Source organism: Chiloscyllium punctatum, chromosome 26 (assembly GCF_047496795.1).
Source record: "Chiloscyllium punctatum isolate Juve2018m chromosome 26, sChiPun1.3, whole genome shotgun sequence".
Lineage (NCBI taxonomy): Eukaryota > Metazoa > Chordata > Chondrichthyes > Orectolobiformes > Hemiscylliidae > Chiloscyllium > Chiloscyllium punctatum.
Window position 1 is genome coordinate 1,603,185 of NC_092764.1, and position 144,179 is coordinate 1,747,363.

General features: G+C 43.3%; 1 protein-coding gene across 1 annotated transcript; it reads left to right on the forward strand.

Annotated features, from left to right (window-relative positions):
* Nucleotides 1–18,144: 18,144 nt before the first annotated feature.
* On the forward strand, nt 18,145–107,548 carry tat (tyrosine aminotransferase). The gene is made up of 12 exons (XM_072595736.1): nt 18,145–18,295; nt 18,744–18,952; nt 20,122–20,226; nt 25,094–25,161; nt 25,906–26,064; nt 53,882–54,020; nt 57,854–57,906; nt 62,132–62,284; nt 82,117–82,245; nt 86,468–86,551; nt 86,629–86,727; nt 106,511–107,548. The coding sequence occupies exons 2-12, from the start codon at nt 18,748–18,750 to the stop codon at nt 106,658–106,660; spliced, it is 1,344 nt and encodes a 447-aa protein (XP_072451837.1). The 5' UTR covers nt 18,145–18,295; nt 18,744–18,747; the 3' UTR covers nt 106,661–107,548.
* The last annotated feature ends 36,631 nt before the right edge of the window (nt 107,549–144,179 follow it).

The following is a 144,179-nucleotide window of genomic DNA, read 5'->3' on the forward strand; positions in this document are numbered from 1 at the left end:
GCCACCTCATTGGGGGTTTTCTACAGACCTCCTAATAGCAGTAGAGAGATTGAAGAACTCATAGGTGGGCAGATTCTGGAAAAATGCTAATATTGCAAGGTTGTTGTTATGCGTGATTTCAACTTTCCCAATATTGACTGGAACCTCCAAAGTGCAGATAGTTTGGATGCAGCCGTTTTTGTCAGGTGTATTCAGGAGGGTTTCCGAGGTAGAAAGACCAACGAGGGCATAGGACATTTTGGATTTGGTGCTTGGCAATGAGCCAGGACAGGTGTCAGATCTCAGTGTGAGATCACTTTGGTGACAGTGATCACAACTGCCTCACATTTATCATAGCCTTGGACAGGGAAAGGAACAGTTACCGAGGGAAGATATTTAATTGGGGAAAAGGAAATTATGATGCTATCAGACAGGAGTTGGGAAGTACAGACTGGGAGCAATTGTTCCACAGAAAGGGCACAGCAGACATGTAGAGACTATTTCAGGAGCAGTTGTTGCGAGTGATGCACGAATTTGTTCCTCTGAGACAGGTAAGAAGGGGTAAGATTAAGGAATCTTGGATGACAAGAACAGAGGAGCTTCTTGTCAAAAGGAAGAAGGCAGCTTACATAAGGTGGAGGAAGCAAAAATCTAGCACAGCTTTAGAGGAATGCAGGCTTGCTAGAAAGGAGCTCAGAAATGGACTGAGGAGTACCAGGAGGGGGCATGACAAAGGCTTGGCAAGAAGGATTAGGGAGAACCCAAAGGCATTTTACTCATATGTGAGGAATAAGAGAATGATCAGGGAGAAGGTAGGGCTGATCAGAGATAGCGGAGGGAGCTTGTGCGTGGAGTCTGAGTAGATAGGGGAAGCACTAAGTGAGTTTTTTGCTTTGGTTTTCACCAAGCAAAAGAGACCATGTTGTGAATGAGAACTTTGAGGAACTGGGATACAGACTTGACCACATCAAGATTGATGAATGAAAAACAAAGAACAAAGAACAAAGAAAATTTACAGCCCAGATACAGGCCCTTCAGCCCTCCAAGCCTGAGCCAATCCAAATCTACTGTCTAAATCTGTCGCCCAATTCTTCAGCATCTGTATCCCTCTGCTCCTTACCTACACATGCATCTGTCCAGACACATCTTAAATGAATCTACGTGCCTGCCTCTACCACCTCTGCTGGCAACACGTTCCAGATACCCACCACCCTCTGTGTGAAGTACTTGCCATGTGTATCTCCCTTAAACCTTTCACCTCTCACCTTGAAAGCGTGATCTCTTGTTATTGGATCCTTCACCCGGGAAAAAGCTTATCTCTATCTACCCTGTCTATACCCTTCATGATTTTGTAATCCTCAATCAATCCCCCCTCAATCTCCTTTTTTCTAATGAAACCTAACTTACTCAATCTCTTTTCATAGCTAGCACCTTCTATACCAGGCAACATCCACGTAAACCTTCTCTGCACCCTCTCCAAAGCGTCCGCATCTTTTTGGTAATGTGGTGACCGGAACAATACACAATATTCTAAATGCAGCTGAACCAATGTCTTGTACAATGTTAACATGACTTGCCAGCTCTTATACTCAATACCCCGTCCAATGAAAGCAAGCATACTATATGCCTTCTTGACCACTCTATTCACCTATGCAGCAATCTTCAGGGTACAATGGACCTGCACTCCCAGATCTCTCTGCGCATCAACTTTTCCCAAGGTTCTTCTGTTCACTGTATAATTTGCTGTAGAATTAGACTTGCCCAAATGCATCACCTCATATTTATCTGGATTAAACTCCATCTGCCACTTCTCAGCCCAACTCTCCAGTCTATCTATATTCTCCTGGATCCTTTGACATTCCCTTATGCTTTCAGCTACTCCATCAATCTTTGTGTCATCTACAAACTTGCTGATCAGACCAGCAGTGCCCTCTTCCAGATCATTTATGTATATCACAAACAACAGTGACCCCAGCACTGATCCGTGTGGAACACCACTGGTCATCTTTCCCCATTTCGAAAAACTCCCTTCAGCTACTACTCTCTGTCTCCTGTTTCTCAACCAGTTCTTTATCCACCTAGCTAGAACTCCCTGTACACCGTGTGACTTCACTTTCTCTCCATTAGTTTACCATGGGGAACCTTATCAAACGCCTTACTAAAGTCCATGTATATGACATCAACAGCCCTTCCTTCATCTATCAACTTAGTCACTTCCTCGAAGAATTCTATTAAGTAGGTAAGGTACGATCTCCCCCACACAAGACCATGTTACCTATCACTAATAAGCCCATTCTTTTCTAAATATAAATAGATCCTATCCCTCAATACTTTCTCCAGCAACTTTCCCACCACCAACGTCAGGCTCACTGGTCTGTAGTTACCTGGAATTTCCCTATTACCCTTCTTGTTCAGGGGGACAACATGAGCAACCTTCCAGTCCTCCAGCACCTCACCTGTGTTTAAGGATGTCACAAAGATATCTGTCAGGGCCCCAGCTATTTCCTCTCTTGCCTCCCTCAGCAACCTGGGATAGATCCCATCCAGTCCTGGGGATTTGTCCACCTTAATAACCTCTAGTCTACCCAACACATCTTCCCTACTTATGTCAATGTGATCCAGACTAATCAAACTTCTATCTCTAATCTCAAGATTCATCATGTTCCTCTCCTCAGTGAACACTGAGGCAAAGTAATCATTCAAAATCTCATCAATTCTCTCAGGTTCAACACACAGCCTTCCTTCATTATCCTTTAGTGGACCAATCCTTTCTCTAGTTACCCGCTTGCTTCTTATATAAGAATAAAATGCTTTAGGGTTCTCCTTAATTCTACTCGCCAGAGATATTTCATGACCTCTTTTAGCCCGCTTGATTCCTCATTTAAGATTGGTCCGACTCTTCCGATAGCTTAAAATTGAGGGGTTATAGATACAGGTCAGGTGTCAGAGGAGTTTCTTTGGAGAATAGAAGGGGCGTGGAACGCACTGCCTTCAACAGTAGTAGACTTGCCAACTTTAAGGGCATTTAAATGGTCATTGGATAACATATGGACGAGAATGGAATAGTGTGGGTTAGATGGGCTTCAGATTGGTTTCACAGGTTGTGCAACATTGAGGGCCAAAAGGCCTATGCTGTGTTGTAATGTTCTATGTTGTATGAGGGCATAGAAGGATGGGTTAGAAATTTTGCGCATAACACTAAGGTTAGTGGTGGTGTGGATAGTGCAGAAGGATGTTGTGGGTTACAAAGGGACATAGATAAGCTGCAGAGCTGGGTTGAGAGGTGGCAAATGGAGTTTAATGCAGAAAAGTGTGAGGTAATTCACTTTGGAAGGAGCAACAGGAATGCAGAGTACTGGGCTAATGGTAAGATTCTCGGTAGTGTAGATGAGCAGAGAGGTCTCAGTGTCCAGGTACATAGATCCCTCAAAGTTGCCTCCCAGATTGATCGGGTTGTTAAAAAGGCATATGGTGTGTTTTCTTTTTTTGAGAGAGGGATTTAGTTTTGGAGCCACGAGGTCATGCTGTGGCTGTACAGAACTCTGGTGCAGGGACACTTGGAGTACTGCGTACAGTTCTGGTCGCTGTATTATAGGAAGGATGTGAAAGTTTTGGAAAGGGTTCAGAGGAGATTTACGAGAATGTTGCCTGGTATGGGGGGAAGGTCCCACTCCACCAAGGACATGCAGGTCCTCGGACTCCTCCATCGCCAGACCATAGCAACACGACGGCTGGAGGAAGAGCGCCTCATCTTCCGCCTAGGAACCCTCCAACCACAAGGGATGAACTCCGATTTCTCCAGTTTCCTCATTTCCCCTCCCCCCACCTTGTCTCAGTTCCAACCCTCGAACTCAGCACCACCTTCCTAACCTGCAATCTTCTTCCTGATCTCTCCGCCCCCACCCCCACTCCGGCCTATCACCCTCACCTTAACTTCCTTCCACCTATCGCATTTCCAACGCCCCTCCCCCAAGTCCCTCCTCCCTACCTTTTATCTTAGCCTGCTTGGCACATTTTCCTCATTCCTGAAGAAGGGCTCATGCCCGAAACATCGATTCTCCTGCTCCTTGGATGCTGCCTCGCCAATTTTAAGGGCATTTAAATGGTCATTGGATAAAACACATGGAAGAAAATGGAATAGTGTAGGTTAGGTGGGCTTCAGATTGGTTCCACAGGTCGGCGCAACATCAAGGGCTGAAGGGCTGTGCTGTAATGTTCTATGTTCAGCATGCAAGTAATCCTGTTTGGTAACGACACCAGGTTGACACATCATTTTAGTATGCCTGATACTGCTCCTGGCATGCCCTCCTGCACTGTCCATTGAACCAGATTTGATCCCTTGGCTTAATAGCAATGGTAGGGTGGGGGATATTCTGAGCCACGAGATTGTAGATTATGTTGGTGTATAATTCTGATGGCCGTCAGCACCTCATGGGTGCCCTTCATATTCTGGTAGATTTTTCTGAAGTCTGTTCCATTTAGCACAGTATTAGTGCCGCGCAACAGTGCATTTATTTATATTCAAAGATGCTTTGCTGCTTTCTGTTACTTTTGACATGATGTTTAGCTGATTCAAAATTTGTTTAGGATGTGAAATGCTTGCTCTTACATAGCATCATTATATTGGCCTCACATAATCCAGCAGCTTTTGATACCCATCATCCCACTAATCTCATGGAGCGGACTGGGGCTTGGAGTGGAAGGAGAAAGGTTGTTAGACCTGGGGTATGGCGGGGACAGTCAGACCACATGCAGAGGCCCTACGCTGAGCTGCTACAATGTAATTTCTATTTGAAATTTCTTACCTTACTTTAATGTTAAATGATGTCCAATTTTAACTTGTTTTTCAACTGTAAAATACTGGAATTATTTTTATTCCTCTGCTGTATCCAAGAATTGTACCTAGATACTTGTACCTAAGATATTGCTATAAGAAGTCAGACATTTAGATTAGATTCCCTACAGTGTGGAAACAGGCCCTTTGGCCCAACAAGTCCACACCAACCCTCCAAAGAGCAACCCACTCAGACCCATTCCCCTACATTTACCCCTTCACCTAACACTATGGGCAATTTAGCATTACCAATTCACCTAAGCTGCACATCTTTGGACTGTGGGAGGAAACCAGAGCACCCGGAGGAAACCCATGCAGACAAGGGGAGAATGTAAAAGCTTGTCACTGTACTCCTACAATGGAATACACGTGACAATAAAACGATATTCAATTCGATACTCTTCTATGTTCTATCTCATCAAATGTGTCAGAGCTCAGTAAAAATCACTGCCAAGGAATCAGAATGTACAATGAGGACATTAAAGGAGTTAATAAGAATCCTGTCCAATCACTAGAAATAGAATAAAGTATTCCACCATTGTATTTTTGGTTGCCTAATGGGGGCAATGTAAAATTATCACAAAACCTGAATTGGCAGTGATAATGAATACCTTATTCCTGCTGATATTCAGACCTTTACTTATTTCTCTAACTAGCTGTGCTAATCTTTCTCTGCCCAATTATTTTATACTGAAGTGCAGCTGAGAGAATTTAAAGCTGAGTTTCAAACACATAGATTCATTTAATATGTGTCTGGACAGATGTATGAGTAGGTGGGGGGCAGAGGGATACAGATGCTTAGGAATTGGGTGATAGGTTTAGACAGTACATTTGGATCGGCTCAGGCTTGGAGGGCTGAAGGCCCTGTTCCTGGGCTGTAAACCTTCTTTGTCCTTTGTACATGCAAGTGGATCTGTGTTAAGACACTACGAATCATATATTTGCAGAGGACACAGAAATCAGGAGAATCAAACCCATGCTTCATACCAACCTGGAACTGATCAGCACTTCTGTCAAAACCTCATTTGAGAGGGGATGGATTTTGCCCGACTAGATTAGATTACTTACAGTGTGGAAACAGGCCCTTCGGCCCAACAAGTCCACACCAACATACAACCCACCCATTCCCCTACATTTACCCCTTTACCTAACAGGCAATTTAGCATAGCCAATTCACCTGCACATCTTTGGATTGTGGGAGGAAACCAGAGCAAACCCACACAGACATGGGGCGAATGTGCAAACTCCACACAGTCAGTCGCCTGAGTTGGGAATTGAACCCAGGTCTCTGGCACTGTGAGGCAGCAGTGCTAACCACTGTGCCACCGTGTGGCTGAGGCAGTGGGAAGACAACTAGGTTACTTCCAGAGTGAGTCCCATGTAAATGACTATTGACTGATGAGGTAGCACCATTTGCAGGGGCTATAAAAATAAGAGAAACATTTCCACTGCCTCTTGCTCTGCAATTGACTTCCAAAACTTTCGGAGAATCTCATTTATTCATGGAAAATAATTGTTACAAAAATAACTTTTAAATTTTCTTGTGGTGAGCTGTTGTAAGTGCTTGTCACACTAATTGACTTGTTTGCTGTTCTCGATCTTGGGCTTATGGACAAAATGTAATTGGCAAACATCACCCTTGAAAGTAATTCTAAAGTACAGCAAGCTCAATTGACGATTTCATAACTGAATATCTTCTCTATTTTATCGAACAAAAGGCTCAGTTTAGACATCAATTTACTAACATGCCAACCTGGACACATCGGTCGAAGCCATGGGAGAGAGAAAGAGAGAGAGAGAGTGCAATCCCGTCTTCCCAGAGAGCGGAGGTACACCACTTGTCCAGAGCAAGAGGGCATGGCTTGAACTCATCAATGAGGTTAACACCAAAGGAGGGATCTGACAAACATCAACCAGTGCAAGAAACAGTTCAATGACCTATTACAATCTGGCAGGGTTAGTATAACTTTTCACTCTTAGGACTGGCCTTTGGAATGGTCCCCACGACACTCAGCTACATAGGACTCATGCTGCTCTTCAACTTTGGAGGAATGTGAGCTCAATCCGTGCCTCATTCACTCCATGGAGAAGCTCTGAGCTGTCATGCTTCTAAGATATGGAATGAACTGCCAGAGGAATTGATGAATGCAGATACAGTTACTACATTACAAAGATACTTGGATAGATATATGGATAGGAAAGGTTTGGAGGGAGATGGACCAATTGCAGGCAGGGAGAACTAGTTTAGTTTGGGAACATTGTCGGCGTAGACTAGGGTCTGTTTCCATACTATTGACAGATATTTTCAATGTGAAGTTGGGACTTTGTCTCCACAAGGACTGTGTGATGGTCAGTCTTACCAATAATGCAGCTGGCAGATTAGCAAGGATGAGTTTAAGTATGTATTTTCCCTGTTGCTGCTTCACTTGCCACCTGCGACTGACCCAGTCCAGCAGCTATGTCCTTGAAGACCCAAACAATTTGTGAAGCCACTCTTGATGATGGACAGTGAAATCCACCATCCAGAGTACATTTTGCACCCTTTCCTTGTTTTTTTTTTCCAGATTTAGTCTCCAGTCCAAATAAAAAGTGGTCTTTACACTCTTGAACCATGAATGCAATGATAGATCTTCTGCCCTTGATGTGGCCTCAATAGTCTTCTTACTGTCTTCTTCTGTTAGACTCTGTTTGTTTAGGATTTTAAATTACCCCTTTGTCACCTTAATTCTTGCTTTATGGTGATGCTGATGCTATAACTTTGTTTAAATTAGGTTGGATGCCCTTTATTTTCCTCATGCATCTGTGCCTCATGTTACTGTGACAGCACTCATTGTAAGCTGTTAGCTCTCATATTTAACTTGTGGGTTTTTTAGCCAGGTCTGTGCCATTAAAGTTTTCCCCTTGCTCAATAGGGATTGATCCCTTTACTCATGGAACTCTGATTCCAATTTAATCTCTACTCAGCAATGCTCCTACAGATCCTGATTTCCTGTTGGAAATTGTATTTGACAATTACAGCTCACAGTTGCTTTTGCACTTTTCTTATCAGGTCCAAAGTCAAAAGAAAGTCCATGCCTAAAATAATCCCAAATTAAACTAGTCCCATCTGCCTGCTCCTGGCCCTTATACTGTCAAACCTTTCCTATTTGTGCGGTTATCCAAAAGTCTTTTAAACCTCATAATTGTACCTACGTCCACCACTTCCTCAGGAAGTCAGTTCCACACACGAACCACCCTCAGAATAAAAAAAAATGTCCCTCGTGTCTTTTTTAAAATCTTTCTCCTCTCACCTTAAAAATGTGCCCCTTAGGCTCGAAACTCCCCATTTGAGGGAAAAGGCACCTGTCATTAACCCTATCTACTGTATATCCCTCCTGATTTTGTAAACTTCCATAAGGTTACCTCTCAACCTCCTACACTCCAGTGAAAAAAGTCCCAGCCTATTCAGCCTTTTCTTATACCTCAAACCTTTCACATCCAGCAACATCCTCGTAAATCTCATCTGAACCCTCTCCACATTAATGATATCTATAGTAGTGTGGTAGAGTCTGGTTCATTTGAGGCTTTCAAAGGGAGTTAGACCTATCTGAAAGGGAATTATGTGCAAGGTTATGACAGAAAAAGTCATAGAATGGGAATTGTTCATTCCGAGAACCAATGCAGACTGCTGGGTCAAATCGCCTCCTATTGCTCTGTAATAATTATGTGAAATGAATTTTAAAAACTATGGTAGAAAGGGGCTTGTGTGTGTCTAAGTCCAAAAGTCAATACACAGGCACAGCATGTCATTTGGTAGGCAAATGGGATGTTACTGTATATTAGGTAAAAACAATGAATACAGATGCTGGAAACCAGATTCTGGATTAGTGGTGCTGGAAAAGCACAGCAGTTCAGGTGGCATCCGAGGAGCAGTAAAATCAACGTTTCGGGCAAAAGCCCTTCATTCCTGGAGGCTTTTGCCCGAAACGTCGATTTTACTGCTCCTCGGATGCTGCCTGAACTGCTGTGCTTTTCCAGCACCACTAATCCAGAATTTTTACTGTATATTGCAAGGAGAATAGAATATAGAAATAAAGATGTCTTCCTGCAGCTGTACAGTGTTGGTGAGAATACATCTGGAACACTGTGTACAGATTCATGATGTGGTGGAGCCGGTGTTAGACTGGGGTGAACAAAGTTAAAAATCACACAACATCAGGTTATAATCCAACAGGTTTATTTGGAAGTACAAAGTTAAAAATCACAACACTAGGCTATAGTCCAACAGGGTTAAAAACAAGGACTGCAGATGCTGGGAACCCAAGTCTGGATTAGAGTGGTGCTGGAAAAGCACAGCACGTCAGGCAGCATCCAAGGAGCAGGAACATCAACGTTTCGGGCAAAAGCCCTTCATCAGGCATGGAGCTTGCAGGGTGGAGAGATAAATGAGACGGGGGGTGGGGGGTGGGGAGAAAGTAGTATAGAGTACAATAGATGTATGGGGGTGGGGATGGAGGTGATAGGTCAGAGAGGAGGGTGGGGGAAGGTAGCAAAGAGTACAATGGGTGAATGGGGGTGGGGATGATGATGATAGGTCAGAGAGGAAGGTGGAGTGGATAGGTGGAAAGGAAGATAGGCAGGTAGGACAAGGTATCGGAAGCTAGTGCTTCCAAATAAACCGGTTGATTCCTGATGAAGGGCTTTTGCCTGAAACGTCGATTTCGAAGCTACTTGGATGCAGCCTGAACTGCTGTGCTCTTCCAGCAACACTAATCCAGAATCTGGTTTCCAGCATCTGCAGTCATTGTTTTTATCTCGGTTGGACTATAGCCTAGTGTTGTGATTTTTAACTTTGTTTATAGTATTCATGTCTTCATTTAACAAGATATGATATGTGGATCATTGGGACACCTTCTGGGGAAGGTTGGGACCTGTACAAGGACAGATTGCACCTGAACTGGAGGAAAACCAATATCCTGCGCGGGATGTTTGCTAAAGCTCTTTGGGTGGGGTTAAGCTAGATTTGCATGGGGTGGCAGCGGGGAAGGAGGTGGAAACCTGAGCTATGGAGCAGATGATGGAGTAGAACATAGAACATTACAGCGCAGTACAGGCCCTTCGGCCCTCGATGTTGCACCGACCTGTGGAACTAATCTGAAGCCCATCTAACATACACTGTTCCATTCTCATCCATATGTTTATCCAATGACCATTTAAATACCCTTATAGTTGGTGAGTCTACTACTGTTGCAGGCAGGGCATTCCACGCCCCTACTACTCTTTGAGTAAAGAAACTACCTCTGACATCTGTCCTATATCTACCACCCCTCAGTTTAAAGCTTTGTCCTCTCGTGCTAGCCATCGCCATCTGAGGAGAAATGCTCTCACTGTCCAACCTATCTAACCATCTGACAATCTTACATGTCTCAATTAAGTTGCCTCTCAACCTTCACTCTAACGAAGACAGCATAAGACCTTCCCTCCACAACAGGTGGCATCCTCGTAAATCTCCTCTGAACCCTTTCTAAAGCTTCCACATCTTTCCTATAATGTGGTGACCAGAATTGTATGCTGTACTCCAAATGTAGTCGCACCAGAGTTTTGTACAGCTGCAGCATAACCTCATGGTTCTGAAACTCAATCCCTCTACCAATAAAAGTAAACACACCATATGCCTCCTTAACAACCCTATCAACCTGGGTGGCAACATTCAAGGATCTATGTACCTGGACACCAAGATCTCTCTGCTCATCTACACTACCAAGAATCTTACAATTAGCCCAGTACTCTGCATTCCTGTTGCTCCTTCCAAAGTGAATCACCTCACACTTTTCTGCATTAAACTCCATTTGCCACCTGTCAGTCCAGTTCTGCAGCTTATCTATGTCCCTCTGTAACCTACAACATTCTTCGTCACTATCCGCAACTCTAACGACCTTAGTGTCACCCGCAAATTTACTAACCCATCCTTCTATGCCCTCGTCCAAGTCATTTATATAAATGATAAACAACAGTGGACCCAAAACAGATAATTGCGGCATCCCAGTAGTAACTGAACTCTAGGATGAATATTTACCATTAACCACCACCCTCTGTCTCCTTTCAGCTAGCCAATTTCTGATCCAAACCACTAAATCACCCTCAATTTCATGCCTTCTGCAATAGCCTACTGTGGGGAACCTTATCAAATGCCTTACTGAAATCCATATACATCACATCAATCACCTTATCCTCATCCACCTGTTGGTCACCTTCTCAAGAACTCATAGGTTTGTGAGGCATGACCTACCCTTTACAAAACAGTGTTCACTATCCCTAATCAACTTATTCCTCTCTAGATGATTATAAATCCTATCTCTTATAACCCTTTCTAACACTTTGCCCACAACCAAAGTAAGGCTCACAGGTCTATAATTTCCAGGGTTGTCTCTGCTCCCCTTCTTGAACAAGAGAACAACATTTGCTATCCTCCAGTTTTCTGGTACTATTCCTGTAGACAATGACAACATAAAGATCAAAGCCAAACACTCAGCAACCTCCTCCCTGGCTTCCCAGAGAGTCCAAGGATAAATCCCATCTGTCCAAGGGGACTTATCTATTTTCACACTTTCTAGAATTGCTAACACCTCCTCATTGTGAACTTCAATCCCATCTAGTCTAGTAGCCTGTATATAATTATTCTCCTCCACAACATTGTCTTTTTCTAGTGTGAATACTGACGAAAATTGTTCATTTAGCACTTTCCCTATCTCCTCGGACTCCATGCAACTTCACACTACTAACCTTGATTGGCCCGAATCTTACTCTATGATTCTTTTATACCTGATATATCTATAGAAATCCTTAGTGTTTTCCTTGATCCTAGTCACCAGTAACTTGTCATGTCCCCTCCTGGCTCTTCTTAGCTCTCTCTTTAGGTCTTTCCTGGCTAACTTGTAACTCTCAAGTGCCCTGTAGCAAGTTGTTTGATAAGCTTCCCCATAGTAGGCTCGTTCAGAAAGTAAGGAGGCATGGGATACAGGGAAACCTGTCTATCTGGATACAGAATTGGCTGGCCCATAGAAGACAGAGGATGGTGATAGCCTGGAGCTTGGTGACCAGTGGTGTTCCGCAGGTGTTCTGCTCTTTGTGATTGTTATAAGTGACTTGGATGAGGAACTGGCAAGGTGAGTTAGTAAATCTGCCAATGACAAGAAGTTTGGTGGAGTTGTAGATAGTGTGAAGGGCTGTTATAGGTTGCAACGAGACATTGACAGGATGCAGAGTTGGGCTGATAAGTGGCAGATGGAATTCAACCTGGAAAAGTGCAAAGTCATTCACTTTCGAAGGTTGAATTTGAATGCAGATTACAGGGTTAAAGGCAGGATTCATGGCAGTGTGGAGGAACAGAAGGATATTGGGGTTCACATCCATAGATCCCTCAATGTTGTAACGCAATTGATAGGATTGTTAAGAAGGCTTATTGTGTGTTGGCTTTCATTAGCAGGGGGATTGAGTTTAAGAGCCACAAGGTTATGCTGCAGCTCTATAGATCCCTGGTTAGACCACACTTGGAATATTGTGTTCAGTTCTAGTTGCCTCATTATAGGAAAGATGTGAAAGCTTTAGACAGGGTGCAGAGGAGATTTACCAGGATACTGCCTGGACTGGAGGGCATGTTTATGAAGAAAGGTTGAGGGAGCTAGGGCTTTTCTTCTTGGAGGTAAAACAATGACTGCAGATGCTGGAAACCAGATTCTGGATTAGTGGTGCTGGAAGAGCACAGCAGTTCAGGCAGCATCCAAGGAGCTTCGAAATCGACGTTTCAGGCAAAAGCCCTTCATCTGATGAAGGGCTTTTGCCCGAAACGTCGATTTTGAAGCTCCTTGGATGCTGCCTGAACTGCTGTCCTTTTCTTATTGGAGCTAAGAAGGATGAGAGATGACTTGACAGAGGTGTACAACATGTTGATAGGCATAGATAGAGTGGAGAGCCAGAGAACTTTTCCCATGATGGAAATGTCTATCATGGCGGGCGGCATAATTTTAAGGTAATTGGAGGAAGATATGGGGAGGATGTCAGAGGTAAGTTCTTTACTCAGAATGTAATGGGTGCATGGAATACACTACCAGTAATGGTAGTTGAGTCAGAAACATTAAGAGACATTTGAGTGACTCTTGGATCAGCACATGGAAGTTAGTGCAATGATAGATATGTAGGTAAAGATTAGAGTGGTGCTGGAAAAGCACAGCAGGTCAGGCAGCATCCGAGGAGTAGGAAAATTGAAGTTTCGGGCAAAAGCCCTTCATCAGGAATGAGCCTATATGAAGGTACAGGTATGTAGGTGAGTCTGATCTTAGAGTAGGACAAAAGGCTAGCAAAATATCGAGAGCCAAAGGACCTGTATTGTACTGTGCTGTTCTATGTCCTATGTCCTAAAAGCTAAAATTGCTTTAGGCTTATGAAGACAATTTGGAAGAATGAAAGGTGATCTTACTTAAACATATAAGATCCTGAGGAGACTTTAGAGGCTGAATACTTTTATTCTTTCAAGTGATGTACAGACTGATCTTGGAGTTCAAGTCTGTAGCTCCCTGAAAGTGGCCACCCAAGAATATAATGTGGAAAAGACGGCATATGGCATGCTTCCATTTAATGGTCGGGGAATTGAGTACAAGAGTCAGGATGTCATGTTGCAGCTTTATAAGATTTTGGTTAGGCCACACTTAGAGTATTGCATTAAATTCTGGTCGCCACATTACAGAAAGGATCTGGAGGCTTTGCAGATGCTGGAGAAGAGGTTTACCAAGATGTTGGAACAAATGACTGCTGATGCTGGAAGCTGTACTGAAAACAACAAATGCTGGAGATCACAGTGAGTCAGACAGCATCCATGGAAAGTGAGAATAAGCTAACATTTTGAGTCTAGATGACACTTCATCAGGGTAAAGTGTAGAGGGGATGGCATTTATACTATAGTTTGGTGGGGGATGCTAGTCAAGAAAAGATGTTGATAGTTCAGATTAAGTGATCTGAAAATGATTTTGTGGGCGGCACGGTGGCACAGTGGTTAGCACTGCTGCCTCACAGCGCCAGAGATCTGGGTTCAATTCCCGCCTCAGGCGACTCTCTGTGTGGAGTTTGCACGTTCTCCCCGTGTCTGCGTGGGTTTCCTCCGGGTGCTCCGGTTTCCTCCCACACTCCAAAGATGTGCAGGTCAGGTGAATTGGCTATGCTAAATTGCCCGTGGTGTTAGGTAAGGGGTAGATGTAGGGGTATGGGTGGGTTGCGCTTCGGCGGGTGCGGTGTGGACTTGTTGGGCCGAAGGGCCTGTTTCCACACTGTAAGTAATCTAATCTAATCTAATCAGAATGTGAGAATGGCAGAACAATGGTGTGTCTCCTCTTAGACTTGTAAGGATAATAAATGGGATGGAAGGGAGAGAAGGATATGATATCAAGCTAAAAGAAAGGGAAGAAATGTTCATAACTTAAATGTGTTGAACTTAATTTGAAGTCCAGAAGACTGTAAAGTGCTTAGTCTGAAGATGAAATGTTTCTCCTTCAGTTTGTGCTGTGATTTGCTGGAACACTGCAACATGCTGAGGACAGATATGTGGGGATGTGAGCAGGATGCTGTGTTAAAATGACTGGCAATGGGAAGGTTGAGGTCCTGCTTGTGCACAGACCTGAGGTGAGGTGTTCCACAAAGCAATCACCTAGTCTTCAATGTAGAGTAGGCCACATTGAGTGCAGTGAATACAGTATACAAGATCGGAGGAGGTACGGGTGAAATGCTGCTTCATCTGGAAAGACTGTCTGGGACCTTGGGATTGTGAGCAGGGAGGAAGTGAAGTGGCAGGTTTTACACTTTCTACAGTTACATGGGAAGGTGTGTGGAGAGAGGGGTAGTGTTAGTGGTTGTGGAATGGGCTGGGGTGTCCTGGAGGGAATGATCCCTGCGACATGAAAATAGGGGAAGGTTAGGTGATAGCGTTCTGCTTGAGTTGTCTAAAATGGTGGAGAATGATCCTTTGGATATAGAGGTTGGTGGGAGGGATAGTGAGGACAAGGGGAGTCTGATTACGTGTTATGAGTGATGGGAAGGGGTAAGGGCAGTAGTACGGATGATAGGTTGGATACATTTATGGGCCCTGTCAATCACAGTGGGTGGGAAACCACAATCATGGAAGAAGCAAGTCATGTCAACAGCATTGTTTTGGAAGGCAGCATCATCTGAACAGATAAGTCGTAGGCGAAGGAACTGAGATATGGAGTAGAAGCCTGTTATGACACAGGGCAAACCTCCCCCCACTAATTTAAACTAGCAACACAGAAAAGATTTACCCCATGAGGTAATCTGTTAAAATCCAAGAGGCAAAGAACAATCCCAAAAGTCACTAAAGTAAAAATTAACAACTTTTTAAAAAGTCTAACACAGAATAATTAACTAACAACTATTTACAACTCCTTTCTGTAATCTATCTTTTACTTTCTCATCTACAATACTGGTCCGATAAATATCTCAATTAAGATTTACCGAAAAATTCAAATTTCAAAATCAGACAGCTGTCAAATTCTCTCTTTGTATCTTCCTCTGTAGATTTGCTCTCCAGGTCGATATCGATGTTTTTTTTCCTGCAAATTCCTTCTCCAGACAGGTTCCTCTCAGAGTTCTTACTAGCAGCCTACATCTGTTGGTCTTTTGGCAGTTCTCCCTCAACTGTTCAATTTTTCCGATTTTATTCCCCAGACCATCAGATCATTTCATTGGTTTTAATATTGTCAAGATACTAAATTCAAACTTGATTGCAGTTTGGTATCTTGTGGTATAATTTAAATTGATTGGCCAAATTTGAATTTTGTTTTTGTATCCAGCAACCCAGCTAATCTACTTGTTCGACCAAATGTTGCATTTTAAATTTTCCAGTACTCTGTGTGCTTGCTGAGTCTTTCAACTCTCTTAAAGATTCAGTACACCTCTACACCTTCATAACAATCCTTACAGGATGTGGGGTGTAATGAACTGTAGTGAAGGTAGCTATGGGAGTCAGTGGCTTTGTTGTGATGGCAGTGACAGTTTATTCCCTGAAATGAAGGCAGAGAGGTCAAGTAAAGGAAGGGAAGAGTTGGAAATGGGCAATGTGAAAGTTATAGAGGGATGGAATTTAGAAGCGAAATGAATTAAATTTTTGAGGTCCTGATGGGAGCATGAAGCAGCACCAAAGCAGTTGTTGATGTACTGAGAAAAGAATTGTGGGAGGGGATCAGTGTAAAACTGGAACAAGATTGTTCCACATACCCCATAAAGAGGCTGGCATAATTGGGACCAATGCAGATGCCCATAGCCATTTTTTTGACTTGGCAGAAGTGAAATGAATTCAAGGAGAAATTGTTCAGTGAGAGAACAAGTTCAGCCAGGTCCTCAACCCCATCCAATCTATTGGCATGCTTCCTCCCTTGCCCCTTCCCATCACTCACAACAGGATGATTGAGTTCCCCTTGTCCTCACTTTTCATCCCACCACCCTCCACATTCAAGGGATTATTCTCTGCTATTTCAGACAACTCCAGCAGAATGCCACCACCAAACACATTTTCCCCTCACTCCCCCTCTGCATTTTGCAGGGATCATTTCCTTGGAACACCCTGATCCATTCCACAACACCAGCACCACAGCCCTCTCCACAGCACCTTCCCATGTAATTGTAGAAGGTGCAAGAGCTGTCTCTTCACTTCCTCCCTGCTCACCATCCAAGGTCCCAGACAGTATTTCCAGATGAAGTAGCATTTCACCCGTACTTCCTCCGATCTTGTGTATTGTATTCACTGCACTCAATGTGGCCTACTCTACATTGGAGAAACCAAACGCAGACTGGGTGACTGCTTTATGAACACCTATGGTGTGTGTGCAAATGGGTCCTTGACCTTTCCATTGCCAGTCATTTCCACATGTCTGTCCTCAACATGTTGCAATGTTCTAGTGAATCACCGAGCAAACTGGAGGAACAACATCTCAACTTTAGACTAGGCAATTTACAGCCTTCTGGATTTAATATTGAGTTCAACTATTTTAAATTGTGAACATTTTTCTCTTTCTTTTAGTTTATTATCATGTCCTACCTTCCTCTCATTCCAGTTGCTGTCCTTTCAAGTCTGGCGGGAGGCACATCATTGTTCTGCCATTCTCACATTCAAATCAGTTAATTTGATCAATCAACATCTTTTCTTCACCTGCACCTACACCCACTATCTCCAGTCCCCATGCACTCCCCCAACCCCCCCAAACTATAGCATAAGTGCTATCCCATCCATACTTCACTTCAGCTCTGAAGTGTCATCTAGACTCGAAACATTAGCTTGCTCTCTCTCCATGGATGCTGTTTGACCTGCTGTGATCGCCAGCATTTGTTTTTTTTATCCAGGATGTTGCCTGAATTAGAGGGTATGAGCTACAATGAGAGGCTAGAAAAACTCAGTTGTTTTCTCTGGAGGGGTGAAGGCTGAGGGGAGACTTGATAGAAGTTTCTAAAATTATGAGATGTATAGATAGGATTGATAGTCAGAATCTTTTTCCCAGAGTTGAAGTGTCTAATACTAAGGGACATGCATTTAAGGTGAGATGGGGAAAGTTTGAAGGAGATATTAGGGGCAAGGTTTTTTACACATAGAGAGTGATAGGAGTTTGGAATGCGCTGCCAATTTTGGTGGTGAAGGCAGATCAGATAGGGGTGTTTGAGAGACTTTTAAATGCAAGTAATATATTAATATGCAAGAAATGGAGGAGTATGGTCCAAGGGCAGGCAGAAGTGATTAATTTATTTTGGCATCATGTTCAGCACAACATCATGGGCCAAAGGGCCTGCTCCTGTGCTGTACAGTTCTATGTTCTACAATGTGGTCATCACTGGCCAGACCAATATTTGTCACCCAACTCCAGTTGTACTTGAAGTGAGTGGCTTGCTAGGGCATTGTAGAGGACAGTCAAGAGTGAATCACATCACTGTGCTTTACTTATAAAGTCCAGCATGCCTTAGGGTTACCTCTCTGCTGTAACAATCTGTCCTGCCCCAGTCAATGATTTACAGATTCCAGTTCCTGTACCTTTTAGTTTACAAATATTGAAGCGCTCGGATCTTTTGCAGCCAGTCAACCTGATAATGAGTTTAAAAAAACAATTGACATCAATCCTCTAAAACAAACAACATTACAGTTCTGGCGTCACTTTCCTGTATCTGAGGCATTTGGCACAAGGACTTGGGAGTTTCTGGCCATCACTTGGCCAATGATTACATGGATTGAGTAACTCAGGTTTGTTTTCTGTCCTTGTTGTATAGTTTGTCACACGTCAATAGAGTTGGATGAGGGGTCGGTAGCCGGACACAGCCCATCACAGGATCCAATGGGCTCTCAGGGAGGAGCTCGCCACCCCCCCTGAGCTCAGCTTTTAGAGACACAGCGACCTTTCCCTTTCAAATCCCTTCGAGAACAACTCCCAGGACCATCTCATTGTTTCCCAGCTGCAGGTACTGTGTCCTTTTCTGTGTTTGGAACAGAAGCTTCATTGCAGCTTATTCCTAACATTTGCTTTCATTATTTACAAGGGTTTTTATATCTGGAATGGTCTGTGCCGTTCCAGTTTGGCAAGTATAGACTTTAGAAATGGCTTTTGTGACCTTAATTTGGGAATGTCAAAGATTACACAACACCAGATTATAGTCCAACAGGTTTATTTGAAAGTACAAGCTTTCAGAATGCTGTTCCTTCATTAGCTCCCTGATCATCTCGTGTCATGTGATTTTTAACTTTGTCCACCTCAGTCCAACACCAGAACCTCCACATCTGGAGATATCACCAGACCACATCTATCTTCATCTCCAGATCCATCCTTTTATTCTTTATTTCACTCCTTCTTTCTCTTTCAGTTCTTCAGTCAGGTTCTGCTCTTTGATGTGTCTCTTTGTTATTTTCCAGCAAAATGGCCAGCGAAAACTTTTTGATCCTTGACTCTGTCTTCAAAGGCAGTGGCTTCACTTATTCAGGAAGATTAAAATCCAGGCGGACTAAGTGGAATGTCCATGCCTCCGAAATGTCCAAGCGAACCTTCAATCCAATCCGGGCAATTGTGGACAATATGAGGATTGAGCCAAACCCCAACAAAGCCATGATCTCCTTGTCTATCGGTAAGATCTGCTCGTTTCCCATTAAATAATTTACAGGACAGACTTCGGGTTAGCATTCCCTCCTGTCTGCTAGTGTTTTTGTTTGTTGATTATTTTGTCAAATTAAATGGGCAAGATTTGAGGTAAATTAGGAATAAACTCGATTCCACCTCCCTTTACACAGAGAGTGGTGTGTGGAATGCACTGCCACTGGTGATATAGAGTCAGAGACATTAGGGACATTTAAGCGACTGCTAGACAAGCACATGGACAGCAATAAATTGAGGGGTGTGGAGGTTAGGTTGATCTTAAATTAAGATAAATGTTCAGCACAACATCGTGGGCTGAAGGGCCTGTACTGTGCTGTGCTGTTCTGTGTTTCATGTTTTAATATAAAGTGACGTTGAAGGCATTGTGGAATTATAGATATTTCTAGTCACAAAAATGTTTAACACACCTCTGGGCCAGATAGGTCTTCAACTCAGAACTCTTGGCTAAGATAGGGACGTGTTGACTATTCTGCAAAAGACCTCTAGACAGGGGCAGATTCAGGTTCCAAATACTCATTTACCAGTTCTGAGGAAGGGACACTAGATCCGAAACATTGATTTCGATTCTCCCCATGGATGCTGCACAGCCATGCGGAGCTTTTCCAGCAATTTCTGTTTTCGTTACTCATTCACCAGGTCGGCTTCAAATCATAGAGTTATATAGCAACTAGTCCAACTCATCCATGCTAACCAGATATCCTAAACTGACCTCGTCCTATTTGCCTGCATTTAGCCCATATCCCTCTAAACCCTTTCTATTCATGTACCCATCCAATTTTTTTTAAGCTGGTTATAGTTGGGGAGGCCAGAGGCAGGGTTAATCTCTCAAACCTGTTGTCAGTGGCTACACAGAGTGTTTTTCCAGATTTCACAGTGAGTTCTTCTGAGAAAGGGAACCAATTGGCTGAGGGGGGTGCTTAGTTGGAAGTGAACCCATTTGAGCAGAGGCTTGATCAACTTGTTGGAATATTTAAAAATCTGATAAAAAAACAGAAATTGCTGGAAAAAGCCAGCAGCTCTGGCCTTGTCTGTGGAGAGAAGGCAGGGTTAACTATTCAGGTCCAGTGACTCTGGTTTTGAATCAGTTTCGTTTTTTTCATCTTTGGTTGTTTTTTAAATCTGTCTGTCATTTTGCTAAAGGTGATCCCACCATTTTTGGAAACCTTCCAACTGATGACAAGGTTTTACAAGCCATGAAAGATGCAGTGGATTCGGGCAGATTCAATGGCTATGCATCGTCTATAGGTACTGATGTATTATCTTTACATAATGCTGGGAAACTAAATTCAAAAATGTTAATATAGAATATTTTTAAAATGTATGGGAACCAACTTAAATGATTTATTCAACCTCAAACACATCTCTAAAGTCATTGCTCTGTCTCACCCTGACCTATCTCCCTGCTATGACACTCATCTTTACTCTCAAAAATACGAGATGCAGATTTGAATGGCTGTAGCAGATAGCTGGTTTTGCCTTTTGTCACCACATATGGCTTGACTAAGCAAAATATCATCAGGTGGTATTCTTGTCTGTAAAACTGCTCACTGTTCCAGGGTCATCTTGGAATGCACAGATAACTTTCAGCTTATTTTCTCTAATTTATCTCTTAAACTCTACTTCCTTATACTCTCTATCCTCATCTTCAACAATAATTTCAAGGAGCTTTCAATGTCATTGAGGTTGTAACAGTTGGATCAGCTGATTCTATCACATTCATCCTCAGTTCTGAGGAAGAGGCACCGGACCCAAAATATAAGCTTTGTGTTTGGGAAAAGTTAACATTACTTGCCTGGAAGCCATTTTCCTGATTCGGCTGAAAGTTCCATTTTGTGTCTCTAGCCAGAACTTTTCTGGCTATGCATTCCTTACTATGAGGTCATGTGAAAGATTGTCCTTTTCTTTCTTCTCAAGATAGTGTGTCCTCCCTTTGCTGAATGATCAATGCAGGCTATAGAACCAGTCAAGCTGACATAGACTTTCCAATTAGTCCTCCTTCCTTCTCTAGTTATTGCCTCTTCATGGCCATTCAGCCAATTAGGGATATCTCTGCTTAGTATTAGCAATCTGTGTAACTAGAGCAGGTGGTGATACCACTTGATCTGTCCACTTGTGGAATGCATAATAGTGCTTTAGTTTTGAACTTAATGACTAACCTCTAATTTAGTACCAACTTATAAGCATGCCAAACTGTGTAATTAATGGTCAGCTCTTAGCTGTTTTCTCTTTATAATCCTGATGTACTTTGAAATAACACTGAGCCACAGTTAGGACGGTGAATTCCCCATGATATATCGTGTAATAAACTAATCAGTTTGCAAGGTCCGAGTCTGAGAGTTTTCTTCAATACTTTGATTTTTCTTCACAGATGTTGCCAGACTGGACGCTTAAAGTTTTAAGTTTTACGAAACATCCTTCTTTGTTTCCTTAGTGATGGGCTCGAGCATTTTTAGAATAATAGAAATTATGTTAATTAGCCTGTATTTCCTACTTTTCATCTCCCTCCATTCTTGAACAGGGATTGTTCATTATCAGTTTTCCAATCAGCTAGAACCCTCCTGGAATCCAATCAGTCTGGAATATTTTGACCAATGCCTCCATTGTTTCTGCACCCCTTCCTTTAAAATATTTGGTTCAATAGGTTCTGGTGACTTGTCTGCCTTCAGCCCCATTAGTTTGTCAAACATTTTGTCTCATGATAGTGACTGTTCCAAGAACTTACTTCCCTTAGTACCTTATTTATTTGTTATCGTTGGGATATTTACAGTGTCTTCCACTGTAAACACAATGCAAAATAGTGTTTGAGGTCATCTGCCATTTCCCTATTCCCTATTATCAATTCTTCTGTTGCATCCTACAGGAGTTCCACGCTCACTTTAGCTGCTCTTTTTCTTTTAAGATACTCTTACTATTTTTTTTATTATTTCTTGCCGATTTACTTTCATTATCAATTTTCACTCTCCTTTTAGGTATTTAGACACCTACTGATGCTTCTTAATTCTCTGGTCTGCTATGAGTTTTCTCCATTTTGTATGCCCTTGTTTTTGATTGAATTTTTTATTTATTCACTCATGGGATGTGGGCATCAATGGTTGGGCCAGGCTTTATTGCCCATGAGAAAGTGACAGTGAGCTATCTTCTTGAACTACTGTAATCCGTGTGATGTATGTAGATGTTGTTAGGGAGGGAATATTTCCCTTGACTACTTATGTTAATCACATCCTTCTCAGCAAGTCCTTCTTTTTGACTGGAATAAACTTTTGCTGAGCATTATGAAATAGTTGATTAAATGTCTGCTATTGCTCATCTACTCATCTTCCCTTTTGTCTATTTTCTCAGCCCATTTTTAACAACTCTTTCTTCATTCCTCTGTAATTGTCCTTATTAAAATTGAGGTTGTTAGTTTAAGAGCTGTATTGCACTCCTCCAGTCTTCTGAGTATATTTTCTATCCCTTTTTGCCACAGTTTGTTGTTTTCCTCTTTACTCCCCTGTCCTTCTGCTTTATTATTAATGTTTAATTTTCTAAAGTCCCCTTCAATTGAATCTAGCCCCTTCCCAATTAATTAATTTAAAGCACCCCGTCTACCAGCTCCCACATACTACACCTATGATACATAATCTTCCTAAATATTGCTCCTCAGCATGGACTCAAGTTTCATGGCATCAGGTCAAACATGGGCAAGGAAACCTCCTGGTGGCTACCACCCTCCCCAAACTCCTCAGCTGGTGAATCAGTGCGCCTTCATGTTGAGCAGCACTTAGAGGAAGCATTTGAGGTATTTTTGCATTGAATTTGAAAATGCATGATCCGATTTGCTTTCATTTCCTTTTCTCCACTTTACTATTTTTAGCAATTAAAATCAATAAAACATCTTAGTTACTGAATAAAAATATATTTTTCACTCAAAATATCAGAATATGAAATACTTAATGAATTTTACTGATAGTGCACTGAAAACTTCAAATTCAAGATTTCTGATTGTATCCCTGATATTTTCAGTCAATTTACTTTAAGCTTGTTTTAGGAAAAAACACTTAACTTGTTTGTTAAATTTATCATTGAGTAAGTGGTTCAGAAATTGATAGTCTTAATTGTATTTTCCAGCCTAGTTTGTTGTGGGGGAAATAAGATTCTGCCCACCATGTCCCATGCCCTCCAAATGCTCACATCAGTGATTGACACTGAATGCATATTATGTTCTGATTTTTGATCCATTTTTGTTTACTTTAGCCCAGATTGGTATCTGCATTACAATATGTTCATCTATATTGAAATCATTTTTCAGACTAATTGTATAATTCATTCAGATCTCTTTAAAAGCAGTTTAATCAATTAAATTTGTCATTGGATTTTATGGCTCAATGTATCCAGTGAATATTATACAAATGTCATAAAACATAGAACGTTACAGTTCCCTAACACGGTCTTGGAGGAGCAAGAGGTAAAAACAATGACTGCAGATGCTGGAAACCAGACTCTGGATTAGTGGTGCTGGAAGAGCACAGCAGTTCAGGCAGCATCCAAGTAGCTTCGAAATCGACGTTTTGGGCAAAAGCCCTTCGTCAAGAGTTGGGTGCACTTCCTGCAGATGTACTTGGATGGGACACGAATGGTATCCCTCACCTCAAACATCATGCAGCAGGAACATTCCTCTCCCTGCACTGCCATCCATGCTAGTTCCCTTATCACAAAGTAAGAAAGAAGAGATGCTTACCTGATGTGTCCCTGGTCTTTAAGATTAGAGGAGGTGTAATTGAGTACAGGAGTTAGGAGATCAAGTTGAGGCTGTATAGGACATTGGTTAGGCCACCATTGGAAGATTGCATGCAATTCTGATCTCCTTCCTATCGGAAAGATGTTGTGAAACTTGAAAGGATTCAGAAAAGATTTACAAGGATGTTGCCAGGGTTGGAGGATTTGAGCTATAAGGAGAGGCTGAATAGGGTGGGTCTGTTTTCCCTGGAGCGTCGGAGGCTGAGGGGTAACCTTATGGAGGTTTATAAAATCATGAGGAGCATGGATAGGATAAATAGACAAAGTCTTTTCCCTGGGGTAGGAGAGTCCAGAACTAGAGGGCATTGGTTTATGGTGAGAGGGGAAAGATATAAAAGAGACCTAAGGGGCAACGTTTTCACTCAGAGGGTGATACGTGTATGGAATGAGCTGCCAGAGGAAGTGGTGGAGGCTAGTACAATTACAACATTTAAAAGTCATTTGGATGGGTATATGAATAGGAACGGGTTGGAGGGATATGGGCTGGGTGCTGGCAGGTGGGACTAGATTGGGCTGGGATATCTGGTTGGCATGGACGAGTTGGACCGAAGGGTCTGTTTCCATGCTGTATATCTCTATGACTGTATGACTGTAAATCCCGTCCAGCCCAGGGGATTTATCGATTTTCACACTTTCCAGAATTGCCAACACTTCCTCCTTATGAACCTCAATCCCATCTAGTCAAATAGCCTGTACCTCAGTATTCTCTTTGACAACATTGTCTTTTTCCTGTGTGAATACTGATGAAAAATATTATGTATGAAATAGTTTGTGCAGGAAAATCTACAAGTTGTTCTGCTGTAGCACACATTTTGTTAGTATGAGTTCCCTCTAACACAATTGACAAACCTTCACAAACCTTGCAATTGATGAACTGGGGACACTGTTTCTAAAGTGTGAACTTCTAAAATGTGTGTTGGCTGTATTGCGAATACATCGCCAGCACTTTAAGTGTTATTTCTAAAGTGGGATTTTTCTCTAATATGGGGTTGCACAAGAACACAACCATCATGTTCTAGAAGAATGACCTGTATTGTTAAACTGCTGTTCCATCTCAGTTTATCTGTGGTATTAAAATTCAATACAGCACTTGATTCATCAGTAATAATCCTTCACTTTGTTTTGTTAGGTGCTTCCTAATCTCTTACAAATGTTCTAGTGCATATCAACTGGGTTTCTGAATGTTTGCCTTCTCAAGGTTAAGATCACAGGATTTCCAAAACTCTTTCTTAGAAGCCTTCAATTGTTTGTAAAGTAGAGGAAAGAAGTACTGCACTTTTTTTAAAATGAAGAGTTCATGTTGTATCTTTGTTCATTTCTGCTCCTTTGTCACCAGGCTATCAGAGCAGCAGGGATGCAGTGGCTAATTTTTACAGCTGTCCTGAATCACCTCTTGAGGCAAAGGTAAGGATACAGCAAGAATAGGTTCTATGGTGAAAGGGTTTAGGGATGTGTTAGAGGTTAGGGAAGCAAGAAGAGAGGGCAAGGAGTGAAAGAAAGAAGGAGCTATGGATGAAGTTGGAGGGATGTGGATGTCTGGTGCTAAAGAGATTTCAAAGAACTGAGGAAGGGGACAAAAGGGGACACAGTCCTGCAGGCAAATAACATAATCCTGCCCATTACCTTCCCTCCATCCTCATTTGACTTGACTACCCCCACCACCTGAATATCCCCTACCACCTGATTACCCACCTGAATTATGCTACCCAGCTTACTGAACTATCACCCTACATCCTCACCCATCATCAAGCCACCCTACTGCTACATTGCTATCATATTCACTTACCACCTGACCCTTTTATTCATTTACCTTACACATTTAACTTCTCTTCATGCCTTTGCAAAGTGGTTTGGACACTTAAGATGTTTACTTACCAGAAGATGGCAGTTACTGCCATTAAAAGGGGGTGTGTCTTCTACAAATTGAATTGCTCCCTCTAAAGATTCCTGAATTTGGTGAGGTCTACAGGATTCTCTGTGAGCAAAAATGTCTGAGAAATCAATGGTAAGTAATTGTGTAACATTATATCTGATTAGGATCAGAAATAGGAATTCTGACCCATGTCATATACCTTTGATTCGCTAGTTATAAGTCGATATGATACATTTAATCAGTTTGATTTGCATCAACTGCCTTTTCCTTCTTAGGATGTGATTTTGACAAGTGGCTGCAGTCAAGCCATTGAATTGGCCATCTCTGTACTGGCAAATCCAGGCCAAAATATCCTGATTCCCAGGCCTGGCTTCTCTCTCTATAAAACACTGGCAGTGTCCCTGGGCATTGAAATCAAACACTACAACTTACTGGTATGTAACAATAATGTGAGCAAGTTATGAGTTGTTGGATGGATAGTTCTGGATGGAACAGCACAAGCTGAACTCAGACCAGATAAATCACCAAAGATGTGGTTAGTCTGTCTCAGCCTCAGACAGTTATAGGAAGGCAGAAAGATACACACAAAGGCAAAAGTAAAAACATGAAAATGCTGATAATCCGAGAAACAAAAATTACTGAGAATTGGCTAACAGCCAGAAAACACAGGGAGAACGTGAGGACTGCTGATGCTGGAGATCAGAGTCGAGAATGTGGTGCTGGAAAAGCACAGCCAGTCAGGTAGTATCTGAGGAGCAGGAGAGTCGATGTTTCAAGCAGAAGATCTTCATCATTCCTGCTCGAAACGTCGACTCTCCTGCTCCTCGGATGCTGCTCGACTGGCTGTGCTTTTCCAGCACCACTTTTATTTAGCCAGAAAACACAATTGTAATAAATGCATCATTCTCACTTTGCCAGACTATGACAGGTAGGGATCCACAAGGACTTGGGGCCCCAGCTATTCATTAGATTTATTGATAATTTAGAAGTGAAGGCCAAATATGGATGATGGTGGGATAGTGTAGGGGGATGGGCTTAGATTACTTCACATGTCGGTGCAACATTGAGGGCTGAAGGGCCTATTCTGCGCTGTATTGTTCTATGTTCTATTTACTGTTTTCAAACTTGAGGATAATACAAAGCTAAGGAGAATGTATGCTGTGAGGAAGGTGTAAAGCAACTTCAACAGGATGTGAACAGAGTTAGTAAATGGCAGATGGAAGATAATATGGAAAAATTTGAGTGTATCCATTTTGGTAGGCGAAATAAATGTGAAGAGTTGGAGAGTGTAAATATAAAAAGGAATCAATAAGTCAATGAAGGCTAACATACAGGCACAGCAATTTATCAGGAAAGGTAATAGAATATTAGCACTTATTGCATGAGGATTTGAGTACAGGAGTGGTGATGACTTGCTTCAATTTTATAGAAACATAGAAACATGGCTGTTCATGCAATCTCAGTATCCCATTCCCACTTTCTTTCCATACCCCTTGATCCCTTTAGCTGCAAGAGCCACATTCAGCTCCCTCTTGAATATATCAAATGGACTGGGCCCAACAGCTTCCTGTGGGAGAGAATTCCACAGGTTCATAACTCTAAGATTGGTGGAGTAGCAGATAGTGAAGGGGACTGTCAGAGAATGCAGCAGAATATAGATAGATTGGAGATTTGGGCAGGGAAATGGCAGATGGAGTTCAATCCGGGCAAATGCAAGGTAATGCATTTTGGAAGATCCAATTCAAGAATGAACTAGACGGTTAATGGAAAAGTCCTGAAGAAAATTGATTTACTGAGAGATTTGAGAGTTCAGGTCTATTGTACCCTGAAGTTGGCAATGCAAGTCGATAGAGTGGTCAAGAAGGCATACGGCATATTTTCCCTCATTGGATAGGGTATTGAGTACAGGAGTAGGCAGGTCATGTTACAGCTGTGTTAGACTTTGGAATATTGCGTACAGTTCTGGTTGCCACATTGCCAAAAGGTGTGGATGCTTTGGGGAAGGTGCAGAGAAGGTTCACCACAATGTTGCCTGGTATGGAGGGCACTAGCTATGAAGAGAGGTTGAGTAGATTAGGATGATTTTCATTAGAAAGACAGAGGTTGAGGGGGGACCTGATTGAGGTCTACAAAATCATGATAGCAAGAAGCTTTTTCTCAGAGTAGGGGACTAATTTACTAGGGGTCACAAGTTGACGGTAAGAAGGGAAGGTTTAGGGGAGATATACGTGGAGAGTTCCTTATGCAGAGGATGATGGGTGCCTGGAACCTGTTGCCAGCGGAGGTGGTAAAGGCAGGCACTATAGTGCCATTTAAGATGTATCTAGACAGATAGAAGAATGGGCTGGGAGCAGAGGGATACAGATCCTTGGAAAATAGGTAACAGGTTTAGACAGAGGATCTGGATTGGTGCAGGCTTGGAGGGCTGAATGTGGTGTGATTTTCTTTGTTCTTTGTTCTTTGTTCTCTGAGTGAAGAAAATCTCAGTCCTAAATGGCTTACTGCTTACTCTTAGACTGTGACCCCTGATTCCGGACTTCCCCAACATTGGGAACAATCTTACCACATCTAGCCTGTTCAGTCCCATCAGAATTTTATATATTTCTATGAGATCTCACCTCACTCTTCTAAATTCCAACAAGTACAAGCCCAGTGAATCCAGTCTTTCCTCATTTGTCATTCCTGCCATCCCAGGAATAAGTCTGTTGAACCTTCATTGGATTCCCTCAATAGCAAGAATGGATTAGGATTAGGAGACCAAAACTGCACACAATACTCAAGGTGTGGCCTTATCAAGGCCCTGTATAAGTGCAGCAAGACATCTGTACCCCAATACTCAAATCCTCTTGCTATGAAAGCCAGCATGCCATTAGCTTTCCTCACTGCCTGCTGCACCTGCATACCAACCTTCAGTGACTGTTCCACATAACATCCATGTTTCATTGTACCTCACCTTTCTTTAAACTGCCACCATTCAGATATGATACGGAGGTGTCAGTGTTGGACTGCAGTGGCCAAAGTTAAAAATCATATTGCCTGGAAGTGTGGTAGAGACAGGTTCAATTGAAGCACTCAAGAGGACTTTGGTTGATTATGTCGATAGAAATTGGATGCAAGGGTATGGGGAAAGGCAAGAGCCTGACTCTAAGTAATGATGCTTTTTTGAAGAATTGGTGCAGGCACAATGGGTCAAATGGCCTCCTCCGCACCAATAACAACTCTGTGATTCTATGATATAAATGCACATTTTTCCTGTTATTAAATTTCAACTCTGACATATCTGCTCATTTAAATAGCTTCTATTTGTTGTCTTGAAGACTTTGGTTTTTGTTATTTATTGAATTTCCAAGTTTCATACCTTGTGAAAACTTTTAAATTATGCTCTGTATTCTCAGGTTCAAGTCCTTATTATTTAAAGCAAAATGAGTAATGACCCTAATATTGACTCCAGAGTAAAGACTAAATATTTCTCATCAATTTCAAAAGCAGCTAACTGCTCTCCATTTTTTTATAACCTGTTGCTAATTTCATGTCCACATTACCATTTCCCTTCTAATTCCATGGTTTTCAAGTTTGCAATCTCTTTCAAACCCTTTTACAAAATTCTTACATATAATCAGTATCAATGTTAACTTTATCTGATACATCATAAAATAACTTAATGAAGTTAGTCACACTCAATCTGCCTTTATCACAAAGCTGTTTTGCTTTCGTTTGTTGAACTTTCTCAAAGTGACGATTATTGTTTCTAAAGCTCTGCCCAAAACTGCCATTAGATTGATTGATGTGTAGTTGCTGAGGCTATCATAGAGTAATAGAAACTAACAGCACCAATGGAGGCCATTTGTCCCATCATGCCTGGGCTGACCCTCAGAAAAAAAAGTCATACCTAGTTCCACATCCTTACTTTTTAGTACACTGTAAGTTCCTCATCACTATCACCAACACAGTAGTGTAGTGGTATTTCACTGGAAATACCACTGGAACTCCAGGCTAATCCTCCAAGAACATGGGTTTGAATCCCAATCTCTGTAAGAGCTATAAAAGTTAAATAGACTGTAATGCAGAGAATTTTGTGTTCATAGTAAAACAAGGGAGCAAAATTCTCCACATGAACATTATACACTATAAAGGCAGAGATCAGCAAGAATCCTCCAGAAATGTCTTCAGAGGTATAATAGATTAACAAATTAGAAGACAAGAGAGGAAATAATGATAAACAGAGATTAAGCAGATTAGGAATAAAGTAATCACCAGCATCAGAGCCAGATTAGGGCAAGATTAAGTGGCCCCAATTTGGGTGAATGAAGATATGTACCTAGAACTTTGGACATCTGTTTCTTGTATGATCATGTACTGACATGGTTGGAATTCTATTAATGGAATATATTTACCTGACTGAAAGTGTGTAAAAGAGGGGGATGTCTTATATTCAGTAGGGTTCTATTCTAGCTAGTCTAGGATAGACTCTCGTTGCATACATTTGAATAAATGATGATAAACCTGTACTCTAGACTCCTGTGGTCAATCATTAGAAATAACCACAACACAATTGTGCCAGATTTTAGTTTGGGAAACCTTCTGTGAATTGCTTCCAATGCATTTACATTCCTCCTTAAATAAAGTGACTATTACTGTACATGGTACTCCAGATGTGGTCTCGCCAGTACCCTATACAACTGAAGAATAACCTCCCTATGTCTCAACAATAAATGACAATGTTCTATTGGCTTTCTTAATTACTTACTGTACCTGCATTTCACCCTTATGTGATTCTGGATCAGAGTTATGCAACCTTGCGTCATTTAGATAATATGCCAATTTGGACAATTTGACATTTCCCTGGGTTAAACTCCATTTATTGGATCTATGCCTGCTCACAAGTTAGCGGTATCACTCTTCAGCCTCCTTATGTATTCTTCAACTTATTTACCTAACTATCCTTGTATCAGCAGCAAATTTAGTAACCGTATCTTCAGTCCCTTCATCATCATTTATATCAAAGAATCACATTATTATTATGGTGCAGAAGGATGCTTTTTGATCCATCGTGCCTGTACTGGCTCTATTATCTAGACTGGCTTTATTATCTGATGCCTATCTCCTGCCATTTCCTCAAATGTCTACACACCATTGCTTTACAAGCAAAAAGTATCCAATACCTCATGAAAGCTTCAATTGAACCTGCCTTCACCATATTTACAGGCAGTACATTCATATCCTAACAACTCGCTGAGTGAAAGAGTTTTTTTTTCATATTACCCTTGTTTCATTGCCCTTCACTTTAAATCTATTCTTTCTCATTCTTGTTTCTTTAACAAGTTGGAACAGCTTCTCCCTATCTACTCCCTCCAGCCTGCTCATGATTTTGTAATCCTCTATCAGATCACCTTTTAACCCTCTTCTGTCCAGGGGGAACAGTCCCACTTTTATAATCTAATCTCATAACTCAAGTTTCTCATTCCTGGAATCATTCCAGTGATTTCTGCATTCTCTGCAATGCATTCACATCTTTCCACCTGCAACCTGCATCTGTACACAATACACCAGCTGGGATTGAACAAATGCCTTGTACAAGTTTAACATCACTTCCTTGGTCTTGTATTCAATTCCCCTATTAGTGAAGCAGAGGACACTATTTATTAACTACTTTATTAACTGCTCTCTCCACCTGGCCTGCCAACTTCAATAATCTGTGTACGTATATACCCAGATCCTACTCCTGCTCCCTGTTTAGAATTGCAGCCCCTATTTTATACTATCTTTCAATGTTTTCCTAACAAAGTGTATCACCTCCCACTTCAACCTCATCTGTTGCCTATCCATCCACTCCATCAATTTGTGAATGTCTTTTTGGAGTTCCACACAGCCTTCACAGTTTATAATTCTTTCAATGTTAGTATAGTATGCAAACTTGGAAATTGTCCCTTGCACACCAAGCCTTTGACCAATAATATATATATGCTTTAACATATAAAATTTGCCAATGTGCTGAGCAGAGGTATTATCAAATGGGATATGACACTAAGCTGCAAATGTACAATTTTCTCTCTTTATTAATCATTTAGTCAATCTCTGCTGTTTTTATATCTTGTCCAATCCTCTGACCTGCCACCTCTCTTAGTTTAACATTGGGGTGGCATGGTGGCTCAGTGGTTAGCACTGCTACCTCACAGCATCAGGGACCTGGGTTCAATTCCAGCCTTGGGCACCTGTGTAGAGTTTGCACGTTCCCCCCGTGTCTGTGTGAGTTTCCTCTGGTTTCCTCCCACAATCCAAAGATGTGCAGTTCAGGTGAATTAGCCATGCTAAATTGCCCATAGTGATAGGTGCATTAGTCAGGGGTAAATATAGGCATGGGGAATGGGTCTGGGTGGGTTACTCTTCAGAGGATTGGTATGGACTTGTTGGGCTGAAGGGCCTGTTTCCAAACTGTAGGTAATTAAATCTAATCTAAATTGCCCATAGCGTTCAGGGATGTGTAGGTGAGGTACATCAGTCAGGAAAAATGTAGGATAATAGGGGAATGGGTCTGGGGGGGTTACTCTTTGGAGGGTCAGTGTAGGCTTGTTGTGACGAAGGGCCTGTTTCCACACTGTAGGGAGCCAATGATTCTGTAATTCGTTGTTGCCTTACAGTGCCAGGGACCCAGGTTTGACTCCCGCCTCAGACGACTGTCTGTGTGGAGTTTGCACATTCTCCCAGTGTCTGCATGGGTTTCCTCCCACAATTCAAAGATGTGCAGATTGGGTGAATTAGCCATGATAAACTGCCCGTAGTGTTCAGGGATGTGTAGGTTAGGTGCATTAGTGTGGGGTAAACGTAGAGTAGTGGGGGAATGAGTCTGGGCGAGTTATTCTTTGGAGGGTCAGTGTGGACTTGTTGGGCCAAAGGGATTCCATGATAACATTATGCTCTTTCTTTAAATTTGAACCCAATTTTAACTTTCATTAGCCACATCTTCCACTTACTTGTTGGAATTTATCTATTCTGGGTATTCTGAAATAGCCACATAAATATCTCCACTGCTTCTCTATGGACCTATTCTTTAAACTAATTTCCCAGTTCACTTTAGCCAGCCCAGCTTCCACTGTCTCATTATTGCCCTTACTTAACTTTAAAATGTTAGTCTTGATATACTGCTCTATTCCTCAAACTGAATGTAAAATCGATCATATTATGATCTCTGCCACCTTCAGGCACCTTCACTATGAGATTATAACTACCTCATTGCACAAAATGACACTAGTATAGTCTGCTATCTGACCAGCTCCAGAACATGCTGTGCCAAGAACCTGCCCAAGAACATTTTATGAACTACTCAGCTTGGCTCCCTTTGCTCATTTACTTTCTTCCAGTCGATTTGATTTATTATTGTCACATGTACCTAAGTACAGTGAAAAGTTTTGTATTGCATGCAGTGCAAGCAGATCATAACATACAAGGACATACATATCACTGGTGATTGAACAGAGCAAGGCATACAAAGTTACAGTTGCACGGTAGACGTACAAAAAGTAAGATCAACATTTGATTTGAAATTTGAGAGGTCCATTCGTAAACTTAATAACAGCAAGGAAGAAGCTGTGCTTGAACCTGTTGGTATGTGTTTATGCTTTTATATCTTCTGCCTGTTGGAAGAGGTTGGAAGAGATTATACCTAGGGTGATGATGTTGGCCGTCTTTTCACTGTAATGAGAAGTGTAGATAGAGTAGATGGATGGAAGATTTGTTTGCATGATGGTCTGGGCTGAGTTTACAACTTTCTGTAGTTTCTTATAGTCCTGGGCAACGTAGTTGCCCTACCAAGACATGGTGTATCTGGATAGAATGCTTACTATGGTACATCTATAAAAGCTGGTGAGGGTCTTTGTGGACGTCAAGAGTGTGGTGCTGGAAAAGCACAGCATGTCAGGCAGCATCCGAGGAGCATACTCAACTCTGATCTCCAGCATCTGCAGTCCTCACTTTCTCCACTTTCTGACTTTCTCCTAGTCATTGTGGACATACCAAATTTCCTTAGTCTCCTGAGGAAGAAGAGATGTTGTTATACCTTTCTGACCAGTTTATGTTTAGATTAAAATTGTCTACGAATATCGCCTTGTCTTTCCACCAAGATCCCACTATCTCTTCATTTACATCCTCATTTTCTGCCTGTTAATGGGACTGTATACTACTTTCACTGGAGGTGTGAAACAGGAAGAGATCAGTGAGCTTGTTGGCTATTTATTATTGACCTCCAGTTAGTGGGGAGGAAGTAGAAGGGAACATTTGTACGCAGATTGTGGAAATAGTTGGTGATTTCAATTACCCCTAGGTAGAGTGGAAAAAAAGTAGAGTGGGAAGCATAAAAGGGGAGAAATTCTCGTAATGTGTGCAGGAGAACTTTGTGGAACAGGAAATTTCCAGATCTACCAGGGAAGGGGCTTTTCTGAATTTGGTCTTAGGAAATGAGGAAGGCTAAGTGATCAAAACATAATAAGTTGCAATGTCACATTGGAAAACTATAAAAATCAGTCAATGATTAAGATTCCAGACTGGAAAAGGGCAGATTTTAGGGGTCTAAAAGTTTAACTGGAGCATGGGGATTGAAAATGCTTTTGGGTAGATAAAACAGTAGACGGAAAATTTGAGAATTTCAGAAAGGAAATAAATAGGGTGCAAGCTAAGTACAATACATACTGGCCTAGTTGAAGGCTGGTAGCACTCATGGTAGTCTCCCAGACTGAATGCAATGTATCCTAGATTGCTGGGAGAGTTAAAGGAGGAAATTGTGGAGCCATTGTCAGAAAGTTTCCAAGCCTGTCTGAAGGTAGGATTAGTCCCAAGCAATTAGAGGATTGCAAATGTGACACCGTTGTTTAAGAAAGGAACAAAGGATACTCTGGGGAACTAGAGACTTGTCAGCTTGACATGAGTGGTGGGAATGTCGATGGAGACCATGATATGGGATAAGATAAATATAGACAAAAGAGAAAAATAACAATACTAGACAATCAACATGGCTTTATCAAAGGCAGGTCATCTCTAAAATTTAATTATAGCATCATAGAGTCATAGAGATGTGCAGCACAAAATCAGACCCTTCGGTCTAACCTGTCCATGCCGACCAGATATCCCAACCCAATCTAGTCCCACCTGTCAGCACCCAGCCCATATCCCTCCAAACCCTTCCTATTCATATACCCATCCAAATGCCTCATAAATGTTGCAATTGTACTAACTTCCACCACATCCTCTGGCAGCTCATTCTATACACGTACCACCCTCTGCGTGAAAACATAACCTCTTAACCTTTTATATCTTTCCCCTCTCACTCTAAACCTATTCCCTCTAGTTCTGGACTCCACCACCCCAGGGAAAAAACTTTGTCTATTTATCCTATCCATGCCCCTCATAATTTTGTAAACCTCTATAAGGTCATCTCTCAGCCTCCGATGCTCCAGTAAAAACAGCCCCAGCCTGTTCAGCATCTCCCTGTAGCTCAATCCTCCAACCTCTGAACCCTTTCAAGTTTCACAACATCTTTCCGATAGGAAGGAGAACAGAATTGCCTAACCAATGTCCTGTACAGCCACAACATGACCTCCCAACTCCTGTACTCAGTACTCTGGCCGATAAAGGAAAGCATACCAAATACCTTCTTCACTATCCTATCTACCTGCGACTCCACTTTCAAGGAGCTATGAACCTGCACTCCAAGGTCTCTTTGTTCAGCAACACTCCCTAGGACCTTACCATTAAGTGTATAAGTCCTGCTAAGATGTGCTTTCCCAAAATGCAACTCCTCGCATTTATCTGAATTAAACTCCATCTGCCACTTCTCAGCCCATTGGCCCATCTGGTCCAGATCCTGTTGTAATCTGAGGTAACCTTCTTCACCATCCACTACACCTCCAATCTGCAGACTTACTAACTATACCTCTTATGCTCACATCCAAATCATTTATATAAATGACGAAAAATAGAGGGCCCAGCACCAATCCTTGTGGTCACAGTGGAGTTCTTTGACAGGCGACACAGACAGTGGAGGAGGGTAGTGCAGTGGATGTTGTATATTTGAACTTTCAGAAAGCATTTGATAGAACATAGAACATAGAACAATACAGCACAGAACAGGCCCTTCGGCCCACGATGTTGTGCCGAACATTTGTCCTAGCTTAAGCACCTATCCATGTACCTATCCAATTGCCGCTTAAAGGTCACCAATGATTCTGACTCTGCCACTCCCACAGGCAGCGCATTCCATGCCCCCACCACTCTCTGGGTAAAGAACCTACTCCTGACATCCCCCTATATCTTCCACCCTTCACCTTAAATTTATGTCCCCTTGTAACACTCTGTTGTACCCGGGGAAAAGGTTTCTGACTGTCTACTCTATCTAGTCCCCTGATCATCTTATAAACCTCTATCAAGTCACCCCTCATCCTTCGCCGTTCAAATGAGAAAAGGCCGAGCACTCCCAACCTATCCTCGTACGACCTATTCTCCATTCCAGGCAACAGCCTGGTAAATCTCCTCTGCACCCTCTCCAAAGCTCCCACATCTTTCCTAAAATGAGGCGACCAGAACTGCACACAGTACTCCAAATGTGGCCTTACCAAGGTCCTGTACAGCTGCAACATCACCTCACGACTCTTGAATTCAATCCCTCTGCTAATGAACGCTAATACACCATAGGCCCTCTTACAAGCTCTATCCAACTGAGTGGCAACTTTCAAAGATCTATGAACATAGACCCCAAGATCCCTCCGCTCCTCCACCTGACTAAGAACCCTACCATTAACCCTGTATTCTGCATTCTTATTTGTCCTTCAAAGATGGACAACCTCACACTTGACAGGGTTGAACTCCATCTGCCACTCCTCAGCCCAGCTCTGCATCATATCTAAGTCCCTTTGCAGCCGACAACAGCTCTCCTCACTATCCACAACTCCACCAATCTTCGTATCGTCTGCAAATTTACTGACCCACTCTTCGATTCCCTCTTCCAAGTCATTAATAAAAATTACAAACAGCAGAGGACCCAGAAGTGATCCCTGCGGAACTCTACTTGTAACTGGGCTCCAGGCTGAATATTTACCATCTACCACTACTCTCTGACTTCGACCGGTTAGCCAGTTCTCTATCCAACTGGCCAAACTTCCCACTATCCCATGCCTCCTGACTTTCCGCATAAGCCTACCATGGGGAACCATACCAAATGCCTTACTAAAATCCATTGACACTACATCCACTGCTCTACCCTCATCCACATGCTTGGTCACCTCCTCAAAGAATTCAATAAGACTTGTAAGGCAAGACCTATCCCTCAAAAATCCATGCTGGCTGTCCATAATCAAGCAGTGTCTTTCCAGATACTCATAAATCCTATCCCTCAGTACCCTTTTCATTACTTTGCCTACCACTGAAGTAAGGCTAACTGGCCTGTAATTCCTGGGGTTATCCCTATTCCCTTTTTTGAACAGGAGCACAACATTCACCACTCTCCAGTCCCCTGGCACCACCCCCATTGACAGTGAAGACGAAAAGATCATTGCCAATGGTTCTGCAATTTCCACTCTTGCTTCCCATATAATCCTAGGATATATCCTGTCAGGCCCAGGGGACTTGTCTATCCTCAAGTTTTTCAACATGCCCACACATCTTCCTTCCTAACAAGTATCTCCTCTAGCTTACCAGTCCGTTTCATACTCTCCTCTTCAACAATACGGTCCCTCTCATTTGTAAATACTGAAGAAAAGTACTCATTCAAGACCTCTCCTATCTCTTCTGACTCAATACACAGTCTCCCACTACTGTCCTTGATTGGACCTACTCTCGTTCTCGTCATTCTCATGTTTCTCACATATGCGTAAAAGGCCTTGGGGTTATCCTTGATCCTATCCGCCAAAGATTTCTCATACCCTCTCTTAGCTCTCCTAATCCCTTTCTTCAGCTCCCTCCTGGCTATCCTGTATCCCTCCAATGCTCTGTCTGAACCTTATTTCCTCAACCTTATGTAAGGCTCCTTCTTCCTCCTTACAAGACATTCAACCTCCCTCGTCAACCAAGGTTCCCTCACACGACCATCTCATTCCTGCCTGACAGGTACATACATATCAAGGACACGTCGTATCTGTTCCTTGAAAAAGATCCACATTTCAGCGACATCCTTCCCTGACAGCCTATGCTCCCAATTATGCTCCTCAGATCCTGTCTTGCAGCATCATATTCACCCTTCCCCCAATTATAAAACCTAACCTGTTGCACACACCTATCTCTCTCCATTACCAAGGTGAAAGTCACAGAATTGTGGTCACCATCGCCAAAATGCTCACCCACTAACAAGCCCATCACTTGTCCCGTTTCGTTACCAAATACCAAATCCAATATGGCCTCCCCTCTGGTCGGACAATCTACGTACTGAGTTAGAAAAGCTTCCTGGACACACTGCACAAACACCGCCCCGTCCAAACTACTTGATCTAAAGAGCTTCCAATCAATATTTGGGAAGTTGAAATCGCCCATAACTACTACCCTGTGGCTTCTGCACCTTTCCAAAATCTGTTTCCCAATCTGTTTCTCCACATCTCTGCTGCTATTGGGGGGCCTATAGTAAACACCCAACAAGGTGAGTGCTCCTTTCTTATTTCTGACTTCAGCCCATACTACTTCCAAAGGGAAATCCCCCTCGAACTGCCTTTCTGCAGCTGTTATACCAATTCTAATTAGCAATGCCACCCCCCTCCTCCTTTTTTACCACCCCCCCAATCTTACTGAAACATCTGTAACCAGGAGCCTCCAACAACCATTCCTGTCCCTCTTCTATCCACGTTTCCGTGATGGCCACAACATCCTAGTCCCAAGTACCAATCCACGCCTTAAGTTCACCCACCCATGGCGTAACTATGTCTGATACTCCTTGCGTTGAAGTATACACACTTGAGCCCATCTCTGTGTCCGCAAGTATTCCCTGTCAGGGCTACCTTCTCCACAGCCTCCCTACATTCCTGGGCAACCTGAAAAACAGCTAACCTACTTGCTGGACTACAAGTCCGGATCCAATCCCCCTGCCAAATTAGTTTAAACCCCTCCAAAGAGTGCTAGCAAACCTACCTCCCAGGATATTGGTGCCCTTCTGGTTCAGGTGCAACCCGTCCTGTTTGTACAGGTCCCACCTTCCCCAGAATGCAGTCCAATTGTCCAAATACCTGAAGCCCTCCCTCCTACACCATCCTTGCAGCCACGTGTTCAACTGCACTCTCTCCCTATTCCTTGCCTCACTGTCACGTGGCACCGGCAACAACCCAGAGATGACGATTCTGTCCATCCTAGCTTTTAGCTTCCAGTCTAACTCCCTGAGCTCCTGAATGACCTCCCCAAACCTCTTCCTACCTATGTCGTTGGTGCCAATGTGCACCACGACTTCTGGCTGCACACACACCCCCCCTTAAGGATTCTGAAGACACGGTCCAAGACGTCTAGGACCCTGGCACCCGGGAGGCAACAAACCATCTGAGAGTCTCGCCCATGTCCACAGAACCGCCTGTCTGTCCCTCTAACTATAGAGTCTCTTATAACTCGCGCTATCCACCTCTCCCCCTTTCCCTTCTGGGCCTCAGAGCCGGACCTCGTGCCAGAGACCCGGTCACTGCAGCTTACCCCTGCTAGGCCTTCCCCCCCAACAGTATCCAAAGCGGTATACTTATTGTTGAGGGGAACGACCACAGGGGATCCCTGCACTGCCTGCTTCCTCCCCTTCCCACCTCTAACTGTTACCCAGCTACCTCTGTTCTCTGGCGTAACTATGTCCCTGTAGCTTCTATCTATCACCCTCTCAGCCTCTCGAATAATCCTCAGTTCATCCAACTCCAGCTCCAGTTCCCTAACGCGGTCTGTGAGGAGCAGGAGCTGGCTGCACTTCCTGCAGGTGAAGTTGGCAGGAGCATCGGTGGTCACCCCTACCTCAAACATCCTGCAGGAGGAACATTCCACTGCCTGCGCTGCCATTACTTTACACTTAGTCTCCAAAACAAGAACACTAAGTAGCTTACCTGTTCAGCCAACTGAGTCCTTTTTTTTAGGTTAGAGGAGGAGGGAGGGTGGGAGACAGTACACATGTAGTGTCTCGGGTTCCTTCTCCACTCAAACTTCTTACCTTCCCAGAAGCCTCTGTTGACAACTTCCGGGTTCCCGCTCCTAGTTGAACAAAAACACAGACTGCGAAAAGAAAAACATTAATTTAAACTGGTGTTGTGGTTCTGTTCGCTGAGCTGGGAATTTGTCTTGCAAATGTTTCGTCCCCTGTCTAGGTGACATCCTCAGTGCTTGGGAGCCTCCTGTGAAGCGCTTCTGTGCTGTTTCCTCCGGCATTTATAGTGGCCTGTCTCTGCCGCTTCCGGTTGTCAGTTCGAGTTGTCCACTGTAGTGGCCGGTATATTGGGTCCAGGTCGATGTGTTTGTTGATAGAGTCTGTGGATGAGTGCCATGCCTCTCGGAATTCCCTGGCTGTTCTCTGTTTGGCTTGCCCTATAATGGTAGTGTTGTCCCAGTCGAATTCATGTTGCTTGTCGTCTGTGTGTGTGGCTACTAAGGTTAGCTGGTCGTGTCGTTTCGTGGCTAGTTGGTGTTCATGTATACGGATCGTTAACTGTCTTCCTGTTTGTCTGATGTAGTGTTTTGTGCAGTCCTTGCATGGGATTTTGTACACTACATTAGTTTTGCTCATGTTGGGTATTGGGTCCTTCGTTCTGGTGAGTTGTTGTCTGAGCGTGGCTGTTGGTTTGTGTGCTGTTATGAGTCCTAGTGGTCGCAGTAGTTTGGCTGTCAGTTCAGAAATGCTCAATAGACAATAGACAATAGATGCAGGAGTAGGCCATTCTGCCCTTCGAGCCTGCACCGCCATTCAATATGATCATGGCTGATCATTCCTAATCAGTATCCTGTTCCAGCCTTATCTCCATACCCCTTGACTCCACTATCTTTAAGAGCTCTATCCAATTCTTTCTTAAAAGAATCCAGAGACTGGGCCTCCACTGCCCTCTGGGGCAGAGCATTCCACACAGCCACCACTCTCTGGGTGAAGTAGTTTCTCCTCATCTCTGTCCTAAATGGTCTACCCCGTATTTTTAAGTTGTGTCCTCTGGTTCGGCACTCCCCCATCAACGGAAATATGTTCCCTCCTGCCAGAGTGTCCAGTCCTTTCATAAGCCTATACGTTTCAATCAGATCCCCTCTCAGTATTCTAAACTCAAGGGTATACAAGCCCAGTCGCTTCAGTCTTTCCGTGTAAGGCAATCCTGCCATTCCAGGAATTGACCTCGTGAACCTACGCTGCACTCCCTCAATAGCCAGAATGTCTTTCCTCAAATTTGGAGACCAGAACTGTACACAGTACTCCAGGTGTGGTCTCACCAGGGCCCTGTACAGCTGCAGAAGCACCTCTTTGCTTCTATACTCAATCCCTCTTGTTATGAAGGCCAGCATGCTATTTGCCTTCTTCACGACCTGCTGTACCTGCATGCTTGCCTTCATTGACTGGTGGACAAGAACACCCTGATCTCTCTGAACAGCCCCTTTACCTAATTTGATACCATTGAGGTAGTAATCTGCCTTCCTGTTCTTGCCACCAAAGTGGATAACCAGACATTTATCCACATTAAACTGCATCTGCCATGCATCTGCCCACTCACCTAACTTGTCCAGGTCACCCTGTAATCCCCTAACATCCTCATCACATTTCACCCTACCACCTAGCTTTGTGTCATCAGCAAATTTGCTAATGTTATTGCTGATACCATCTTCTATATCATTTACATATATTGTAAAAAGCTGCGGTCCCAGCACGGATCCCTGCGGTACCCCACTGGTCACTGCCTGCCATTTCGAAATGGAGCCGTTAATCACTACCCTTTGTTTCCTATTAGCCAACCAATTCTCTATCCAATCTAGTACTTTGCCCCCAATCCCGTGCGCCCTAATTTTACTCACTAACCTCTTGTGTGGGACTTTATCAAAAGCTTTCTGAAAGTCCAGGTACACTACATCCACTGGATCTCCCTCGTCCATCTTCCGAGTTACATCCTCAAAAAATTCAAGAAGATTAGTCAAGCATGATTTCCCCTTCATAAATCCATGCTGACTCTGTCCTATCCTGTTACTATTATCCAGATGTGCCGTAATTTCATCCTTTATAATAGACTCCAGCATCTTTCCCACCACTGAGGTCAGACTAACTGGTCTATAATTTCCTGCTTTCTCCCGCCCACCCTTCTTAAAAAGTGGCACAACATTAGCCGCCCTCCAATCCTCAGGAACCGACCCCGATTCTATTGAACTCTGGAAAATAATCACCAGCGCATCCACGATTTCCCGAGCCACCTCCTTCAGTACCCTGGGATGCAGGCCATCAGGTCCCGGAGACTTATCAACCTTCAGACCTAACAGTCTCTCCAACACCAAATCCTGGCAAATAGAAATTCCCTTAAGTTCAGGTCCTTCAGCCACTGTTACCTCAGGGAGATTGCTTGTGTCTTCCCCAGTGAACACAGATCTGAAGTACCCATTTAATTCCTCTGCCATTTCTTCGTTCCCAGTAATATATTCCCCTGCTTCTGTCTTCAAGGGCCCAATTTTTGTCCTAACCATTTTTTTGCCTTGGACATACCTAAAAAAGCTTTTACTATCCTCCTTTATATTCTTGGCCAGTTTACCTTCGTACCTCATTTTTTCTCTGCGTATTTCCTTCTTACTAATCCTCTGTTGTTCTTTAAAAGCTTCCCAGTCCTCCGTTTTCCCGCTTATCTTTGCTAAGTTATACTTTTTCTCTTTTAACCTTATATGTTTCTTTACTTCCCTTGTCAGCCACGGCCGCCCATGTCTCCTCCTGGGATCTTTCTTCCTTTTAGGAATGAACTGATCCTGCATCTTCTGCATTATACACAGAAATATCCGCCATTGTTCCTCCACGGTCTTCCCTGTTAAGGTATTAAACCATTGAACTTTGGCCAGTTGCTCCCTCATAGCTCCTGATGTATGGTAGTGTGGCTAGTCCTTTGGGTTGCGGCATGTCCTCATTCCATTGTCTCTCCCTTAGGCATCTGTTGATGAAATTGCGCGGGTATCTGTTTTGCCGAATACATTGTATAGGTGTTCCTCTTCCTCTTTTTGCAGTTCTGGTGTGCTGCAGTGTGTTGTGGCCCTTTTGAATAGTGTCCTGATGCAACTTCGTTTGTGTGTGTTGGGGTGGTTGCTTTCATAGTTTAGGACTTGGTCTGTGTGTGTGGCTTTCCTGTAAACCTTTGTGGTGAATTCTCCGTTCGGTGTTCTCTGTACCATCACGTCTAGGAATGGGAGTTGGTTGTCCTTTTCTTCCTCTCTAGTGAATCGGATTCCTGTGAGTGTGGCGTTGATGATCTGGTGTGTGTTCTCTATTTCTGTGTTTTTAATTATTACAAAGGTGTCATCCACGTATCTGACCCAGAGTTTGGGTTGAATTTGTGGTACAACTGTATCTGACTCCAGAACGAAGGACCCAATGCCTAATATGAGCAAAACTAATGTAGTGTACAAAATCCCATGCAAGGACTGCACAAAACACTACATCGGACAAACAGGAAGACAGTTAACGATCCGTATACATGAACACCAACTAGCCACGAAACGACACGACCAGCTATCCTTAGTAGCCACACACACAGACGACAAGCAACATGAATTCGACTGGGACAACACTACCATTATAGGGCAAGCCAAACAGAGAACAGCCAGGGAATTCCGAGAGGCATGGCACTCATCCACAGACTCTATCAACAAACACATCGACCTAGACCCAATATACCGGCCACTACAGTGGACAGCTCGAACTGACAACCGGAAGCGGCAGAGACAGGCCACTATAAATGCCGGAGGAAACAGCACAGAAGCGCTTCACAGGAGGCTCCCAAGCACTGAGGATGTCTCCTAGACAGGGGACGAAACATTTGCAAGACAAATTCCCAGCTCAGCGAACAGAACCACAACAACGAGCACCCGAGCTACAAATCTTCTCCCAAACTTTGAATTTAAACTGGTCTCTGCTTACCTTCCGGCTCCCCTCTCTGAGCGCCCGCTGTAGCATTTTTTAGATAAGGTTTTTAAACTGCTGTAGCAGCTTTTATCTAAAAACCTGATAAGGGTTTTTAGATACAAGAAAAGATTAAAGAGATTGGTTTCATTCTCCTTGGAGCAGAGAAGATTAAGATGTGACCTTATTGAAGTGTTCAAGATTATGAATAATTCTGACAGAGTTAAGAAGGATATTCTGTTTCCATTTATTGGTATGTCAGTAATTAAGAGGTCACATTTTCAAGATTGTCAGGAAGAGAGCTAAGAGTGAGATGAGGAGAAACTTCTTTACTCAGGGACTTGTTAGGATTTGGAATGTGCTGCCTGGGAGAGTGGTGGAGGCAGATTCCATTGGAGGTTTCAAAGTGGAGCTGGACATATATTTAAAAGTGATAAAGGAGATTGGGCTGGGAAATGGGACTAGCTGGTTAGAAATGATAAGAAATGATGGATCGAATGGCCTTCTTCTGTACTGTAAAAGTCTATTACGGTATGACTTTATGACTTTTATCATTTGTCATCTCTACCCAAACTGCTTGTACATCCTGTTTTCCTGTTTTAGGTCATTCTTGTCCATTGTGCTAGTAACATCATTAATTTACAGGGCCACCTCCTCCTAGCTTCCTAAAGGTTATGGCCTCTATTCCACCATGCAGCTATGACTCAATGTTGCTGCCTATCAGATGTGTGTTATCTGTTCAGCTGTTTGGTTTCAAAATCCAGTTAATACGGACCGTGGGGTTACCAATGACAAAGATAGGACTAGGAAAGAAGTTCCACTCAGGAGCATTAGCAACTAAGGACCCTAGGAAGTTTAGAGAATCAGAGGCACTCTCGTGTGCATATCCATAGATCTTTGAAAGCAACAGGATGAGTAAATGAATACTTTGTGTCAGTATTCACTAAAGAGAAGGAATTGGTAGAGGATGATCTCAAGGAAGGGAAAGTTGAGTTTTGAAGCCAAGTTGCTATTAAAAAGGAAAAGGTGTTCTGCGTCTTAAAAAAATATTAATCTAGATAGGTCCCCGGGTCCTGATGAGATCTATCCCAGAATATTGAGGGAGTTAAGAGAACAAATTGTTGGAGCATTGACAGATATCTCTGTATCCTCTTTGGCCACAGGTGAGGTCCCAGAGGACTGGAGAATAGCCAATGTTGTCCCATTGTTTAAGAAGGACAGCAGGAATAATCCTGAAAATTATTGTGAGTCTCACCTCAGTGGTAGGGAAATTATTGGAAAAGATTCTCAGAGACAAGATCTATGGGCATTTAGAAGCATAAGGATTGATTAGCGATAAACAGCATGGTTTTGTGCAGGCGACATTGTGCTTCAGTAACTTGATCGGGTTTATTGAGGAGGTGACGATGATGATTGTTGAGGTAAAAGTGGTTGATATTGTCTACCTCGACTTCAGTAAAGCCTTTGACAAGGTCTCTCATGGCAGACTGGCACAAAAGGTGAAGTCCTATGGTATCAGGGGTGAGCTGGCAAGATGGAGACAGAACTGGCTTAGTCATAGGAGATAGAGGGTGGTGCTGGAAGGATGCTTTTTGGAATTGACTAGGGTTGTGATGAGTGGTGTTCCATGGATCAGTGCTGGGACCTCTGTTGTTCGTGATCTGCATAAATGCTTTAGAGGAAAACATAGTTGGTCTAATTAGTACATTTGTGGACGATACAAAAATGGTGGAGTTGCAGATAGTAAGGAGGATTGTCAGAGGAGACTGCAGGATATAGAACAGTTGAAGTCATGGGCAGAAAAGTGGCAGATGGAGCTTAATCCAGACAAATGTGAGGTTATGCATTTTGGAAGGTCAAGTACAGGTGGAAACTATACAGTGAATGGCAGAACCCTTTGGAGTATTGTTATGCTGAGGGATCTGGGTGTGCAGGTCCACAGATCACTGAAGGTGGCAGTGCAGATCAGGTAGTAAAAAATGCATATGGCATCCTTGCCTTCATTGGAAGGGGCAGCGGAGTATAAGGATAGATAAGTTATGCTGCAGCTTTATAGAATTTTAGTTAGGCCACACTTGGGATATTACATAAGGTTCTGGTCACCACACTGCCAGAAGGATGTGGATGCTTTGGAGAAGGTACAGAAAAGGTTTACCAGGATGTTGCCTGGTATGGGGGATTTTAGCTATGAAGAAAGGTTGGATAGACTTGGTTTATTTTCACTGGAATGGAGGATGTTGAGGTCTATATTAGGTTGAGAAGTTTATAAGATTGTGATTGACATGGATAGAGTTCAAAGTGTGAGGCTTTTTCCCAGGGCGGAAGGGTCAATTACTAGGTAACACAAGTTCAAGGTGCAAGGGGGGGATGTTTAAAAGATGTGAGAGGCAAGTTTTTCACACAAAGAGTGGTGAGTGCCTGGAATGTTCTGCCAGAGATGGTGATGAAAACACACACAATAGCAGCATTCCAGAAGCACCTGGACGAATATATGGATAGGAATGGAATAGAGGGAAATGGATCCTGTAAGTGAAGACAGTTTTAATATGGAAGAGAAAAATGTGGCAGCACAGGCTTGGAGGGGTGAAGGGCATATTCCTGTGCTGTATTGTTCTTTGAGTCAATAAAGTAGTTAAGAAGGCATTTGGGATACTTGTCTTTCTTAGTCAAGGCTTTGAATATGAGAGCAAGGATGTTATACTGTACATAATGTTAGCTGAGCCACAGAAAGAGTATCAGGATCTCACTGCCCAAAATGGTGGTAAAGGTCTGAATTCTCAAGACATTTATGAAGTATTTAGATGTTCACTTAAAATACATAGAATGCAAGGATATGGACCAAGTGCTGGAATTTGGGATTAGAATAGCTGGAAGTTTTCATGACTGGCAGACAGAATATGCCAAGAAGTCTCTTTCTGTGCTATAATATTTCTATGACTCTTATAGTCTTATGATTCTGTAAATTACAAAGCTAAATTAAAAAGCTGAACTTCAAAGGTAATAATTAACTGACTGTTATCTGAGCAAGGAGTACATTGAACTATAACAAATAGGACAAGAGGAATGAACACTTGGGTCAAGCATTGATGTGGGAGAAATGGGTTTCAATTCATTGAGCACCAGTACCAATATCGGTGAAAGTGGGACAGATTTCATCTGAACCTTGCTAGGATCCATGATCTTGCAAGTCATTGAACTAGAGTGGCAGAATGGGCATTAAATAAGCCACTGAAGAAAAGAGTCATGTGATTGAAAACAATTAGGTAATTGAACATGTGACTGAGGTAATGATAACCAGGGTGTGACAGAACAGATGGACAGAGAAGACAAACTTAATAATGCACCAGCAGGTAAGGTTAAAGATTGCAAAGATAGAAAAAGGCACAAGTAAAGGTTCTCTATCTGAATGCATACAGTATTCTCAGGAAAATGTTCATTGAATTGTTAGCACAGAACAGTACAGCACAGGAACTGGCTGTCTGGCCCACCATGTCTGTGCCGGCCGTGATGTAATATTAAACTAATCCTATCTGTCTATAAATGGCTCTAACCTTCTATTCTCTGCCTGCACATGAGTCTATCTAAATGCCTCTTAAAATTTGCTAACACATCTGTTTCTTCCATGTCCTCTGGCAGCGCGTTCCAGGCACCTACCACTGACTATATAAAAAACCTTCGAGCTCTGTATAAAAACCTGCCTTACACATCTCCATTAAAGTATCCTCCCACCACCACATCCTCTGTATCCATGCATAAATTACCAGCTTTGTCCTTAAGACTATAAGACCATAAGACATAGGAACAGAAATTAGACTATTCAGCCCATTGATTCTACTCTACCATTTAATCATGGCTGATAGGTTTTTCAACCCTATTTTCCCACTTTCTCCCTGTTACCTTTGATCCCCTTCGCAATTAAGAATTTATCTATCTCTGTTTTAAATATACTAGATAACCTGGCCTCCACAGCCATCTGTGGCAATGAATTCTACAAATTCAAAACTTTCTGGCTGAAGAAGTTTCTCCTGATCTCCCCTTTACTCTAAGACAGAATGGAGCAGAACCAATGGGCTGAATGGCCTAATTCGGTTCCAATGTCTTATGGTCTAATGGTCTTAAGGACAAAGGAGGTAATTTAAGATTAGATTAGATTACTTACAGTGTGGAAACAGGCCCTTCGGCCCAACAAGTCCACACCGCCCCGCCGAAGCGTAACCCACCCATACCCCTACATCTACCCCTTACCTAACACTACGGGCAATTTAGCATGGCCAATTCACCTGACCTGCACATCTTTGGACTGTGGGAGGAAACTGGAGCACCCAGAGGAAACCCACGCAGACACGGGGAGAACGTGCAAACTCCACACAGTCAGTCGCCTGAGGCGGGAATTGAACCCGGGTCTCCGGCGCTGCGAGGCAGCAGTGCTAACCACTGTGCCACCGTGCTGCCCATTTATGTATGGATACAGAGGATATGGATGAGATCCTCATCCTCGTCTCTCCTGCCATGCCAATGGTCCTCATCTCTCCTGACAATGGAAACATCTTCCCAATGTATACGCTGTCCAGACCATTCAGTATTCTGAAAGTTTCAATCAGACTCCCCCTCATTCTTCTAAACTCGATTGACTATAGTCCCAGAGTCCTCAAATGTTCCCCATATGTTAAACCTTTAATTCCTAAGATCACTCTCGTAAACCTCCTCTGGACGTGCTCCAGGGCCAATACATCTTCCTGAGGTATGGGGCCCAAAATTCCTCACAATACTTTAAATATGGTCTGATCAGAGCCTGATAAAGCCTTCAAAGTACATCCTTGCCTTTATATTCTAGCCTATCAAGACGAATGACGATATTGTGTTTGCCTTCCTAACTACCAACTCAACCTGCAAGTTTTCCTTAAGAGAAACCTACACTTCATATTTATGAATTTTCTTCCCATTTAGAAAATAGTCCATGCCTCTATTCTTCCTACCAAAGTGCATGACCTCACATTTTCCCATGTTCTATTTCAACTGCCACTTCTTTGCCTGATCCTTTGGACCTATCCTTTCCCTAGCCAGTGGAATGGCATTGTGGTATTATCGCTGGAATATTAGTCTAGAGACTCAGTAATGTTCTGGGGACCTGGATTTGAATCCCATCATAGCAGATGGTTGAGTTTGAATTCAATAAGAATCCAGAAATGAGTTTAATGATGACCACGACATCATTGTATATTGTCAGGAAAACCCATCTGGTTCAGTAATGATCTTATGGGATGTGTATGGAATGAGCTGCCAGAGGAAGTGGTGGAGGCTGGTACAATTGCAGCATTTTAAAGGCATCTGGATGGGTAAATGAATAGGAAGGGTTTGGAGGGATATGGGTGGGGTGCTGGCAGGTGGCACTAGATTGTGTGGGATATCTGGTTGGCATGGACAAGTTGGACCAAAGGGTCTGTTTACGTGCTGTACATCTCTATGACTCCATGAAGGAAATCTGCATCCTGACTCGATCTGGCCTATATGTTTTTACAGATGAGTAAAATGGTTGAGTCTTAACTGTTCGCTGGGAAATTAGGCATGTGCAAAAAATATTGACCCAGCCAGTGACACCCCATCATTTGAATGAATAATAAAAGAGATACCCTCGTATTACAAATATATGTATAAAATGTTTCAGGATTCTTTTTAATCCTACTTGCCAAGGACTTTGCATGGCCTCTTTTAGACATCCTAATTCCATATTGCTCAATATACTGCTTTCTCTATATTTTCTCAAGGGCCTTGTCTGGTTTCAGTTTCCCAAACCTTACATATTCTCACTTTTTGTTTTTGACTAAACTTGGGACTCCTAAATTTTGCAATCCTTATCTTTCATCCTCGCAGAAACTTCTTGAAATCTTTAAAAGTCTCCTATATGTCAAATGTGGATGCACCCTCAAATAGCATTCATTCCTCCTCCACCCACTACCGCCCCCCCCCCCCCCCCCCCCCCAAACACACACATACAATCGCCCCATCTAATTTCTCCAGTTTCTGCCTAATACTGTTGTAATTAGCCTTCTCACAATTTAGCACTTACACCCAAGGACCACTCTAATCCTTATCCTTATTCACAACTATCTTAGTGATTATGATCACTGTTCGTAAATGCTCCCCCACTGAAACTTTGATCACCTGGCCAGGTTTATTCCCAAATACAAAGTTTAGTGACCCCTTCCCTAGTTGGAATGTCTACATATTAATTCAAGAAGCTTTCTTGGGATACACTTCACAAATTCTGCCCCATTGAAGCCCCTAGCATTAAGGGAGTCCCAGTGGATATTGGGGAAGTTAAAATCATCCAGGGCAAAACCCTTTTATTTTTACATTTTTCTATGACCTGCTTTCGTATCTGTTCTTCTATCACCTGTTAACTATTGGGAAGCCTGAGTACAACCCCATCAGAGTGATTGATCCTTTCTTGTACCTAAGTTTTATTCATATGGCTTCATTAGATGAATCCTCCAAGATGTCCTCTTTTAGTATAACCATGACATTCCTTCCCTAAAGGACATTAGTGAACCAGATGGGTTTTCTGACAATTGGCAATGGTTTCATGGACATCATTAGACTTTTAATTTCAGACTTTTATTGAATTCAAACTCTACCATCTGCCATGGCAGGATTCAAACTCAGGTCCTCAGAACATTATCTGGGATTAACAGTCCAGCAATAATACCAGTAGGCCATCATCTCCCCATATTTATGTGCATTTAGAAAAAGTGTGGCCTAATTAGGGAGAGTCAGCATGGCTTTGTGAGGAGCAGGTCATGTTTTACGAACTTAATTGATTTTTTTGAGAAGGTAACTAACGTGATCGATGAAGGTTGAGACTTTGCTTAGGCTACACTTAGAATATTGTATTTCTTTCAATTCTGGTCACCACATTATAGGAAATATGTGGAGGATTTGGAGAGGGTGCAGAAGAGGTTTACCAGGTAGGTGACTGGCCTAGAGGGTATGAGCCATAAGAGGATGCTACAAAGATTCAGTTGTTTTCTCTGGAGTGATGGAGGCTGAGGGGAGACTTGAGAGAAGTCTATAAAATTGTGAGTTGACAGTCAGAATCTTTTTCCCAGAGTTGAAATATCTAATATCAGAGGGCAATCAAAGTACCTCAATGCCTACCGCCAAATGGTTCTGATTCCCACAATCATGAAGTACTTCAAGAGGTTGGTAATCAACTCTAGCCTCCCAGCCTGCTTTAATCCCCTACAATTTGCCTACAGTGAAACAGATCCATAGCAGATGCCATTTCCCTAGGCCTACACTCCTGGATAACAAGGTAACCAATGTCAGGCTCCTACTCATTGACTACTACTTTGCCTTCAAGACCATAATCCCTACATGAGTAGACTAATCTCAAAATTCCAAGACCTCAGTCTCTGCTGTCTCCTTTGCAATTGGATCCTCAGCTTCATGACCAACAGTCCGCAATCTTTGAAGATAGACAACAGCACCTCCTCCACAATAACACTCAATACTGGTGCCCCACAAGGATGTATTCTCAGCCCTACACCGAATGCCTGTACACCCAAGACTGTGTAGTCAAATTCTATATGAATGACATCTATAAGTTTGGTGACAGTACCACCATGGTAATCCAGATACCAAACAAAGATGAGTTGGAATACAGGAAGGAGATAGAGTGCTTAGTATTATGGTGCAATGATAACAATCTCCCAATGTTGGCATAATAAAAGAACTGATTATTGACGTCAGGAAGAAAAGAGGAAAACATGCCTATATCTACTTCCACAGAGCTGAGATGTAGATGGTCAAAAGCGTCAAGCTCCTAGGAGTGATGATAACCAATAATTTGTCCCAGACCTTCCATATAGATGAGACAGTCAAGGAGGCACAACAACGCCTCTTCTTCCTCAGGCAGCTTTAGAAATTCAGCCTGTTCATAAGGACCCTCACCAACTTTTACAGATGCACCACTGAAAGCATTCTAACCAGGTACGGCAACTGCTCTGCCCAGGGCTGTTAGAAACTACAGAAGTCTCTGTGCACAGACCATCACGGAAGTCAACCTTCCATCCATAGATTCTATTTATACTTCTCGGTATTGCAGAAAGGCTGCCAACATCATCAAAGACTCCTCACACCCTGGTAATGCTCTCTTACAATCTCTCCTATTAGGCAGGAGATACAGAAGCTTAAACACATGCACCAACAATTTAAAGAACAGCTTCTTCCATCCTGTTATTAGACTGCCGAATGGACCTCTCTCACTTCAAATAATGTTGATCTTGCTTAGTGCACCTCCTGTGTAGCCATAACCTTGTGTACTTCACTCTGTCTAAGCACCCTATGATCTGTGTCATAGTGTCCTCATTTGTTGTGATCTGACTGTACTGCATAAAACAAAACTTTTTCACTGTAGATACATGCGACCACAATAAATCAAATAAAATCATGCATTGAAGCTAGGAGGGGGAAAATTCAAAGGAGATATGAGGGGCAAGCTTTTTACACAGACAATCGTAGAAGTCAGAAACGCACTGCTGGGGTCGTGGTGGAGGCAGGTATAGTAGGGGCATTTAAGGAACTTTTAGATAGGCACATGAATATGTAAGGAATGGAGGGATATGGACCAAGGGCAAGCAGAAGAGATTAGTTTAATTTGGCCAAAGGGCCAGTTCCTGTGCTGTACAGTTCTACATTCTATGTCTATGTTCTATGTTCTACTGTACAATTCTGTGAAGCTTAGTGGTAAATCAGAGGATTGGACAGACTATGAGGATTAAAAGGATTAGAAAAGAAACACTATAAAGGAGAAACTAGTGTATGAGAGAAAGGTAGCTAATAATATAAAATAGGCAGTTAGACATTTTATAAATATCAAATAGGAACACATTGAAAGTTAATGTTGGTCCTGTAGATAGCATATAGAGAATTAATAAGGGAAAATCAGGAATAGAGGAGGCATTTAGAAAATTTGAAATACTTCCCAAAGACACTTGAAAATCAAGAGGCGAATGGGAGGGAGGAACTTAAAACAATCATTCACCAGGGAAAAAAGTGCTGCAAACATTATTGGAACTAAAGCCTGACAAATCACTGGACCACTTTGTATGTTTCCTATGGGAAAAGATTGCAGATATAGGAGAGACATTAGTTATAAGCTTCCAAAATTTCTTAGATTCTGGAGGTCTCAGTGAGAGACAAAGCAGGAGACTATACAACAGTTAACCTAACATCTGTCAAAGGAAAATTACTAGATTTTATTATTGTGGAGGTTGTAACAGAACACTTAGAAAATCTGACAGAGTCAACACGGTTTTGTGAAAGGAAAATCATGTTCAACTAATCTATTAGAGGTTTTTGAAGAAACAATAAATCAAGGTGGCATATCAAGGGTTACTACACAAAATAAGAGTTCATTGGATAATATTTTAGCATAAAAAAGGATTGATTAGATAACAGAAAGCAAAGGGTAATGATAAATGGCTCTATTTTGAGTTGACAAACTTCTATAATTAGTGGAATACCTCAAATCAGTGCTGTGCTCTCAACTGTTTCTAAATTATATCAACAATTTGGATATTCTGATTTAAAGTATCATAGCTACATTTGCTGATAACATCAAGACAAATGAGAAAATAATAGTTAGGAAGAGGCAAACGGATATAGATGGGTTGAGTGAGTGGGCAAACATTTGTCAAATGGAGTATAATTGGGGAAAATTTGACAGGGTGAATTCTGAGGGAATGTTTTATCTTGTGGGAGAGTCTAGAATAGGGAGATAGTTTAAGAATAAGACATCTCACATTGAGGATGGAAATAAAATTTTATTTGTCAAAGGGATCTTAGTCTGTGGAATTTCCTTCCCTCAAAAAAAGTGGAGGCGAAGTCATTGAATTTACTTAAGGTCAAGTTAGATAGATCTTGATAGATGAGAATTTGAAAAGGCAATAAGGTGCAGACAGGATTGTGGAGTTGAGATGACAACTAGATCTGTTATGGTCTTATTGAATTATGGAGCAGGCTCAAAGAGCTGAATGGCCTGTTCCTATTCCTAAATCCTATGATCTTCACCAGTGATGTCCATATTTCCTAAAAAGGTGCTTGCTTATCTGTGAGTTATGCATGTTCAGTTTTGGTATTTCCTATATTCTGCATATTCATATTATAATGCGAGAAACTGACTAATTTTCTTTTGACTATTTCAGCCAGAGAGATCATGGGAAATTGATCTGAAACAAATGGAAGCATTGATTGATGATAAAACTGCCTGTATTATTGTGAATAACCCTTCCAATCCATGTGGCTCTGTGTTCAGTAAATCCCATCTCCAAAAGATTCTCGCTGGTTAGTGTTACTACAATGACATCAATTTACTAAAGGACCAACGACTATGTATACGATTAGAATATGTAACTTTAGACAGCTGATGGTCAAGGGAATCTGATTGATGGAAATCCAATCTGAATGATGGGCAGTATCTATCTATCACAACTAATCTTGGAGGAACTGTTGGGTGAAATTCACAGCACAGAATCAAAGAAGTTAATTGTTGTTTTAAGTCTGTCCAAGAGAAAGACTGCAGTAGGGAGTATAGTGGATTCTTTCTTGATTATATGTTTTTGGAGATAAGTCTCTTAATTAAACTTAAAATATAAGCCATAGCTATTAGTTTAACCTGGAGCAGTGTTTGTAGAGGAATAAGACGGTGTTATTTTCGGGGTCTGTAGATTGTGAAGGAGCAAAAATGGCCTTTGCAGTGATATGTACTTCTTGTCAGATGTGGGAGTTTAAAGAGAGTTTAAGGGTTACTGTGGATTATATCTGCCATAAATGCTGTTGGATGTGAATCTTATCAGATCGAGTGGATCCTTTGGAGAGACAGATAGAAGTGATGAGAAATTTGCAACAGTAACAGTATGTGATGGATGGCAGTTACAGGAAGGGGGGAAAGTCTCAGATACAGTCCTATATATGGGTTAACTCCTGGAAGGGTAAGAGAGGTAGGCAGCTAGTGCAGGAGTCTTTTGTGGATATACCCATTTCAAACAGGTATGCTGTTTTTGGAAAAAGTAGGGGGTGGATGGATTCTCAGGGGAACGTAGCACGAATAGCCAAGTTTCTGGTATTGAGACTGGCTCTAATGCAACGAGGGGTACATTGGCTTCCAAGAGATCAGTTGTGTTAGGGGATTCTGTAGTCAGAGGTACAGGCAGACGTTTCTGTGGCCAGCAGAGAGAAAGCAGAATGGTGTGTTGTTTCCCTTGTGCCAGGATCAAGAATATCTCAGAGAGGGTGCAGAATGTTCTCATGGGGGAGAGAGGCCAGCAGGAGGTCATTGTCCACATTGGAACCAACGACAATGGAAGGGAAAAGGTTGAGATTCTGAAGGGAGATTACAGAGTTAGGCAGGAATTTAAAAAGGAGGTCCTCAAGGGTAGTAATATCTGGATTACTCCCGGTGCCACAAGCTAGTGAGGGCAGGAAGAGGAGGATAGAGCAGATGAATGCATGGCTGAGGAGCTGGTGTATGGGAGAAGGATTCACATTTTTGGATCATTGGAATCTCTTTTGGGGTAGAAGTGACTTGTACAAGAAGGACAGATTGCACCGAAATTGGAAGGGGACTAATATACTGGCAGGGAAATTTGCTAGAACTGCTTGGGAGGATTTAAACTAGTAAGGTGGGGGGGTGGGACCGAGGGAGATAGTGAAGAAAGAGATCAGTCTGAGATGGGTACAACTGAGAACAGGAGTGAGTCAAACATGCAGGGCAGGCAGGGACAAGGTAGGACTAATAAATTAAACTTCATTTATTTCAATGCAAGGGGCCTAACAGGGAAGGCAGATGAACTCAGGGCATGGTTAGAAACATGGGACTGGGATATCATAGCAATTACGGAAACATGGCTCAGGGATGAGCAAGACTGGCAGCTTAATGTTCTGGGATACAAATGCTACATGAAGGGTAGAAAGGGAGGCAATAGAGAGTGGCATTTTTGATTAGGGATAGCATTTACAGCTGTGCTGAGGGAGGATATTCATGGAAATACATCCAGGGAAGTTATTTGGGTGGAACTGAGAAATAAGAAAGGGATGATCACATTATTGGGATTGTATTATACACCCCCCAATAGTCAGAGGGAAATTGAGAAACAAACTTGTAAGGAGATCCCAGCTATCTATAAGAATAAAGGGTGGTTATGGTAGGGGATTTTAACTTTCCAAACATCTGGGACTGCCATAGTGTTAAAGGTTTAGATGGAGAGGAATTTCTTAAATGTGTACAAGACAATGTTCTGATTCAGTATGTGGATATACCTACTAGAGAAGGTGCAAAACCTGACCTACTCTTGGGAAATAAGGCAGGGCAGGTGACTGAGGTGTCAGTGGGGAAGCACTTAGGGACCAGCGACCATAATTCTATTTGTTTTAAAATGGTGATGGAAAAGGATAGGCCAGATCTAAAAGTTGAAGTTCTAAATTGGTGAAAGGTCAATTTTGACGGTATTAGGCAAGAACTTTCGAAAGCTGATTGGAGGCAGATGTTCGCAGGTAAAGGGACGGCTGGAAAATGGGAAGCCTTCAGAAATGAGATAATAAGAATCCAGAGAAAGTATATTCCTGTCAGGGTGAAAGGAAAGGTTGGTAGGTATAGGGAATGCTGGATGACTAAAGAAATTGAAGGTTTGGTTAAGAAAAAGGAAGCAGATGTCAGATATAGACAGGATAGATCGAGTGAATCCTTAGAAGAGTATAAAGGACGTAGGAGTATACTTAAGAGGAAAATCAGGAGGGCAAAATGGGGACACGAGATAGCTTTGGCAAATAGAATTAAAGAGAATTCAAAGGGTTTTTACAAATATATTAAGGACGAAAGGGGAACTAGGGAGAGAATAAGGCCCCTCAAAGATCAGCAAGGTGACCTTTGTGTGGAGCCACAAAAAATGGGGGAGATACTAAATGAATATTTTGCATCAGTATTTACTATGGAAAAGGATATGGAAGATATAGTCTGTAGGGAAATAGATGGTGACATCTTGCAAAATGTCCAGATTACAGAGGAGGAAGTGCTGGATGTCTTGAAATGGTTAAAGGTGGATAAATCCTCAGGACCTGATCAGGTGTACCTGAGAACTCTGTGGGAAACTAGAGAAGTGATTGCTGGGCCTCTTGCTGAGATATTTGTATCATTGATAGTCACAGGTGAGGTACCGGAAGACTGGAGTTTGGCAAACGTGGTGCTACTGTTTAAGAAGGGCAGTAAAGACAAGCCAGGGAACTATAGACCAGTGAGCCTGACCTCGGTGGTGGGAAAGTTGTTGGAGGGAATCCTGAGGGACAGGATGTACATGTATTTGGAAAGGCAAGGACTGATTTGGGATAGTCAACATGGCTTTGTGCATGGGAAATCAAACTTAATTGAGTTTTTTGAAGAAGTAACAAAGAGGATTGATGGGGGCAGAGCGGTAGATGGTGGTGGTGGAGGGTTGTTTTTCCGACTGGAGGCCTGTGACCAGTGGAGTGCCACAAGGATCAGTGCTGGGCCCTCTACTTTTTGTCATTTACATAAATAATTTGGATGCGAGCATAAGAGGTACAGTTAGTAGGTTTGCAGATGACACCAAAATTGGAGGTGTAGTGGACAGTGAAGAGGGTTACCTCAGATTACAACAGGATCTGGACCAAATGGGCCAATAGGCTGAGAAGTGGCAGATGGAGTTTAATTCAGATAAATGAGAGGTGCTGCATTTTGGGAAAGCAAATCTTAGCAGGTCTTTTACACTTAATGGTAAGGTCCTAGGGAGTGTTGTTGAACAAAGAGACCTTGGAGTCCAGGTTCATAGCTCCTTGAAAGTGGAGTTGCAATTCTGTACCACAGAAAACTGCTGAGGCTAAGACATTGAAAGTTTTCAAGAAAGAGAAGGATATATCTTTTACAGCTGAAGAGATAAAAGAGTAAGGAAAGAAAGTGGGATCTCAGTAGGTTGATTCGCCAAGGTCGTACTGAATGATGGAGCAGGCTCAGAGGCCAAATGGCCGGTTCTTGTTCCTATTTTCCATGTTTCTATGTAATGAAAAATTTCACAAATAATTCACTTCGAAAAATATTTACTGTTGAAGTGTAAATTTTCTCCATTAATTGCAACATTTGATGCTCATGTTTATTCCTTTTTCAGTTGCAGCAAGGAACTACCTTCCAATCCTGGCTGATGAAATCTATGAAGATATGGTGAGAAAAGATTGCACTGTGTACATATCCCCTTATTAAAATTCTGTGTGCACTGCTGTTGTCATGAACTCATATTAGATCCAAATTTCCATACACTGTTATCGATACAGTGAAACACTCCCCTTGAATTGTTCACAATGACACACAGCAGATAATTGGATTTACTCAGTTGCGTTGTTAAATACATAGCACTTTGAGTGGCAATAGGCCGTTTTGAGTTCAACATGTGGCAATAAGTCTGGCATATACACAATTTAAAATATGGTTTCTTTATTCCCCTTCCCTCATGGTCCACCCTTGTATATTTCCAGCAAATTATTTGCAGTCTAGTTTTGAGGTTTGTCTAGATCCGAATCTAGGTTCCAGCATCATACCAGTCTTAATTCACATTTAATCAAAAGTCTTTATGAACTGAATTTGAGTATTTATTTGACAATAGGTGCAGGAGTAGGCCATTCTGCCCTTCGAGCCTGCACCACCATTCAATATGATCATGGCTGATCATCCTCAATCAGTATCCTGTTCCTGCCTTATCTCCATAACCCTTGACTCCACTATCCTTGAGAGCTCTATCCAATTCTTTCTTAAACGAATCCAGAGACTGGGCCTCCACTGCCTTCTGGGGCAGAGCATTCCACACACCCACCACTCTCTGGGTGAAGAAGTTTCTCCTCATCTCTGTCCTAAATGGCCTACCCCTTATTTTTAAGCTATGTCCTCTGGTTCGGGATTCACCAATCAGCGGAAACATGTTTCCTGCCTCCAGAGTGTCCAATCCTTTAATAATCTTATACATCTCAGTCAGATCCCCTCTCAGTCTTCTAAACTCAAGGGTGTACAAGTCCAGCCACTCCAATCTTTCAACATAAGATAGTCCCGCCATTCCAGAAATTAACCTCGTGAACCTACGCTGCACTCCCTCAATAGCCAGAATGTCTTTCCTCAAATTTGGAGACCAGAACTGCACACAGTGCTCCAGGTGTGGTCTCACCAGGGCCCTATATAGCTGCAGAAGAACCTCTTTGCTTCTATACTCAATCCCTCTTGTTATAAAGGCCAGCATGCTATTAGCCTTCTTCACTACCTGCTGTACCTGCATGCTTGCCTTCATTGACTGGTGTACAAGAACACCCAGATCTCTTTGTACTGCCCCTTTACCTAACTTGACTCCATTTAGGTAGTAATCTGCCTTCTTGTTCTTGCCACCAAAGTGGATAACCATACATTTATGCACAGTAAACTGCATCTGCCATGCATCTGTCCACTCACCTAACCTGTCCAGGTCACCTTGTAATCTCCGAACATCCTCCTCACATTTCAACCTGCCACCCAGCTTTGTATCATCAGCAAATTTGCTAATGTTACTATTAATACCATCTTCTCTATCATTAATATATATTGTAAAAAGCTGCGGTCCCAGAACTGCTCCCTGCGGTAGCCCACTGATCACCGCCTGCCATTCCGAAAGGGAGCTATTTATCATTACTCTTTGTTTCCTGTCAGCCAACCAATTTTCAATCCAAGTCAGTACCTTGCCCCCAATACCATGCGCCCTAATTTTGCTCACTAACCTCCTATGTGGGACTTTATCAAAGGCTTTCTGAAAGTCCAGGTACACTACATCCACTGGATCTCCCTTTTCCATCTTCAGAGTTACATCCTCAAAAAATTCCAGAAGATTAGTCAAACATGATTTCCCCTTCATAAATCCATGCTGACTCTGACCTATCCTGTTACTGCTATCCAGATGTGTCGTAATTTCATCCTTTATAACAGACTCCAGCATCTTTCCCACCACTGAGGTCAGACTAACTGGTCTATAATTTCCTGCTTTCTCTCTTGCTCCTTTCTTAAAAAGTGGTGCAACATTAGCCACCCTCCAATCTGCAGGAACTGCTCCCGAATCTATCGAACTCTGGAAAATGATCACCAACGCATCCACGATTTCCCGAGCCACCTCCTTCAGTACCCTGGGATGTAGACTATCAGGCCCTGGGGACTTATCAGCCTTCAGACCTAACAGTCTCTCCAACACCAATTCCAGCCAAATATAAATTCCCTTAAGTTCAGGTCCTTCAGCCACTGTTACCTCAGGGAGATTGCTTGTGTCTTCCCCAGTGAACACAGATCTGGAGTACCAATTCAACTCTTCTGCGATTTCTTTGTTCCCCGTAATATATTCCCCTATTTCTGTCTTCAAGGGCCCAATTTTAGTCTTAACCATTGTTTGCCTTTCACACACCGAAAAAAGCTTTTACTATCCTCCTTTATATTTTTGGCAAGTTTACCTTCGTACCTCATTTTTTCTCTGTGTATTTCCTTCTTAGTAATCCTCTGTTGTTCTTTAAAAGCTTCCCAGTCCTCTGTTTTCCCACTCATCTTTGCTATGTTATACATTTTCTCTTTTGACTTTATATGTTTCTTAACTTCCCTCATCAGCCATGGCCACCCATGCCTCCTCCTAGAATCTTTCTTCCTTTTTGGAATGAACTGATCCTGCATCTTCTGCATTATATCCAAAAATATCTGCCATTGTTCCTCCACTGTCATCCCTGCTAAGGTATTGCACCATTGAACTTTGGCCAGCTCCTCCCTCATAGCTCCATAGTTCCCTTTATTCAACTGAAATATTGTCACTACCGATCGTACCCTCTCCCTTTCAAATTGCAGATTGAAGCTTATCGTATTATGGTCACTACCTCCTAATGGCTCCTTCACTTCAAGGTCCCTGATCAATTCTGGTTCGTTGCATAATACCAGATCCAGAATTGCCTTCTCCCTGGTAGGCTCCAGTACCAGCTGTTCTAAGAATCCATCTCGGAGGCACTCCACAAAGTCTCTTTCTTGAGGTCCAATACCATCCTGATTCTCCCAGTCTACCTGCATGTTGAAATCCCCCATAACAACTGTAGTAACATCTTTGCGACAGGCCAATTTCAGCTCTTTATTCAACTTACACCCTACATCCATACTACTGTTTGGGGGCCTGTAGATAACTCCCAAGAGGGTCTTTCTACCCTTAGAATTTCTCAGCTCTATCCATACTGACTCTACATCCCCTGATTCTAGGTCCCCCCGCGCAAGGGACTGAATATCATCCCTTTCCAAGAGAGCCATTGCACCGCCTCTGCTGTCAGTCTGTCCTTACGATAGCATGTATAGCCTTGAAAATTCATTTCCCAGGCCCTGTCCACTTGAAGCCATGTCTCAGTTATCCCCACAATATCATAGCTGCCAATTTCCAAAACAGCCTCAAGCTCAGCATCTTATTTCTAATACTTCGTGCATTCATATATAGTATTTTTAATTTGTTACTGCCCTCACCCTTCCTATCAACCCCTATTTCACTCAACCTTACAGCATGATCCCTTTCTGAGTTTTATGCCTCATTGATACCGTTGTCTTTCTTGACTTCCCTTGTTCTAACTTTCCCTTCAATTTTTTCTTAAACTTCCAGTTTGTCCCCTCCCCTCTCCCCCCCCCCCACCTCCCCCGCTATTTAGTTTAAACGCAGCTGTGTTGCAGTAGCAAACCAGCCTGCCAGAATGCTGGTCCCCAACCTATTAAGGTGCAAACCATCTCTTTTGTATAATTTATGCTTACCACAAAATATACCCCAGTGGTCCAAGAATTTAAATCCTTGCTTCCTGCACCAGTTCCCCAGCTACACATTCAAGTCCATTATCTCCCTGTTTCTGGCCTCTCCAGCCCGAGGAACTGGAAGCAAACTGGAGATAACCACCTTGAATGTCCTGCTTTTCAGCTTTCTTCTGAGTTCTTCAAAGTCCTGCTGTAGAATCTCCCTCCTCTTCTTCCCAACAGCATTTGTGCCGACATGCACCACCACGTCTGGCTCTTCACCTTCGCCCTTGAGGATTTCCTGTACTCTGTCTGCGATGTCCTTAATCCTGGCACCGGGAAGGCAACACACCATCCTCAAATCCCGCCTGTTGCCACAGAAACCCCGTTCAGTTCCTCTCACTAGGGAGTCCCTTATCACCACGGCTCTGTGCGACGTCTGACTCCTTGGCTCTGCCTCCACACCAACTTTTGATTGACAGACCTGACCGCCTTGCGGACTGACAGTGTCATCTGTCTCTACTGTTTCCAAAAGATTCAACTTGTTCCTGACGGTACTTCGCCCGCGGTCTCTTGCACCTGTCTCCTCTCTGCCTTCCTCATCATCTAACCTGTGTCTCTAACCTGTGATTTTTGTATTCTTTAGGTCTTCCCTGAGTGCAAGTTCATTGCCCTTAGCTCACTGAGCAGCAATGTCCCAATCCTGTCCTGTGGTGGTCTGGCCAAACGATGGCTTGTACCTGGCTGGCGAATGGGCTGGATTCTCATACATGACCGAAGCAATATCTTTAACAGAGAGGTGAGTTTAATTAGGAGACTGACCAATCAGTAGGTCTTTGCATGGCAGGGACTTCCAAATCCAAAAGTCAATGTATCAGTATGCTAGTTGGCATGTGCAGAATCTTGGAAGAACTTCAGTGCAGGGCCACACAATTTAGAGAGTGCACTGGTCAGAAAGTAAGTTATCACTGCAGGATCTCTGGCCTCTGACTTGCCATTGTCACCACTGTATTTATAAAGCTAGTGAAGTTGAGTTCCTGATCAATGGTAACTTCCAGGATGTTAATAGCGGGTGGGTTCAACAATGGTAACACCATTAAATGTTAAGGGTCAATGGTTGGATTATCTCTTCTTGGAGATGATCATTGCCTGGCATTTGTGTGGTGCAAATATTACTTGCCAGCCATCAGCCCAAGATTCGATACATGCAACTGGACATGGACTGCTTTTAAATTTGAGAGGGTGAACGTTGAAAGGAGACATGAGGAGTAAATATTTTACACAGAGTGGTAGGAGTCTGGAGTGCGCTGCCAGTGGTGGTGGTGGAGACAGGTTTTGATAGGGGCATTTAAGGGACTTTTAGATAGGCACATGAATATGCAAGGAATGGAGGGATATGGACCAAGGGAAGGCAGAAGGGATTGGTTTAATTTGGCATCATGTTCGGCACAGCATCATGTGCCAAAGGGTGCATTCCTGTGCTGTACAGTTCTATGTTGAAAGTGAGGACAGCAGATGCTGAAGATCAGAGTCTAGATTAGAGTGGGGCTGGAAAAGCACAGCAGGTCAGGCAACATCAGGAATGAGGCCTCATTCCTGATAAAGGCCTTTTGCCTAAAACGTCAATTTTCTTGCTCCTCGGATGCTACCTGACCTGCTGTGCTTTTCCAGCTCCACTTTAATCTAGACTCTGTACAGTTCCATGTTCTATGTTCAGTATCTGAGGAGTGCAAAATGTGCAATCATCAGTGAATATGTCAACCTCTGACCTTATGATGAAGGGAAGTGAAATAACCGTACAGAAGCCAGTATCTCATCACCACTCTGTTATTTATATATGAATAGTCCTTGACTACAGTACCGCTTCATGCTGAATCAGGCACCAGAGTGTCAAGATGTCTAACACTTGCCCTTTTTACATGTCAGCTGTTAATCTTATGCAATTAGGAGACTGATGTTGTATGAGGTCCAGCTGCTGACCTCATTACAATCACTACAGGAAGCTCATTGATGAATTGATCATTAAGCCTGTGACACTACTCCTGCAGAGATGTCTTGGAGCTGAGATAGAGTCATAGAGCACGGAAACAGACCCTTTCCTTCAACCAATCATGCTGAACATAATCCCAAACTAAACTAGTCCCACCTGCCTGCACATGGTTCATATCCCTCCAAACCTTTCTTATTCAAGTATCCATCCAAATGCCTTTTAAATGTTGTAATTGCACCTGCATCCACCACTTCCTTAGGAAATTCATTTCACACTTGAATCACCCTCCATGTAAAAGATTTGCCTCTTATATCTTTTTAAAATCTCTCTCATCTCACCTTAAAAGTGTGCCTCCTCATCTTCCCCACCTTAGGGAAAAGACAACTACCATTAAATCTATCTATACCTCTCATTATTTTATAAACGGATTGATCTCCAACAAGCACAAACCTCTTCCTTTGTGCCTGATATAAATCTAACCGGTGTAGAGTTTGCCCTGCTTCCCATTCACTGTAGTTTTGCTAGGGGTCCTTAATACACAGTTGGTCAAATGTTAACTTGATATCAAGGGCAGTCACTCTTACCATATCTCTGGAATCCAATTCATTTGTCCAGGTTTGAACCAAGACTTTAATGAGGTCAGGACCCCAGTGGCCCTGCAGAACCCAAAACTATCCATCTCTGAGCAGGCTTTTGCTGAGCAGTAAAGAGGAGGTGATGTTCCAGTGGTATTACCACTAGACAATTAATCCACTAACTCAGCTAATATTCGAAGAATGCAGATTTGAATTTTTCTATGGCAGATAGGCAGATTTGGAATTCAATAAGTCTCTGGAATTAAGAGTCCAATGATGATCATGAAACCACTGACAATTATCAGAAAAACCCCATCTGGTTTACTAATGTCCTTCAATGAAGGAAATCTGCCACCTTACCTGGTCTGGCCTACATGTGACTCCAGGCCACCTCAATGTGGTTGACTCTCTGCCCTCTGATATGGTCTAGCAAGTCACTCAGTTTTTGTTTTAAATTCACTGGGATGTGGACACCAGTGGCTGGTCTGTATTTACTGTCCTTTCCTAGTTGCCCTTGAAAAGGTGGTGGTGAGCAGCCTTCTTGAACTACTGCAGTTCATTTTTTTAATATTCATTCATGGGATGTGGATGCTGTCCACACCAGCATTCATTTCCTACTCCCAATTGCCTAGAGGTTAGTCTGGAATCACATGTAGGCCAGACTAGGTGAGAACAGCAGTTTCTTTCCTGAATGGACCTTAGTGAACCTGATGAGCTATTCATGGAATCATAAAATTATACAGAATAGAAGAGGCCCTCCAGCCATTGAGTTTGCACTGACAATGTGAGAAACACCTGACCTTCCACCTCATCACACTTATTAGCACTTGGCCCAGCATCTTGAATGTTATGAGGTGCTCAACCAGGTACTTTTTAAAGGATGTGAGGCAATTCACCACTACCACCTCCAAGGCAACGGATTCCAAACAGTCACCATGCTCTGGGTAAAAAAGTTTTGCCTCCCATGGTCTCTAATTTTCCAGCTCATCAGCTTGAATCCATTTCCCCTCAACAGATTTGAATTCTTGGATAATTGGGGTTCTTTCTGGGGTAGGTGGGACCTCTACAAGCAGGATGGTCTTCATCTGAACCAGAGGGGTACCAATATCCGGTTGGGGGGTGGCGGTGGGGGGGGGGGCTGGAATTTGCTAAGGCTATTGGGGTGGGTTTAAACTAATCCAGCAGGGGGATGGGAACCAAAATTGTAGTTCAAGTATAGAAAAGATTGAGAGTAGGAAGTCCAAAATCAAGTTTCAGGGATGCAGATGGCACCGGCAAGCAAGAAGTTGGTTTGAAGTGTGTCAACTTCAATGCCAGGAGCATCCGGAATAAGGTGGGTGAAATTGCAGCATGGGTTGGTACCTGGGACTTCGATGTTGTGGCCATTTCGGAGACATGGATAGAGCAGGGACAGGAATGGTTGTTGCAGGTTCTAGGATTTAGATGTTTCAGTAAGAACAGAGAAGATGGTAAAAGAGGGGGAGGTGTGGCATTATTGGTCAAGGACAGTATTGCAGTTGCAGAAAGGATGTTTGGGGACTTGTCAACTGAGGTCGTATGGGCTGAGGATAGAAACAGGAAGGGAGAGGCCACCCTGTTGGGAGTTTTCTATAGGCCTCTGAATAGTTCCAGAGATGTAGAGGAAAGGATAGCAAAGATGATTCTCGATAGGAGTGAGAGAGACAGGGTAGTTGTCATGGGGGACTTCAACTATCCAAATATTGACTGGGATCACTACAGTACGAGTACTATAGATGGGTCAGTTTTTGTCCAATGTGTGCAGGAGGGCTTCCTGACACAGTATGTAGACAGGCCAACAAGGGGCAAAGCCGCATTAGATTTGGTACTGGGTAATGAGCCCAGCCAGGCGTTAGACTTGGAAGTAGGTGAGCACTTTGGTGATAGCGATCACAATTCTGTTATGTTTACTTTAGTGATAGAAAAGGATAGGTGTATACCACTGGGCAAGAGTTACAGCTGGGGGAAAGGCAATTACGATGCGATTAGGCAAGATTTAGGAAGCATAGGATGGGGAAGGAAACTGCAGGGGATGGACACATTAAAAATGTGGAGCTTATTCAAGGAAAAGCTCCTGTGTGTCCTAGATAAGTATGTACCTGTTGGGCAGGGAGGAAGCTGTAGAGCACAGGAGCCATGGTTTACGAAGGAAGTGGAATCTCTGGTCAAGAGGAAGAAGATGGCTTATGTTAAGATGAGATGTGAAGGCTCAGTTAGGGTGCTTGAGGGTTACAAGGTAGCCAGGAAAGACCTAAAGAGAGAGCTCAGAAGAGTTAGGAGGAAACATGAGAAGTTGTTGGCAGATAGGATCAGGGTAAACCCTAAGGCTTTCTATAGGTATTTAAGGAATAAAATAATGATGAGAGTAAGATTAGGGCTGAAACTGTGTTGCTGGAAAAGCGCAGCAGGTCAGGCAGCATCCAAGGGGCAGGAGAATCGACGTTTCCGGCATGAGCCCTTCTTCAGGAATCTGATTCCTAAAGAAGGGCTCATGCCCGAAATGTCGATTCTCCTGCTCCTTGGATGCTGCCTGACCTGCTGCACTTTTCCATAACACATTTTCAGCTCTGATCTCCAGCATCTGCAGCCCTCACTTTCTCTGAGAGTAAGATTAGGGCCAATCAAGGATAGTAGTGGGAAGTTGTGTGTAGAGTCAGAGGAGTTAGGGGAAGCACTTAATGAATATTTTTTGACAGTATTCACTCTAGAAAACGACAATGTTGTCAAGGAGAATACTGAGATACAGGCTACTAGACTAGGTGGGATTGAGGTTCACAAGGAAGAGATATTAGAAATCCTGCAGAGTGTGAAATTAGATAAGTCACCTGGGCCGGATGGGATTTATCCTAGGATCCTCTGGGAAGCCAGGGAGGAGATTGCCAAGCCTTTGGCATTAATCTTTAAATCATCATTGTCTACAAGAATAGAAGGATAGAAAATGTGGTTCCCCTGTTCAAAAAGGGGAGGAGAGACAACCCTGGTAATTGTAGACCAGTGAGCCTTACTTCAGTTGTTGGTAAAGTGTTGGAAAAGGTTATAAGAGATAGGATTTATAATCATCTAGAAAAGAATAATTTGATTAGGGATAGACAGCATGGTTTTGTGAAGGGTAAATTGTGCCTCACAAATCTTATTGAGTTCTTTGAGAAGGTGACCAAACAGGTAGATGAGAGTAAACCGGTTGATGTGGTGTATATGAATTTCAGCAAGGCGTTCGATAAGGTTCCCACAGTAGGCTATTGTACAAAATGCAGAAGAATGGGATTGTGGGAGATATAGCAATTTGGATCAGTAATTGGCTTGCTGAAAGAAGACAGAGGGTGGTGGTTGATGGGAAATGTTCATCCTGGAGTCCAGTTACCAGTGGTGTACCACAAGGGTCGGTTTTGGGTCCACTGCTGTTCGTCATTTTTATAAATGACCTGGATGTGGAAGCTTTGGAAAGGGTGCAGAGGAGATTTACTAGGATTTTACCTGATATGGAGGGAAGGTCTTACGAGGAAAGGCTGAGGGACTTGAGGCTGTTTTCATTGGAGAGAAGAAGGTTGAGAGGTGACTTAATAGAGACATATAAGATAATTAGAGGGTTAGATAGGGTGGACAGGGAGAGCCTTTTTCCAAGTATGGTGACAGCGAGCACGAGGGGGCATAGCTTTAAATTGAGGGGTGATAGATATAGGACAGATGTCAGAGGTAGTTTCTTTACTCAGAGAGTAGTAAGGGTATGGAATGCTTTGCCTGCAATGGTAGTAGATTCGCCAACTTTAAGTACATTTAAGTCATCATTGGACAAGCATATGTACGTACATGGAATAGTGTAGGTTAGATGGGCTTCAGATTGGTATGACAGGTCGGCGCAACATCAAGGGCCAAAGGGCCTATACTGTGCTGTAATGTTCTATGTTCTAACTGAGGGGAACAGCTGCATCCTTATCCATTCTGTCTATGCCCCTCAATCTTGTACACCTCAATCAGATAGCCCTTCAGTCTTCTCAACAAAAACAACACCAGCCTAACCAACCTTTCTTCATAACTTAAATTTTCCATCCCAGGCAGCATTGAGGTGAATCTATTTTGCACCCCCTCCAATATAATCACATCCTTCTTGGAATGTGACGACGAGAACGTCACACAGTAGTCTAGCTGTGGTTTCACCAAAGTTCTAAATAACTCCAAAATGACTTCCCTGCTTTTGTAATCTATGCCTTGCTTGATAAAGGCAAGTATCCCATATACCTCTTACACCACCCTACTGGCATGCCATTCTTTCTGCCTTTATAGATCTATGGACAAGCACTTCAAGGTCCCTTTGTTCCACAGAACTTCTAGTGTCATACCATTCATTGTATACTTTCTTGTCAAAGTATTCCTTCCAAAGTGTACCATCTCACATTTTTCACAGTTAAATTCCATCGATTATTTAATCTTTTCCAACATTTCCATCTTAAAATCAGTTTTTTTCCAACAGTCAACAATGGTTTCATGGCCATAACTCAAGTTCTAATTCCAGGCATTTATTGAAATCAAATTTCACCATCTGCCATGGTGAGATTCAAACCTGGATCCCCAGAACATCACCAGGGTCTACATAGCACCAGGACCTCCCCCATATGCTGGAGGATGACCCACAATGCCCTTAGGTAGCAAATTCCAGGATTTTGACCCAGCAGCAGAGAAGGAACAGTGACATATTTCCAAGTCAGGATGATGAATGGCTTGAAGGGTGGCACGGTGGCACAGTGGTTAGCACTGCTGCCTCACAGCGCCAGAGACCTGGGTTCAATCCCCGCCTCAGGCGACTGACTGTGTAGAGTTTGCACATTCTCCCCATGTCTGTGTGGGTTTCCTCCGGGTGCTCCGGTTTCCTCCCACAGTCCAAAAATGTGCAGGTCAGGTGAATTGGCCATGCTAAATTGTCCGTAGTGTTAGATGTAGGGGAATGGGTATGGGTGGGTGCGCTTCGGCGGGTCGGTGTGGACTTGTTGGGCCGAAGGGCCTGTTTCCACACTGTAAGTAATCTAATCTAATCTAAAACAATTGAAGGGGAACTTGCAGTTTGTGGTGTTTCCATGTATCTCTGGTCCTTGTTTTTCCAGATGGAAGTGGGCTTGGGTTTGAATGATACTGTCTAAGGACCTTTGGTAAATTTTTGCAGTGCATCTTGTAGATTGTACACTGTGCTGATACCGTGTGGAGAAGTCAATCAATCAGGCTGCTTTTTCCTGGATGGTTAAGTTTCTTGAGTGTTGTTGGAGCTGACCCCATTCAGGCAACTGGAGAGTCTTCCATCATTCTTCCATCATTACATTCCCACTTCTGACCTTATGATGGACAGAAAGTCATTGATGAAACAGCTGAAGATGGTTGCGCCTAGGACATTATCCTGAGAAACTTCTGCAGTGATATGCAGGAGCTCAAATGCCTGACCCCTAAAACCACAGTCATCTTCCTGTGTGCCAGGAATGACTCCAACCAGTGGAGAGTTCACCACCACAACCTATCAATTCCAGTTTCGTGAGGGCTCCTTATGCCACACTTGGTCAAATGCAGCAGTGATGTCAATGAATGTGACTTTTACCTCACCACTGGGATTCAGCTCTTTTGACCATGTTTGAAGAAAATCTGTAATGAGGTCAGGAACAGAGTATCCCTGGCGGAACCCAAACTGGGCATTACTCAGCAGGTTATTGCTGAGCAGTTGCTGTTATATAGCACTATTGATGACCACCTTCCATTACTTTAATGATGATCAGAAGTAGATTGATGGGGCGTAATTCCAGGGTTTGATTTGTTCTGCTCTCTATGTGTAAGGCATACATGGGCAATATTCCACATTGTTGGGTGGAAGTCAGTGTTGTAGCTGTACTATTGTCGGAATGTTGTCAGAGCCCATAACTTTGCAGTATCCAGCGTCTCCAAGGTTTCTTGATGTCACATGAAGTGAATTGAATTGGCTGATGGCTATTTATCTGTAGTGCTGGGAACTTCTAGATGAGGTGAAGACAAATCATCCACTTGGCACTTCTGCCTGAAAATTGTTGAAAAGGCTTTAGCCTGATCTTTTGCACTGATGTGTTGTTCTCGTCCATCATTGAGGATGGTGATGTTTGTGGAGCCTCATTCTCCAGTGGGGTGTTTCAATATCCACCACATTTCACAACAGGATGTGGCAGGACTGCAGAGCTTAGATCCGATCCATTGGTTACAGGATCACTTAGCTGTATTTATCACTTGCTGCATATCCAGTTTGACATGCATCAGTCCTGTTTGGTGGCATCAATTTGACATCTAATTTTCAGGTATGCTTGGTGCTGTTCTTGGCGTGCACTCCATTGAACCAGGGTTGATCCCCTAGCTTGATGGTAATGGCTGAGTGGGGGATATGCCGGGCCATGAGGTTACAGATTGTGCTGGAGTATAATTCTGCTGCTGTTGATGGATGCTCAGTCTTGAACTGGTAGATCTGTTTGAAGTCTGTCCCATTTTTAGCACAGTGATAGTGCCACACAACACAATGGAGGCAAGTCTCAATGTGAAGGTGGGACTTCATCGCCACCAGTACGGTGGTCAGCCCTTATTGTCATTGACAGATGTATCTGCAGCTGACAGATTGGTAAGAATGAGGTCAGGTATGTTTTTCTCGCTTGTTGGTTCCCTTACCACCTGCTGCTGACCCAGCCTAGCAGCTATCTCCTTCAGGACTCAAACAACTTGATCAATAGTGTTACTGCCGAGTCACCCTTGGTGGGAGACATTGAAATCCCCCACCAGAGTATATTTTGTGCCCTTGCCAGAGCTTCCTCCAAGTGTTTTTCAACATGGATGGGAGGTACCCGTGGATTCATCAGCTGAGGGAGGATAGTACGTGGTAGTCAGCAGAAGGTTTACTTGTCCGTGTTTAACCTGGAACCATGAGACTACATGGGGACTGGAATCAATGTTGAGGACTCCCAGGGAAATTCCCTCCTGACGGTATGCCACTGTGCCGTCACCTCTACTAGGTCTGTCCTGCTGGTGGACTGCACATATCCAGGAATGGTGATGGTGGTGTCTGGGACATTATCTGTAAGATATGATTCCGTGAGTATAATTATGTCAGGCTGTTGCTTGACTAGTCTAAGACAGCTCTTCCAATGTTGGCACTAGTTCTCAGATTTCGTGTGGAGGACTTTGCAGGATTGGCAGGGCTGTTTCTGCCATCGGGAATGTGGGACCAACTTGAAACTAGGAATTGAGAGGGCTAAAAGGGGTCATGAGATATCTTTAACAAAAAGGATTAAGGAAAATCCCAAAGCTTATTATTTATATATAAGGAGCAAAAAGTAACTAGAAAAATGGTTGGCCTATTCAAGGACAAAGGAGGAAGGTTATGTGTGGGGCCAGAGAAAATAGATGAGATTCTTAATGAATACGTTGCATTGGTATTCACTGGTAAGTAGGCATACTTACCAGTAAGGAGGAAGTGATGGGTATTCTAAAACGCGTTAAGTTGACAAGTCCTCAGGTCCAGATGGGATCTATCCCAGGTTACTGAGGTAAGCGAGAAAGGAAATAGCTAGAGCTTTAAAGGACATCTTTAAAGCATCCTTGAACATGGATGAGATCCCAGAGGACTAGAGAATTGTCAATGTTGTCCCCTTGTTTAAGAAGAGTAGCAGGGATAATCCAGGTAATTACATACCTGTGAGCCTGATGTTAGTGGTAGAGAAGCTGCTGAGGGGTAGGATCTATTTCCATTTGGAAGAAAATGGGCTTATCAGTGATAGGCAGCATGGTTTTGTGCAGGAAAGGTCATGCCCTACCAACTTAATAGAATTCTTTGAGGAAGTTAGAAAGTTGATTGATGAGGGAAGGGCTGTAGATGTCATTTACATGGACTTCAGTCAGGTGTTTGATAAGGTTCCCCATGGTAGGCTGATGGAAGAGATGAAGTTACATGAGGTTCAAGGTGTACTAGCGAGATAGATAGAGAACTGGCTGGGCAACAGGAGACAGAGAGTAGTAAAGGAAGGGAGTTTCTCAAAATGGAGAACTGTGATCAGTGGTGTTCCACAGGGATCCGTGCTAAGACCAATGTTTTTTGTGATATACATAAATGATTTGGAGATAGGTACAGGTAGTCTGATTAGCAAGTTTGCAGATGACATTAAGATTGGTGGAGTAGCAGATAGTGAAGGGGACTGTCAGAGAATACAGCAGAATATAGGTAGACTGGAGAGTTGGGCAGAGAAATGACAGATGGGAGTTCAATCTGGGCAAATGCAAGATGATGTATTTTGGAAGATCCAGTTCAAGAGCGAATATATTAAATATAAAAGTCCTTGGGAAAAATGATGTACAGAGAGATCTGTATGTTCAGGCCCCTTGTTCCCTGAAGGTGGCAATGCAGGTGAGTGGTGTGGTCAAGAAGGCATATGGCATGCTTTCCTTCACTGGATGGAGTATTGAGTACAAGAGTTGGCAGGTCATGTTACAGTTGTGTAAGACTTTGGTTCGGCCACATTTGGAATACTGCATACAGTTCTGGTTGCCACATTACCAAAAGGATGTGGATGCTTTGGAGAAGGTGCAGAGAAGGTTCACCAGGATGTTGCCTGATATGGAGGGCACTAGCTATGAAGAGAGGTTGAGTAGATTAGGATTATTTTTATTAGAAAGATGGAGGGGGGACCTGATTGAGGTCTACAAAATCATGAGAGGTGTAGACAGGGTGGATTGCAAGATGCTTTTTCCCAGAGTGGGGGACTCAGTTATTAGGGATAACAAGTTGAAAGTGAGAGGGGAAAGGTTTAGGGGAGATATGCATGGAAAGCTCTTTACACAAAGGGTGGCAGGTGCCTGGAACGCATTGCCAGCGGAGGTGGTAGAGGCGGGAACGATAGTTCCATTTAAGATGTATCTAGACAGATGGAGAAGAAAGTGAGGACTGCAGATGCTGGAGGTCAGATTCGAGAGTGTGGTGCTGGAAAAGCACAGCAGGTCAGGCAGCATCTGAGGAGCAGGAGAGTTGATGTCTCAAACAGAAGCCCTTCATCAGGAATGAGGCTTTCCTCATTACTGATGAAGGGCTTTTGCCAGATACCTGAATAGGTAGGGAGCAAGGAGATACAAACCCTTAGAAAATAGGCGACAGGTTTAGACAGAGGATCTGGATTAGCACAGTCTTGGAGGGCCAAAAGACCTGTTCTTGTGCTGTAATTCTCTTTGTTCTTTGTTCTTTACCGGTGACTAGCTCAATGTCAGGTGATCTGTCCTTTTTAATTTCTTCATTGTATCAATCACTACAAAGTCTCAACAAATGAATGAAACGGAATCATAAGGCCATAAGACCATTAGATTTAGGAGCAGAATTGGGCCATTCAACCCATTGAGTTTGCTCTGATATTCGATTATGACTAATATATTTCTCAAGTACATTCTCCTGCCTTCTCCCTGTAAATCTTGATCATCTTACTAACCAGCCCTCTGTGGCAATGAGTTCCACAGATTAACCATTCTGGCTGAAGAAATTCCTCCTCATCTCAGTTCTAAAAGGCCAACTCTTCACCCTAAGACGTTACCCTGAAGTCTTCGTATTTCCGACTAGTGGAAACACCTTCTCCATGTCGAGTCTATGCAGGCCTCTCAGTATTCTCCAAGTTGCAGTCAGATTTTGTCCTCATCCTTCTAAGCATTGAATACAGATCAGAGTCCTCAGCCACTTCTCATATGACAAGAATTACCCCAGGATCATTCAAGTAAATTCAGCACATAGAACATAGACTATAGAATGCTACAGCATAGTACAGGCCCTTCAGCCCTCGATGTTGTGCCAACCTTTATCTATGCTAAGATCAAATATACATAGAGCACAGAATATAGAACAATACAGCACAGAATAAGCCCTTCAGCCCTCGATGTTGTGACTTGTGAGCTAATCTAAGCCCAACACTACCCCATCATCATCCATGTGATTATCCAAAGATTGGTTAAATGTCCCTAATGTGGCTGAGCTAACCACATTGGCAGGTAGGGAATTCCATGCCCTTACCACTCTCTGCGTAAAGAAACTGTCTCTGACATCTATCTTAAACCTATCACCCCTCAATTTGTAGCTGTGCCCCCTCGTACAAGCTGACGCCATCATCCTAGGAAAAAGACTTTTACTGTCTACCCTATCTAATCCTCTGATCATCTTGTATATCTCTATCAAATCCCCTCTTAGCCTTCTTCTTTCCAATGAGAACAGACCAAAGTCCCTCAGCCTTTCCTCATAAGACCTTCCCTCCAGACCAGGCAACATCCTGGTAAATCTCCTCTGCACCTTTTCTAATGCTTCCATATCCTTTCTGTAATGGGCCGACCAGAACTATACACAATATTCCAAGTGCGGCTGCACTAGCATTTTGTATAGTTGCAGCATGACATTACGGCTCCGGAACTCAATCCCTCTACCAATAAAACCTAACACACTATCAACGTGGGTGGCAACTTTCAGGGATCTATGTACTTGAACTCCAAGATCCCTCTGCACATCCACACTACCAAGAATCTTTCCATTGACTCAGTACTCTGCCTTCCTGTTATTCTTCCCAAAGTGAATCACCTCTCATTTATCTGCGTTAACTCCATTTGCCACCTCAATTCTGCAGTTTATCCAAGTCCCCCTGCAACCTGCAACATTCTTCCACACTGTACACTACTCCACTGACATTAGTGTCATCTGCAAATTTACTAACCCATCCACCTATGTCTGTGTCCAAGTCATTTATAAAAATGACAAACAGTAAAGGTCCCAAAACAGATCCTGGTGGCACACCACTAGCAATCAGGCTGAATATTTTCCATCAACCACCACTCACTGACTTCTTACAGAAAGCCAGTTTATAATCCAAACTGCTCGAACAAAGAACAAAGAAAATTTACAGCCCAGGAACAGGCCCTACAGCCCTCCAAGCCTGAGCCGATCCAAATCCACTGTCTAAACCTGTCGCCCATTTCCTAAGTATCTGTATCCCTCTGCTTCCCACCTACTCACGCATCTGTCCAGATGCATCTTTAATGAATCTACCATGCCTGCCTCTACTACCTCTGCTGGCACCACGTTCCAGACACCCACCACCCTCTGTGTGAAGTACTTACTGCGTGTATCCCCCATAAACTTTCCACCTCTTACCTTGAAAGCGTGACCTCTCGTTACTGAATCCTTCACACTGGGAAAAAGCTTATCTCCATCTACTCTGTCTATACCCTTCATGATTTTGTAAACCTCAAACAGGTCCCCCCTCCATCTCCTTTTTTCTAATGAAAACAAACCTAACCTACTCAGCCTCTCTTCATAGCTAGAACCTTCCATACCAGGCAACATCCTCATAAACCTTCTCTGCATCTTCTCCAAAGTATCCACATCCTTTTGGTAATGTGGTGACCAGAACTGTACACAGCATTCTAAATGCGGCCGAATCAATGTCATGTACAATTTTAACATGACCTGCCAGCTCTATACTCAATACCCCATCTGATGAAGGCAAGCCTTCTTGACCACTCTATCCACCTGTGCAGCAACCTTCAGGGTACAATGGACCTGCACTCCCAGATCTCTCTGCCCATCAACTTTTCCCAAGACTCTTCCGTTCATTGTAAACTTCGTTCTAGAATTAGACTTCCCAAAATGCATCACCTCACATTTGTCTGGATTGAACTCCATCTGCCACTTCTCCATCCAACTGTCCAGTCTATCTATTCTGTATTCTTTGACAGTCCCCTCTGCTTTCTGCTACTCCACCAATCTGCGTGTCATCTGCAAACTTGCTGATCATATCAACAGTGCCCTCTTCTAGATCATTTGTGTATATTACAAACAACAGTGGCCCCAACACTGACCCGTGTGGAATACCACTGGTCACCTTTCTCCATTTCGAGGAACTTCCTTCAACTACTACTGTCTGTCTCCTGTTGCTCAACCAGTTCTTTATCCACCTAGCCATGTGACTTCACTTTCTCTATTAGTTTATGATGGGGAACCTTATCAAACGCCTTACTAAAGTCCATGTATATGACGTGTACAGCCCTTCCTTCATCTATCAACTTGGTCACTTCCTCAAAGAACTCTATTAAGTTGGTAAGGCACAATCTCCCCCACACAAAACCATGTTGCCTATCACTGATAAGCCCATTCTTTTCTAAATATAAATAGATCCTATCCTTCAGTACCTTCTCCAGCAACTTTCCCATCACTGACGTCAGGCTCACTGGTCTGTAGTTACCCAGAATATTCCTAATAGTGTTCTTGTACAGGGGTACAACATGAGCACCCCTCCAGATTAGAGTGGTGCTGGAAAAGCACAGCAGGTCAGGCAGCATCCGAGGAGCAGGAAAATCGACATTTCGGGCAAAAGCCCTTCATCAGGAATGAGGCTGGGAGCCTCCGGGGTGGAGAGATAAATGGGAGGGGGAGGGGGTGGGGCTGGGGAGAAGGTAGCTAAGAGTGCAGTAGGTGGGGATGAAGGTGATAGATCGGAGAGGAGGGTGGAGCGGATAAGTGGAAAGGAAAATTGGCAGGTAGGACAGGTCATGAGAATGGTGCCCAGGGGAACAAAGAGCAAACAAAATTACAGCACAGGAACAGGCCCTTCGGTCCTCCAGGCCTGCACCAATCCAGATCCTCCATCTAAACCTGTCGCCTATTTTTTAAGGATCTGTATCCCTCTGCTCCCTGCTCATACATGTTTTGTCTAGATACATCTTAAATGATGCTATTATTCCCACCTCTACCACCTCCACTGGCAATACGTTCCAGACACCTATCACCCTCTACGTAAAGAACTTTCCACTCATAGCTCCATAAACTTTTCCCCTCTCACCTTCAACTTGTGACCCCTAGTAATTGAGTTCCCCAAATCTGGGAAAAAGCTTCTTGCTATCCACTTTGTCTATATTTCTCATGACTTTGTAGACCTCAATCAGGTCCCCCCTCAACCTCTGTCTTTCTAATGAAAATAATCCTAATCTACTCAACCTCCCTTTATAGCTGTGCCCTAGCGAACATCCTGGTGAACCTCCTCTGCACCCTCTCCAAAGCATTGGATTACCCTTACTCTGGCCATCCTCTTGTTCCTCATATAAGTATAAAATTCCTTGGGATTTTCCTTAATGCTGCTAACCTAGGCATTTTCATGCCCCATTCTAGCTCTCCTCAGTCCATTCTTCAATTCCTTCCTGGCTAACTTGTTATTTTCTTGAGCCCTGTCTGATGCTTGCACCCTCAAATTTAAGTAAACTTCTTTCTTCCTCTTGGCTAGATGTTCCACATCTATTGTCATCCAAGACTCCTTCACCCTGCCGTCCCTCCTTGCCTCAGTGGGACAAACTTATTCAGCACTATCGGCAAGTGCTCCCTAAAGAACCTCCACATTTCTATCATGCAGTTCCCTGCGAATATCTGCTCCCAATTTATACTGCACAGTTCCTGCCTAATAGCTATGAAATTCCCCCTCCCCCAATTAAATACTTTCCCATGGTGTCTGCTTCTATGTCTCACCATGACTAAGTAAAGGTCAGGGAGTTGTGATCACTATCATTGAACTGCTGTCCCACCAAGAGATGTGACACCTGACCTGGTTCATTGTCAAGTACCAAATCCAATATGGCCTCCCCTCTAGTCGGCCTTTCTACATATTGAATCAGGAATCCTTCCTGGACACATGACAAAATCTGCTCCATCCAAACTATTTGTATTGAGGAGATGCCAATCAATTTTAGGGAAGTTGAAGTCACCCATGACAACAACCCTGTTACTTCAGCACCTTTCCAAAATCTGTCTCCCAAATTGCTCCTCTGTGCAATTGGGGGGTCTATAGAAAACTCCCAATGAAGTGACTGTTCCTTTCCTGTTTCTGACTTCCACCCATACTGACTCAGTAGACAAACCCTCCTTGATGACCTCCCTTTCTACAGCTATGATACTATCCCTGATTAGCAATGCTACTCTCCGACCTCTTTTACCTCCTTCTTTATTCCTTTTGAAGCATCTAAACCCCAAACTTCCAACAACCATTCCTGCTCCTGTGATATCCATGTCTTCGTAATGGCCACAACATCGTACCTCCGAGTACTGATCCATGCTCTAAGTTCATCACCCTTATTCCTGACACTTCTTGCATTAAAATAGACATACTTCAACCCATCACATTGACTGCAAGTTTGCTCTATCAACTGTCTATCCTTCCTCACGGACTCTCTACACGCTGTATCTGTCGGTTCACCAGCTACCCCATTGTCTAATCTGTAGCTCCGGTTTCCATCCCCCTGCCAAACTAGTTTAAGCCCTCCCAAAGAGCTCTAGCAAACCACCTGCCCAGGATATTGTACCCTTCCAGTTCAGATGCAACCCGTCTTCCTTGTACAGATCCCACCTTCCCCAGAAGATATCCCAATGATTCACATATTTGAAGCCCTCCCTCCTGCACCAGATCTGCATCCACATGTTCAGCTGCACTCGCTCTATGTTCCTAGCCTAACTAGTCCATGGCATTGGTAGGAATCCTGAGATTACTACTCTGCTCATCCTACCTTTAAGCTTCCAACCTAACTCCCTACATGCATGTTTCAGGTCCTGAATCCCTTTCCTAGCTATGTCATCAGTACCAATGTGTATCATGACTTCTGGCTGCTCTCCCTCCCCCTTAAGAATTTGTAGGTACAATCTGAGACATCCCTGCCCAGGCATCCAGGAGGCAACACACCATCTGGGAGTCTCGCTCACGACCACAGAATCTCCTGTCTTTTCCTCTCACAACTGAATCTCCTATCACTGTTGCTCTCCTATTCTCACCCATTCCCTTCTGAGTTCAGAGCCAGGTTCAGTGTCAGAAACCTGACCACTGTGGCTTTCCCTGGTAGGTTGCTGACCCCCACAGTGTCCAAAGGGATACATGTATTGTTGATGGGAATGGGCAGAGAGGATCCCTGCACTGTCTGCCTATTCCCTTTCCCTCTCCTGACAGTTACCCAGCTATCCTTATCCTGTAACTTTGGTGTGACTACATCCCCATAACTTCTCTCTAACTTCAGCCTCCCAAATGATACGAAGTTCATTCAGTTCCAGCTCCTATTCCCTAATGCGATCTGTGAGGAGCTGGGTTTGAGTGCACTTCTTGCAGGTGACGTCAGCAAAGACACTAGTGGTGACCCTTATCTCCTGCAACCTGCAAGAGGAGCATGCAACTGCCCTAGCATCCATCCCCTCTGTTTTAAATTGCCAAAAGAGATTTTAAAAATCCCTACCTTACCAACCCTCCTCACAGATTCTTTTATTTTGGTTAGAGGAGAAAGGCAGGTATCTAGTGACATCCTTCATTAGACACAGGGCCCAAAACTGCTCGCAATATTCCAAAGGTGGTCTGACCAGAGCCTTACAAATCCTCAGCAGTACACCTCTGCTCTTGTTTTCTTTGCCCACTCACTTATTCTGTCCAAATCTGTCTTCAGCCTCTGCGCTTCCTCAGCACTCCCTGTCCCTCCAGCTATCTTTGTGTCATCTGCAAACTTAGCAACAATGCCATAAGTTCCTTCATCCAGATCATCCAGGATAGACAAACTACACACCTATCAATCCCTCATTACTTACATCTGGGGATTAGTGCCAAAATTGGGAGAGTTGACTCAGCCAAGCCACACACCATCCTGACTTGGAAACATATCACCATTCCTTCACTATAGCTGGGGTGTCAAAATTCTGGAATTCCTTCCTTAAGAGTATTGTGGGTTCATGTACAGCACATAGACAGTAGCAGTTCAAAAAGACAGCTCTCTACCATCTTCTCAATGACAACCAGAAGTGGGCAATAAATGCTGGCCGAGCCAGCGACACAAGTGAATTGATGAAAAGGTATTGCTTGATAGCACTGTTGACAATACCTGCCATCACTTCACTGATTATCAAGAGTACACTGAGGGAGCATTAATTGGCTGGGTAAGATTTGACCTATTTTTGATGTAAAGGACATAACTAGGCACAATGTTGAGACTGTATTGGAACTGTACGGCTGTGTGTTTGGCAAGGTTTGGCAAGGTTTGGAGCAATGTACTATCACTGGAATATTGTCAAGGCCCTAGTCTTTGCAGTATCCAGTGCCTTCAACTGCTTCTTGGAATCTCTACTCTGATCAGGTCCCTTATAATTTTGAAAACCTCTATTCAATCTTCTCACATCCTTCGCCCTTCCAAGGAATATAGTTTTAACCTCTCCACATATCCTCATCCCTGGAACCATTCCTGTAAGTCTCTTCTGCATATCAATAGCAAGTATTGGGGCAGCACTGTGTCTCAGTGGTTAGCACTGCTACCTCGCAACACCAGGGTCCTAGGCTCGATCCTAGCCTCAGGTGACTGTTTGTGTGGAGTTTGCACATTCTCCCAGTGTCTGTGTGGGTTTCCTCCAGGTGCTCTGGTTTCCTCCCACAGTCACAAAGATGTGCAGGTCAGGTGAATTGGCCATGCTAAATTGCCCATAGTGTTAGGTTCATTAATCAGAAGGAGAAACGTCTGGGTGGGTTACTCTTCAGAGGGTCAGTGTGGACTTGTTGGGCCAAAGGGCCTGTTTCCACACTTTAGGGAATCTAATCTATCTAAGTAACATTTGTGCAACACAAGTGCTTGGAAATGACCATCTCTACTGAGAGAATCTAATCATTTCCTTTTGATATTCAGTGATATTAACATTGCTGACTCCCCTACTATCAACACCCTGGGGATTATCATTGACCAGAAAATGAACTGGATCAGCCATTAATTACTTGGCTGCAAGGGCAAATCAGAGAAATTTGCCTCCTGACTCCTCAGAGATAATCCACCACGGGAAATGCAAGTCAGGAGTGTAATGGGAGACTCCCTACTTGCTTGGATGAGTGAAGATCCAACAACATTCAAGAAGCTTGACACTATCTTTAATAAAGCAGCCCTCTTGATTGGCACCACTTTCAGAAACATCCATTCCTTCCACTACTACAGCAGAATGTATCATCTACAAGATGCACTGTAGAAATTTGCCAAGGCACCTTGATTTTTCCAGAGAAATTCTGTCTTCTGGCTGTTCTTAATTCACCCAGATTTTTTCCATGTGACTGTCAATATTATCCCAAATAATTGTTTCAAGAAATTTCCACACTCATGAAGTTAAACTGACTTGTCTTTAATTGGTAGGCTTATTCTTAAATCTTTTTAAAATAAGGTTATGACATTTGTAATTTTCTCGTCATCTTGGCACTGTCCCTGAGTCTAGAGAAAATTGAAAGATTATTGCCAGTACTCCTGTAGTTTTCACTGTCATCTCCTTCATTATCCTTATTGCATCTCACCTGGCCTCAGCGCACCCCAACCTCTGGTTGATCCTTCTCCCTTAGAAGGATGTCATACAGCTGCTCGATGACATCCTTCATGTCTCAAAATTTCTCAACTTGAGAACAGAAACCTTACCATCCAAAGAGACACAGCAATTTGCCCACATAATGCAATGTGTAATTGACTATTTGCAAATAGTCATTTTGTTGGGCATGGCTTAATTATCGCCATATTTTGTCAAAGTTTTTCACTTTGCACTCATCAGAGCAATTCACATGGATACCAATTCAAGGGGAAAACCCGCATTTATATTGTATGAGAGGACAGTGCCGATTGGTTAGTAAGTGATCTCTGATTGGGAGACAAATTGCAATATAGAATGTACCCGTTAATGATGACTGACTGTTAATAATCAGGCAGTTTTAAATTTTTAAACATGGATAGTTGATTCTGATTGGTCAAAGCATTGCCCTGAGCTTTGATAAAATGTGTCTTTTTCTCATTAAACTTAAATTAATTATTTAGCCAGTATTGTGGCTAAATGTAAGATGAATTGTAAAAGATGCAAACTGAACCAATAATTTGTTCCAGAGTGATGCTGGAAAAGCACAGCAGGCCAGGCAGCTTCCGGGCTCCTCGGATGCTGCCTGGCCTGCCGTGCTTTCCCAGCACCACTCTGATTTTCAGCATCTGCAGTCCTCACTTTTGCCTAATAATTTGTTCCAACAGATTCGAGCTGGCTTAGTCTCTTTGAGTCAAAGAATTCTTGGCCCTTGCACAATTGTACAAGGAGCCCTGGAAAATATTCTGAACAAAACACCTGAAGAGTTTTATGATGGAACCATCAGCTTCCTGAAGGTAATGATGTGCTAATTGTCAATCCCAAAGTTTGAGTGGCCTCTGACCCACACAGAAGTTGGGCAGCAAGCCCATTGAGTCAGTGCTGGCTCTCTGTCAAGCAATCGAGTCAGTGTATGTCTTTCACTGTACCCCAACCAGAAAGGTTTCTTTCCTCAGGTGATGAGCCAATCTTCATTCATAACTCTTTTTTATCTATTCATTTATGGGATTTGGGCATCACAGGCTGGCCAGTATTTATTGCCCATCCCTAGTTGCCCCTGTGAAGGTGGTAATGAAGGTGAGTTACCTTCTTGAACTGCTGCAGTCCACCTGATGTGGGTTGATTCACAATGCCCTTAGGGAAAGAATTCCAAAATTTTGACCCAGTAACAGTGAAGGAATGGTGATACATTTCCAAGTCAGGATGATGAGTAGTTTCAAGGGGAACTTGGAGGTGGTGGTGTTCCCGTGTATCTGCTGACCTTGTCCTTCTAGATGGAAGTGGTCGTGGGTTTGGGAGGTGCTGTCTGAGGATCTTTGGTGAATATCTGCATTACATCTTGTAGATACACACACTGCTGCTACTGAGCATTGGTGGTGGAGGAAGTGGATGCTTGTGAATGTGGTGCCAATCAAGCAGGCTGCCTTGTCCTGGATGGTATCAAGCTTATTGAATGTTGTTAGGCTGCACTCATCCAGTCAAATGGGGAGTATTCTATCACACTCCTGACTTGTGCCTTGTAGATTGTGGACAGGCTTTCAGGAGTCAGGAGGTGAGTTACTCACTGCAGTATTCCAACCCTCTGACCTGTTGTTTTTATGTGGGGAGTCCAGTTGAGTTTCTGATGAATGATAACCCCCCCAAGATGTTGATAGTGGGGGATTCAGGATTGGTAACACCATTGAATGTCAAGAGGCAGTGGTTAGAGTGTTTCTTATTGGTGATGGTTATAGCCTGACATTTGTGTGGCACAAATGTTACTTGTTACTTGTCACTTGCCAGACCAAGCCTGGATATTGTCTCAATCTTGTTGTATTTAAATATGCACGGCTTCAGTGTCTGAGGAGTTGTGAATGGTGCCGAACATTGTGCAATCATTGGCAAATATCCCCACTTCTGACCTTATAATGGTGGCAAAGTCATTGATGAAGCAGCTGAAGTTGGTTGGGCCTAAGACACTACCCTGAGGGACTCCTGCAGAGATGTCCTGGAGCTGAGATGACTAACCTCCAGCAACCATAATAATTTTCCTATGTGTCACGTATGACTCCAACGACTAGAGAGTTTGCCCCCGATAACCATTGATTCCAGTTTTCCTTGGGCTCCTTGATGCCATACCCAGTTCAATGCAGCCTTGATGTCAAAGGCTGTCACTCTCACCTCCCCATGTTTGAACCAAGGCTGTAATGAGATCAGGAGCTGAGTGACCCTGGGGGAACCCAAACTGGGCATCACTGAGCAGGTTATTGCTGAGCTGCTGCTGCTTGATAGCACTGTTGACAACACCTTCCATCACCTTACTGATGATCGAGAGTGGACTGATGGGGCAGTAATTGGCTGGGTTGCATTTGCTCTGCTTTTTGTGTCCAAAATTTTCCACATTGTCAGGTAGATGCTAGTTTTGTAACTGCACTGGAACAGCTTGGCTCGGGGAGCGGCAAGTTCTGCAGCACGATTCTTCAGTACTATTGCCGGAATGTTGTCAGGGCCCATAACCTTTGCAGTATCCAGTGTCTCCAACAATCTAGTGAATTGGCTGAAGACCATCTGTAATGCTGGGGACCACTGGAGGAAGCAGACATGGATTATCTACTCAGCATTTCTGGCTAAAGATTGCTGCGCAAGCTTCAGCTTTATCTTTTGCACTGCTGTGCTGGGCTCTTCCATCATTGAGGATGGAGATGTTTGTGGAGCTTCCTCCTTCAGTGGGTTGTTTAATTGCTCACCTCCATTCATGTCTGGATGTGGCAGGGCTCCACAGTTTACATCTAATCTGTTGTTTGTGGGATTGGTTAGTTCTGTCCATCACTTGCTGCTTATGCTGTTTGGCATGAAAGTAGTCCTGTTTGGTGGCTTCACCAGGTTGAAACCTCATCTTCAGGTATGCCAGGTGCTGCTCCTGGATTGCCCTCCTGTCCTCTCAATTGAACCAGGGTTGATCTCCTGACTTGTTGGTAATGGTTGAGTGGGGTATAAGCCAGACCATGAGGTTACAGATTATGGTGGAGTACAATTCTGCTGCTGTTAATGGCTCACAGCGCCTCATGGATACCCAGTCTTGAGTTGCCGGATCTGTTTGAAGTCTGTCTCATTTAGCATGGTGATAATGCCATGCAACACAATGGAGGTTATTCTCAGTGTGAAGGCAGGACTTTTTCTCCACAAGGACTGTGTGGTGGTCACTCTTAACAATACTGGCATGGACAGATGGATCTGCACTCGGCAGATTGGCAAGGATTTGGTCATGCATGTTTTTCCCTCTTATTGGTTCCCTCACCACCCGCTGCAGACCCAGTCTAGCAGCTATGTCTTTTAGGACCCAATCAGTTCATTCAGTAGTACTGCTGCTAAGCCACATTTGGTGGTGGATGTTGAAATCCCCGACCCAGAGTACATTTGGTGCTCTTGCCATCCTCACTGCTTCCTCCAAGTGTTGATCTTTCTAAATAACCCAAAACACACACAATATTGTTCAATGTTTTAAGGCCAGAATAGATAGAGTTTCAGTCTCTCAAGGAGTTGAGGGATATGGGGAATGGGCAAGAAGGTGGATCTGAAGCTAAAGATTAGCCACAATCATGTTGAATGGTGGAGCTGACTGCTATAATGGCCTCCTCCTGTTCCTGTTTAATAGGGTCAAAGTGCTGCAAGGTTTCTTCCTATTCCAAAGCTTCAAGTTGTTCAAGCAGTCCTCTGAGGTGGCATTGTCAAGATTAAAAATCACATAATACCAGGTTATAGTCCAACAGGTTTATTTGGATGAACTAGCTTTCAAAATGATGTTTCTTCATCAGATGTTGTTGGACTATAAGCTGGTGCTGTGTGACTTTTAACTTTGTCCACCCCAGTCCAACACCAGCTCCTCTAAATCATTGTTAAAGTAAGCTACACAATTAAGAACACTGTCTGCCAATGTTCCATCAATCTTGAAAAGTAGTTGGAGCACTGACTTTAGACAAAACTGCATAACACAGAATTGGGAAAGACTGCTCCTTGTAACAAAGCCTGATATCTCTTTAGCCCAGGTGTTAAAGGAATTGTCAATATCCCCTTAATAAATCTATTTTGTTAATAAATATGGACTGCCAACCTCTAAATGTAGCCTTCCAAGCGAGGAATTGAGTAGGGATCTGCCTTTCTTACTAAAGTGAATCTCTCTGTGGTTATTGCAGAACCTGATCGAACTATCAGGCTTCGGTTCTAAGACTACAAGAAAGCTCCAGTTTCTATGACTGGATTCAATTAGGCAGTTTTCCAACATTTATTGGATGTTTGATTTCACCTGCTCTTTTTGACAAACAGAATCTTTGAATTGCAGGATAACTAGGAGTACACACACCCATCATTTTAGCATTGTGCCAGGGATTTGTAAGATTTACCCGCATGCAATTTGCCATCTTTCAACTGTTTTCAATTCTCTTCATTATCATACAATGGTGTAGTCAAAACGCATCAGAGCACAGGAAATAATTAACAACTGAAATGTAAATCTTGAAAACGTATATTTCAAAAAGTTTCCCACACTACAATTCCTAAAAGTCTGAACTGTCACTGGCATTGCATTGTCTGGGGCTTCTGTCAGTAAAAGGAGACGGAGCTCGAAGGGATTTCATGAGTAAGGCAGAAGGAGGGCAATCTAAGAGTGAAGGGCTTCAAGGGAGGCAATCCAGGAGTGAGGAAGGAGAAGGTTAGTCCAGGATTGAGCAGGGGATGGGGGTCAGTCCAGGAGTGAGGGAGCTCCAGGGAGATAATCCAGGAGTGAGAGTGTTTCTGGGGATTTTAACAGGTGAGGGTATAGAATGAATCATTGCAGGACTGTAGAGTAATAATGAAACAAACTATAAAATGAGTCAAGTGCCTTTTAGGTCAAAGGTCTGGGCTGAGTGTTTCTCAGTATTGGTGAAAAATGGATGCAAATGCATTTATTTCAAGAAAGTGCAGATTATTCATAGGAGTAATTAGGAAAGATTATTGAAGCTGAAATGAAGGCCAAGCTAATTTTGACTTTTCTTTCCTCAGTACAACGCTGAACTGTGTTTTGATGCCCTCTCAATGGTTCCTGGCTTACAGCCAATCAGACCATGCGGAGCCATGTACTTGATGGTGAGTTGTGTCAAGCTACAAAAAGACAAAAGCTTCAAAATCTCAAAGACCTGACTGATGTAATCCCTTTGTTCCAGGTTGGAATTGATATGGATGATTTTCCAGAATTTGAGAGTGACATTGACTTTACTGAAAGGTTGATCGCGGAACAGTCAGTTTTCTGTCTTCCTGCAACGGTAACTCCATTTCATAAACGTAACCTAGAGCTTTGTCTTAAAACTAATTCTGCAGTGAGGTTGGAGGAAGTATTTAGGCCTGGAATCCCACTGTTCAATGATGACCTTTCTTTGTGGTGTTGTGACTACCTATGACAACAGAAAAGATGCCGATGCTTTTCTTGCTGGCTTCTCACTCCCCTCAGGGCCATCAGCAGAAGGCAGTCCCCAAATAAAGTAAAAACAAAGTTGCTGTAGATGCTGCAAATCAGTAATAAAAAACATAATGTGCTGGAAAAACTGAGCAAGTCTAGCAGTGTCTGTGTAGGGAGAAATAAAATCAACATTTCAAGCGAATGTCCCATCCTGAAGAGGTCACACCTGATTGGAAACTTGGTTTCTGTTCCCATAGATGTTATAGAGACTGAGGGGCATGGATAAGATAAATAGTCAAGGTGTTTTCCCCCAGGATAGGAGAGTCCAAAACTACAGGGCTTAGGTTTAGGGCGAGAGGGAGAAAGATTTAAAAAGGACCTGAGGGGCAACATTTTCACACAAAGGGTGGTGTATGTATGGAGTGAGCTGCCAGAGAAAGTGGCGGAGGCTGGTACAACTACAGCATTTACAAGGCATCTGAATGAGTATATGAATAGGAAGGGTTTAGTTGGATTTGGGCCAAAGGCTGGCAAATGGGACTAGATTAATTTAGGATATCTGGTCAGGATGGACCAGTTGGACCAATGGGTCTATTTTCAAGCTGTATGATTCCATGTTGCTAGACATGCTGAGATCCAGCACATTTTGCTTTTATTTTAGTTCTCAGCTGTTGTGAGCTACAGTGAGACCTGCCAAGGACAGATTTATTAAAAATGCTAAGGTCATACATGTACCCAGCATCTCAACACGGAGTGCAGGCAGAACATTACCCTTCCCCATACTATGGAAAAATTACTCAGCTGTTAAAGTGGAACTACTACAAAAGAGAAGAATGGGGAATCTCACAGAGGAGACAAGGTAGTCTTAATGTCAAAGAGAATATATATATATGTAAAACTTATAGATTTAAAACAGAGATACATTAGGTTCTTGATTGTCAAGGAAATCAAATGTTATGGGAAGAAAGCAGGAGAATGGGGTTGAAAAACCCTATTAGCAATGTTTGAATGGCAGAACAGACTCGATGCGCTGAATGGCCTAGTTTCTGCTCCTATGCCTTATGATCATATCAGGAAATCGACAGGATAGAATTAACAAATAGAGGATAATTTACAACTTTAGGAGGATTGTAGACCTGCAGGTAGAATAAATCCAGCATTCCCTCTCTGACAAAAGAGATACAGAAGCAAGATGAAGCTCCCACACCTTTCACCTTGATTATACTCTTCCACTGTCCTCTATCAGCAAAAGATGAAAACATTTGAAAAAACAGTGCAACAGATTCAAGAGCAACTTCTTCCCCACTGATATCACACTTATGAACAGACCTCTCATGTATTAGAGTTGATCTTTCTTTGCGCCTACTCTGTAGCTGTAACACTCTATTCTACATTTAGTTCTGTTACCTTGATATACATAAGTAATGTACAATTTGTCTGATTAGCACACAAAACAATACTTTTCACTGTATATTGGTACAAGTGACAATAATAAATCAAATCAAAATCAAAAAGAAACATGAAAATTTAGGGTGTAGGTTTGCTCACTGAGCTGTCGGTTTGATGTCCAGACGTTTCATTACCTGGCTAGGTAACACCATCAGTGGCGACCTCCAAGTGAAGCGAAGCTGTTGTCTCCTGCTTTCTGTTTATATGTTTGTCCTGGATGGGGTTCCTGAGGTTTGTGGTGATGTCATTTCCTGTTCATTTTCTGAGGGGTTGATAGATGGTATCTAGATCTATGTGTTTTTTTATGGCGTTGTGGTTGGAGTGCCAGGCATCTAGGAATTCTCTGGTACATCTTTGTTTACCCTGTCCCAGGATAGATGTGTTGTCCCAGTCGAAATGGTGGCTTTTTTCTTCCGTGTGTAGGGCTACGAGGGAAAGAGGGTCGTGTCTTTTTGTGGCTAGCTGGTGTTCGTGTATCCTAGTGGCTAACTTTCTTCCTGTTTGTAATAGTGTTCTGATACTATCAGGATTCATAGCAGAAGTGGTAATGCAAAGACTAGAACAATCAGCCCTACCAACCATCAAACCAAAAATCTGGGTCCGCTACGTAGATGACACCTTTGTCATCACAAAACGAAACAAAATAGAAGAGACATTTAGCATCATCAACAACACCCTCACAGGCATAAAGTTCACCAAGGAGGAAGAAACTGACAACAAACTTGCATTTCTGGACATCACAGTAGAAAGAAAGGACAACGGAGAACTACAAACCAGCGTATACAGAAAACCAACAAACACTGACCAAATACTTAACTACTCCAGCAACCATCCCAACACACACAAACGAAGCTGTATCAGAACACTATTCCAATGAGCCACCTCACACTGCAGCACAGATGGACTACGCAAAACAGAGGAGAACCACCTATACAACGTATTCAAAAAATACAGTGCGCAGATTCCTCAAGAACAAGCCACAACAAACAGACCAAACACAGCCAGAAACCCTAACCACCTTACCATACATCAAAGAAGTTTCAGAAATGACAGCCAGACTACTAAGACCCCTCAGAATCCTAGTAGCACACAAACCCACCAACACTCTCAAACAAAAACTAACAAACTTAAAAGACCCAGTACACCCCATGGACAAAACCAATGTTGTCTCCAAAATTCCATGCAAGGACTGCCACAAACACTACGTAGGACAAACAGGAAGAAGGTTAGCCACCAGGATACACGAACACCAGTTAGCCACAAAAAGACACGACCCTCTTTCCCTCGTAGCCCTACACATGGAAGAAAAAAAACACCATTTTGACTGGGACAACACATCTCTCCTGGGACAGGCTAAGCAAAGACATGCCAGAGAATTCCTAGAGGCCTGGCACTCCAACCACAACCCCATAAACAAACACATAGATCTAGATACCATCTCTCAACCCCTCAGAAAACGAACAGGAAATTACATCACCACAAACCCCAGGAATCCCATCCAGGAGAAAGATATAAACGGAAAGCAGGAGAAAACAGCTTTGCTTCACTTGGAGGTCGCCACTGATGATGTTACCTAGCTAGGTAATGAAACACCTGGATATCAAACCTACAGCTCAGTGAGCAAACCTACACCCTAAACTTCAACCTGAGCTACAGATCTTCACAAACGTTGCAAAAACATGAAAATTGTTGAGTGAATAACATGATTGAAAACCAGGCTTAATGTTGAAGGTTCAGGTGGGAAATTGAAAAAGAAAAAAAGAGAATTAAAGGGAGATTAGGAAAGGCGACTGGGAATCCAAAAGAAGGTTTGAAATTGACTAAGGGCTTAAGAAGGATATTATGTATGACAACAGAGGGCATAGGTTAGGTACTGAGATAGTAAATAACTACCAACCATCTGTTTTTACAGGAAAAAAAATGCTGCTCAAATCATAGTGGAAGAGAATAGTGTTGAAACAGTTGATTGGTAAAAATTAATGAAGATAGGCTGGCAGGACTTAAAGTTGTTAAGTTTTCAGGATTGGATGAGATGCAGGTTAAGGGGTAGGATGGAGGTGGCATTGCAGAACTACAATCCTTAATTTTCCAATTTTTTTTAGACTCAGGATGGTGCCAAATGACTGGAGAATTTAGATCTTACACTTATGTTTAAAAGAGGATTAAAAGTAAACCCAACAACCAATTTAACCTTGGTGGGGAATATTTTAGAAACAATAATTTAAGACACATTGAGTTAAACCCCATCTACCATCTCCTGAGAAAAAGAACAGGAAATGACATCACCACATGAAATGACATCACTAACCCAAAGAAACCCAAACATTTAAATAGAAAACAGGAATCATGTACATTGCTTCGCCTGAGGCCCAGTGAAGATGTTACCTAGTAGAGTGACGAAATGTCTGAAAATGAACCTTCCAGCTCAGCGAGCAAACCTATACCCAGAACCTCAACCTGAGCTACAACTCTTCTCAAAACTTGCTAATCTGAGACAAAATTAACAATCAGTAAGTTACCTGCAGATTAACTAAAGATAACCATTATTGATTTGTTTAAGGAAGATGATGTTTAACCATCTTATTGAGTTTTTTTGATGAGGTAGCAAAGAGGCTTGATGAAACTAATATAGTTGATGTGGTGTACATGGACTTCCAAAAGACAATTGATAGAGTGCCACAAAACAGATCTGTGAAGATAATTATACATCTTGGAATAAAAGGGATAGTAGCAACATGGATACAGAATTGGCTGAATGTCAGGAAATGGTACTTTTCAGAGGAGAGGGTAGTTTGTGTTGGGGTTTTCCAGGGGGGCTGCATTAGGACCCCTGCTCCTTCTGATATATATATCAATAGTGTCATATGGCATGGAAACAGACCAATCAGACAAACGCGCCCATACCAACCAGGTTTCCCTAAACTGGACTAGTCCCATTTGCCTACATTTGGTCCATATCCATTTAAACCTTTCCTATCCATGTACTTGTTCAAATATTTTTTAAATGTTGTATTTGTGCCCACCTCTACCACTTCTTCTAGCAGCCTATATTATATACATACCACCCTCTGTGTGAAAATGTTGCCCCTCAGGTCCCTTTTAAATCTTTACCTTATCACCTCAAACCTATGCCCTTTAGTTTTGATTATCCTAGATTAGATTAGATTTCCTACAGTGTGGAAACAGGCTCTTCGGCCCAACAAGTCCACACTGACCCACCCAGACTCGTTTCCCTACATTTCCCCCTGACTAATGCACTTAACACTATGGGCAATTTAGCATGGCCAATCCACCTAATCTGCACATCTTTTGGAATGTGGGAGGAAACCGGAGCACCCAGAGGAAACCCACACAGACACGGGGAGAATGTGCAAACTCCACACAGACAGTCGCCTGAGACTGGAATTGAACCTGAGTCCCTGGCACTGTGAGACAGCAGTGCTAATCACTGAGCCACCGTGCAACCCCAACCCTGGGAAATGACATTGGATATTCACCTTCATGATTTGATCTCTGTAAATCTATGTAAGGTCCCTCTCAGCCTTCTACCCTCCAAGGGAAAACGGTCTCAGTCTATGCAAGCTCTCCTTAGATAAGCTCCTTCATTTTCCACTATGCCACCAATATTGGTATAATCTTCAAACTAACTAATCATACCACCTGTATTCTCATCTAGATTGTTCATATAAATGACAAACAACACTAGATGCAGCACCAATTCTGGAGTTACACCACAGATTGCAGGCCTGCAGTCTGAACAACAACCCTCTATCACCACCCTCTGTCTCTTACAGTCAAGCCAATTTTGTATCCAATTGGCTAGCTCTCCAGGATCCCATGTGATTTAATGTTACTACTCAGACTACCATGCGCCACCTTGTCTAAGGCCTTGTTAAAGTGTATGTAGACAATGTCTACCACTATCCAGGGAGTGTTGCTGAACAAAGAGACCTTGGAGTACAGATTCATAACTCCTTGAAAGTGGAGTTGCTGGTAGATAGGATAGTGAAGAAGGTGTTTGGTATGCTTTCCTAATTGGTCAGAGTATTGAGTACAGGAGTTGGGGAGGTCATGTTGCAGCTGTACAGGACATTGGTTAGGCCATTGTTGGAATATTGTGTGCAGTTCTGGTCTCCTTCCTATTGGAAAGATGTTGTGAAACTTGAAAGGGTTCAGAAAAGATTTATAAGATGTTGCCAAGGTTGGAGGATTTGAGCTATAGGAAGAGATTGAATAGGCTAGGGCTGTTTTCCCTGGAGCTTTGGAGGCTGAGGGGTGACCTTATAGTGGTTTATAAAATCATGAGGGTCATGTATAGAATAAATAGACAAAGTCTTTTCCCTGGGGTGGGGGAGTCTAGAACTAGAGGGTAAAGGTTTAGGGTGAGAGGGGAAAGATATAAAAGAGACCTAAGAGGCAATGTTTTTACTCAGAGAGTGGTTCATGTATGGAATGAGCTGTCAGAGGATGTGGTGGAGGCTAGTACAATTGCAACATTTAAAAGACATCTGATGAGTATATGAATAGGAAGGGTTTGGAGGGATATAGGCCAGGTGGTGGCAGGTGGGACTAGATTGGATTGGGGTACCTGGTTGGCATGGGTGAGTTGGACCGAAGGGTCTGTTTCCATGCTGTACATCTCTATGACTCTATGATTCTATTCTTATCTTCTTGGTCACCTCTTCAAAACAATCATTCAAGTTTGTGAGACACAATTTCCCACACACAAAGCCATGTTGACTATCCCTGTTCAGTCCTTTCCTTTCCTTGCATGTAGATAATATCTATCACAATCGCCTCCAACAACTAACTTACCATTGATATTAGGTTAACCAGTCTGACATTCCCTAGCTTTTTCATACAGCCTTTCTTAAATATTGGCACATTAGTCACTCTTGCGGTCTTCCAGGACCTCACCAGTGGCTGTTAATGATACAAATAACTCTGATATTTCTGTCCTAGCTTCCCACAATGTTCTGGGATACACTTGATCAGATCCCAGGGATTTATCTACCCTTCTGCATTTTAAGACCTCCAACGCCTCATCATCTATAATGTGGACTGATTTTAGGGCATCACTATTTATTTCCCTGAGTTTTCTAGTTTCCACATCTTTCTGCACAGTAAATACTGATGTGAAATATTCACTTAGAATCTCACCATCTCCTACAGTTCCATATATTGACATAGTGATCTAGATTTTGCTTTACAGAACAGTTTCAAAATTTGTAGATGAGACGTGATCTTGTTGAAACATATGAAGCTCTGGGTGGGCTTAACAGGATAATAGTGAGAGATGTTTCATTTCTTGGGGGACTTTGATCTTCCATATAAGATGGACATGAGAACATAGAACGTAGAACAATACAGCACAGAACAGGCCCTTCGGCCCATGATGTTGTGCTGAACATTTGTCCTAGCTTAAGCACCTATCCATGTACCAATCCAATTGCTGCTTAAAGGTCACCAATGATTCTGATTTGGCCACTCCAACAGGCAGCGCTTTCCATGCCCCCACCACTCTCTAGGTAAAGAACCTACCCCTGACATCCCTCCTATACCTTCCACCCTTCACCTTAAATTTATGTCCCCTTGTAACACTCTGTTGTACCCGGGGAAAAAGTCTCTGACTGTCTACTCTATCTTTTCCCCTGATCATCTTATAAACCTCTATCAAGTCACCCCTCATCCTTCGCCATTCCAATGAGAAAAGGCCTAGCACTCCCAACCTATCCTCGTACGACCTATTCTCCATTCCAGGCAACATCCTGGTAAATCTCCTCTGCACCCTCTCCAAAGCTTCCACATCTTTCCTAAAATGAGGCGACCAGAACTGCACACAGTACTCCAAATGTGGCCTTACCAAGGTCCTGTACAGCTGCAACATCACCTCACGACTCTTGAATTCAGTCCCTCTGCTAATGAACGCTAATACACCATAGGCCCTCTTACAAGCTCTATCCAACTGAGTGGCAACTTTCAAAGATCTATGAACATAGACCCCAAGATCCCTCCGCTCCTCCACCTTACTAAGAACCCTACCGTTAACCCTGTATTCTGCATTCTTATTTGTCCTTCAAAGATGGACAACCTCACACTTGAAGGGTTGAACTCCATCTGCCACTCCTCAGCCCAGCTCTGCATCATATCTAAGTCCCTTTGCAGCCGACAACAGCTCTCCTCACTATCCACAACTCCACGAATCTTCGTATCGTCTGCAAATTTACTGACCCACCCTTCGACTCCCTCTTCCAAGTCATTAATAAAAATTACAAACAGCAGAGGACCCAGAACTGAACCCTGCCAAACACTACTTGTAACTGGCTGAATATTTACCATCTACCACCACTCTCTGACTTCGACCGGTTAGCCAGTTCTCTATCCAACTGGCTAAACTTTCCACTATCCCATGCCTCCTGACTTTCCGCATAAGCCTACCATGGGGAACCATACCAAATGCCTTACTAAAATCCATTGACATTACATCCACTGCTCTACCCTCATCCACATGCTTGGTCACCTCCTCAAAGAATTCAATAAGACTTGTAAGGCAAGACCTATCCCTCACAAATCCGTGCTGGCTGTCCCTAATCAAGCAGTGTCTTTCCAGATACTCATAAATCCTATCCCTCAGTACCCTTTCCATGACTTTGCCTACCACCGAAGTAAGACTAACTGGCCTGTAATCCCTATTCCCTTTTTTGAACAGGGGCACAACATTCGCCACTCTCCAGCCCCCTGGCACCACCCCCATTGACAGTGAAGACGAAAAGATCATTGCCAATGGTTCTGCAATTTCCACTCTTGCTTCCCACATAATCCTAGGATATATCCTGTCAGGCCCGGGGGACTTGTCTATCCTCAAGTTTTTCAAAATGCCCAACACATCTTCCTTCCTAACAAGTATCTCCTCTAGCTTACCAGTCCGTTTCATACTTTCCTCTTCAACAATACGGTCCCTCTCATTTGTAAATATTGAAGAAACGTACTCATTCAAGACCTCTCCTATCTCTTCTGACTCAATACACAGTCTCCCACTACTGTCCTTGATTGGACCTACCCTCGTTCTCGTCATTCTCATGTTTCTCACTTATGCATAAAAGGCCTTGGAGTTATCCTTGATCCTACCCACCAAAGATTTCTCATGCCCTCTCTTAGCTCTCCTAATCCCTTTCTTCAGCTCCCTCCTGGCTATCCTGTATCCCTCCAATGCTCTGTCTGAACCTTGTTTCCTCAACCTTATGTAAGCCTCCTTCTTCCTCCTTACAAGACATTCAACCTCCCTTGTCAACCAAGGTTCCCTCACACGGCCATCTCTTTCCTGCCTGACAGGTACATACATATCAAGGACACGTCGTATCTGTTCCTTGAAAAAGTTCCAAATTTCAATGACATCCTTCCCTGACAGCCTATGCTCCCAATTTATGCTCCTCAGATCCTGTCTTGCAGCATCGTATTTACGCTTCCCCCAATTGTAAAACCTGCCCTGTTGCACACACCTATCTCTCTCCCTAACCAAGGTGAAAGTCACAGAATTGTGGTCACCATCACCAAAATGCTCACCCACTAACAAGCCCATCACTTGTCCCGGTTCGTTACCCAGTACCAAATCCAATATGGCCTCCCCTCTGGTCGGACAATCTACATACTGAGTTAGAAAAGCTTCCTGGACACACTGCACAAACACCACCCTGTCCAAACTACTTGATCTAAAGAGCTTCCAATCAATATTTGGGAAGTTGAAATCGCCCATGACTACTACCCTATGGCTTCTGCACCTTTCCAAAATCTGTTTCCCAATCTGTTTCTCCACATCTCTGCTGCTATTGGGGGGCCTATAGTAAACACCCAACAAGGTGAGTGCTCCTTTCTTATTTCTGACTTCAGCCCATACTACCTCCAAAGGGAAATCCCCCTTGAACTGCCTTTCTGCAGCCATTATACCATTTCTAATTAGCAACGCCACCCCGCCTCCTTTTTTACCACCCCCCCTAATCTTACTGAAACATCTGTAACCAGGAACCTCCAACAACCATTCCTGTCCCTCATCTATCCACGTTTCCGTGATGGCCACAACATCGTAGTCCCAGGTACCAATCCACGCCTTAAGTTCACCCGCCTTATTTCTGATACTCCTTGCGTTGAAGTATACACACTTGAGCCCATCTCTGTGTCCGCAAATATTCCCTGTCAGTGCTACCTTCTCCACAGCCTCCCTACATTCTTGGACATCCTGAAAAACAGCTAACCTACTTGCTGGACTACAAGTCCAGATCCAATCCCCCTGCCAAATTAGTTTAAACCCCTCCAAAGAGTGCAAGCAAACCTACCTCCCAGGATATTGGTGCCCTTCTGGTTCAGGTGCAACCTGTCCTGTTTGTACAGGTCCCACCTTCCCCAGAATGCAGTCCAATTGTCCAAATACCTGAAGCCCTCCCTCCTACACCATCCTTGCAGCCACGTGTTCAACTGCACTCTCTCCCTATTCCTTGTCTCACTGTCACGTGGCACCGGCAACAACCCAGAGATGATGACTCTGTCCATCCTAGGTTTTAGCTTCCAGCCTAACTCCCTGAGCTCCTGAATGACCTCCCCAAACCTCTTCCTACCTATGTCGTTGGTGCCAATGTGCACCACGACTTCTGGCTGCACACCCACCCCCCCTTAAGGATTCTGAAGACACGGTCCGAGACATCTCGGACCCTGGCACCCAGGAGGCAACAAACCATCCTAGAGTCTCTCCCATGTCCACAGAACCGCCTGTCTGTCCCTCTAACTATAGAGTCTCCTATAACTAGTGCTCTCCTCCTCTCCCCCTTTCCCTTCTGGGCCTCAGAGCCGGACCTCGTGCCAGAGACCCGGTCACTGCAGCCTACCCCTGCTAGGCCGTCCCCCCCCAACAGTATCCAAAGCGGTATACTTATTGTTGAGGGGAACGACCACAGGGGATCTCTGCTTCCTCCCCTTCCCACCTCTAACTGTTACCCAGCTACCTCTGTTCTCTGGTGTAACTATGTCCCTGTTGCTTCTATCTATCTCCCTCTCAGCCTCTCGAATAATCCTCAGTTCATCCAACTCCAGCTCCAGTTCCCTAACGCGGTCTGTGAGGAGCAGGAGCTGGCTGCACTTCCTGCAGGTGAAGTCGGCAGGAGCATCGGTGGTCACCCCTACCTCAAACATCCTGCAGGAGGAACATTCCACTGCCTGCGCTGCCATAACTCTACACTTAGTCTCCAAAACAAGAACACTGAGTAGCTTACCTGTTCAGCCAACTGAGTCCTTTTTTTTAGGTTAGAGGAGGAGGGAGGGTCTGAGGGAGACACGTGTAGTGTCTCGGGTTCCTTAGGTAAAAATAATGACTGCGAATGCTGGAAACCAGATTTTGGATTAGTGGTGCTGGAAGAACACAGCAGTTCAGGCAGCAGCTGAGGAGCAGCAAAATTGACGTTTCGGGCAAAAGCCCTTCTTCAGGATTCCTGATGAAGGGCTTTTGCCCGAAACGTCAATTTTGCTGCTCCTCAGATGCTGCCTGAACTGCTGTGTTCTTCCAGCACCACTAATCCAAAGTCTCAGGTTCCTTCTCCACTCAAACTTCTTACCTTCCCAGAAGCCTCTGTTGACAACTTCTTGGTTCCCGCTCCTAGTTGAAAACAAACAGACTGCGAAAAGAAAAACGTTAATTTAAACTGGTCTCCGCTTACCTTCCAGCTCCCCTCTCTGAGCGCCCACTGCGGAGGAACATATTCTTTCAGTGTTATTAGCCTTTGGAATTCTCTTCCCCAAAGAGCAGTGGAGGCTGAATTATTGAATATGTTTCTAGAGTCATACAACATGGAACAGACCCTTCAGTCTAACCTGTCCACGCTGACCATGTTCTCAAACTAAACTAATCCCACCTACCTGCCCTTGGCCCATATCCCTCCATGAGGTAAAAACAATGACTGCAGATGCTGGAAATCAGATTCTGGATTAGTGGTGCTGGAAGAGCACAGCAGTTCAGGCAGCATCCAAGTAGCTTCGAAATCGACGTTTCGGGCAAAAGCCCTTTTCCTGATGAAGGGCTTTTGCCCGAAACATTGATTTCGAAGCTACTTGGATGCTGCCTGAACTGCTGTGCTCTTCCAGCACCACTAATCCAGAACCATATCCCTCCATACCTTTCCTATTCATGAACTTATCCAAATGCCTTTTAAATGTTGTAACTGTACCTGCATCCACTACTTTTTCTGACAGTTCATTCCACACACGTACCACTCTCTGTGTAAAAGAAATTGCCCTCGTGTCCTTTTCAAATCTTTCTCCTGAATTTGACAGATTTCAATTGATAAGGGACTCAGTGGTTATGGGTCAGCCCGGAAGTGATGTTAAGATCATAATCAGATCAACTGCGATCTTAATGAAAGGCAGAGCTAGCCTCAGGGACTGAATGGCCTACTCCGTGTTTACTTCTGCTCCTAATGCTCATATTTTTATGATACTAAATGATCAGGGTAGTTTGGATCTGGCATGTTTAATAAATGATCCCAGAGTAAGACTTCCCCTTGGAATATATCACATAACAGGTTAGAATTTAGCATTCAGTTTCAGAGTAAAAAACCTGGATCAGGTACAACTATGCTGAACTCAAGTAAATATAATTCAATGTACATAGAACATAGAACATAGAACAATACAGCACAGAACAGGCCCTTCAGCCCACAATGTTGTGCCGACCACTGATCCTCATGTATGCACCCTCAAATTTCTGTGACCATATGCATGTCCAGCAGTCTCTTAAATGTCCCCAATGACTTTGCCTCCACAACTGCTGCTGGCAACGCATTCCATGTTCTCACAACGCTCTGTGTAAAGAACCCGCCTCTGACATCCCCTCTATACTTTCCTCCAACCAGCTTAAAACTATGACCCCTCGTGTTAGTCATTTCTGCCCTGGGAAATGGTCTCTGACTATTGACGCTATCTATGCGTCTCATTATCTTGTATACCTCAATTAGGTGCCCTCTTCTCCTCCTTTTCTCCAATGAAAAAAGTCCGAGCTCAGTCAACCTCTCCTCATAAGATAAGCCCTCCAGTCCAGGCAGCATCCTGGTAAACCTCCTCTGAACCCTCTCCAAAGCATCCACATCTTTCCTATAATAGGGCAACCAGAACTGGACGCGGTATTCCAAGTGCAGTCTAACCAAAGTTTTATAGAGCTGCAACAAGATCTCACGACTCTTAAACTCAATACCCCTGTTAATGAAAGCTAAAACACCATATGCTTTCTTAACAATCCTGTCCCTTGGGTGGCCATTTTAAGGGATCTATGTACCTGCACCCCAAGATCCCTCTGTTCCTCCACACTGCCAAGAATCCTATCCTTAATCCTGTACTCAGCTTTCAAATTCGACCTTCCAAAATGCATCACCTCGTATTTATCCAGGTTGAACTCCATCTGCCACCTCTCAGCCCATCTCTGCATCCTGTCAATGTCCCGCTGCAGCCTACAACAGCTCTCTATCCTGTCAACGACACCTCCAACCTTTGTATCATCTGCAAACTTGCTGACCCATCCTTCAATCCCCTCATCCAAGTCATTAATAAAAATTACAAACAATAGAGGCCCAAGGACAGAGCCCTGTGGAACACCACTCACCATAGACTTCCAAACAGAATATTTTCCTTCTACTACCACTCGCTGTCTTCTGTTGGCCAGCCAATTCTGTATCCAGACAGCTATGTTCCCCTGAATCCCATTCCTCCTGACCTTCTGAATGAGCCTACCATGGGGAACCTTATCAAATGCCTTGCTGAAGTCTATATACACCACATCCACAGCTTGACCCTCATCAACGTTTCTAGTCACATCCTCAAAGAACTCGATAAGTTTTGTGAGGCATGACTTGCCCCTCACAAAGCCGTGTTGACTGCATTTAATCAAGCCATGCTCTTCCAGATGGTCATAAATCCTATCCGTCAGAATCCTTTCTATCACCTTGCAGATGACAGACGTGAGACTTACTGGTCTGTAATTGCCGGGGATTTCCCTATTTCCTTTCTTGAAGAGAGGAATTACATTTGCCTCTCTCCAGTCCTCAGGCACGACTCCAGTGGAGAGCGAGGATGAAAAGACCTTCGCAAGTGGCGAAGCAATTGCGTTTCTCATTTCCCAAAGCAGCCGAGGACAAATCTGGTCCGGGCCTGGCAACTTGTCAATCTTAATGTTTGACAAAAGTTTCAGCTCATCAGCTTCCTCTATCTCTATCTATTCCAGCATGCACACTTGCTCTTCAAAGGTTTCATTCACTACAAAGTTTGTTTCTTTCGTAAAGACAGAAGCAAAAAACTTTAGGGCTTCCCCCACCTACTCAGACTCCACATACAAGTTCCCTATGCTATCCCTGATCGGCCCTACTCTTTCTTTGACCATTCTCTTAGTCCTCACGGAAGTGTAAAATGCCTTTGTGTTCTCCCTAATCCGTTCTGCCAAGCCTTTCTCATGCCCCCTCCTGGCTCTCCTCAGACCATTTTAAGCTCCTTCCTTGTCTGCCTGTAATCCTGTGGAGCTGAGCTTGACCCAAGCTTCCTCCACCTTATGTAAGCTACCTTTTTCCTTTTGACGAGAAGCTCCACTGCTCTCGTCATCCAAGGTTCCTTTATCTTACCACTTCTTGCCTGTCCCAGAGGGACATATTTATTCATCACTTGCAACAACTGTTCCTTAAACAGTCTCCACATGTCTATAGTGCCTTTACCATGGAACAATTGCTTCCAATCCATGCTTCCTAACTCATGTCTAATCACATCATAGTTTCCTCTTCCCCAATTAAATATCCTCCCATTTTGCCTAATCCTCTCCTTCTCCATAGCTATGTAGAATGTGAGGCAGCTGTGGTCACTATCACCAAAATGCTCTCCCACCACAAGATCTGATACCTGCCCCGGCTCATTGCCGAGCACCAAGTCTAGAATGGCCTCTCCCCTCGTCGGCCAGTCAACGTACTGAATTAGGAAACCCTCCTGAACACACCTTACAAAAACAGCTCCATTCAAATCTTCTGCTTGAAGGAGGTTCCAATCAATATTGGGAAAGTTAAAGTCACCCATTACAACAACCCTACTACGTCCACACTTTTCCAAAATCTGCCGACCTATGCTTTCTTCCATCTCCCTGCTGCTATTGGGGGGCTTGTAGTAAACCCCTAAAGAGGTGACTGCTCCCTTGCTGTTCCTAATTTCCACCCATACTGACTCGGTAGGCAGATCTTCCTCGACAATGGAAGCTTCTGTAGCTGTGATCCCCTCTCTGATTAGTAGTGCTACACCCCCTCCTCTTTTTCCCCCCTCCCTATTCTTTTTAAATGTTCTAAACCCTGGAACATCCAGCAACCATTCCTGCCCCTGAGAAACCCATGTCTCTGTTATGGCCACAACATCATAGCACCAGGTACTGATCCATGCTCTAAGTTCATCACTTTTATTCCTGATACTCCTTGTGTTAAAGCAAACACACTTTAACTGATACCTTGGTTCCTTGCCAGGAAAATCCTTCCCACTAGTTGTTCTACCTCTTGCTATAGCCTCATCTGCATCCACTTTCACCTCCAGTAAACAGCTCAGTTTCCCACCAACGCCCCCCTCCCCCCCCTCCACCCCCCCCCCCGCCATACTAGTTCAAACTCTCTCAAACTACTCGAGCAAACCTTCCACCCAGGACATTGGTCCCCCTCCAGTTCAGATGCAACCCGTCCATCTTGTACAGGTCCCACCTTCCCCAGAAGGCATCCCAATTATCTACATATCTGAAGCCCTCCCTCCTACACCAGCTGCGTAGCCACGTATTAAGCTGCACCCGCTCCCTGTTCCTCGCCTCGCTATCTTGTGGCACCAGTAATAAACTAGAGAACACAACTCTGTTCGTCCTGCTTTGCAGCTTCCATCCTAACTCCCTGAAATATTATATCTTCGATCCTTTTCCTGGCTATATCATTAGTGCCAATATGTAACAAGATTTCTAGCTGTTCGCCCTCCCCTTTTAGAACTTTATACACCCGATCGGAGACGTCCCAGACCCTGGCACCAGGGAGGCAACATACCTTCCGGGAATCCCGATCCTGACCACAAAATCTCCTGTTGAATCCCCTAACTATCGAGTCCCCTACCACGAGTACTTTTCTATTCTGCCCGCTTCCCTTCTTTGCTCAGTGCCAGAGAACTGACTGCTATGGCTTTCCTCTGGTAGGTCATCCCCCCCCCCAGCAGTATCCAAAATGGTGTACTTATTGCTGAGGGGAATGTCCACAGGGGATCTCTGCACTGACTGACTGTCCCCTTTCCTCTCCCTGACTGTAACCCATTTATCGTTGTCCTGAGCCTTAGCAGTGACCAACTGCCGGTAACTCCTCTCAATTATCCCCTCAGCCTCCTGAATGATCCGTAGTTCATCCAGCTCCAGCTCCAATTCCCTAACACGGTTTTCAAGGAGCTGGAGTTGGGTGAACTTCCTACAGACGTAGCCAGTGGAGATGTGTGCCATGTCTTCCACCTGCCACATTCTGCAGGAGGAGCAAGCAACTGCCCTAGCATCCATACCCGACTTATCTGAACACCCACTCAGTACTAAAGTAGAAAGCTTAGTTCAAGTTGCTATAAAACCAATAACAAACTTATATTCATAGAGGAAGTTTAGAATGAACCTTGCCTTATTAACTAGGTTAGAGGAGGAGGGGGGGTGGGAGACACTACAGTTGTAGAGTCTCGGGTTTAGCCGCCTTGCTGATATAAATGCTCACTGCTTTCCTTCCCGGCTGCCCCTCTGGTCCTCGTCACTTCCCCCGCTGCTCCCACTCCTTCTGTGAAAGGGAAAACACCGCTGTCCACTACCGCTGTACCTGCAAAATAATTTTGAATTTTTCTTTATTTTATCTGCCATTATCCTTTATGTCCCCTTTTTATTCTCTTCATTTCCTTTACAAATTTCCCCTTACTCTTTAGAACAAAGAACAAAATACAAAGAAAATTTACAGCCCAGGAACAGGCCTTTCGGCCCTCCAAGCCTGGGCCGATCCAAATCTACTGTCTAAACCTGTCGCCCAATTCCTAAGCATCTGGATCCCTCTGCTTCCCACCTACACATGCATCTGTCCAGACATATCTTAAAAGAATATACTGTGCCTGCCTCTATCACCTCTGCTGGCAACACATTCCAGATACCCACCACTCTCTGTGTGAAGTACTTGCTGCGTGTATCCCCCTTAAAGTTTTCACCTCTCACCTTGAAAGTGTGACCTCTCATTATTGAATCCTTCACCCTGAGAAAAAGCTTCTCTCTATCCACCCTGTCTATACCCTTCATGATTTTGTAAACCTCAATCAGGTCCCCTCTCAATCTCCTTTTTTCTAATAAAAACAAACCTAACCTTATCAGCCTCTCTTCATAGCTAGCACCCTCCATACCAGGCAACATCCTCGTAACCCTTCTCTGCACCCTCTCCAAAGCGTCCACATCCTTTTGGTAATGTGGTGACCAGAACTGTACACAGTTTTCTAAATGTGACTGAACCAATGTCTTGTACAATATTAACATAACTTGCCAGCTCTTATACTCAATACCTTGTCCAGTGAAGGCAAGCATACCATATGCCCTCTTGACCATTCTATCCACCTGTGCAGCAACCTTCAGGATACAATCGCCCTCACTCCCAGATCTCTCTGCCCATCAACTTTTCCCAAGGCTCTTCTGTTCATTGTATAATTCAGTTTAGAATTAGTCTTGCCTAAATGTATCACCCCACATTTGTCTGGATTGAACTCCATTTGCCACTTTTCCACCCAACTCTTCAGTCTATCTATATCCTCCTGTATTCTTTGACAGTCCCTTATGCTTTCTGCTACTCCACCAATCTTTGTGTCATCTGCAAACTGCTGATCATACCAACAGTGCCCTCTTCCAGATCATTTATGTATATTACAAACAACAGTGGCCCCAACACTGATCCCTGTGGAATACCACTGGTCACCTTTCTCCATTTCGAGGAACTCCCTTTAACTACTATTCTTTGTCTCCTATTGCTCAACCAGTTCTTTATCCACCTAGCTAGAACACCCTGCCCACCATATGTCTTCACTTTCTCCATTAGTCTACCATGGGAAACTTATCAAAATGCCTTACTAAAGTCCATGTATATGACATCCTTCATCTATTAACTTGGTCACTTCCTCAACGAACTCTAAGTTGGTAAGGCATGATCTCCCCCGCACAAAATCATCTTGCCTATCTCTGATAATTTCTGTACTCTTCTCAGGCTGCTGTTGTTTTGAGCCCTCGGAATCTACCAAATGCCTTCCTTTGTTTCTCTATTTGATGTGCTATAATCCCTTGCTAGCCTGGGATCACAGGATTTGTTCGTTCTCACCTTTATCTTTATTGGAACATGTTGGCTCTATGCACTCCCTATTACCTTCTTGAGTGCATCCCACTGTTCTGACACAGATTTATCTGGAAGTATCCGCTCCCAATCCATGTTTGGCAAGTCATATCTGACCTTATATAAAACCAGCCTTTCCACACTTTAGAATTCTGATTTCAGGTCCATTCTTGTATTTTTCCATAACAATTTCAACTGTACTGGTTTAATGAGTGCTGTCTTCAAAATGGACCCTACTGATAGTTCGAGCACTTGCCCAGCTTTGTTAAATGGAATTAAGGAGAAAGTGAGGACTGCAGATGCTGGAGATCAGAGCTGAAAATGTGTTGCTGGAAAAGCGCAGCAGGTCAGGCAGCATTCAAGGAGCACGAGAGTCGACGTTTCGGGCATGAGCCTTTCTTCAGGATTGAGGAAAGTGTGCCAAGCAGGCTAAGATAAAAGGTAGGGAGGAGGGACTTGGGAGAGGGGTGTTGGAAATGCGATAGGTGGAAGGAGGTTAAGGTGAGGGTGATAGGCCGGAGTGGGGGTGGGGGCGGAGAGGTCAGGAAGAAGATTGCAGGTAAGGAATGTGGTGCTGAGTTCGAGGGTTGGGACTGAGACAAGGTGGGGGGAGGGAAAATGAGGAAACTGGAGAAACCTGAGTTCATCCCTTGTGGTTGGAGGGTTCCTAGGCGGCCCTCCAACCACAAGGGATATATTGGTGTTACAATTAGGGGTGTTAGATATATCAGATAGTTACAGTGAGTGATGAGGGATATATCAGTGTTACAATGAGGGGGAGAGGGGCATATCTGAGTGTGGCAATAAGGATTTGGAGTGTATCAAGATGTTACAGCAAGGAGTGTGGGTTATATCAGAATGTTATAATGGATAAAGTTTGTGAGAAGATTTGTAGCTCGGGTGCTCATTATTGTGGTTCTATTCACCGAGCTGGGAATTTGTGTTGCAGATGTTTCGTCCCCTGTCTAGGTGACGTCCTCAGTGCTTGGGAGCCTCCTGTGAAGCGCTTCTGTGTTGTTTCCTCCGGCATTTATAGTGGTTTGAATCTGCTGCTTCTGGTTGTCAGTTCCAGCTGTCCGCTGCAGTGGCCGGTATATTAGGTCCAGGTCGATATGTTTGTTGATTGAATCAGTGGATGAGTGGGCAAACAGGAAGACAGCTAACAATCCGCATCCATGAACACCAACTAGCCACGAAATGACATGACCAGCTATCCTTGGTAGCCACACACTCAGATGACAAGCAACATGAGTTCGACTGGGACAACACTATTATTATAGGACAAGCTAAACAGAGAACAGCCAGGGAATTCCTGGAGGCATGGCACTCATCCACAGATTCAATCAATAAACACATCGACCTGGACCCAATATACCGACCACTGCGGCAGACAGCTGGAACTGACAACTGGAAGCGGCAGATTCAAACCACTATAAATGCTGGAGGAAACAACACAGAAGCACTTCACAGGAGGCTCCCAAGCACTGAGGATGTCACCTAGACAGGGGACGAAACGTCTGCAACACAAATTCCCAGCTCAGCGAACAGAACCACAACAGTTATAATAGATAGTGTGAGGTGTATTAAAGTGTTGCAGTGAGGAGTGTGGGGTATGTCAGTGTTGAGGTGAGTAGTGTGGCATATATCAGAGAGTTACAGTGAGGGTTGTGCGATATCAGCATGTTACTGTATGAGAAATAACATTTTAAATCAATGCTTCTCCAGAAATTTGCTTTGTGACTCAGAAATGCAAAATGTTTGTATGTAGTGTATAACTTATCATTTTGTCTGCAGTGCTTTGAATATCCAAACTTCTTCAGAGTGGTGTTAACTGTTCCAGAAGGCTTAATGCTTGAGGCTTGTCACCGCATTCGTGAATTCTGTGAGGAACATTTTCAACCTCAAGAGAATTGCACCACAGCTGATATTGAATGCGACAAATGAGCAGGCGCTGAACAACTTGCTGGGCATCTGTTGTAACAAGAGCTGTGCTTCAGTCTGAATTATTTAACACAAGTTTAATATAATTTAAAACTATGTACAAAGTTCATTATTTACGTGAAGTGATTCACGTGAAACTTAATTTGGATCATTCTAGTAGTGTTGGGTGTGAACTGGTGACTCTTGGTCTACTAAAGATTGGTTGCATCCTCTTTTACTCTTTCCAGAGAAATTCCTATCAAATGGCTCTAAGTCTGATTTCATTGTTGACAGTCAATAACACATCATGTAATCACTTTGATGGTGAATAACTTTTCATCCAAGGATATTTTCCTCATCTCTGTCCATATTACAGTTCAGCCTACAGAACAGTGCAGAATCAGTATGACACTTGCAAGTGAGCAGCATAAACAGGGTGGCTGAATCAATCACCTCATTTTAGGTTTCACCAGCTCCACAGATGAAAGTTGTGCTACTTAGTACTCAGTGGGATTGATGTTACACCACTAACCAATTAGAAATACAGAAAACAGGAACCGTTATTTTTAATCTGTTCATGGGAAAGGGCATCACTGGTTTGACCAACATTTATTTTGCAATCCTAATATCCCAGAGGGCAGTTAGGAGTCAACCACATTGCTGTGGGTCTGGAATCACATATAGGCCAGACAAGGTAAGGGACATAAGTGAGCCAGGTAGGCTTTCCTGAAAATTGACAATGGATTCATGATCATAATTAGACTCTTAATTCCAGATTCTTTTCTATTAATTTTAAATTTCACCACCTGCCATGGTGGGATTGGAATCTGGTTCCACAGAACATTATCTGGGTCTCTGGATTAACAGCTGAAAATGTGTTGCTGGAAAAGCGCAGCGGGTCAGGCAGCATCCAAGGAGCAGGAGAATCGACGTTTCGGGCATGAGCCCTTCTTCAGGAATCCTGAAGAAGGGCTCATGCCCGAAACGTCGATTCTCCTGCTCCTTGGATGCTGCCTGACCTGCTGCGCTTTTCCAGCAACACATTTTCAGCTCTGATCTCCAGCATCTGCAGTCCTCACTTTCTCCTCTGGATTAACAGTACAGCTGTAATACCACTAGGCCAAAGTATCCTCCTTTGGAATACTGGAAGATGCCACAAAATTTTGTGGCCATAAGAATAAAGTAGAAAATGAGCGATTTCAGCTCAATTTCTGATTTCAAAACTTTGACAAAAGTAATGTTTTTCTAATGAAGGTAGACGTCCACTAGCTTTTGTGCAAAACAGCCTGCCTCAAATTTTAAGGTTATTGCTACTTGTTCTAGACTTTCTTGCCAGAGGAAGTAGTTTTGATCTGCCTGGAGAATCCCAGGATTAATTTGATGAATCGACGTTCCACTCCTTCGCATGTGCCCAGAACTGAATATAGGAACACCAGACTAGATCAACTAGAACGGCTTATACCAGTGACATCCCTTTGTATTCCAGCCTCTTGACATAAAGGCCATAATTCCTTTAAATAATTTTTAGTACCTGTCCACTAGTTTAGTGATTTCAATACTTAGATCCCTAAATCTTTCTTCTCATCTACTGTTCCTGACTTCTTATTATTTCAACATACTGTGATCTCTCTTTCAAAGTGAATGACTTTCTATAAGTGCATATTAAATTGCATTTGCCACATTTTTCCCACTCATTAGTTGAACAATACTCCTTTACAACTTGCTGTATTCATCTACACTTTGCTATGCTGTCTAACTCTCTGTCATCAATAAACCTGATCCGTGGCTCTCTATTCCTGAGTTATGTCTGAAAAAGTCCTATTCTCTCTAAATGTTCAACACATCTTTCTATGGGTCGTATGGGGTAAAGCAATCTGGAGTTAAGCTCAAGACTGGATAAAGATTTCACTTTGATTATTAATTTTGCTTCTGTGTTGCCTGGTTTTTCAGGTTTTCTTTTCATCAGATCTACTCACAAGTTATATTTTGTAAAACCTATTTAATAATATTATTATAAAGAGTTGTTGTGTTTATAATAAATGCTGCATTTCCCATTTTACAATTGTTTATTGGTCATTAGTTAAATTCAAGGATATATTGAGCATTGTGACTGTGTTAAGTATAGGAAATGGAAGTCCTCATCCTTGTGTTCATATGGGAGTATTTTTTAAATCATTCATCTGTGAGATGTGAGTGTAGCGGGCTAGCCAGAACTTATTGCCCGTCTGTAGTTGCTCTTGAGAAGGTGGTGGTGAGCTGCCCTTCTTGAACTGTTGCAGCCCATGTGCTGTGGTATTACCCACAATGCCGATAGGGAGGGAATTCCAGTGAAGAAACAGCAATATATTTCAAAGTCAGGATGTTGAGTGGCTTGGAGGGGAACTTGAAGGTGGTGCATTACATTTGTGTAAACCAATGTAATATGCCAATGTAAATGTGTATAAGTGACTGTGCCAGTATGTTGTTCTTGGTTAATGGATACCATCATAGTGGTACTATAAGGGTCTTTCTTTGCACCAGTCTAGTCCTTGTGTTAACAATGTTGATACAATGTTGTTGGGGAATTACAATGACGTAGATCAAAACAACTGTAATGTGAATTTATGCAGCACCTTCAACATAATAAAATGTCTCATGAGGTTTCACATGAGCAATTATCAAGCTAAATTTGACGCTAATCCTTTCAAGGGAGAAAGTGAGGACTGCAGATGCTGGAGACCAGAATCAGGAGTGTGGTGCTGGAAAAGCACAGCCAGTCAGGCTGCATCTGAGGAGCAGGAGAATCGACATTTTGGGCATAAGCCCTTCATCAGGAATGAGGCTTGTGAGAAGAGGGGCTGAGGGGGGTCGGGTTGGGGGAAAGGTAGTTGGGAATGCCCACTCATTAGTTGAGTACATGAAGGTGGGGGAGAAGGTGATAGGTCGGAGTGGATAGATGGACAGATCAAGAAGACAGTGCCGTGTTGAAGGCTTGGAACTGGGATAATGTGAGGGGATGGGAACTGAAGAAAGTTCACCAAAAAAGCAAAAGAAAAATATCTATGCCAATATTTTCAAGAAAAACGGGTACCTAATAAACACAATCCAATCCTCAGAAACAAACCCAAATGGGCAGACACAATGCAACCAAAATCTATAGCCACATTTACATACATCAAAGACCTATCAGAAATGACTTCCAGACTACTCAGACCTCTAGGCATCATGGTATTCCACAAACCTACCAACACACTTAAACAGCGACTAATGAACCTAAAGGATCCATTAGATATCACCAACAAAACTTCCTGAAGAAGGGCTTATGCCCGAAACATTGATTCTCCTGCTCCTTGGATGCTGCCTGACCTGCTGCACTTTTCCAGCAACACATTTTTCAGCACATTTATGAGATACCATGCAAGAACTTAAAAAACATTACATTGGACAAACTAGCAGGAAACTTGCCACCAAGATACATGAACACCAACTTGCCACCAAAAGACATGACCCACTACCACTAGTTTCTGTACATATGGACAAAGAAGGACACCACCTTGACCAGGACAACACACACATCTTCGGACGGGCAAAACAAAGATGTGCACGAGAATTCCTAGAGGAATAGCATTCTAACCAGAACTCCATCAATAAATACATCCATTTAGATTCTATCTACCTTCCCTTGAAAAAAAAACTGGAAATGACATCACCCACTCTACGAAACCAAGACCTATATATAGAGATGCAGGATACACCACCAGCACTTTATCGGAGACTCTCACTAATGAAGTTACCTAGTATGGTGACAAAATGTCTGAAAACAAACTTTCCAACTCAGCGTGCTAACTTACAGACTTAATCTTGAGATGTTGTTTCAATCATTCTTTGAAAAGAACAAATAGATTTCACCCTGAACCAAATACTGTCAAGTTCATTAACACCTAGAAGTAAATAGTTGTTGGCTTTGTGAACAACAAATGGTCTCATCCAATGCAGTGTGATGTCACTTGGACTAAATAAAGATCACCAGCAATGTTCCAGAGACTGATAAATCAAGTAGTAGCCAGCATTCCTAATTGTGTGACTTGCCATGATGATGTATTGGCATACAGCAACACTTATGTGAACCATTTGGAATATCTGGAAGCTTTGTTTAGAAAATTACCATCGTCTGATTTGGTAATAAATCTTGTCAAAATTTAAATGTGGTTAATTTCATTAAATTGATAGTAGAGTTGGCTGGAATGGACTGGAAAAGCATTTTTAGCAGCAAAAGCATTTGATGAACAATGGCAGGTGTTTAAGAAATCAGTGAGAAAAAAGGACTCTAGGAAAAGGATAAGCCAAAACAAAGACAAACCACAAACCATTCTGGAAATTCCAAAACAAAAACAGAAATTTCTGGGAAAATTCAACAAGTCTGGCAGCATCTGTGGAAAGAAAGTAAACTTGATGTTTCGGCTCCAGTGACCCTTCTTCCCACAGACTTCTGTTAACTAAGGAAGTTAAGGATAGTTCCAACTTCAAAGAAGAGAAATATATAAACAAATTATACTGTTGGAGGGTATGGTGTCTCAGGGGAACATAGGCGAAAGTGAGGACTGCAGATGCTGGAGATTAGAGTCGAGATAGTGGTACTGGAAAAGCACAGCAAGTCAGGCAGCATCCGAGGAGCAGGAGAATCAATGTTTTGGGCAAAATCCCTGTATCATTCCTAATGAAAGACTTTTGCTGAAACGTCGATTTTCCTGCTCTTCAGATGCTGCCTGACCTTCTGTGCCTTTCCAGCACTACACCCTTAACTCTCAGGAGAAAATAGCAGAAACAGCCATAACTGGCTTTGCTGTAAATTAGGGTATACAAGCAGGATGCCAGATGAACACAACAAGCCAGGCAGCATCAGATGGTGGAGAAGTTGACATTCTGGATGTAGCCCTTCTTCACGACTTGGGGTGGGTGTAAGGAGAACTGCAGATAAACAGGGTGGAGGGGGAAGGGTGGTGAGGAGGGGATAGGTGAAGACAGGTAGAGGGTATGACTTGGTTGGTCAATAGGAGAAATGAATCTGGTAGGTGGCTGAGAGGAATGGAATGGAGGGGGAGAGGCTTGAAGGGAGGTTATTTGAAATTGGAGAACTCACCTGTTACCGGATTTACTCCTCCCATCAACCAACCAGGTTGTACCTTCTACCTGTCTTCACCTATCCCCACCTCCACCAATGCCCCTTACACCCACCCCCAGTCCTGAAGAAAGGTTACACCCAAAACGTTGGCTTCTTCATCTCCTGGTGCTGCCTGGCTTGCTGTGTTCTCCCAGCCTCCTGCTTGTCTACCTTGGATTCCAGCATCTGCAGTTTTTTTTGTCTCTAACATAACTCAGGGTATGGCAAAGTCCAAGTGAGCAGCTATGATAGGGGACTCTGTCATCAGGGGCATAGACAGGCATTTCTGCAGCTGCAAGTGAGATTCAAGGATGGTGTGTTGCCTCCTTGGTGACAGGTCAAAGATGTTTCGGAGTGGTTACAGCAAATTCTTAAAAGGGATGGTGAGCATTCGGAGGTTGTAGTACACATTGGTACCAATGACATAGGTGGAAAAAGGAAAGAGGCCCTGTAGAGTGAATATAGGGAGTTTAGCAGAATCATTAGGGACATTTAAGCGACTGCTGGACATGCACATGGATAACAGTGAATTGAAGGGTGCGTGGGTTAAGTTATTTTATTTTACATTAGGATTAATCCTCGGCACAACATCATGGGCCAAAGGGCCTGTTCCATGCTGTACTTTCCTATGTTCTATGTTAAAAAGCAGGATCCCAAGGGTAGTAATTTCTTGATTACTCTTGGTGCCACATGCTAGTGAGAATAGGAATAGGACAATGCAGTAGTTGAATGTGTAGATGAGAAACTGGTGCAGAGGACAGGGGTCCAGATTTTTGGATCATTAAGATATCTTATGAAACAAAAGAGTCCTGTACAAAGGGATGGGTTGCACCTGAACTAAAGGGGGACCAATATTCTGGTGGAGAGATTTGCTAAAGCTACTTGGGTGTGTTTAAAACTAATCTGGCAAGAGGTGCTAGAAAAACTGTTAGGCAAACAAGGAATGTGGAAAGGAATGGTCTGTCCAACTCTTTTTCTCCGGGGTCCATCTCTACCCTTAATTTACCTCTTCCATACCCCTTCTCTAGCATATATGCCAATCTTTTCCTAGCTAAAATAAGTTCTGACCTGAAACATTAACTCTGCTTTCTCTCCACAGATACTACCGGACCTGTTGAGTTTTTCAGCAATTTCTCATTTTGTTTCTGATTTTCTGCATCTGCAATTCAATTTTTTCATATAGATAGGTTGGAGAGACTTGGATGGAGGAATGGCAGATGGAATATAATCTGGTCAAAGTGAGGTGTTGCATTTGGAAGATCTAATGCAGGAAGGAAGTATAAAGTAAACGCCAGAACCCTGTGAAGCTGAAACATTCAGAATGATCTTGGCACACAGGTCTGCATTTCCTTGAAAGGGGCAACACAAGTGGATAAGATGAAAAAAAAAGGTATGCTTGCTTTCATCATTTGGGGCATAGAATATAAAACTTGGCAAGTCATGTTTAACAACACTGAGGCCACATTTGGAATATTGTATGCAGTTCTGATCGCTACACTACCAGAAGGATGTGGAGACTTTGGAGTCAGTACAGAAACAGTTTACCATGATGTTGCATGGTTTGGAGGATTTTAGCTATGAGGAGAGGTTGGGCAAGCTTGGTTTGCTTTCATTTGAAGGGGATTTTCACTTGAAGTTTAGGCAACGCTGCAACCCTAACCAGTAGTGAGGCAAAAAAGAAACTTGAGGGTGGTATAGAAGTTAAAGAGAGCAAATTAAATAGACAGCACAGCAGAAATGAAGAATTAAACTACATTTATTTCAATGCAAAATGCCTGACAAGTAAGGCAGATGAACTAAGGGTATGGAGGGGAACATGGGATTGGGATATTATAGCTATTACAGAAACATGGCTGAGGAACAGGACTAAGCATCTCAATGTTCTGGGGCAAAGATGCTATAGGAAGGATAGAGGGGGAGTCAAGAGAGGAGGGGAAATGCATTTTTGATTTGGGAAAACATCATGGCAGCACTTAGAGAGGATATTCTTGAGGGATTGTTCAGTGAAGCTATATGAGTGGAACTGAGAAATAAGAAGTGGTGATCACTTTGATGGTCTTGTACTATAGAGCCCTAATAGTGGGAAATTAAGTTAGCTGTTAGAATAATAAGGGTGTAATAGTGTGGAATTTTAACTTTCCAAACATAGACTAGACTCCCATAATGCTAAGGGCTTAGATGGGAAGGAACTTGTTAAGTGTGTTCAAGAAAACTTTCTCAATCAATCTGTAGATGGCCATACTGGAGAGGGGGAAAAACTCAACTTCTTCTAGGGAAGTAAGGTATGGTGAGTGACTGAGGTATTAATGGGGGGGCACATTGGTTCAAGTGACCATAAATCTATTAGTTTTGAAATAGTAATGGAAAAGGATCGGCCTAATCCATAAATTAAAGTTCTGTGGCATGGTGGCTCAGTGGGTAACACTGCTGACTCAGTGTGCCAGGGGCCTAGGTTCAGTTCTACCCTCGGATAACTGACTGCCTGTGTGGAATTTTCACATTCTCCTTGTCTCTGGCTGGGCCAACATTTATTACCAATCCCTAATATCTCAGAGAGGCAGTTAAGAATCAACCATATTGCTGTGGGTCTGGAGTCACATATAGGTTAGGCCAGGTAAATATGCCAGTTTCCTTCCCTACAGGACATAAGTGAACCAGATGGGTTTTCCAACAATTAGCAATGGATTCACGGTCATCATTAGACTCTTAATTTCAAATTTGTATTTAATTCAAAATCCACCATCTGCCATGACAGGATTTGAACATTATCTGGGTCTCTGGATTAACAGTCCAGTGATAATACAAAGAGGATATCACCTCCCCATCTCTATAATTTGTTACAAATTTATTTTAATTGTACGTGTATGGACGAGCTGCCAGAGGATGTGGTGGAGGCTGGTACAATTGCAACATTTAAGAGGCATTTAGATGGGTATATGAATAGAAAGGGTTTAGAAGGATATGGGTCGGGTGCTGGCAGGTGGGACTAGACTGGGTTGGGATATCTGGTCGGCATGGATAGGTTGGACCGATGGGTCTGTTTCCGTCCTGTACATCTCTATGACTCTATGACTCTAATATGTGCCAATCTCCATGGGCAGTCTGTGACTTTAGACATTAGTGTAGATTACATTAGTGTAGATTCCCGCCTCAGGCGACTGATTGTGGAGTTTGCACATTCTCCCCATGTCTGCGTGGGTTTCCTCCGGGTGCTCCGGTTTCCTCCCACAGTCCAAAGATGTGCAGGTCAGGTGAATTGGCCATGCTAAATTGCCCATAGTGTTAGGTAAGGGGTAGATGTAGGGGTATGGGTGGGTTGCGCTTCGGCGGGGCGGTGTGGATTTGTTGGGCCGAAGGGCCTGTTTCCACACTGTAAGTAATCTAATCTAATTATTGCCTTTTCCCAAAGCTGCTCTTAAGCAAGAGATTAATGATTGACATTTCTGAAATAGCTGCTGTTATCAAAGTCAAGGATAGTTTAGGTGGTCATTACCTCCAAAACAATTTGCACAGAACAAACTGAGAGAGTGATCAAACTGATTCAGCAATAATACAGATCAAATCAGACTACGTACAGCAAAAGTAAATACTTTATTTCCACCTTACAAAGTCCAATATGCTCTGTTCGAAGAAAAATGGCAACTATGGTTATCACCAGACTGACTGCTTTCTAACACATTGTGTGCTGAGTTCTCATTCCATTGTTCTCTGTACAGAGAGTCATAGAGTCATAAAGCACAGAAGCACACCCTTTGGTCCAACCAGTCCATGCCGACCTTAATCTCAAACTAAACTAGTCCCATCGACCTGCGCTTGGTACATATTCCTCCAAACGCTTCTTATTCATGTACTTATCCAAATGCCTTTTAAACGTTGTGCGTGTATCTACATCCATCACTTCTTCTGGAAGTTAATTTCACACAAGAATCACTCTCTGTGTAAAAACATTGCCCCCATGTTCTTTTTACATCTTTTACCTCTCATCTTAAAAATATATTCGCTAGTTTTGAAATCCTCCTCCTAGGGAAAAGACGTCAGATTCAGCTTATCTATGCTACTCATGATTTTATAAACCTCTATAAGATCACCCGTCAACCTCCTATGGTCCAGTGAAAAATATCCTAGCCTAATCAGCCTCTCCCTATAACTCAAACCTTCCATTCCTCGCAACATCTTGGTAAATCTTTTCTGAACCCTCTCCAGCTTGCTATCTTTCTTTTAACCAGGTGACCAAAACTGAACACAGTACTGCAGAAGAGGCCTCACCAACGTGACTTCCCAATTCGAACACTCAAAAATCTGAGCAATGAAGGCAAATGTGCTAACCGCCTTCTTAACCATACTGTTTACGTGTGACACAAACCTCAAAGAATTATGCACCTGTACCTCTAGGTCTCTCTGTTCTACAACACTATCCAAGGAGAAAGTGAGGACTGCAGATGCTGAGAGTCAGTTTCGAAAAGTGTGATGCTGGAAAAGCACCGCAGGTAAGGCAGCATCCGAGGAGCGGGACAGTCAACGTTTTGGGCATAAGCCCTTCATCAGAAATGTCGACTCTTCTGCTCCTTAGATGCTAATTGACCTGCTGTGCTTTTCCAGTGCCACACTTTTAAACACTACTCAAGGCTTTACTTTTAATTGTGTACACCCTGCTGTTGTTTGTTTTACAAAATACAATATCTCACATTTATCTGAATTAAGCTTCTTCTTCTGGAAGTTAATTTCACACAAGAATCACTCTCTGTGTAAAAACATTGTCCCCATGTTCTTTTTACATCTTTTTCCTCTCATCTTAAAAATATATTCGCTAGTTTTGAAATCCCCCTCCTGAAATAATGACATAGCGTCGGATGATGTGGAGTCTGTGTGGGTGGAATTGAGGAACCACAAAGGCAAAAAAACCATAATTGGAGTTGTGTATAGACCTCCTAACAGTGGTCAGGACCAGGGACGCAACATGTACCGGGAAATAGAGAAGGCATGTCAGAAAGGCAAGGTCACAGTGATCATGGGAGACTTCAATATGCAGGTGGACTGGGTAAATAATGTTGCTAGTGGATCTAAAGAAAGGGAATTCATGGAATGCTTACAGGATGGCTTTTTGGAACAGCTTGTCATGGAGCCCACAAGAGAGCAGGCTATTCTGGACCTAGTGCTTTGCAATGAACCAGACTCTATAAAAGATCTTAAAGTAAGGGAACCCTTAGGAAGTAGCGACCATAATATGGTAGAGTTCAGTCTGGAGTTTGAAAGGGAGAAGGCAAAATCGGATGTAATGGTGTTACAGTTGAATAAAGGTAATTATGAGGGCATGAGAGAGGAACTGACTAAAATAGACTGGAAGCAGAGGCTAACCGGGAAGACAGTAGAGCAAAAATGGCAGGAGTTTGTAGGTATAATTGAGGACACTGTACAGAGGTTCATTCCCAAGAAAAGAAAGATTAACTGGGGAGGGATTAGACAACCTTGGCTGACAAAGGAAGTCAGGAAATGTATTAAAGAAAAAGAGAGATCCTATAAAGTGGCTAAGAACAGTGGGAAATCAGAAGATTGGGAAGGATACAAAAGGAAACAGAGGATAACAAAGAGTGTAATAAGAAATGAGAGGATGAAATATGAAGGTAGGCTAGCCAGTAATATTAGAAATAATAGTAAAAGTTTCTTTCAGGACATAAGAAACAAACGACAGGCAAAAGTAGACATTGGGCCACTTCAAACTGATGCAGGAAGCCTAGTGATGGGAGATAAGGAAATAGCAGGAGAACTTAACAAGTACTTTGCGTCAGTTTTCACAGTGGAAGACATGAGTAATATCCCAAAAATTAAAGGGTGTCACGGGGCTGAGTTGAGTATGGTTGCCATTACGAAAGAGATAGTGCTAGAAAAGTTAAAAAGTCTTAAAATTGATAAATCTCCTGGCCCCGATGGGATACACCCTAGAGTTCTGAGAGAGGTGGCTGAGGAAATAGCAGAGGCATTGGTTGAGATCTTTCAATAGTCACTGGAGTCAGGAAAGGTCCCGGATGATTGGAAGATGGCTGTTGTAACCCCCTTGTTCAAGAAAGGATCAAGGCAAAAGATGGAAAATTATAGGCCAATCAGCTTAACCTCGGTTGTTGGTAAAATTCTAGAATCCATCATTAAGGATGAGGTTTCTAAATTCTTGGAAGAGCAGAGTCTGATTAGAACAAGTCAACATGGATTTAGTAAAGGGAGGTCATGCCTGACAACCCTGTTGGAAATTTTTGAAGAGGTAACAAGTAGGTTAGACCAGGGAAACCCAGTGGATGTGGTCTATCTAGACTTTCAAAAGGCCTTTGATAAGGTGCCACACGGGAGGCTGCTGAGCAAGGTGAGGGCCCATGGTGTTCGAGGTGAGCTGCTGGGATGGATTGAGGATTGGCTGTCTAACAGAAGGCAGAGAGTTGGGATAAAAGGTTCTTTTTCAGAATGGCAGCCGGTGACGAGCGGTGTCCCGCAGTGTTCGGTGCTGGGGCCACAGCTGTTTGCATTATACATTAATGATTTGGATGAGGGAACCGGGGGCATTCTAGCGAAGTTTGCCGATGATACGAAGTTAGGTGGACAGGCAGGTAGTACTGAGGAAGTAGGGAGGCTACAGAAGGATCTAGACAGGTTGGGAGAGTGGTCCAGGAAATGGCTGATGGAATTTAACGTGAGCAAGTGCGAGGTCTTGCACTTTGGCAAAAAGAATAAAAGCATGGACTACTTTCTAAATGGTGAGAAAATTAATAAAGCCAAAGCACAAAGGGATCTGGGAGTGCTAGTCGAGGATTCTCTAAAGGTCAACATGCAGGTTGAGTCTGTGATTAAGAAAGCGAATGCAATGTTGTCTCTTATCTCAAGAGGGTTGGAATATAAAAGCAGAGATGTACTACTAAGACTTTATAAAGCTCTGGTTAGGCCCCATTTGGAGTACTGTGTCCAGTTTTGGTCCCCACACCTCAGGAAGGACATACTGGCACTGGAACGTGTCCAGCGGAGATTCACACGGATGATCCCTGGAATGACAGGTCTAGCATATGAGGAACGGCTGAGGATACTGGGATTGTATTCGTTGGAGTTTAGAAGATTAAGGGGAGACTTAATAGAGACGTACAAAATAATACATGGCTTGGAAAAGGTGGATGCTAGGAAATTGTTTCCATTAGACGAGGAGACTAGGACCCGTGGACACAGCCTTAGAATTAGAGGGGGTCATTTCAGAACAGAAATGCGGAGACATTTCTTCAGCCAGAGAGTGGTGGGCCTGTGGAATTCATTGCCACGGAGTGCAGTGGAAGCCGGGACGCTAAATGTCTTCAAGGCCGAGATTGATAGATTCTTGTTGTCTAGAGGAATTAAGGGCTACGGGGAGAACGCTGGTAAGTGGAGCTGAAATGCGCATCAGCCATGATTGAATGGCGGAGTGGACTCGATGGGCCGAATGGCCTTACTTCCACTCCTATGTCTTATGGTCTTATGGTCTTAAGCTCCATCTGCCACTTTTCAGTGCATTGACCCAATTGATTTAGATTGCTTTATAATCTTAGATAACTTTGTTCACTACCCACCATTACACCAATTTTGGTGTCATTTGTAAACTTACTAACCATGCTTTCTATGTTCTCAAAGTCAGAAGTCACACAACTCCAACAGGTTTATTTGAAATCACAGGCATTCAGTGCGCAGCCCCTTTGTCAGGTGTAGTGAGTCCTATATTCTCTATATTCTCATCTAAGTAATTTATATAAATGACAAACAAAAGCAGATCAAGCACCAATTCCAGTGGAACATTATTGGTAGCAGGCCTCCAGTTTGAAAAGGGTCTGGTTGAATTCTATCAACCATCTTAGTGTTGTCTAAGTTTACTTTCTTACTCTGTCCAACTGCTCTGTGTCCTGTCACTCTGCCTCACTGCACTTTCTGTCCTGATACTCTGTTTAACTGCACTCTGTCCCCATCATTCAGTCTCACTGCAATCTCTCTTCCGTCATTCTGCCTCATGCACCCTTGTCACTGTGTTCAAATGCACTCTCTCATCCATTACTTTGTCTCACTGCATTCTCCAACAAGAAAGAATCTTAGCCAACAGCCTTTAAATTTATCATGACTCACTGGGTAGTGCACTGGAAATCGTGCCCAACAACTGTTGAATTCATCATAAAGTTGAAACTCCCTGATTTTTAAACACTGATTGATAGAAAGGACAGACTCGGTTTCTGTTCAGGATGCTTTCAATAGTGTGATAATGAGAGTTCAGAGTCATTATGTTCCTATTAAGAGTAAATCCCTGGGACCTTATCAGGTGTACCCCAGAACTTTGTGGAAAGCTAGAGAAGTGATTGCTGGGCCTCTGGCAGACATATTTATATCATTGATAGCCACAGGCAAGATGCCAGAATACTGGAAGTTGGCTGCTGTGGTGTTAATGTTTAAGAAATGCGGTAAGGAAAAGCCAAGGAACTATAGACTGGTGAGCTTGATGTCAGTGGTGGATAAGTTGTTGGAGGGGATTCTAAGGGGCAGGATTTACATGTGGATGTAGGTTTGCTCACTGAGCTGGAAGGTTTGTTTTCAGATGTTTCGTCACCATACTAGGTAACATTATCAATGAGCTTCTGGATGAAGCACTGGTGGTATGGCCTGCTTTCTATTTATGTGTTTAGGTTTCCTTGGGTTGGTGAAGTCATTTCATGTAGTAACATCATTTCTTGTGATATCATTTACATGTCATTTATATCTCATTTACAGGATTTATATGTATTTGGAAAAACAAGGATTGATTAAGGATAGTCAACATTGTTTTATATATGAAAATCACTTCTCACTGATTTGATTGAATTTTTTGAAGAAGGGATGAAGAAGATTGATGAAGGCAGAATGGTGGCTGCTGTCTATATGGACTTTAATAAGGTGTTTGACAATGTTCCACATGGTAGACTGGTAAACAAGGTTAGATGACATAGAATCTTGGGAGGGCTAGCCATTTGGCTTGAAGGCAGGAGAGTGAGGGTGGTGTTGGAGGGTTGCTTTTCAGACTGGATACCTGTGACAAGTGGTGTGGCACAAGGGTCGTTGCTGGGTCCACTACTTTTTGTCACTTATATTGATGACTTTGATGTGAATATAGGAGGTATTGTTAGTAAGTTTACAGATGATACCAAAATTGATGGTGTAGTGGACAGCCAAGAAGGTTACCTCAGAGTAAACAGGATCTTGATTAGATGGACAAATGGGCCAAGGAGTGGCAGATGGAGGTTATTGTAGGTAACTGTGAGGTGATGTTTTTTGTAGGACAAAACAGATCAGAACTTATACACTTAATGGTAAGGTCCTAGTAAGTGTTGCTGAACAAAGAAACCTTGGGTCAATAAAAAGGTAAGTAGCAGGCTAGCATGTGTGCAGGAAGGTTTAATGACATGGCAGACTATGAAAGACATAAAAAGGAAGGATAACTCAGGAGATATTATTAATGGAGATGTTGGAATTCATAAAGGGTACAAAAACTATCATAAGGGCAGTTTATCTGAATGTTTGTGGCATTCGTAACAAGGTAGATGAGTTAACGACATAAATCATTGTGAATGAATATGATTTAGTAGCCATTACAGAGACATGGTTGCAGGATGGTCACACTGGGAGTTAAATATCCAGGAGTATCAGACTATTCAGCAGGACAGACAGGAAGTTAAGGGAGGAGGTGTAACTCTGATATTTAAGGATGACATCAAGGTGGTAGTGAGAGATGATACAGGTTATATGGAGAATAAGGTTGAATTCGTTTGGATGAAAATTAGACATTCTAAGGAGAAAATGTCAATTATAGGTGTAGTCAATAGGCCACCAAATAATAATGCCCCATTGGGTGGGCAATAAACAAAGGAATAACTAATGCCTGTAAAAATGGTACTGCAATTATCATGGGGGATTTTAAACTACATGTAGATTGGTCAAACCAGCTCGGTCACGGTAGCCTTGAGGAGGAGTTTATTGAGTGTATATATGATAGTTTTCTTGAACAATAAGTAATGGAACCAAGAAGGAAGCAAGCTGTCCTAGATCTGGTCCTGTAAAATGAGACAGGAATAATTAATGATGTCATAGTTAGGGATTGTCTTGGAAGGGGAAATTATAGAATGGTTAAATTTAAAATATAGATGGAAAGTGCAAAGATAAGATCCAATACCACGGTCCTGTGCTTAAACAAAGGAGACTACAATAGGATGAGGGAAGAGTTAGCTCAAGTAAGCTGGAAGCACAGACTTTTTGGTGGGACATTTAACAATCAGTGGATGACTTTCAAAGCAAGTTTTCAAAGTGGTCAGCAAAAGTATATTCCAGTGAAAAGGAAGGGCTGTAAGAAGAGGGATAATCTGCCATGGATGTCTAAGGAAATAAAGGAGGCTATCAAATTAAAAGAGAAGGCATACAAAGTGGCAAAGACCAGCAGGAAATTAGAAGATTGGCAAAGCGTTAAAGGTCAACAGAAAACCACAAAAAAAGCTATAAAGAAAAGTAAGATGGATTATGAGAATAAACTAGCTCAGAATATAAAGACAGACAGCAAAAGTTTCTATAAATTTATAAAATAGAAAAGAGTGGCTAAAGTAAATATTGGTCCTTTAGAGGATGAGAAGGGGCATTTAGTAATGGGATATGAGAAAATAGCCGAGGTATTGAACAGGTATTTTGTGTCAGTCTTCACAGTGGAGGACATGAATAACATGCAAGTAATTGACAAAGAGACGAAGGTAAATGAGGACCTGAAACAATCATTATCACAAAAGAGGTAGTTTTGGGCAAGCTAATAGTAGCCAAGTCTCCTGGCCCTGATGAAATGCATCCCAGGGTACTAAAAGAGATGGCAGGAGAAATAGAAAATGCACTTGTTGTAATTTTCCAACATTCACTGAGATCTGGGACAGTTCCATCAGAATGGAAAATAGCAAGTATAATGCCGCTGTTTTAAAAAAAGGTAAACAAAAGATAGAGAATTATAGACGGTTAGCTTAACTTCTGTAGCAGGGAAAATAATTAAGTCTATTATCAAGGAAGAAATAGCAAGGCACCTCGATAGAAATTGTCCCTTCGGGCAGACGCAGCATGAGTTCATGAAGGCAGGTCATGCTTAACTGATCTACTGGAATTCATGAAGTCATTATGAACACAGTGGATGACGGGGATCCAGTTGATGTGGTGCATCTAGATTTCCAAAAGGCATTCAACAAGATGCTATTGTCTTATCTGCTGGGTAAGATAGAGAGTCATGGTGTTACAGGCAATGTATTATCATGGATAGAGGATTAGTTAACTAACAGGAGGCAGAGAGTGGGGATAAATGAGTGCTATAATGATAAATGATAAATGATAACTGGTTGGTAATCAGTTACTAGTGGTGTGCCTCAGCGATCAGCATTGGGACCATAATTATTCGCAATTTACATGGATGATTTGGAGTTGGGGAACCACTTGTAGTATGTCAAAGTTCGTGGATGACACTAAGCTGAGTGGTAGAGAAAAGTATGCAGAGGACTATGAAACTTTGCAAAGGGATATCGATACTTTAAGTGAGTGGGCAAAGGTCTGGCAGATGGAGTACAGTGTTAATTAACGTGAAGTCATCCATTTTGGTAGGAATAACAGTAAAATGGATTATTATTTGAATAGTATAAAGTTGCAGCATGCTGCTTTTCAGAGGGACCTGGGTGACCTTGTGTATGAATCACAGAAGGTTGGGCTGCAGGTGCAACAGGTTAAAAAAGTGGCAAATGGAAATTTGTTCTTCGCTGCTGAATGGATTGAGTTTAAAAGCAGGGAGGTTATATTGCAGCTGTATAGGGTACTAGTGAGGCCACACCTGGAGTACTGCATGCAGTTTTTGAACAAAGAACAAAGAAAATCACAGCACAGGAACAGGCCCTTCGGCCCTCCAAGCCTGAGCCAATCCAGGTGCTCTATCTAAACCTGTCACCTATTTTCCAGGGATCTGTATCCCTCTGCTCCCTGCCCATTCATGTGTCTGTCTAGATACATCCTAAATAATGCTATCCTGCCAACCTCTACCACCTCATCTGGCAATGCGTTCCAGGCACTCACCAGCCTTAGTGTAAAGAACTTTCCATGCATATCTCCCTTAAACTTTTCCTTTTTCACCTTGAACTCGTGACCCCTAGTAATTGAGTCCCCCACTCTGGGAAAATACTTCTTGCTATCCACCCTGTCTATACCTCTCATGATTTTGTAGACCTCAATCAGGTCTCCCCTCAACCTCCATATTTCTAATGAAAATAATCGTAATCTACTCAACCTCTCTTCATAGCTAGCACCCTCCATACCAGGCAACATCCTAGTGAACCACTTCTGCATCCTCTACAAAGCATCCGCATCCTTCTGGTAATATGGTAACCAGGACTGTATGCAGTATTCCAAATGTGGCCGAACCAAAGTCTTATACAGCTGTAACATGACCTATTAACTCTTGTACTCAACACCCCATCTAATGAAGGAAAGGATGTTGTATGTCTTCTTGACTATTCTATCAATCTGCATTGCCACCTTCAGGGTACATTGGACCTGAACACCCAGATCTCTCTGTACATCAATTTTTCATTTACCATATAGTTCACTCTTTAATTGGACCTTCCAAAATGCGTCACCTCACATTTGTCTGGATTGAACTCTATCTGCCATTTCTCTACCCAGCTCTCCAATCTATTTATATTCTCCTGCATTCTCTGACAGTTCCCTTCACTATCTGCTACTCCACCAATCTTTGGGTCATCTGCAAACTTGCTAATCAAATCACTTATACCTTCCTCCAGATTGTGGGCGGCACTGTGGCTCAATGGTTAGCACTGCTACCTCACAGCACCAGGGACCTGGGCTCAATTCCCACCGTAGGTGACTGTGTGGAGTTTGCACATTCTCCCGTGTCTGTGTGGGTTCCCTCTGGGTGCTCTGGTTTCCTCCCACAATCCCAAGATATGCAGATCGGGTGAATTGGCCATGCTAAATTGCCCATAGTATTAGGTACATTTGTCAGTGGTAAATGTAGGGGAATGTAGGGTGGTTACTCTTTGGAGCATCGGTGTGGACTTTTTGGGCTGAAGAGCCTGTTTCCATACTGTCAGGAATCTAATCTAATCACTTCTGTATATCACAAATAACAGTGGTCCCAGCACGGTTCAGTGTGGAAGCTAGGAATACTGCAGTAGTAACTCATCTCCTGCCTTCCCAAAGGCATACACACATACAAACACACACTCACAATCACAATCGCACTCTCTCTCACACACATACACACACACACATACACATACACATACACACACATAGAAGTCTACGAGGTGAATTTGCATTTGCAGAATTGTATTTGCAGATACAATCTATTTTGCTCAAAAAGCACAAAATCTGCAGGCAGTCATAGTCATAGGGTCATAGAGATGTACGGCATGGAAACAGACCCTTCGGTCCAACTTGCCCATGCTCACCATATATCCCAATCTAGTCTCCCACCTGCCAGCACCTGGCCCATATCCCTCCAAATCCTTCCTATTCATATACCCATCCAAATGCCTTTTAAATGTTGCAATTGTCCCAGCCTCCACCACTTCCTCTGACAGCTCATTCCTCTGTGTGAAAACATTGCCTTTTAGGTCTCTTTTATATCTTTCCCCTCTCACCCTAAATCAATGCCCTCTAGTTCTGGACTCCCCCACCCCAGGGAAAAGACTTTGTATATTTATCCTATCCATGCTCCTCATGATTTTATAAACCTTGTAAATCTTTTCTGACTCCTTTCCAATGGGAAGGAGACCAGAACTGCATGCCAATATTCCAACAGTGACCTAACCAATGTCCTGTACAGCTGCAACATGACCTCCCAACTCCTGTAGTCAATACTCTGACCAATAAAAGAATCCAAAATGGAGGATGGGAAAAATTTCTGGCTGTAACAGCTGCCCTGTTTTTTGAGGTATTTTAGGTGTTGGAGGTGATTTCCTAGAATTCCAGGAACAGCAATTACTGTTTTATATGCTGTTGCATTGTTTCGGAACTTTGGAGAAAAAAAAAGTCAAAACAACAGTAGTTTTAAAAAGAAGAGGAACAGACAAAGGAAGCACATGGTGAGGTCAGTGCAGGACAGAGAGAGAGAGAGAAAGAAACTGACCCTGTAGTGAACCAGCACAGTTACTGCTTTTGCTGTTTGAATTCACGTATCGCTGGAGATCGAGTGCGTCTGGGAAAATTAACAAACAGTGAAATTCACATCTAATCTTGGAGGAACCTGTTTGGGAGAGGTCACAGTACAGAAACCGATAAGTGAATATTTAAGCATGGCCTTATGGTAAGTCTGCAATGGTGAGTGGAGTGAGATATGTCACTTGATTAAACTTAAAACATAAGCCACAACTATTAATTTAACCTCTAGCAGTGTTTTGTAGAGGAATAAGATGGTGCTATTTTCTGGGTCTGTAGGTTATGAAGGAGCAAAAATGGCCTTTAGTAGAATAAAATGCTCTTCTTGTCGGATGTGGGAGTTTGGGGAGAGTTTATGGGTTACTGAAGATTATATCTGCAATAAATGCCGTTGGTTGCAAATCATATCAGATTGAATGGATCATTTGGAGAGACAGTTAGAGGCAATAAGGAATTTACAAGAGCAAGGGGGCGTGATGGATGGCAGTTATTTGAAGGGGGAAAAGTTGCAGATACAGTCATATAGATGGGTTAACTCCGGGAAAGGTAAGAGAGGTAGTCAGTTATTGCAGGAGTATTCTGTGGTTATCCCCATTTCAAATACATTTGGAAAATGTAGGGGGTAATAGATTCTCAGCCAAGTTTCTGGTATTGAGACTAGCTCAAATGTAATGAGGGGTATGTTAGGTTCCAAGAGATTGATTGTGTTAAGGGATTCTTTAGTCCGAGGCACAGACAGATGTTTCTGTAGCCAGCAGCGAAAAAAATCAGTCAATCCATGTGACATTTTTAAAACTCCTACTTTGGAAATAGAACCAGTCTGACTCAAGATTGGGATACAGACAGACTCTAACCTCACACCTTTAATGCATTGTCTGAGCTGAGATGTCACTTTTTTTTATAAAACGTTGTTATCTCGGGAACGTGACTTGAAAGAAGTTTTGGGATTTACATATTAATGAATCAAAACCTGCAACCTGTTCTGTGATTAAAGACTTAACAACAATCTAGGTTTGTTCAATACTTTGCATCAGTTATATGACACATTGATCTTTTACTATAAATTCCCTGTCATATGATCCTGGTCTACTAGCTACCTGACCAAGGAGCAGCTCTCTGAAAGCATGTCCTTCCAAATAACCCTTTTGATCTATAACCTGCCGTTGTATGATTTTAGCTTTGCAGAAGACAAGGCATCGTCTCCAGTAAGGGGGCATTGCCGAGCTACTTCGTGCGGGCCTGTCCTCAGGGGCGGGGTCTAGTCACGGGGGCGGTCCTGTCTCCAGGGGCGGGATCTAGTCACGAGGGCGGGGCGACTGTAATGAGCGGTATGGTATCCAGGGGCGGGTAAAAACAATGACTGCAGATGCTGAAAACCAAATACTGGATTAGTGGTGCTGGAAGAGCACAGCAGTTCAGGCAGCATCCAACGAGCAGCAAAATCGACGTTTCGGGCAAAAGCCCTTCATCAGGAATAAAGGCAGTGAGCCTGAAGCATGGAGAGATAAGCTAGAGGAGAGTGGGGGTGGGGAGAAAGTAGCATAGAGTACAATGGGTGAGTGGGGGAGGAGATGAAGGTGATAGGTCAAGGAGGAGAGGGTGGAGTGGATAGGTGGAAAAGAAGATAGGCAGGTCGGACAAGTCAAGGAGACAGTAACTGAGCTGGAAGTTTGAAACTAGGATGAGGTGGGGGAAGGGGAAATGAGGAAGCTGTTGAAGTCCACATTGATGCCCTGGGGTTGAAGTGTTCCGAGGCGGAAGATGAGGCGTTCTTCCTCCAGGCGTCTGGTGGTGAGGGAGCAACGGTGAAGGAGGCGCAGGACCTCCATGTCCTCAGCAGAGTGGGAGGAGGAGTTGAAATGTTGGGCCACGGGGCGGTTTGGTTGATTGGTGCGGGTGTCTCGGAGATGTTCCCTAAAGCGCTCTGCTAGGAGGCGCCCAGTCTTCCCAATGTAGAGGAGACCACATCGGGAGCAATGGATACAATAAATGATATTGGTGGATGTGCAGGTGAAACTTTGATGGATGTGGAAGGCTCCTTTAGGGCCTTGGATAGAGGTGAGGGAGGATGTGTGGGCACAGGTTTTACAGTTCCTGCGGTGGCAGGGGAAAGTGCCAGAATGGGAGGGTGGGTCGTTGGGGGGTGTGGACCTGACCAGGTAGTCACGGAGGGAACGGTCTTTGCGGAAGGCGGAAAGGGGTGGGGAGGGAAATATATCCCTGGTGGTGGGGTCTTTTTGGAGGTGGCGGAAATGTCGGTGGATGATTTGGTTTATGCGAAGGTTTGTAGGGTGGAAGGTGAGCACCAGGGGCGTTCTGTGCTTGTTACGGTTGGAGGGTTGGGGTCTGAGGGTGGAGGTGTGGGATGTGGACGAGATGCGTTGGAGGGCATCTTTAACCACATGGGAAGGGAAATTGCGGTCTCTAAAGAAGGAGGCCATCTGGTGTATCCTATGGTGGAACTGGTCCTCCTGGGAGCAGATACGGCAGAGGCTGAGAAATTGGGAATACGGGATGGCATTTTTGCAAGAGATAGGGTGGGAAGAGGTGTAATCCAGGTAGCTATGGGAGTCAGTGTGCCACCGTGCTGCCCCATCTAACTTTGCTAACCAGTCTACCGTATTGAACCTTGTCATAGAATCCCTACCGTGTGGAAGCAGACATTTCAGCCCATGCTGATCCTCTGACGAGGTTCACTTAGATGATTGCTAGGATGAAGTGATCGATGCATTGATAACTGATAAACTAAGTAGAGTTTAAAAGAATTAGGGGTGACCTTATTGAAGTATATAAGATTCTGAGGGGCTTGACAGGGTAGGTGTTGAAATGACGTTTCTCCTAGTGAGCAAACCTCAAACTAGGGGACATTGTGACAGAAGATGTTGATTGATTTTTGAAATTTCAAGAGTTGAAGGGTCTGACCAGGAAGCACGTAAGGGGAGTTGTGGCTTGAGGCAGATTAGCCATAATCTTATTAAATGGCAGAGCAGGCTGGAGGGTCTGTATGCGCTACACTGTTTGTGTCTAACATTAGTAGAGTGGTCATGAAGAGTGCTATACAATTGCAAAGTACTTTTGTAGAGAAACAGAAGTAAGCCATTCAATAGGACCGCAACTGTTTATATTAATGACTTGGAGGGATGAAGCACAAGTTGTCTGATTGTGAAGAAGGCGTTTGGTATGCTTTCTTTAATTGGTCGGAGTATTGAGTACAAGAGTTGGGACACCATGTTGTGGCTGTACAGGACATTGGTTAGACCATTGAAGGAATATTGCATACAATTCTGGTCTTCCTATCGGAAAGATGTTGTGAAACTTGAAAGGGTTCAGAAAAGATTTACAAGGATGTTGCCAGGGTTGGAGGATTTGAGCTATCGGGAGAGGTTGAATAGGCTGGGGCTGTTTTCCCTGGAATGTCGGAGGCCGAGGGGTGACTTTATAGACATTTATAAAATCTTGAGGGGCATGGATCGGATAAATAGACAAAATCTTTTCCCTGAGGTGGGGGAGTCGAGAATTAGAGGGCATAGGTTTAGGGTGAGAGGGGAAAGATATAAAAAGAGACCTAAGAGGCAACCTTTTCACTCAGAGGGTGGTATGTGTATGGAATGAGCTGCAGAGGAAGTGGTGGAGGCTAGTACAATTGCGCCATTAAAAAGTCATCTGGATGGGTAAATGAATGGGAAGGATTTGGAGGGATATGGGCCAGGTACTGGCAGGTGGGACTAGATTGGGCTGGGAATTCTGATCAGCATGGATGAGTTGGACTGAAGGGTCTGTTTCCCTGTACACCTCTGTGACCCTAAATAGATGGACAGGCATGTGTGAGATATTGATAGGTTAAGTGGACAATAAAATGTGGAAAATATAAATTCATTTTGGAAGAGAGAACCAAAGAGCAGAGTATTATTTAAATAGTAAAAATCTGCAGAAAGTTGCAACACAGACTTGGGGGCAGTTGTGCTTGAAACAATGAAAGCTAGCACACAGGTGCAGCAAGGAATAATGAAAGCTAATGGAATGTTGGCACCTTATTTCAAGGAAGTTGGAATATGAGTAATCTTACTGTAACTATACAAGTAGTGAGGTCCTATATGGTGTACTGTGAGCAGTTTTGGCCTTCTTATTTAAGGGCAGATATTGTTCCATTTGAGGCAGTTAAGAGAAAATTCACTTGATATGATCCCTGGTGTGGAGGGGTTGTCTTATAAGCAAAGGTTAAACAGGGCGTGACTCTACTCATTGGATTAGAATTTAGAAGAATGAGAGGTAAAACAGTGAAATATATAGGATTCTTGAGGGGCTTGACTGGGCAAATGCTGAGAGGATGGTTCCCCTTGCATAAGAGTCTGGGACCAGAAAGTGTAGTTTCAGAATAAAAGAGTGCCACTTTAAGACTGAGATGAGGAGGAATTTCTTCTGAGGGTTAATTCTTTGTAACTCCTTGCCACAGAGCGCTGTGGACGCAAATGTATATGTTTAATGCTGAGATAGGTGGATTCTTGATTAGTGGGGGTGAGAAAGTTTATAGCCTTAAATATTGTCCTTAAACATTTAGACTAAAATGTAATTTTGAATTATGGAACACATTTGTTGCATACTAGAAAATGGTATGTAGGGAAGATAAGATAATTAAGAACATTTGCCTTAACGTCGGCGAATCTGTATAAACAAGACACCGAATGATAACTTTCAAGGCTGTTCCTTTGTGAAATTAATTTCACAATATTTAATTCTGACCTCGGAACAAAACTGTATCGAATTAACTTCTCTTCTGAATTATTGTCCTTTGCTCTTATCTGTCTAATTCAGAACATGCAGTGCTTTTGTTAACTTTTGTGTTTGTGACGGTAATGCCTTTGTAAACCTATGTATAAAAATAGTCTGTTTTTGATCATACGATGGAGTAGATGGCCAGACCTCTTGACAGAAGAGCGATTTCTACTCTCCTGGATAATTAGAATCCAGTTAGTCTGGCTTATAGGTATCCATGTTATGTTGTAACATAAAGGGAATGATTAAAATTAAATTAAACTGTCTGTAAGAGATGTTTTATTCCAGACCACCAAAGAGTACGAATTCCGGGATGAACTGAGACGCTTACAGGTCTGTAGCCCTCAAGGGATTCCCTGAGCTGTCTCAAATCTGTACGTTAACAGGGGTATTAGTAGAGCAGGAAATTGGTTAGAGGAACATCAGATCATCTTACTGAATAGCAGAACAGACTCGAGGCCAACAGCCTATTCCTGCTCCTATTTCTTATGATCTAACTGGTCCCATTCCTCAGAAATCTAATGCCATTCCTCCTACAGTAGCTTTCCAGCCACATATTCCGTCACTTAACTTTTCGTGTTTCTGTGCACTTAGCATGTAGGATTGGGAGTTATCCTGAGATTACTGCTTTTGAGGTCCTGCCTTTAAACACCTTCCCAGCTCCCTGGAATCTGATTTCAGAACCTCTTTCCCCCTTTTTATTTAAGTCATTTTGATGACATGGACCTGAACATATGGCTTGCCCCTTCCAAAGAATGTCATGAGCCTCCACGTCTCGCCTTTGACCCTGACATCAGAGAAGCTACACGCCATCCTGGAGTCACCATCCTAGCCACAGAAACACTAGTCTGTTTCCCTAATCAACAAATTCCCTGCTGGTTTTCTTTTCCTCTTCCCTCTTTTACAGCTGGTCTGCCTGTACGTCCACAAACCTGTCCTCTAAGGAACCAACACCCTCAGCAGTATCCAAAGCAGAAAACCTATCACAAAGTGAAATGTCACGGAATTCCTGCCCTCTGTACTTGGTTCTCACGGACTACCTGGCTGTCATATTTTCCTTTCCTGACTCCATGTTTCTAGTCCATGATGTGATACCTCGCTAACATCCTATTCACATAACTCTTAGCCTGGCGGATATACTACAGATTACAGCTCAAGCTGCATAATCTGAAGCTTTCATTTCTGCATATGATGTCACTTCCTGCAGAAGGCAGCTAATTCAATCTAAAATTCCCAGTCTATGATCAGTCTTCAAGCCAAAAATGTTTATAATGAAATTTCTGGTTAATTGTGATCCTCAGGATATTGATATAATCTATTGATTTTCTTTCATTTGTTACAATCGTACAGGGCATTGGTGAGGCCCGCATTTGGGGTATTGTGTACAGTTTTGGTTTCCTACCTTGAGAAAAGATAAAAAATTGTTGCAGTTCAGAAAAGACTCGCTGGATTCCTGGAACCGGAAGTGGGGGGAGGGGGAACTGAGGAAAGTTTGGACAGATTGGTTTATATTTGCTGGAGTTTAGAATTTTTAAAGGTGATCTTATTGAAGCATACCAGCTTCTGGGGTGAATTAACAAAATGGGTGATATAAGAGGTTGTTTATCTTTGTGGGGAGAGTAGAAATAGGAAGAGTTAGTTTTGTTTCTGATGATTAGTAGGTCTTTGGAAACTTCTTTGCCAGACAGTAGTAGAAACCAAAGTAATTGAAGTTTAATGCAGAATTGGATTATTATTGGCAAGGAAGCCAGATGACATTTCAGGTTTGAGATCATATGTTTCTGTTCCCCATTCATATGACTGAGCATTTAGAACATAGACCAGTACAGCACAGAACAGGTCCTTTGGCCCTTAGTGTTGTGCTGACCTTTTATCCTACTCTAAGAACAAACTAACCTACGTACCCTTCATTTTATTATCATCCATGTGCCTATCCAACAGTTCCTAATGCATCTGACTCTACTACCATTGCTGGCACTGCATTCCACACACCCATCACTCTGTGTAAAGGACTTACCTCTGACATTTCCCTAAACCTTCTCCAATCACCTTAAAATTATGCCCCCTCAAGATGGCCATTTCCACCCTGGGGAAAAAGTCTCTGGCTATCCACTCTATCTATGTCTCTCATCATCTTGTACACCTCTATCAAATCACCTCTCATCCTTCTTCGCTCCAATGAGAAAAGCCCAAGCTCATGCAACCATTATTCATAAGACATGCCTTCCAGTCCAGGTAGCATCCCAGTAAATATCCTCTGCACCACCCTTAAAGCTTTTGCCTGCAACATTAGTAGATTTGCCAACTTTAGGTACACTTAAGTCGTCATTGGACAAGCATATGGACATACATGGAATAGTGTAGATTAGATGGGCTTCAGATTGGTATGACAGGTCGGTGCAACATCGAGGGCCGAAGGGCCTGTACTGCGCTGTAATGCTCCTATGCTCCTAAATTATGAGGTGACCAGAACTGAACACAATATTCCAAGTGTGGTCTAACTAGGGCTTTATAGATCTGCAGCATAACCTTGTGGCTCTTAAACTCAATCCCCCGCTAATGAAAGCCTTCTTACCAACCCTATAACATGGGTGGTAACTTTGAAAGATCTATGGACGTGGACATCAGGATCCCTCTGTTTCTTCATGCTGCCAAGAATCCTGCCTTTAACCTTGTAATCTGCATTCAAGTTTGACCTTCCAAAATGAATCACTTCACACCTTTCCAGGTTGAATTCATCTGCCTCTTCTAAGCCCAGCTCTGCATCCTGTCAATGTCCCTTTGCAACCTATAACAGCCCTCCACACTATCCACAACTCCTCCAACCATCGTGTCATTGGCAAGCTTACTAACCCACCCTTCCAGTTCCTCGTCCAACTCTTTTATGAAAATCACAAAGCAGAGGTCGCAGAACACCACTGGTCACCGAGCTCCAAGCTGAATACCTTCCATCTAATACCACCCTGTGTCTTCTATGGGCCAGCCAATTCTGAATTCAAGCAGACAGGTTTCTTTGTATCCCATGTCTCCTTACTTTCTGAATGAGCCTCCACTGGGGAGCCTTATTAAAAGCCTTGCTAAAATCCATATACACCACAAAAAACTGCTCTACCTTCATCAATGTGTTTTGCCACATCCTCAAAGAATTCACCTAAGGTTTCTGAGGCATGACCTGCCCCTCACAAAGCTATGCTGACTATCTAATCAAACAATGTTTTTCCCAATACTCATAAATCCTGTTTCTCAGAATCCTGTCCAATAATTTGCCCACCACCAGTGAAAGACTGACTGGTCTGTAATTCCCAGGATTACAGATCAGAGGAGATGGGTTAAGTGCTAAATAAACACTTTTTTGTCAGTATTCACACTAGGAAAAAGACCATGTTGTGGAGGAGAATACTAGACTAGATGAGGTTGAGGTTCATTAGGAGGAGGTGTTATCTATTTTTACACTTTGTAGAATTGTTAAATCCCATGGACCAGATGGGATTTATACTAGGACTCTTTGGGAAGCCAGGGAGGAGATTATTGAGCCTTTGGCTTTGATATTTATGGTGTCATTGCCTACTGAAATAGTGCCAGAAAACTGGAGGATAGCAAATGTTGTTCCCTTGTTCAAGAAGGGGAGTAGAGACAATCCTGGTAATTATAGACCAGTGAGCTTTACTTCGGTTGTGGGTAAAGTGTTGGAAAATGTTATAAGAGATCAGATTTATAACTATCTAGTAAGGAATAAGTTGATTAGGGATAATCAACTTTTGTGAAGGGTAAGTCATGCCTCATAAACCTTATTGAGTTTTTTGAGAAGATGACTAAACAGGATGAGGGTAAAGCGAAGTGCTGTATATGGATTTCAGTAAGGTGTTTGGTAAAGTTCCCCATGGCAGACTACTGCACAAAATACGGTGGCATGAGATTGAGAGTGATTTAGCGGTTTGAATCCGAAATTAGCTAGCTGAAAGACAGAGGATGGTGGTTGATGGAGAATTTTCATCCTGAAGTTCAGTTACTCATGGTGTACCGCAAAGATCTGTTTTAGGTCTACTGCTGTTTATGATTTTTATAAATGACCTGGATGAGAGCATAGAAGGATGGGTTAGTAAATTTGTGGATCACACTAAGGTCTGTAGACTTATGGATAGTCTGGAAGGATGCTGTAGGTTACAGGGGGAGATAGATATGCTGCAGAGCTGGGCTGAGAGGTGGCAAATTGAATTTAATGTGGAAAAGTGAGGTGATTTACTTTGGAGGGAGTAACAGGAAAACAGACTACTGGGCTAATGGTAAGATTCTTGGTAGTGTCGATGTACATAGATCCTTGAAAGTTGCCGCCCAGGTTGATAGGGTTGTTAAGAAGGCATATGGTGTTTTAGCTTTTATTGCTAGAGGGAGAGAGTTTCCGAACCATGATTTGAGTGTGTGGTGCTGGGAAAGAACAGCAAGTCAGGCAGCATTCGAGGAGCAGGAGAATCGAAGTTTCAGGCAAAAGCCCTTCATTGGTAATGAGACTGTGAGCCAAGGGCGTGGAGAGATGAATGGGAGGGGTTGAGGCTGGGAGGGGTTGAGGCTGGGAGGGGTTGAGGCTGGGAGGAAGGTAGCTGAGAGTGTGATAGGTTGATGGAGGTGAGGGTAATGGTGATGGGTCAGAGAGTAGGGTGGAGCAGATAGGTGGGAAGGAAGATGGATAGGTAGGAAAGATCATGAGGCTGAGTTGGAAGGTTGGAACTGGGATAAGGTGGGGGTGGAGGGGAAATGAAGAAACTGGTGAAATACACATTGATGCTATGTGGTTGGGGGGTCCCGAGGCAGAAGATGAGGCTTTCTTCCTCCGGGTGTTGTGTGGTTAAGGACTGGTGATGGAAGAGGCCCAGGACCTGCATGTCCTTGGTGGAGTGGGAGGGCAAATTGAAGTGTTCAGCCATGGGGTGGTGGGGTTGGTTGGTGCAGGTGTCCTGGAAATGCTCTCTGAAGCAGTCTGCAATTAGGCGTCATGTCTCCTCAATGTAGAGGAGACTGCATCGGGATCAATAGATACCTTAAATAGTGTGTGGAAGTTTAGGTAAAAGTCTGATGGATGTGTAAGGCTCCTCTGGGGCCTTGGTCAGAGGTGATGGGGGCAGGTGTAGGTGCAGGTTTTGCAATTACTGCAGTAGCAGGGGAAGGTGCTGGAAGGAGAGGGTGGATTGGTTGGGGGTATGGACTTGACAAGGGAGTCATGAATGCAATGGTCTTTACGGAGAGCAGATGGGGTAGGGAGGGAAATATTTCTCTGGTGGTGGGGTCTATTTGTAGGTGGTGGAAATAGCAAAGGATATACAAAGGTTGATTGGGTGGCAGGTGAGGACCAAGGGTTCTGTCCATGTTGCAGTTGGAGGGGTGGGGTTCAAGGGTGGAGATGCAGAAAGTGGATGAAATGTGCTGGAGAGCATCATCAACCATGTGGGAGGAGAAATTGCAGTCTTTGAAGAAGGAAGCCATCTGGTGTGTCCTATGGTGGAACTGGTCCTCCTGGGAACAGATGCAGCAGAGATGGTGGAATTGGGATTAAGGGATAGTGGTTTTACCGATGGCAGGGTGGAGGAGGTGTAGTTCAGGCAGCTGTGGGAGCTGGTGGGTTTGTGGAAGACGTCAGTGTTGAGTCGGTCACTGTTGATGGAGATGGAGAGGTCCAAGAAGGGGAGGGAGGTGTCTGAGATGGTCCAAGTGAACTTAAGGTCAGGGTGGAATGTATTGGTGAAGTTGATAAACTGTTCAAGCTCCTCACAGGAGTATGAGGTGGTGCTGATACAGTCATCAATGTAGCTGAGGAAAAGGTGGGGAATGATGCAAGTGTAACTATGGAAGATGGACTGTTCCACATAACTGACAAAGAGGCAAGCATAGCTGGGGCCCATGCGGGTGCCAATGGCTACCCCTTTCATCTGGAGGAAGTGGGAGGAGTAAAAGGGTACATTGAGGGTAAGGACCAGTTCAGCCAAATGAGTGCGTGTGTCAGTGTAAGGGTACTGGTGGGAACACTGGAAGATAAAGAAACAGAGGGCTTGAAAACCCTCATCATGGCAGATGGAGGTGTATTGGGATGGATGTCCATGGTGAAGATGAGGTGTCAGGGACCAGGGAAATGAAAGTCTTGGAGGTGGTGGAGGGCATGAGTGGTGTCCTGAATGTATGTCGGGAGTTCATGGACCGGGGGGATAGGACAGTATCAAGGTATGTGGAGATGAGTTCAGTGGGCAGGAGCAGGCCAACTCGATGGGTCTGCCGGGCAATCAGGCTTATGGATCTTGGGTAGCGGGTAGAACTGGATAGTGTGGGGTTCTCGAACTGAGATTGGAAGCTGTGGGTGGGAGATCCCCTGAGGTGATGTTGTGTACAGTCTGGGAGATGGTGGTTTGGTGATGGGAGGTGAGGTTGTAGTCGATGGGGTGGTAGAAGGAGGTGTCTTCAAGTTGGCACCTGGCTTCAGCAATGTAGACATCAGTGCACCAAACTACCAATGCCCCCCCCACCACTCTCTATGCTGGTTTGATGGTGAGGTTGGGGTTGGAGTGGAGGGCTTCAACTGTACATCAATGTGGATTTCACCAGTTTCTTCATTTCCCCTGTGCTTTTCCAGCATCTTCAATCCTCACTTTCACTTTCAGAACCACGAGGGCATGCTGCAGCTGTACAAAACTCTGGTGCAGCTGCACCTGAAGTATTGCGTACAGTTCTGGTCGCCGCATTGTGGGAAGGATGTGGAAGCTTTGGAAGGGGTCAGAGGAGATTTACTAGGATGTTGCCTGGTGTGAAAAGGAAAGGCTGAGGCTCTTTTCATTAGAGAAGAAGGTTGAGTGGTGACTTAATTGGGATATGTAATCAGAGGGTTAGATAGGTTGGACAGTGAGAGCCATTTTCCTTGAATGGCGATGGTTAGCATGAGGGGACGTAACATTTTTTTTGTGTAAATATATTTATTAGCAAATTATTTTTAACTTTGCAAACATATAAAATTATTGAAAAATACAATCAATAACAAATTTTTTTTTAGAACATTATAGAACATTACAGCGCAGTACAGGCCCTTCGGCCCTCGATGTTGTGCCGACCTGTCATACCAATCTGAAGCCCATCTAACTTACACTATTCCATATACGTCCGTATGCTTGTCCAATGATGACTTAAATGTACTTAAAGTTGGCGCATCTACTACCGTTGCAGGCAAAGCATTCCATTCCCTTACTACTCTGAGTAAAGAAACTACTCTGATATCTGTCCTATATCTATTACCCCTCAATTTAAAGCTATGCCCCCTCGTGCTCGCCATCACCAAACTTGGAAAAAGGCTTTCCCTGTCCACCCTATCTAACCCTCTAATTATCTTATATGTCTCTATTAAGTCACCTCCCAACCTTCTTTTCTCCAACGAAAACAGCCTCTAGTCCCTCAGCCTTTCCTCGTAAGATCTTCCCTCCATACCAAGTAACATCCTAGTAAATCCCCTCTGCACCCTTTCCAAAGCTTCCACATCCTCCTTATAATGCAGTGACCAGAACTGTACACAATACTCCCAAGTGCGGCTGCACTAGAGTTTTGTCTAGCTGTAGTATAACCTCACGATTCCAGAACTCGATCCTTCTGTTAATAAAAGCTAAAACACTGTATCCTGCCTTAACAGCCCTGTCCACCTGGGTGGCAACTTTCAAGGGTCTGTGTACCTGGACACCGAGATCGCTCTACTCATCTACACTACCAAGAATTTTACCATTAGCCCAGTACTTTGCATTCCAGTTACTCCGACCAAAGTAAATCACCTCACACTTGTCCGCATTAAACTCCATTTGCCACCTCTCAGCTCAGCTGTGCAGCTTATCTATGTCTCTCTGTAGGGTTGTCTCTACTCCCCTTCTTGAACAGGGGAACCACATTTGCTATCCTCCAGTCTTCTGGCAGTATTCCTGTAGACAATGACGATTTAAAGATCAATGCCAAAGGCTCGGCAATCTCCTCCCTGGCTTCCCAGAGGATCCTAGGATAAATCCGATCCGGCCCAGGGGACTTATCTAATTTCACACTCTGCAGGATTTCTAATACCTCTTCCTTGTGAACCTCAATCCCACCTAGTCTAGTAGTCTGTATCTCAGTATTCTCCTCGAAAACATTGTCATTATCTAGAGTGAATACTGTCGAAAAATATTTATTTGGTGCTTCCCCTATCTCCTCTGACTCCACACACAACTTCCCACTACTATCCTTGATTGGCCCTAATCTTACTCTCGTCATTCCTTTATTCCTTAAATACCTATAGAAAGCTTTAGGGTTTACCCTGATCCTATCCACCAACAACTTCTCATGTCTCCTCCTGGCTCTTCTGAGCTCTCTCTTTAGGTCTTTCCTGGCTACCTTGTAACCCTCAAAGGCCCTAACTGAGCCTTCACATCTCATCCTAACATAAGCCTTCTTTTTTCCTCTTGACCAGATATTCCACTTCCTTCATAAACCATGGCTCCCGCGCTCTACAGCTTCCTCCCTGCCCGACAGGTACATACTTATCTAGGACACACGGGAGTTTTTTCTTGAATAAGCTCCACATTTCTTATATGCCCAGCCCCTGCAGTTTCCTTCCCCATCCTATGCTTCCTAAATCTTGTCTAATTGCATCGTAATTGCCTTTCCACCAGCTGTAACTCTTGCCCACCTATACCTTTCTATCACTAAAGTAAACATAACAGAATTGTGATCGCTATCACTAAAGTGTTCACCTACTTCCAAGTCTAACACCTGGCTGGGCTCATTACCCAGTACCAAATCTAATGTGGCTTCGCCCCTTGTTGGTCTGTCTACATACTGGGTCAGGAAGCCCTACTGCACACATTGGACAAAAACTGACCCATCTATAGTACTCGTACTATATTGTTCCCAGTCAATATTTGTAAAGTTAAAGTCCCCCATGCCAACTACCCTGTCTCTCTCACTCCTATCGAGAATCATCTTTGCTATCCTTTCCTCTATATCTCTGGAACTATTCGGAGGCCTATAGAAAACTCCCAACAGGGTGACCTCCTTTCCTGTTTCTAACCTCAGCCCATACTATCTCGGTTGACAAGTCCCCAAACATCCTTTCTGCAACTGTAATAGTGTCCTTGACCAACAATGCCACACCTCCCCCTCTTTTACCATCTTCTCTGTTCTTACTGAAACATCTAAATCCTGGAACCTGCAACAACCATTCCTGTCCCTGCTCTATCCATGTCTCCGAAATGGCCACAACATCGAAGTCCCAAGTACCAACCCATGCTGCAAGCTCATCCACCTTATTCCAGATGCTCCTGGCGTTGAAGTAGACACACTTCAAACCAACTTCTTGCTTACCGGGGCTATCTTGTGTCCCTGAAACTTGATTTCGGACCTCCCTACTCTCAATCTTTTCTATTCTCGAACTGCAATTTTGGTTCCCATTCCCCTGCTGGATTAGTTTAAACCCACCCCAATAGCCTTAACGAATATCAGTATATAATAAAATGAAAACAAACACAAAAACAATACAGCTACTATCTCCTAACTATTAACCTACCCTCTAATATAAAACAAGCCCGAACACTGTGCAAAGCAACACCAAAAAAAAAGAAAAGCAAAACAAAAACACCGAATACAGAACAGCTATGCTCGGTGCAAAGCTCCCAAACAGCGGAACGGGAGCATCGTACATATTCCGTATTAACTCAGGAGACCCTCTCCAGGGCCAGGACTTGACAAATCTAACCATCCTGGTTAAACAAACATCCTAGTTAAGACCACTAACAAATCTGTTTCCAAATAATTCAAGTAACACTTATGTCTTATAAAAATAGTCTGTTGTGTGGTGCACCATGTTTGTAAAAAAAAAGTCCAAGGGAATGTGCTCCATAATTAATTTCTGCCATCCCAGCAAGCCCGGCAGGTTCTCGGACACCCAATTCATTAGAATATTAGAAGATTTACAAGGATGTTGCCAGGGTTGTAGGATCTGAGCTACAGGGAGAGGCTGAACAGGCTGGGGCTGTTTTCCCTGGAGCGTCGGAGGCTGAGGGGTGACCTTATAGAGGTTTACAAAATTATGAGGGGCATGGATAGGATAAATAGGCAAAGTCTTTTCCCTGGGGTCGGGGAGTCCAGAACTAGAAGGCATTGGTTTAGGGTAAGAGGGGAAAGATATAAAAGAGACCTAAGGGGCAACTTTTCCTCGCAGAGGGTGGTACGTGTATGGAATGAGCTGCCAGAGGATGTGGTGGAGGCTGGTACAATTGCAACATTTAAGAGGCATTTGGATGGGTATATGAATAGGAAGGGTTTGGAGGGATATGAGCCGGGTGCTGGCAGGTGGGACTAGATTGGGTTGGGATATCTGGTCAGCATGAACGAGTTGGACCGAAGGGTCTGTTTCCATGCTGCACATCTCTGACTCTGAGATCTCCACTCCTAGCTCTTGCTCCCAGACCCCTCATAACTGGTTAATATCCTGCCAGGTCCTGCCACCCAGCAGGCAATAGAGGGCACTAACCGAAAGAGTGCTTGTGGAATATCGCAACAACCTCTCTGTATCGGGCTTATAGGGCTTAGTGAGACACGTAGTCTTCTTCTGGATGAAATCCCTAACCTGAAAAAAAATGGAAAAGATCTCTGCTGGGTAACCTGTATTTCAATCTCAGTTGCTCAAAAGATATCATAACCTCCCCCTCAAACAAGTCTCCCAAACTAGAAACTCCTCTCGCTGTCCATAGTTTGAACCCTGACTCCATCGTCCCTGGTCAGAACCCTGGCATGCCAACTATAGGTGTAAGTGGCAAAGTCTTGGATAAACAACCCTCACTGACATCGCCCTCCGAGCCTTTACTGTACTAATGACAATGGGGTTCCGGCAGTGGTGCATAACTGTCCACATCTTATCCATGAACAACAGGTTAATAAGAGGGCACTTTGCTTGGGAGGCCTCAATATCCAGCCATATTGAGTTTGGATCGTTACCTACCCAATTGCAGACAAAGGACAGCAGGGAACTCAATTGATACCTGGGAAATCAACTCCTCCCCCTCCTTGAGGCAATTGCCATTTAGTAAGTTTGATGAGGGGCTGCCCACGATGCCAGACAAAAGAACCAAACCATTCCATAAGCTTCCACAGCGTTTTCCTGGGAAATATTATAGGAAGCATATGCATGGGATAAAGCAAACGAGGAAGAACATTCATCTTAATGAGAGATATTCAGCCCAGCCATGAAATTGGAAGAGTCTCCCATCTCTGGAGATCTCGCCTAATATTGTCGAGCAAGTGAGCAAAGTTAGTCCGAAATAACAGATCAAACTTGGGGGTAATAAAAATGCCTAGGTACTGGAACCCTGCCTGTGACCACTTAAAAAGGGAACGAAAAGCCACCTTCAGCTTTTGGCACATCCTTAAAGTTCCCCGAAGGCATAGCCTCCGATTTTGCAAAGTTAATCTTATTTCCTGAAAAAACCCCAAATGAATTGATACATTGTATCAAACGAAGTACAGAGGTCATCGGGTTCGATTAAAGACAGAAGGACATCGTCCGCATGTAATCTTGTGTTCCCTCGATCCCACTTCTGGAGCGGTTATCTGGACGTTCTGACGAATGGTCTCTGCCAGCGGCTCTATCACCAACGTAAATAACAGCGGTGAGAGGGGGCAGCCTTGCCGACTACCCCGACCAATCCTTAAGGTTCCCAGACTTCACCCTGTTGGTGATGACCATGGCCAGGGGCTGGTGATATAAAACCTCCAGCCACCGAGCAAAGACTCCACCCAACCCAAACTGTTCTAAGACATAAAAAAGATACAGCCATTTCACCCGGTCAAATGCTTTCTCTGTATCTAAGGAAATCACCAACCCCTAAATCGATCGTTGCTGACATGGACCACATTCAGCAACCTTCTAATATTATTAGAGGACCTATGTTCCCTTATAAAGCCTGTCTGGTCCTCTTTAATAATATGGGGCAACACCCTTTCCAATCTCAGTGCCAGGATCTTGAAATCTGAATTTAATAGAGAGATGGGCCTTTATGAGGCACAATCCTCAGGAGCCTTCCCCTCCTTAGGAAATATTAGCTTCTCTCAAAGATGGTGGTAGGCATTCATGCATATAGGAGTGATTGTACATCTCCAACATTGGCCCTGACAGAATCCCTATAAACTCCTTACAAAACTCACCCGGGAGACCATCGGGGCCAGGCGCTTTCCCGCTCTGAAGTTGCCCAGCTGCCTCCTGTATTTCCTGAACTGTCAAGGGGGCATTAAGGAGAGAGGCCTGTTCCAAGGTCACCCCGGGAGGTCCAGGTTCTTAAAAAAGGTCTCCATTTTAGCACTCCTGTCTTCGCTACCTTCTGACCGATACAATTCAGAGTAAAAGCTCCAAAAAGCCTCATTAATCTTTTTAGCATCATATGTAAGGACCCCGGTGCTGTCTCGGATTGCAGCAATGGATTGGGGAGCACGCTTTTTCCTAGTCAGGTATGCTAAATACTTTCCTGGCTGATCCCCATATTCGAACAGCTTCTGTTGTAGCAAAAGCAAGTTCGTTCTTTGCGTTTTGTGTCAGTATTAAATTTAAGGCTGCCCAAAGGGCTGTGATCTGCTGTAGCTTGGTCACCAAAGGCCGCACAAAACGTGCTGCCTCCGCGGCTTTTAACCGCGATTAGAGTAGATGCTGCCGTTCCTCCGTCTGTCGTTTCCGGCTAGCCAAATAGGAAATAGCTAATCCCCTAGCAAAGGCCTTCGCAGTTTCCCATAGCATGGATGGACTACTAGCCGTGCCTGAGTTGATAGTCAAGAATTCCTGAAACTCTTTCAAAACGTATTCCACAAATTTGGAATCCTGAAGGAGAAAAGGGTCCAAACGCCAATGCGCCTTCACTCTTGGCCTTCACCTCCAAATATACAGCCATGTGATCAGAGATAGCTATATTCCTAATTTTACAACTCATAATTGAATCCAAAAAGAGGTAAATCCTCGTGTGACATTTATGTGGATTTGAAAAAAGGTGAAGTCCCTGCTGGTAGGGTGAAGACATCTCCAAATATCCACCAGCCCCAACTCCTCACATAAGTCAATTAAAATCACCCCCCCCCCCCCCCCCCATAATAATGTGCCATGTTCTAAACACATTCAACTTAGAGAAAGCACTAATCATAAATTTGAGGGAATGCAGCGGAGGACAGTGGACATTAAAATGCCATATTCCTCCCCATGTGTCAGGGCTTTAAGTATAACAAACCATCCCTGCTCATCTTTCACCTGCTCTAATAATGTGAACGGAAGATTTTTCTGGATAAGTACCGCTACTCCCCTGCTTTTAGTAGTAAAGGATGAAAAGAATACCCGGTCATAACCCCCCCTGTTGTAATTTCAGGTGTTCCTCATCATTAAGATGGGTTTACTGCAACAAAGCA

Bases quoted from the DNA above. Each gene is read 5' to 3' on its own strand.
- tat (XM_072595736.1), top strand. From the start codon at position 18,748: ATGGCCAGCGAAAACTTTTTGATCCTTGACTCTGTCTTCAAAGGCAGT. The intron at 26,065-53,881 runs GTATGTAACAAT...TGACTATTTCAG, and splicing joins TCAAACACTACAACTTACTG to CCAGAGAGATCATGGGAAAT. The intron at 54,021-57,853 runs GTTAGTGTTACT...TTCCTTTTTCAG, and splicing joins TCTCCAAAAGATTCTCGCTG to TTGCAGCAAGGAACTACCTT.